A 144,179-nucleotide genomic window follows, 5' to 3' on the forward strand; every position below is an offset into this window, starting at 1 on the left:
TGTCTTGATCAGTTTAAAATCTAAAAGTCACAGTCTGCTGTGCTTACAATAGGGGGTTATTTGCTGTACCTGGGGCCAAACCTTTAAAAGTGGACCCGAGACTCTAAAACTCACTCCACTGACATACCCCCTGCTAGCTTCCTTGCTCAGGTTTTTCAGCTTAGTAGTGGCTTTCTGGTTTCTGTGGTTGCCATGTGCACCCTTTAGTTCTTGAGTTTTTCCATAGGTGGCATGTTAGTTCTGTAGTCACTACCATATCTATTACAAGCAACTACTAAAAACCACCCACAGAATATCACTAATAGGAACTTAAATTGAATAACTAAATTACATATTACACATAACATCATAGAATGGACAGCAATAATAAGTAATAAAATCATTTATTGTCAGTGATCTACAATTACTAGTCTTTCATCAGAAAATAAAAAGACAATAAAACTGCTTGTACAGCCAGAACAAGTTGTTATGGCCTTTGTGAAATTGTGCATCCATCACATTCATAATATGAAATTGTTGCAAAAACATATGGTTCTTGCTTTAAGTGGAAGTAAAGCAATGCTAAAATTCCTGCCTAATCAGATGGTCAGACCTCCTTTCAAATATGATTGTGTTAGTTATCTTAGCATATTTCATGTACGTATTTTAATGATATTGCTTCTTTGCCTATTATTTCAACTAAATTTAATTTTAATTTCAACCAATTTACATTGTTTCAGTTGTATTTTAAAGACTAATCCTGTAAAGATAAGTTCATGTTCTAATTTTTAAACGTTACTTGATTTCACTTTTACTTAATTTTACTCTATTATTTTTGCTGCTCAAAATGTTAAGGTGGTTATTTATGGTATGACATTAATTCTCATTCAAAAGTTTTAAAAGTTACAAATGTTTGAGAAACTACAAACAAAAGTGTAGAATAGACAGTAAAAAAGGGTGCACCTATTTCACAGGCAGATTACTATCAAACAATGTGTCCCTCTATATACATTTGCAATGTTTTTTTTCGGTTTTTTTTCGATAAAGACTAAAATGGCATAAACTAAGTGGAAGCAGTGAAATACTTCTTGGCTGCTTTTGGATAAGCCATACCAGGGAGCTACACAGGTCCAAAGAAAATACTAAAAAATCAATGCAGTTATAGATTCTGCCATCAAAAGTTATAGACCATTATAGTTAAAACAATTGTACTAGATATATACTAGAACTGCAGCAGAAGCTAATCATACTGGGTATAATAGATATATAAACTAATACAATAAATAATAATTTGGATGCAACATTTCTTAAATTCTAAAAAGCATTCTTAAGTGCAGCAACACAAGCAGTCAAATACTTGTTTGGACAACAGAAGGTAATAAAAATAGCAAAGAGACATGTCAAAATACTAGAAAAAATTTTACATTAGAATAAAGTTATAGTGCTATTTGTTGTTTCAAACCATCCGCAAGGAGAATACATCAAAAGGTACATGCAATGATTTTATATACATGCAATAGATGTATATACAGTAGTTACAATTGCAGTTGCAGTTATCCTGTTCAAACTGAAAAACCCTCTACCCTGTGTTTTGGCGTGTGTGTGTGTGTGTGTGTGTGTGTGTGTGCGCGTGGTTACACCTTGGCACCAATATTGCTTTCTAAAGCCCTGTTATTACTTACCCACAACGTGGTCTCACACTTGCATATTTACTATTTCCATTTTTTGGCAAATCATTGTAAGTACATCAATGCAGTTCAATGAGTATCATTACAGTTGTGCTTTTCTTTTCATCTAAACTTGTTTTTTTATTTTACTTAAGTCTACAGACATCGAATAAAACATGAGGTAGAAGTTTTCTTCAAATCAGTGTGGTATTGTGTCATATTTTTTATGCAACCCTTTGTCTGAATCCTGGACAGCATAAATAAGAAGTGAAACTAGACAGCATAGGTGCCAAATATGGTCATGAACTAATAGTAACAGAAAAGTGGTTATATTATTGCTCAGTAAAAGAATCCGTCAGGCCCATCGGAAAGAAAAAGTAAGTGAACAACAAGGCCGGAAGACTTGAATTTTGTTTCGTTGAGTTAAAGTGCAATAACATGCCTTTAAGGTGCATCTGGTATGTAAACCTATATTACACCAGATGACAGTACATTATACCTGGCTGGTTGAACAATGGAACAATTAATGTTAAAAAAGCCAGTACTTTATATTAAGAGTGTTCAACTAGATTTAAATGTGAAATAATATTACATAATACACTGTGAAATTCACTCGTGAAAACACATTCAGTCTTTTGCATTCTGTAAACAAAGCTTTTAAATCAAATGCTGTTTGCAATTGACAGGGCATAGAAATAGATCAACAAATTATGTTTCCAATTCTTTTTCATAGAATTAGGCTTTTTAAATGTTGTAAATGTCTACGTTTTACATGTAGCAATTATATCTACATAAAATTTGTGGCTTTTAAGGTTTTTTTTTTTAATATGAGCCAGTAAAAAGTTTTTTTTAATATAATTTAATGTAATATGGTAATGCATCAAAGGCTTTAAAGCAATACTGTAGTGGGTTTTAAAGCTCTATAATATCTATGTCTTAAAAGCAATGTAAAGACAATCTTTTCCTTCAATGTCTGTGTGCTCTGTATTTTGGACTACAGAAAAAAATGATTAATAAAACAAGGCTGAAGAGTAAATCTTTCTTTCAAAAGACATTAAGTTCAGTGTCAATGTATTTAATCACTTATTGATTTATTTTTGTAACCACTTTTTCCTTATCAGGGTTGTAGGGTCTAAAATATTTTTGCTTGATGTGCCACACAAAACATTAACTGAAAAGGGTAACTAATTAAATGTACAAAGAACAAAAATTCTTAGAAAAGATTTTGCTAATTATTTGAATGAATTTTAGACCACTTGGCTCACCTGGTATACCTAACTAGTTACACCCCACCACACAACCCCTTCTACAACCTTGTGATTCTTCCTTCTTTAATAAATAAAATATAAGCAATTGTAAAAATGTTAAAACTGTTAAACCATGTGTTAAAACAATTTCCATTTCCAGTATACGAAAACAGCAGACCAATGAAATCATATCTACATGTGTCAGTTAATATACTTTTATAGAGCCTTGTGCTAAATCAGTGCAGTACCACTTTAAAGGGAAAGTTCCTCTTGCATTTTTATGAAAGTGATCAAAACAAAATAATTTTCCTTTTAAGTTTAAGAGTTTTCCCAGATGACCAAACATGCACTAAACACTCACAGTACAGTTAGACTACTTATACACTAACCTAACCTAACATCTGGCTTATTAAAAAATCTTGCAACCTTTGTTCTTAAAAGTTAGTTAAACAAGTTGCTTTATTGCATGCTTTTGCTCTCTGATACTATAACATACATTTAAAAGAACTAAAATCGTCAAGCTTATGATTGTTAGTAAAAGTTAAAACCACCGTTTAAGACTTTGTCTCTCAAGAGACTCTCAGTTTGCAACAACATCTGCACCCCCACCCTGATCCTTGATGGAACCGCTTGCAGGGCCTGAAGATACCATGTCATCTAAACTTTGGACTTTAGGGTGTATGTCAGGAATGGTGGTGCCCATGAAGTCAGTTTCTTGCGCAGTGTTGTTGAGCTCAGAAGGTTGGCTGGCACTAAGCACAGAATCAGAAGTGAAACTGGCACCCTGGTTACCCTCAGAAATAGTTGGAGGTATGGCAGCAAGACTGTCAATGAGAGGCTTGTGCAAAGCAAATGACTGATCAGTGTCACTGTCTAGTGGGAATGTGGAAGTGTTGAACTCTACCCCAGAGTCATTTTCCAAAAAATTTGTTTCTGAGGGGAAGTTTGGATATTGTCCTGATTTGGATACTTCCAGTCCCTGTACAAACAAAACAGTAAAGTCAGTGTTTAAAAAAAAAACAGATTATATCGTAACACAGGGGTGTCCAAACTATGGCCGGCTGGCCATTGGCAGCCTGTTACCATTTTTGAAATGGTACTTGAGATAATTTAGAAATTAAATTAAAGTTTGGTCTGGTGTCGCTATTACAGAAATTAGTCTAAACCATAATAATATTTTTTTTCACTGATTTCAGAAAGAAATGTGTATGTTTAATTTGTCAAAAAAACAGTTGCTGTTATGACAGAGAGTAATGTCATATTATTATTCACTGGTAAGCAAAATCTTACTTGACACAACACTGTCAAAGATGCATCATTACTCACTTAAATAAAAAGCATGTGTAGTTGATCGTTATCAATTTTTTAAAATTGATTTATGTACAGTCTGTGGCCAGTCATTGCATATTTTTTTCTACATCTGGCCCCCAACAAGAAAAGATTGGACACCCCTGCTGTAACATACAAAATGCAATCCAGGAGTCAGCTGGCATTGCAGAGACTGGCATTTTATTTTACCAAAGATGAGTAATGCAGGCAACAGTAGGTCACCTCTACTGATAAATATAATTAATAAGGAAAACTATGCTATAGAGCAAAAATTTCACTGTTTTTACACTGTAAACCAATAACTAGCAAATTTACAGTTACTTACTCTGCTTTTTACTTTGAATATAGCATTATTATCCAAATAATACTGGAGTTATTTTATAATAAACTTGAATAAAGAATTACTTATGTATTTATAAAAACAAAATGTTATTTTATGAACAATCTGAGAAAAATTACAATGCAGTCAAGCGCCTTAAATATTACTATAAAATTAAGTCACTTTATAAATCAATATTTACTAGTAATGTATTAAGTGTTTTCCAAAATTGATTACAATCCTAATGTAATTCTACTTCTGCTATAAGACAGTAATAAGGCAATTAAAACAAAGCAAATATAGAATTACTGCAAATTTAATTACAGTAAGCTGAAGTATTAAGAAAAAAAATCATAAAAACATACAGAAATGATTTGCAAATCCTTTTTGACCGGTATTTATTTGTAAAGAGTACAAAGACAAGATCCTGACCCATCCTGGTGGCAAATCCAGACATGCAATTATACTTACATTTTTTTCATTTACATTTTTGGCATTTCTCCAAAGCAATTTACAGTACTGTGACAGTATATTGTCTAAGCAGTTGAGGGTTAAGGCCCTTGCTCAAGGGCCCAACAGTGGTAACCTAACAGTTACCACTGTTACACCAAAATCACAAAAAGTTGGTACAGTATGCCACTGACCTTTATTTCATTGCAGACAGTATGCAATGTATGAAACACTGAGTTTTCATACTGTTCCAACTTTTTATGATTTGGGGTTATATAATAGTTATAATATTCTAAACTGACTGGGTAAAACTTACCTATGGTGACAAATGTGGTAGCACTGACACTGATCATACTATGTGTTTAAAAAGGATTAAAAAATATTTATATACAATATTTCCATGGTATTTCTACTACTAATCTTGCTTACCTTGATCTCAACTTCTGTGGTCTCAGTGTTATTTTCATAGGTGGTCTGCAAAGTGGAATCTTCTGTGAACCTTGTATAAGCCTCATGAACCACCTAATACCAAGAAGAAACCCAAACATGAATATACCAAAAAGACAGGGAATCCTGCTTAGGCAAAAGTAATTTAGTAGCTTGGGGGGCATATCCAAACATTTGCAGATGGAAAGCTCAGTGTACCACACCAAAAGCTCCTATATACTTATAAAGTAGCTTAAAATGTGATATATATTGTAACAGTGCAAAAAGGTTTGGCTAAAGGTTATATATTAATATTACTTATATTTTCTTTTGACCCCAGATATTCCAAGCCAGACAGCAGTGTGTCATGCCACTACAAATGTTGAAAGCTATTGTCACAATATATATCTGCACATACACACACACCTTGGCATTTAATAATAGCTTTTCAGAGGAACTAAGAAACAACACAGCAATCACAAAAACAACAAATTGGACAAAACAAAATGCACTTTGGCACACTTTCACAGTGGTTAATGATTACTGTTAAGCATTTTTTTAACATTCCTTAATGATTTTCAATAATGTTTGACTGTGGTTGCTTAATTTATGCATATCTGTGTAACTCTGAAATCATTTAGATACTTTTTCACCCAAAGGTGTGAGTTTTTTAATGTTTTTTTTTATCAACAATTAATTTAAATAATTTAATTTAATTTAGTTTTTTGTGCATCTTATTAACTACATGAAAACAAAAAAAAGCTAAATAATAATACTTATTGTGATTATTGAATTTTGTAATAATAAAATACTGTCACATTTGCTATTTCAAAAACATAATACTATCCATGAGCAGGAATATACAACATCCAAACTTTGAATAAAACAAGACTGCTTCTTATACAGTTAAAGTCAAAAGTTTAAATACTTTTTTTCTCTAAATTTTATTAACTTCCATGTCCCTACCACTGAAAAGCAACCCTACAGCATGGAGCTGCCACTACCATGTTTCACAATAGGGATTATACGTGCCAGGTAATACGTAGTGCCAATGTTTCACCAAACATAGTGCTTGCTCTTCCACCCAAAGAGTTAATTTATGTCTCATCAGACCAAAGATTCTTTTTCCTCATGTTGCCCTAAGTACATTTACATTTACATTTTCAGCATTTAGCAGACGCTTTTATCCAAAGCGACTTACACAGTGAGCGGAACACAATGAGCAATTGAGGGTTAAGGGTCTTGCTCAGGGACCCAACAGTGGCAACTTGGTGGTGGCGGGGCTTGAACCGGCAACCTTCTGTTTACTAGTCCAGTACCTTAACCACTGAGCTATCACTGGCCCTAGTACTTTACATGTACTAAGTACTTTACATGCTGTCATGTAACTTTTACATAAAAGTCTCTTCCATCTGGCCATTCAGCCATAAAGACCTGGTTAGTGGAGTGCTGGAGAGATGGATGTCAGATCCTCCCATCTCTACACAGAACTTTTAGAGTTCATTTACAGTGACTGTTGGGCTCCTTCTAACCCCTTTGACCAATGCTCCCTGCCTGGAACCCCAATTTGGCTAGACTTTCAACAGCTAACCACAATTTGGAAAACAGTTGTAAATAAGGGGTTTAAGTTTGTAACTTTGATTAAATTTTTAAAAAACTTTTTAAACACATTTACTCTTCGTCATGGGTGACTAAATGTAGATAAATGGGTAAAAATTGCAATTAAAGCTATTCAAATTTAATTACACAATAAAGTGTGTACAAAGTCAAAAGTTCTAAATACTTTCTGAATCTACAATTTTTTACCTTAAAACTTTTCTTTCCTTTTCTTCAGGTTTTCTAAGTAAATGCCAAGTTAAAATGTGCATATAGCAATTAAAGATTTTCATATTATTGAAATTTGTGGTTCCCTCATTTTTTACTAATTTCATATAGTGCTTTTATAAATAGGGCTAGTTTAACTGCACACAATGCCAAACAAAAACAGAACATTGGTCTCTTGCCAAGGTCAGGAAAAAAATCACAAACTGTTACCTCATACTGAGATGAAATTTGTCATGATGGTTAGATGTAATCTAAGAACCACCAAAAAGCATGTGTTGGAAACTGTTAAAACATTCCAACAGTGTCCACAGTTAAGCGAGCTTTAAAATGGCTTTATGTTAGGCTAAAGGCTGCCATGCAAAACAGACGCTTCAGCTCCTGCTTGTTCCTCATACATAAAATTAGCAAAAAAGTTTTAAGGTGCCATTTTGAAGCAGAGACATTTTACTCGGGTGGCTGTCTTCTTAGATAACATCTGACTTACAATTTTGTCTCAGCATATGTTAACAGTTTCTACATGATATTGGGCACTGTCACACATACTTGTTCATGTTTTTAAACACAAACTTATTTAAGAACTCTAATTCAATAAAGTTTTTTTTCCATTCTGCACATTCTCCATTTGTTCAGTCACAGAAATCCTGAAATGATGACAAACTTGAAATGATTACAAGTATTTGTAAACCTTTGACCTTAACTGTATGTAGATATCTATGAAATAATTTAGCACAAAAACTAATTTTTTATGTATAACTACTAAATTTAGTTATATTAGATTAATTAAATAAACAATGTAATGTGTGAGTATCTGCTACAAAGACTACTAATCATTACCACAGGTTTCAACATACACATTCACACCAACATAAACAACCACTTACACACACAAACACACAAATATATACACATGGGTCCACACTTACCTCTTTACCATTTAGAAAAAAAATCTATGTGCATGGGTTTTACTGATAGTAAAAAAAACTACAAACATAACTGAGCCTGTATACCCACTAAAACTAATGGGCCAACTGCAGGAATCAGTGTGATACCATAGCAGTTACTTGTGTCAACAGACCTGGATGGATAACAGATGGAGGAATGAGGGATGGATGCCACAAATCGTTGATGGTGGCACAAAGCCTTTGTCGAGCTCCTGTTGGACCATCCTACTGCACTAGTACAAACACTGATACAGAGCCATCAACTTAGCACTAAAATACAAAATAAACACCAGAACGCGAAGCTCGCTCACCGAGAAGGTATTCCATCTGAGGCTCCTTTAAAAGGGAAAAATGCAATGCACATCAGTGATTTGGCTAACCTTTACTATATAACAGCACTTCATAAGCTTATTGCAAATAATTTAGCAGCAATGCTTCGCTTATAAACTGCATCAGACATAAATATGCATTTATCGATTTATTTTTTAATTTGGTAAAGTGATTGACAGGATTGGACTGCTAGGATGAATGAAAAGGAATAAGAAGAAATAAGATAACGTAACTTACAAACAGACAGACACTTACACAGTAAAGCAAGTGAAATTCACATTATCAGAGTCATTTAAAGCTTTTTGGGAGTTGAAATTGAATAATCAGATTTGGATACTTAATAAAATATCTGATACATTCAGTTCATCAGGGATTTATATAAAGCATATTACAAAGGACAGAGAACCAATGCATAAACAAACACACATTTAAAGCCCTGTCAACGATGAGATGAGGTTTTACTATATATTGTAAATATTATATAAATTTATATGCTACAATTTGCTTGAATACTTGATGTGACTTATTTATCTATTGTTTTGTTCTTTACCTGTCTGAAAGTCTTTCCATCGCCCTTGCCAGCCTGCTGAGCAATAAAAGCAATCTTTCGTGATTTCTCAGCCCGACGGCGAATCTTGACCTGACATGATATCAGACACACCAAAAGCAGGAAAGCCAGTAAACCCACCAAAGACAGGATCACCACATAGAGCTGAGGAAGCTTGTAGGCTGATAGAAAGAGAAACAAAAGAAAGCAAATAAAGCAAGATTAAACGAATGATTTACCATTTTTTATTTTGTTATTTAATATTTATTAATAATAATGCTTAATTATTTAGTTGAAGTGTTGAGGTGTTTTAGCCACGTTCACACCTAACACGTATATACAGTATAATTGATTGTTATATGAATCTTATGCCTCCAACTGTGCCAACAGTTTGGGGAAAGCCTGTTCCTGTTTCCTGCTTTAAGTTTGGTAAGGAGGAACTGCGCTGGGATGCACAGTGCCCTGACCTTAATTCCCCTGTTACTGTTCGGATAAATAATGAAGTTGAGCCCATGCCAGGCTTTCTTGACCAACAGTCTACATCAGTAAGTAAACACACTAAAGTATGTAAAATGCCTTCAGTGAATATTAAATGCCCCCAGTATTTCAAGTTTTCAAGCTAAACAAATGCCCTCATTGAGGTTCGTCAGGTGTGTGCTCTCTAGGACTGACCTGAAAGCAGCTGGAAACTTCCTCTGCTTATAAATAATCACACAGGTTGTGCATCTAAAGTCTGCATATTAGCACATCTAAAGTCTGGTACAATGCAATTAGGTATAATAAAACAAAATAAGAGCTTTTAATAATTCAGCTTGTCTTGTTTGAAAAAGTGTTCTGCATATGATGCCAAACACCATAGGCACACCGCCCAAAGCGGAATTAGATACTCAGCTGTAGGGCTTTGGAGTATGACAACCTTACTGACAGTGTAAACAATGACTCAGCATTACACTGGTCTCTGGGCTTCCCTAAAATAGCCCCGGAATCAGGTGTGGTGCATTAGCAACCATTAGCGCTACAGGCCCTTGGAATTGTATTTCATTTGGGACTAGCAATGAGCAGATCTATGCTTTAGTTTTTGAAGTGAGGCAGACAAATGTAATTGACCTATTGCACTGCTCACAGCACAGCATTTAGCAGTGGAACTCTTAGATGAGGTCTGGGTCCAGGATGGTACCCAAGATTGTTCTTCTGGTTCATATCCCAATCAACTAGCTACTGACCAATGGCAAGATGGGATAGGGAAGGAATTCAGAGGGCACAAAGAATGGGTACGAGGGTCCTTGTTGCAGGCACAAACCTGACATGCACCAACATAATCCATACGTCTTTGTCCACCAAAGGCCACCAAAACCCTCTGGGCAAACACTCTTGTGTTCTGTTGGTCCCTGGGTGGACTGAATTCATCACATAGTGGTCAGAATAAAAAGTTTGCCGGGGAGCCAATGACAGGGTTAAACCGACCAAAGAACAAGGCCCATTTGGACTGGCGGAAGTTGAGATGTGTACCCTGCTATACCTAGGCCAGAGTTATATGATTTGTTCAGACCAGGAATTGGTGATTTGCTCCTGCTAGCCAATTTCTGTATTCCTCCAAGACCAAGTTTAGCTGCTAATAGCTTCATGTTTCCAACATCATAGTTTTTCTCAGACAGAGTAATATCAATAAGTGATGTAAACACAGGGGTATTGTCCATTATCAGGCCCTATGCATTGGGACAGTATTGCTTTGTGCCTTACATCAGAAGCATTCACCTTTCATCAAAGGCCTTCTAGGGTTCTGGCGTCCATCTAAAGCTACCTGCAAATTTTTTGTTCAGGGGTGTGGCACGGGTAATGGTTATGGCTGGATCTATCTGCAAGAGGCCCCCAGACTTTTTTTTAAAAGCAAGGCAAACGCACACTGGCCAATGACCCTACTGAATGACACAGCACTGCACTGGTCTCTGTGCTTTTATAAATAGCCCTGGAATAAGGTGCAGAGCATTAGCTTCTGGGCTTTGTAGTCCATTTGCGGCTACAATGGGCCAAAATATGTGTCCTGCCATGACATGAAGCACACAAAGTTAATAAACCCATTACCGTTTACTATCACTGTAGTTAACAAGCACATGATTTTTTTTTATTTTAGATCATGGGTAAAAGAAAAATAACTTGACAATGAGAATAGTAAAGACAAAACAAAGACAAACCAAATAATTTGGGGTTGCATAAAAGCCTAAAAATAGATTAAAACCCTTTATGACTAAATCTTATTCATCAATGTCTATACTTACGTTCCACATTTACGTAGACATCAGCTATGCGGAATCCTGTCAAGTCAGTCAATTTAAAAACACCAGCGTCACTAACTTTGACCTTTTTCAGATAGAACACAGAGCCCTCAGTAAATGCTCTGCCCTCTAGAATTTGGTCCAAAGGCTCCACCAGCTGCCCTTGATCAAGAATAACTTGGTGCTTGTGGTCAGAGTCTGGAATGTAGATCATATGGACCTTGGAGTGGTTTATGTAGAGGTTGATCTTTAAAGTGCCATCATACTTCAAGTACATAAAGTTCTGATGCTCTAGGATGAGGAAAAAACAAATGGAAAAAACAATTAAGCCTACACAAAACACAGCATTGCACATTAAATATTTACCTGTTCATTCAACTTCCTTCTATCTTACTTCTAGTCAAGCTCTTTGCCAATCCCTTAGAATTAACAACATTGCAACCTATTATGATAGCATAATAGGTTTCAACATCGAAGTTATAGTAACAGATAATAGCGTTGAATCCTAATAATTTACTAAAATTGAACAATGGATTCATTAAGCATTCATATTTAATTTTAAATGAATTTAACTGTCAATATTATATATCAATCTACACCTAATTTCCCATGATGAAAAAGTGAATTTCTTTTTAGAGTTTTAATTAAAATTTCATTAAAAATCAACTGAAATCTCTTATTCACAAAAGTACTCAGACCCATTGCTGTGGCACTCAAAATCAGATGTGTCCTGTTTGCTTTAATTATGCTTAAAATGTGTCTAGAACTTACAGTGTATCACAAAAGTGAGTACACCCCTCACATTTCTGCAAATATTTTATTATATCTTTTCATGGGACAACACTATAGAAATAAAACTTGGATATAAGTTAGAGTAGTCAGTGTACAACTTGTATAGCAGTGTAGATTTACTGTCTTCTGAAAATAACTCAACACAGCCATTAATGTCTAAATGGCTGGCAACATAAGTGAGTACACCCCACAGTGAACATGTCCAAATTGTGCCCAAAGTGTCAATATTTTGTATGACCACCATTATTATCCAGCACTGCCTTAACCCTCCTGGGCATGGAATTCACCAGAGCTGCACAGGTTGCTACTGGAATCCTCTTCCACTCCTCCATGATGACATCACGGAGCTGGTGGATGTTAGACACCTTGAACTCCTCCACCTTCCACTTGAGGATGCGCCACAGGTGCTCAATTGGGTTTAGTCCATCACCTTTACCTTCAGCTTCCTCAGCAAGGCAGTTGTCATCTTGGAGGTTTTCGAAGGGAGGGGATCATGCTCTGTTTCAGAATGTCACAGTACATGTTGGAATTCATGTTTCCCTCAATGAACTGCAGCTCCCCAGTGCCAGCAACACTCATGCAGCCCAAGACCATGATGCTACCACCACCATGCTTGACTGTAGGCAAGATACAGTTGTCTTGGTACTTCTCACCAGGGCGCCGCCACACATGCTGGACACCATCTGAGCCAAACAAGTTTATCTTGGTCTCGTCAGACCACAGGGCATTCCAGTAATCCATGTTCTTGGACTGCTTGTCTTCAGCAAACTGTTTGCTGGCTTTCTTGTGAGTCATCTTCCTTCTGGGATGACGACCATGCAGACCGAGTTGATGCAGTGTGCGGTGTATGGTCTGAGCACTGACAGGCTGACCTCCCACGTCTTCAACCTCTGCAGCAATGCTGGCAGCACTCATGTGTCTATTTTTTAAAGCCAACCTCTGGATATGACGCCGAACACGTGGACTCAACTTCTTTGGTCGACCCTGGCGAAGCCTGTTCCGAGTGGAACCTGTCCTGGAAAACCGCTGTATGACCTTGGCCACCATGCTGTAGCTCAGTTTCAGGGTGTTAGCAATCTTCTTATAGCCCAGGCCATCTTTGTGGAGAGCAACAATTCTATTTCTCACATCCTCAGAGAGTTCTTTGCCATGAGGTGCCATGTTGAATATCCAGTGGCCAGTATGAGAGAATTGTACCCAAAACACCAAATTTAACAGCCCTGCTCCCCATTTACACCTGGGACCTTGACACATGACACCAGGGAGGGACAACGACACATTTGGGCACAATTTGGACATGTTCACTGTGGGGTGTACTCACTTATGTTGCCAGCTATTTAGACATTAATGGCTGTGTGTTGAGTTATTTTCAGAAGACAGTAAATCTACACTGCTATACAAGCTGTACACTGACTACTCTAAGTTATATCCAAGTTTCATGTCTATAGTGTTGTCCCATGAAAAGATATAATGAAATATTTGCAGAAATGTGAGGGGTGTACTCACTTTTGTGATACACTGTAAGTGGAGTCCACCTGTTATAACATGAACTGAGCGGACATGGGACATTAATCAGACAACCCAACAGTCACTCTTAAAAAGCTTTAAAAGTCCTGGGTAAAACACAAGAACCCGTTGGACAACCATCTTTGCAGCACTCAATAAACTAGGCCTTTATGACAGAGTGGAAGCCACTGCTAAGTGAAAGACATATGACAATCTGCTTGAAGTTTGGCAGGCAAAAGATAATAAAAAAATCTGGTCTAATAATAAGAAATTTTTAAACGTTGGGCAGAAAAATCTGAATCTGAATCCTACGACACACTCAAAACGTTGGAACAGGGGCAAAAAAATCAAGATACACTGTTTTAAAACACTCCACAAAAAGCAGGTGAATTGGTAACGTGAGGGTATCATGATTGGGTTTAAAAGAAGGTTCCACTAAAGGCTAAGTCATTGCAAGCAAAGATGGATAATGACTCAATGACTTGTGCCAAACATTGTGAGAGAATTGTCAATCAGTTAATTTACATCAATTATATGCAGAAATAATGTTCTCTGGACCAGAACTCATGTTAGATGGACCAAAAGACAGTGGAAACAAGTTTTGGTCAGATGAGTCCACAATTCAGCTTATTTTCAGGAAAAATAAATGCCTGCCAGCAGTCCAGATTTGAAATGTTGCATCATGAAAATGAGAATCAGACAACCATGAAATGTTTAGTAGCTGAAGTCTTGTATCAGGAATGCATAGAAATTCCACTTGCAAAACTTGTCTTGTACATTGTCTACTAATCTTCATGAGTTGGACAACTACCAGACATTTTCTTGTAAAAAAGAAGTGCCACTATTTTGTCCATGCCCCGAGGCAGCATTCTTGCCTAAAATATAATGCTTTCTTTACCATGCTTTACTGCTGACATGTACTTTCAATGTTTGTGTGCAGTTTCTTTTTCTTCTAAACATGTGTTACATTTTGTAAATCTGCCACAAAATGTAACTGTTGTTTAACTGTAACACAAAACATTGTCCCAGAATCATTGTAAAACACTTAGGTGGTATTTTTCATACTTAAGGCATGCAACAATAGCACAAAATAAGATTTGTTCAAATGCATTTTTCCATTAAAGCAAAGTATGTTCACTTTTTTCTAAAGATTCTGCAGTTTCTGTATTTTGTGATTAAACTTTTAATTCGGATTAATACAACTGTTTAAATGTTGTTTTTTAACTACTTCCAGTCTGAGTCTCAGTGCATAAGCTACATAAAGACTTTTTTTTAAAGTACACTGTTTGTTTGTTATTGGTTCTAACACAATATTTTATCTACTATGAATTGAATGATAAGAAGACAAGTTTAATGACTTATTTAAAATACCAATTTTTATTACTTGCAACTGAATATTATCTTTAACCTTCAGTATTGTGCTGAGTGCTACTAACCCCACCTTCTTTTACTCACCTTTTACATTTAAGCATGTCCTCTTACGAACTTTTCCATCACTGTCCAATACAGTGTAGCTACCTTCATCAGCCCCAGTGACCGAATGAAGGGTGACCCGCTTCTCATTTGCATTTAGACGGTTCATATACTCTTCTACAGGGATGGTGCTCTGGTTCAGTAGAATATGAGCAGGTGGTTCTGCTGTTTGGTTGGCATGAGGCGCACTGGGTCTGAACTCCAGAATGTATGGACCAGTAATATCATTCAAAGGAATGTGATATGTTTCACCATACTTTACAGTTGTCTCTGTGGCACAGTCTGTTGGAGTCAATAAGTATGTACAAAACTATCACAAATGTAAGTTTTAACTTTTAATTATAAATCTTAATTGGTAGTATGAATAATCTAGATGATTTATTAGCAGTAATCACATACAGTCCTTTACTTACACTTACCTCTTACTATTAGAATGATGTGTTTAACATTAGATGGAGCCGCTGTGTCCCTTACTATGTATGTCCCCTCATCTTCTTCACCAACATCTTCAAGAACCAAGTTACTTATTTGAACAATAAGTTTGACTCTAGAGTTCAGTGGATGCTGGTTCTGGAACAAAAGGACCTCCGAGAGTGGTTCCACCCTTGGTTTAAACACTACCTCTGTAGTTTGCAGCGCTGGTACAGGAATATGAATGTCCTCCCCAAAAAAGGCTGTACGATATTCAGCTTTTGCTACATAGTAAAAAAAAAAGTCCAGTAGTTAAAGATAGAATTATAAAGATGCAGCACAAAGTAATGACATCTGGCATATCTGACTGGCTTCATCAGCATTGCTATTAGGTGTTTCATTTAAAAAAAATGTAATTATTTTATATAAAATGCGTTTTAACTGAAACAGGTTGAGAAAAAGTTTTAAATACTTTTACCTTTGATGCTTGCAGGCCAAACTGTAAAGAAAAGAAAAAAACAATTCTAAATAGTCTAAATAGTTGGTTATTGAATGGTTAGTGCTGGGAAATCCCATTAAATTCATAGCAGCAATTTGTAAAGGCAGTGCCATTATTTGGATATGAATTTGAGAGTAGTAGATTTTTTCTACCCCACAAAATTGGAGCTACAGTGAAACCCTTAGGGCAGGGTTATCAGACGTCAGTCCTGAAAAACCACAGTACAGCAGCATTTTACATATTAACACACCTGATTTTACATGAACTGACTTTAGTTTGGAAGTATTTTTATACTAACAAAATCTTTAAGCAGTGCTACTTTAATAACTCAAGATTAGACAGAAAAAAACCCTGTTACACTTAAGGTAATGAGACTCTGTATGAAATAGCTACTCTACTGGTCTTTGAACACCCCAGTTTCCCAGTTTTACTGGTATTTTGAGTTGTTTATGTAACAGCTACAAGCCCCATCAGTTCCAGCACACCATGTTACCTGAACATCCCGACATCATCTGATGTTCCCCCACTTGACTATCATTCCCTATTGTCCCCATTGTCCGAATGTCTGATCGTCTTTTTAGTAATGAGCCACACATTTTTAATAGGAGACAAATCACAAATGCAGCCAAGCCAGTCAGGTACATGCACACTGGCTACAGTCATATGTAGTGTTTGCAGAATGAGGCCTGGCATTGTCTTACTTAAATAACAATGGGCTTCCTGGAAAATATGTTGCCTTGATGGCAGCCTATGTAACTCTGAAATTCCAAGATATGCCTCCACATCAATGGGACATTCACACAAATGAAAGCCACCCATGCCATGGACACTGAGGCACCCCATAGCATGAAATATGTTGGATTTTTTAGCTTTCACTGACAACAGTCTGGATGGTCCTTTTAGTTTTTGGTACAGAGAACTTTACATCAGTTATTCCCCAAAACAATCTGAAATGTAGTCTCATCTGACAGCAGCACAATGCCACTGTGTTTTAGTCCATCTATCATCAGTGACCACTTTATCCAGATCAGAGTTGTACTTAAATTAGAGTGTAAAAAATTCAAAACCAGTAAAAAATTCAAAGCAATGCACGAATGTGTCCTGGACAGTACAGCAATCTGATACAGGGTATCACACACTCCAATCACTCACTTATTCACACCCAAGGGCAATTTACAAAAGTTAACTCATTTCTGGGCATGTTAGTGAGAGGAATAAACTTAGGAGGAAACCCAGAGTACACAGGAAGAGCATTGGCTTCATACAGACACTACCTGCTGTGCTTACCTGTTTAATCCAGAGTTTTTCAAACTCTGAGTCAAAAAAATGGGTTGCAAAGAAAAATAATAATAATTACATTTTGTACGCAAATGTCCCCTTGTGGAGCCTTTATGTTACATCTTGTAAACCACAGAGAGAGAGTAAGATGCATTGCTTGTGTTGCCTGGGTCACGTAAAAAATCATGGACAACTTTGAAAAACCTTGGTCTAATCCATTATTTATAAAATAAATTTCCAATTATGCAATTTTATACATTAAGAACTTTACTTTATTTGGATCAGGGTCGCACTGGGTATACCACAACCCAGAAAGACTGAACGCGAGGCAGAGAACATCTTCACCAAAAATTGTTTGGTTATACTTTTTACAATTACTAACACTTTTAACCAAAATGTTATTTAATTCCACAATTACAGTTCCAGCCCAGATGCTTAAGTCAAAGCTGTTATGAAGACATAGCCAAAGTGAAGTGCTGGTGGTCTGAAGTTAGAATAATAAGTGTCTCATCAACAACTGGGACAGTATGGGCTCAAGAATACTTTAACTAACCAATGTCAACATATAATAAATTATATATCATTGCACTGTGCACAGCAAATGGCATTAATCAACAATGTCCAGTACCACTGCCAACCTCTCTTTTTTATTCATTTAATAATATAATTTTTTATTTTTAGTAAGCGTGTATTCTTTTTGATTAGACAGTACATAAGTTGATTATTATTTTGAGATCTTCAAGGTTTAAAAAAATATGCACAAAAATGAGCAGGTTAATAAATTAACCATATTTATATGGGCACAGAAAAGTTACCACATGTCAATCAATCGCCAGCTTTCAGTCAAGTGACTATGCCATAAGGCTATATCCCCTAAACATGACCAAGTAAATAATCTACCTTCCTACCATTTGTTTTTACTAAATGCTTCATAGAAGATAGGAAAAGAGTACCCATTATGCAGACTTAGGGAGAACATCACTCAGCTAAACTGAAAGTGCACAGAAGCAATGACTGAACCCAGAAACTAGAGAAATGTGCTGCTATGCAATACACAAGCCAGATTTAACAATTAATTTTTGCATTTTTCCCTTGTCCTCCCAATCTAATTATGTCCAATTCCTTAATAGTGTCCTAATACGCCACTGCAGACCCCCACCCTAACCAAGGGCAGCTGCATGCCTCACTTGCCTTAAACATGATCAGCAGTCATTATTCCACCAATGGAAGGGACTGGTCAAAATGATATGAACCAGGAGATATAGAATAATCTCACTTTCCCCCCCAAAAAAAAACACATTAATGGCCCCCAGGCTATTGTAATTTTAAGATGCTCTGTGGACTAATACAACAGAAGTACATCAGTTCCTTGTAAAGAACATGTGTCTTGTCACATCTGGTATGAGTTCAAGTTCATTTACATTACATTTACATTTTCAGCATTTAGCAGACACTTTCATCCAAAGCGACTTACAGTTGAAACAGTATCTAAGCAACAGTATCTAAGCAATTGAGGGTTAAGGGTCTTGCTCAAGGGCCCAACAGTTGCAACCTGGCATTGGTGGGGCTTGAACCAGCAACCTTCTGATTACTAGTCCAGTACCTTAACCACTAGGCTACAACAGTTCGATGTTAAACATGTTTAATTCTGTATCTGCAATTCACCTAACTTTTATGTCTTTGTACTGGGGGAGGAAACCACAGATGCTTACAAAATACTTTTTTGGGAAAAAAAACTGGGCAAAGTTACTGCCACTCTCCTTCTTGCTTATAATGACTCATTGTGAATGGTGTGGATGGTGGAGAGGAGGAAGGGTGGAGGGATGCTAGAAACAGTCACCAGCCATTGTTTTTTGTTAATTCAGACAAGTCGAAAAAGCAATACCGGTGGTGGGGGGATAAGACAGGGCTGTCCTCTCTCTTCCCTCCTCTTTTTATTAGTGATTGAACGCCTAGCCGAAATGATAAGGTTAAACACAAAAATCTCGCTCTATGACCCGAAAGGTCTGATTTTAAAGATTTACATAATGTTATCTATCGATTGTTGTTTGTTCTTTGTGATCCTTAAAAGTATACGGGAAAGAAACATGAAGGAAGTTACTGACCAAGACACCTGACATTCTATTTTTCAAACCTGTATCCTAGGTGCATTTCAATTAACATACACAAACTTAAGGCAGCTTTATTAATTTATTTTGGACATGTCAAAACTTTCCAGAAATGAGTACTTCTAGCTATACAAGAAATTCTTAACATCCAGTTAACAAACTGCCCTAATATACTGTATCTCTGCACTGTAGCCAGATTGAAGTCACAATTAACTACAATGCAAGACAGATTTTCATTTTGATTACTTTTATCGGCAAAAATGTATGTCCATTCTCTAAATTTATGGCTCTCTCAAATTGCATCCAAAAGTTAACATCTGAACTTCCCCAAAAGGCAGAAAAATTCTTGCAAGTTTGTTCTCCTTTTTGGAATTATTTCCAAATTCCTTTTGTTTATATGTTTTTGTTATATGATTACTCATATTTTGGTCTATTTGTATAACTCCTTTGCATCGCTCTATTTGGAAATAATTGTATCTGAAGATGTGTCTGTGATTGTTACCTGTCAAGTGCTTTAATAAAAGTAACATTTAAAAGAGGGTCATTTAAATTTGTTTCCAAAAACATGTTTAATTTGAACTGAAAGCAAAGCTACAGATCTCTACACACACAAGTGGTATAATGAGTTTAGACTGCTGATCTCACCGCTGAGCTCACCCTCATACACCCTAAGTGCATATTGCACTGTCTGTGTAAATACCCGACCAGTTAATAGCACAGCTGAAATTCAAACTTGGATGTCAGCAGTAGTGGGCTAGTACTAGTGGGTTTCGAGCACTCACCTTACCCACCTTAGATAAAATTGTATCTTGCAGCCATCTTGTAGTGACAGTGTCTGCTTTAAAATTAAAATCAAATGTTGCAAGAGTGACATTATTCCTAATGGCATCTGTTCCCTTTGGCCATTAAAGTTTTGTATGGTAATCTTTGTATTTGTCAGTTTATTAAAGTTTGTATGTGTAATTTCTAACCAGTTGCATAAATAATTTAAATGTCAAGACTATTATGAAATACATATTAATGTGTATTTCAACATACACATTTTAACAGTACATGCTATGACTTTTCAGGGCAGCACTATTGCCTCACAGCGAGAAGGTCCTGGGTTCGATCCCCAGGTTCTTTCTGTGTGGCGTTTGCATGTTCCCCCTGTGTCTGTGTGGGTTTCCTCTGGGAGCTCTGATTTCCTCCCACAGCCCACAGACATGTAATTTAGGTGAACTTTAGACACAAAATTGCCTGTGACGGTGTTTGATGTTGAACTTAAACTGATGAATGACATGTAACCTTACTACCTTTCCTGTCATGAATGTCCTGTCATGAAGTGTAAAACATGATGTTAAAATCCCAAAAAATCAACAGGTTAAAAAAAGTTACCTGAGCACATGAGATTGAGGACCACTGCAACAAATAATGTTGTTTCCATTTTGTAGTATGTTCTGCGGAAACATACACAAAGAATTATACTTCCACCACCTTTCTTACAATGATACAATAAAATATTAAGTGTAACTATAAGTCATGCTTAATGTTGTGCAGCTCCTAAAATTGGTTAAACATACAGATACATTCTTGAGGCTACATAAACAAAAAACTTTAAAGTGTTTTAGGCTTACATAACATTCAATTAGACAGTTACAAAAGACAATAAGACAATCTATATGTGTTAGTTTTAATCTTGTTTGTGTTTTAGTGATGCTGGAGCAAGCAGCTGGTATCAACAAACTGAAAAGCTGTGCCATTAAAGGTGCTTCCAGATCCCTGTCACCCCTCCAGCCTCAAACCATTTGAACTTTTGTATGGTTGGAAACCTTGAGGTGCTGGGTGTGTTAAAAGAAAGTTAGGAAGATGGCCCTACCCCAACCAGAAATTGTGTGCAATATATCCTGGACCTGTGAGGAAAGCTATACACATTGGGACGCTTTATATTAGCAGATTTTTTTTCCAAACCCAGGAATGGCACAGCTCAAAATTGAAAAGATCATAAGGTCACAAGATAAGTAAGAGACATAGATTATTAAATACTATAGAGGAACACACATCAGATTTACCAGATGAACCTCCTGAAAAATGGACAACGGTGGTCCATGTGGCTCTAGCAGTGGTCATGGCACAGATGATGAGCGGAACCGCAGTGTCCAAAGTCACATAATCTCACTTCCATCCCCCGTGAATATCATTACTCTTTATCACAAAAAAGGTGGCAGAATCCCAAAAGGAATTTTTGGAAGTGTTTTCCCCACTTGTCCCACACCTCCCCAGCCTGCATCATGTGGCAGGTGTGGTCTTGTTTATGGCAAAAACTGTACCAGTAAGAGTAATTGGGGAGTAGCTACACCTAGTGGTTCTATTTACCAAAACTATTTAACCTGTGCCTTTTCCCCTGTTATTTGTAACCTTCTATTTACACTTCTCTATGATCCTGGGACTCTATCTTGTGGCAATAAATGCCCCTTTTTTATAAGGTATACTGAACATTTTCATCTAGGTCAAAAGGGCATGTGACATATGCATTCAGATTAAATACTGTAGTTAACGTTGAACCTATTTTGGGAACACTGGAGGCAGAATGGGAGTTTTCAGGAGTCTAATGCATCAAGCATTACACTCACATTGCAAACTAGATCAGCCAGTCTACCTCCAGCAAGGCCTTATAAAGGGGAGAAAATAAAACACAATTAAGCCCCCTGAAGTGTGAACCAAATCCAGGCACTGGAGACTGTATTAACTTCTGCAGCACCAACTTTATCTCTTAATAGTAAGCTTTCTTCATACCTATCACTTACATACCCCCACCATACAAAACAGGTGGTGGCAAATATTGGTTGTAAAGTGCAACATTTCAAACAAGTATCTGTTTAGATAAGAAAAAAGGTAAGACCTGACTCCATATAACCGCTTGGGAAATTTAAGGTTTGGTTATTATTAAGACATACAGGTTTTTCTAGGCCATTTAGCAAATATACTATAAAGTGTATATCTTCATTATTGAGCTTTGAATTGTCACTACTGCTGCTTTTTGTAATGTTATTTGACCATGCTGACATAAGCTGCTATGACTTTTGAGACTTGTGACTAAAAACCAATTTTGTTTACATTGGATGTAGTAGGTCTCTACACTCCTCTTAATATGCCAGATTTTGTGATGTAAAAATTAGACCAAAATAAATAATTACAGATTTATTTCCATCTTCAATGTGACATATAATCGGTGCAATTAAATTGTGGATGTGTTGCCAATTAATTAATGACATTTAAACTCATGTTAACGAGTTAAAGCGAAATTAGTACACACCTGCCATCAAGTAGGGGACATTCAAAAAACAGCTTTAGCACTGGCTGTGCCATTGTTTCCTATGGACTATACCACTTAGCTTGCCGCTGTGCTTCCCTTAGCAGCGCCATGTGAGTAATTAAGTAAAAATAGTGAAGTATAGTAATGTTTAAAAAAATATAAAAAGCCTTTCTGTCTCGGCCTTCAGGGAGCGAAAACGCTTCCCAGAACACAAGAGAGGAAAGAGTCCATTATTAGGATGGCTGGTGTCCTTTACTATCTTCCTGGCCCTTGACCAGCACTGTTTTCTACATTGGGACTGCAGGTCAGGAAGCTCTGTCCGGATGATGCGCATAGCTGAATGCACCACCCTCTGGAGAGCCAGTCTGTCCCGCTTGGTGCTGTTTCCAAACCAAGCTGTGATGTTTCCTGTGATGATGCTTTCATTGGTGCAGATGTAGAAATTACGCAGCACCTTGGAAGGCAATTTAAAGTCCCTTAAGTGTCTACAGTGGTATAGACGCTGACAGGGTGGTGGTGTGGTACGACCATGACAGGTCCTTCAAGATACTTGGCCCACCACAACTGCGTCGTCAGCAAACTTAATAGTGGTAGAGCTGTAAGTAGCCACTTAGTCATAAGTTTACAGTGAGTACAGCAGGTGAGACATGTTTGCCTACACATACTACTCGTGGTCTGTCAGTCAGAAAGTTGGAGATCCACTAACACAAGGATGGATCATGTCCTATGTTCTCCAGTTTGGTGGTTAGTTTAGAGGGGATAAAAGTATTAAACACTGAGCTGTAATCAACAAACAGCATTTTAACATAATTACCCCCTTAGTGTCCCTTGGCATAGTCCATAGAGCGAGTGTGGTGATATGCATGCAAAATATAGAGGGTCCATGGAATCCCGAAGTGATAAGGTGATACATTTTAGAACTTGCTGGGGCACTCAATCTGTTTTTCAAAGTTTAATCTTACTAAACTTTGGCCCAATCTGCCACTGATCTTTTCAAAGCACCTCCAATGAGACAAACTGTTTTATACAATGTGGGCTGTGGAGCAGGGTGGCAGGAAAAGTATCCAAGCCCAGCTACATTTTGAAAAACCTACATTAAGCCATCAGTGAATGAACAATTCCAATTCAGTCAATTTTGGCACAAAACCATCAGCTGAGAATAAGAACAGAAATGTCAACCTTTTTGCATGACAATGAACCTCTACATCATCAAAAATATGGCTTCACCAAAGGAAAACTATAGTTTAAGAATGGCCCAGCCAGAGACCAGACCTGGACCCACCTGAAATTCTAACCAGAGCTACTAAAATGTGTCTGTCTTGTGATGGACTGGCGACCTGTTTTCTGATTAATCAATTAATCGGACCCACCAAGACCATGACCAGAATAAAGCAGTGGTAAAACAGGACAATGAATGAACGAACAAGATTATAGTATATTATATAATTTTAAAATTATTCATCTTGGTCTCATTTTTACATCACAAAAACCTGGCATTATATTATTATATCCGCTATTATATCCGCATCTCTGTCACTAACCGTTGACTATTGGTTTTCTTTTTGATGTTTTTGTACACGTTTGACAGAAGCTGCAATGAGTTTTGAGACTATTCTCCATATATAAATTTTTTAAATTCCACTTTTTGTGGCAGCTGCAGTTTGGGCATCACCTAGACAAAAACTAGTAATACGTCAGGACTTCTGCTGCGGGTCGCAATCAAACCTTTCTCACGACGTGTAATTGCACTGCAAGGGTGTGTCGCAGCAGCAGTGTTTAAAACGGACGTTCGCTTGAAAAGGGATTGCACCAGGGTGAACAAAACCAACATTGTACGAGTTTATTACTGTACACGTGTATTGTGTAATGTTCTTTAATGTTCCAATTTAAAAACAAATTCACAGAAAACAGTCACGTTCGTCGTATTTATAGTATATATCTGCAGCACTGTCCCATTCAAGACTGAAACAAGGAACACACTGACGCTAACCAGTCTATTGTAGTGCTGCACTTCATTATATATCTGCTCACCCGCCCAGTTTTTGATCCAGTATCTTTATAAAAATAATCGATTAAACATATCAGTAAAAGAATGGTTTATTTGGCTTAACTGAGTGTTAAGACACTAGATTTTACTAGAGCTTTGTGTGCCAGTTAAGTATTCAGTTCAGGCCATAAGGCGGCAGTATCGAAAATAAATAATTACTTCCCTCTAGTATTCAAACGATGCTTATTTAGATTAGTAATAGGCCTATAGGATTATACTAGAAATGATCACGCTACGATCGTGTATTCTCTTTTAAATTATAATATACGTTTTGTTATTATTCCATAGTTGTTCTCTTTCTATTGGTCGCAGATCCACATTATATAAGTATCTGAAGTTAAATTTCACATTGGAGCAAAGTGCAAAACGCTAATTAAGGATTTTTTAAAAATAATATCGTTAATGAAAACAATTATTCCGCTCATATTTTGCATCTCACATTATTCTGCATTTGCAGCCGCTTGTCTCCTGTTTCAAATAACAGTCTCATTAATCAGACATTTTACTAAAACACAAATAACATATCCCTAATACTTTCACAAATAGGCCTGTTTGTTTACAGATCGGTAAAACTGCAACCCATATAAACAAGAACGCTTACAAATTTCATTCCCCTATCTATACAAAGCAGAAAAGCGATATAAATACCCAAGTGATGCGGCTTCTGACGTAAAAAAGATTAAAAAGCGATGATAGTCCTTCCGAAGCTTGATTTGCTGCACCTGCTACTACTCCGCCAGAGAAAGGTTGCGTATGGTTTAGAAATCTGTACAAGGCTAGATGGTTCGGCTCATGTCGGCTGAAGCCTCGGCTTTCATATTAAAACGTGCAAGAGAAAAAAAAATGCTGCGTGAGGCAGTTTAATGCACACGTTGACTCATCTACGAGCTTTCCTCCACATGAGTATTTGTCATTCTCTATAGGACATACAGTACAGTGTTTTATTTATCCTTTTTGATTTTGTCTCCTTTGCTTATTTCTTACAATTGTTTAAGCCAAACAAAGTGTAACAATGTATTGTACAAAGACAATTAAATTAAATTACAACCCCAAATACACTGCAAAAAAATGTGGAGTAAGATTTACTTAAAAAAAAACTTTTCCACGTACAAACTGCTAGTAAATTTAACAGACCATATATTCAAGTAAATGTTACTCACAACTTCTATCTGGATTTCACTAGAAATTCTCCAGTAAAGATTACTTTGCAACACCCTGCTTCAAGTGTATTGTAGCGTTTCTATGGCGTCAAAGACGAAATGGGATGGGAAATCAGCTCTTTCAGTGATCATGTGGATAAACACCCATTCTCACACATAGACATTCAAACCACATACAGGTCCTTCTCAAAAAATTAGCATATTGTGATAAAGTTCATTATTTTCCATAATGTAATGATAAAAATTAAACTTTCATATATTTTAGATTCATTGCACACCAACTGAAATATTTCAGGTCTTTTATTGTTTTAATACTGATGATTTTGGCATACAGCTCATGAAAACCCAAAATTCCTATCTCAAAAAATTAGCATATCATGAAAAGGTTCTCTAAACGAGCTATTAACCTAATCATCTGAATCAACGAATTAACTCTAAACACCTGCAAAAGATTCCTGAGGCTTTTAAAAACTCCCAGCCTGGTTCATTACTCAAAACTGCAATCATGGGTAAGACTGCCGACCTGACTGCTGTCCAGAAGGCCATCATTGACACCCTCAAGCAAGAGGGTAAGACACAGAAAGACATTTCTGAACGAATAGGCTGTTCCCAGAGTGCTGTATCAAGGCACCTCAGTGGGAAGTCTGTGGGAAGGAAAAAGTGTGGCAGAAAACGCTGCACAACGAGAAGAGGTGACCGGACCCTGAGGAAGATTGTGGAGAAGGGCCGATTCCAGACCTTGGGGGACCTGCGGAAGCAGTGGACTGAGTCTGGAGTAGAAACATCCAGAGCCACCGTGCACAGGCGTGTGCAGGAAATGGGCTACAGGTGCCGCATTCCCCAGGTCAAGCCACTTTTGAACCAGAAACAGCGGCAGAAGCGCCTGACCTGGGCTACAGAGAAGCAGCACTGGACTGTTGCTCAGTGGTCCAAAGTACTGTTTTCAGAAATCAAGGTGCCAGAGTCTGGAGGAAGACTGGGGAGAAGGAAATGCCAAAATGCCTGAAGTCCAGTGTCAAGTACCCACAGTCAGTGATGGTCTGGGGTGCCATGTCAGCTGCTGGTGTTGGTCCACTGTGTTTTATCAAGGGCAGGGTCAATGCAGCTAGCTATCAGGAGATTTTGGAGCACTTCATGCTTCCATCTGCTGAAAAGCTTTATGGAGATGAAGATTTCATTTTTCAGCACGACCTGGCACCTGCTCACAGTGCCAAAACCACTGGTGAATGGTTTACTGACCATGGTATTACTGTGCTCAATTGGCCTGCCAACTCTCCTGACCTGAACCCCATAGAGAATCTGTGGGATATTGTGAAGAGAAAGTTGAGAGACACAAGACCCAACACTCTGGATGAGCTTAAGGCCGCTATCGAAGCATCCTGGGCCTCCATAACACCTCAGCAGTGCCACAGGCTGATTGCCTCCATGCCACGCCGCATTGAAGCAGTCATTTCTGCAAAAGGATTCCCGACCAAGTATTGAGTGCATAACTGAACATAATTATTTGAAGGTTGACTTTTTTTGTATTAAAAACACTTTTCTTTTATTGGTCGGATGAAATATGCTAATTTTTTGAGATAGGAATTTTGGGTTTTCATGAGCTGTATGCCAAAATCATCAGTATTAAAACAATAAAAGACCTGAAATATTTCAGTTGGTGTGCAATGAATCTAAAATATATGAAAGTTTAATTTTTATCATTACATTATGGAAAATAATGAACTTTATCACAATATGCTAATTTTTTTAGAAGGACCTGTAGACATTCAAACCACATATACATAACCACACATCTAATAGCAACGCAGCCCTAAGCCAACTGCTGCATTACTCAGCACAGCCAACCCCATTCCCAGTGCTGAATAACACGGTCACGGTGGATCTTGTAACCATAGCCGCAAGTCCTTCTGAGTAAAGCTCCGCCCCCTTCTCAGCCACAGCAGCGGGTCGCTACAATATTTTAATAGCTGTATCTTAGTAGATTTTACTCAAACAATGCAGCACTTTATTAATATTATAAATATTTTAAATTATATAATTCATTCAATTCAACATCAATGATTACCATATACAAAGCCACTATAAAATTGACAGACGACATTTTTTGACAAACTTTTTTCATTGTTTTGCTCAATTAATTGAAATGCATTTACACTCAAACATTATAGTGGACAAAATGTTTTTCAAACAGCGTGTTTGTAAAGTCTCACTTACTACACAAAAGTAAAAAATGGAAATGGACATCCACAGTGTATGGACAAAATAAATGATATCAATCTTTCAAACTTTTTTCAGAAGTCTTGCAGAAAAAATAAAAATAGATGCAAGTAAAAGTGCAAGAGAAACACTCGCTGAAGGTGGACTGTACAGTAGTTCTCCTCCTGAACTCATCTTTCACCTAAGACAAAGATTAAAAAATAACATTATAAGTTAGTAATTATGAAGTTTATGTAGAGCTCAGAATGTTATGTTACATATTATTTCAATTTTTCAATATTTCAAAAAAGATTCAATTTTACTTTCTCAAGACCCAAGACTACATCCTAATACAGATTTATTTTCAAGTGGCAATATGAGCTTTCATAATCATGAGACAAAAGAAGTATTTTAGAACCAACATTTTAAGTCCACGTACATTAAAAGGAACATGTTATCACTATTAATATAACTACATAACATTAATTCTGCCATGCTAACAGATGCAAATTTGGCGCCATGTGTGTAGAAAGTTAAACAACTTTTTCAATATTAATAACTGGCACAGTAATATAATTTCTTAAAAAATGACAACTTAAAACAGTCCTCTTTGGCCAAAGCATGTCCTCAACAACCGAAAAACTTTGTGGTGAGAAGATCCAAAAATCAGCAGCTCCTTACATTGCACTCCGTGTGAGAAACATGTCCGGACTTGCCAACCAGGCAATCGCAATGCGCAGGTTGTGGAACGTATAGTAATATTTACTAGTAGTTTTCAGTTTTGCTTAGCTTCAATCCAAGAAATAAAAAAAACATAGTAAATTTTACTTGGTATTTAGATATAAAATTTACAAATGTATTTGATGAAAGATAGTTACAAAGAAACACCAAGTAACACACTAAATTATATGTGAAATTCTTTAGTAGCAAGGCGTTACTAAAATATTCTTGTATAAAGTACTTTAAAAATCTTCATTCTATTTACTAAGTCAAAAAATCATTTTTTGCAGTGTAGAAACAGTATGAAACGGGACAGTATGGAACATGCAAAGCTCAGTGGTTAAGGTACTGGACTAGTAAACAGAAGGTTGCCGGTTCAAGCCCCGCCACCACCAAGTTGCCACTGTTGGGTCCCTGAGCAAGGCCCTTAACTCTCAATTGCTCACTGTGTAAGTCGCTTTGGATAAAAGCGTCTGCTAAATATGGAAAATGGAAAATGTAAAACAAAAAAAACATGCATTTCCTACATTTGCTTTGACTTTCACTCATTGAATGTTTTGTCTGGTCAGATTTCTTATTGGGAAAGCCATTTGCAAATGTAGAATTTAAAACTATGGCTTAGAAAAAAAGGAAAAGCAGAATGTGAGAAAAGAAGACACCAAGGTGTGCCAAGCTGTACTTCCAGAGAACAAGGATACATTTCTAGACGTTATTGACTCAGCGCATCACCATGCCCCCAAAAAAACACTAACAACAACCAACCTAAAAGCACTGTCATGCAATTATTTTCCTGACTCTCTTGTGATGTTGTCTGGCATGGTGTGAAGAAGGACAAAAACTTGAAGCTGGCAGAGGATAAAGAAGGGAGGAAGAAACTATGGCCTATTGTAGAAAAGCCACGGAAAAGAAATAAACTGGCTTTCTTTGTTTTCGTGAGTGGTACATTGACATTGGTCATTGTCTTTTATTTTACTTTTTGGGGAGGTCTAATAAACAATGTTAAATGTAAAACTATTAATTTTTTGCAAGCAGTTTGACTTTTGATTAATACAGGAATGAATTGAGCAAGATGAAAATATTTGGAGATCACACTGGGGTTGTGATTTATTTTTATCTCATGAATCAGAACACTTTACTGGCGTTTGTACTTTAAAAATTTTTATAACTGCAAGGTTTTATTTTCTAATTGTGACAAAAAGGCCATTATACACTGAAGTGCCAAAAAAGCTGGTGGTGGATCCATAATGGTAGGGGGTTTGTTTAGCTGGCATTCCATGGGACCCCTGGTACGTCTACAAACATCTCTGACAGATGAAGGCTATGTGTGACTTCTTACTGACAATTTACACCCGTTCGTGTCCTGCATTTATTTTGATGGGTTTGGCCTCTTACAACAGGACAATGAGTTGCCACACATATCTAGAGACATCAAATTTACAAACCATTTGAATCAGTAAATCACCTCCAACAGATGACCTTACTGCTGAATACTAAAAGTATTTCTCTGAAAGCTTAGCTCTGTTCCTAAATAAGGTAAGAGCAGAAAGAACTGACAGAGGTTAACTTCCCCTTCTTTATGCCAGGGGTTAATCATCCTGATTACAAAATCTAACAAAGATAACCTTTCATTAGATAATTGGTGTACAATCTTTCTTCTAAATTATGATTCTAAAATCCTTGCTCTTATACTGTTAAATAGACTAAAATTTGTTCTAGACAGCATCATTGATATAAGTTCATCATTGATATAAGATTACTTGGGCTAGTGATAGCCAGTGATAGCTCAGTGGTTAAGGTACTGGACTAGTAAACAGAAGGTTGCCGGTTCAAGCCCCGCCACCACCAAGTTGCCACCGTTGGGTACCTGAGCAAGGCCCTTAACCCTCAATTGCTCATTGTGTTCCGCTCACTGTGTAAGTCGCTTTGGATAAAAGCGTCTGCTGAACATGTAAATGTATTACTTAGACTTCATTCAAGATGACAGTTTTATGCTTTTTTAAACTTTTATAAAGCTTTTGAATTCTTTTGAACATGAACTTATGATGACAGCTCTAAGTACATTTGGTTTTGGTGACTATTTTAGAAAATCAGTGTAAAATTTATACACACATGGAAATAGCTCTGTTCAATTAAGTAATGGAACATCCCCAGGATAATCCCCTTTAACTGTGGAGTTAGAAAAAAATGTCCTTTGTCTGAATGCCTCTTTTTATAGCTATCAATTTGTCAATTTTTAAGTTAAAGCCATCTCTTTAAAAGAAATTGTAATTAGAGTTATAGTTATTAGTCAGCTGGTGGATGATACCACATTGTTTCTTAGGGATGCCTCTTAAAAGCTATTCAGTCTTTCTCCTCAATATTGTCAATGTGAACTATTTCCTGTTTTTAACCAGTGACCTCAATTTTTAGTATTCCTGTAAAAAGTCTGTTACATACCTTGGAGTTGTAATTACCAAAGACATGAAATCTAGAGGCAGTTTGAATGTTTGTTAATACAATTACACAAGGGTACTGGTCAAAAAAGGAGTTTACTGAAGGTGAGACTCTGACAGCATGCTCCACCATTTACATTTACATTTTCGGCATTTAGCAGACGCTTTTTTATTCAAAGCGACTTACAATTATGACTGAACACAATTTTTTGAGCAATCAAGGGTTAAGGGCCTTGCTCAGGGGCCCAACAGTGGCAACCTGGTGGTGAATTATGACTGAACACAATTTTTTGAGCAATCAAGGGTTAAGGGCCTTGCTCAGGGGCCCAACAGTGGCAACCTGGTGGTGGTGGGGTTTGAACCGGCAACCTTCTGATTACTAGTCCAGTACCTTAACCACTGAGCTATCACTGCCCTATCACCAGACACATGAAGCAATTTTCCTATTGGATGATGGTCAAACACTAAATCTCAATTGAGCTTGTAAAAGTATATGCAGAATCTTAGTCCACCATCTTTCTTGGGTCGCACCAGACTGCACCATTCACTTTTTTGAAGACTCTATGCTCCCATGTCTTACCATTATCTCTGCCTCTTTTTTCAGGTATGGGATGAGGCGTGCTGGAATCCCGTAAAACATCTGCTGGATGGGTTCAGTAGACTGCAGCCGGATGTTGTGTGTTGTGTTGTCTATTCTCCCTGGTTCTTCCCTGCACAACCACTGAGGTACTGTGACCAGTGACTGTGATAAGTGTTGTAGATCCAGTGTGATGTCTATGGATTCTGACACAGGGAAGTATTGTTTTAACAGTTCTTCCTCCTGTTCATTTAGAGGTGAAATTTGTTCCTTGTATGCCTACTTTTGAGCATATGTGGATAAGTGAGTTGACTATTTGTTTTTACTTTCCCTAGTGGGAATGCTTCTGGGTAGCTGGTTGCATAATCACAGAGGACTAGGATGTAGCGGTTGCTAGACCTGCTACTTTCTAATGGATCTACGATGTCTTTGGCTATCCTTGTCAGACAGGGACTGCTAGCTGACACACAGGGTAGGCTTTACAGTACTCCCTTATTGTCTACGCCAGTAGAACCTGCTAGCAGTCTTAGCTAAGGTTCTTTGTTGACCTGTGTGACCAGCCCATAAAATGAAGTGTCATAACTTTGGTATTGCATTATACAAACTGTTAATATGTTAGTCTTTCCATCAATTTCTAATTTTAAATTAGCAGTGGAGTACTCCTGCTTCATATCTGTGTATGCACCTTATGTTTTATGTTAGCTTCACTGTGTAGCCTTCGACAATCAATGCACTCTGAAGTGGTTAGTGGTTAACTAGAGCTTGAGTCTACTAGCGCCTTGTAAACTTTTTTGATTTTAACCGGGATTACCGTATCAGTATTTAGCATGTATTTGGGTGTTCTATTCCTCAGTCTAGGGGCATAGGACAGATGTGTGCTGTTAACTCCCTGTATTGAACATTCCTTAGACTTATGTCCACTGCAACTATAACATGATATTTATAGTTTATTTATTCATTTTGGCATTACATTGGGCAAGCTTCTTGTTGTTTTTGTAGTAGAACTAGTCTCTTTAATATACACTAGGGGATCTGTATTTTTACCACTAGGGCCTCATCTGGCTGATATAAGGTTTCTGCAAGTTCTTCAGTTTGGTTTGCTAATGTGGGGTTACGTTCTAGGTTCTAGCTTAGTGTTGACTCTTAGGAACTGCTGTAGGATAGTAACATCTGTAATTTCATCTTTTGTATGTCGTTTCAGGGTCATTCATTTTTTGTACAGGTCCTTGTGTCCAGCGACCAGTTCTTTTGGTGTTTCTCCATTGGAATGACTTTTGAACGAAACCTCAGTGTACAAGTCTCTTTATCGATTTCAAACTTGCATAATATGACTTTGCTAATGCCTTACCATTTAACGTGTTTAGGTAACGCTCTGTCTTCCTCCTTCTGCAGGGGTGACATTCTAGGTATTGTCTAACCTTTATGAATAGGCCATAGTGGCTGGTGTAGAGCACTCACATCTAGTACCACACAAACAGCAGCGAATTTACAATGAATCAAATGTTTATTCACTATATATTTAATCATAACTTAATACAACAGTAACAACGGGACAATGACTTTTTCGCTGTGAAAGAAGACATGCTTTTTTTGTGGATCTAGACAATAAAACTTTAGCATCCTTTTCCAAATTTTCTCACGCCCCTTCAACAAAGATTTTTTATTTTTTCTTCATCACAAAACTCCCACTATGTACGACCTCTAGAGGGAGCTATGAGCCTACTTTTCGCGAAAAAACCATTATCTTGTTTTAACCCCGAAAACTGTTAAAGTTGCATCCTGGTAGTTCAAAAATCAATACAATTTGTTAATACAGAACATTTCGCTACAAAGATAATACAGATTTTATTATAAAACAATTCCTAGTGCTTATATACTAAACTGACCAAATACAATTTCAGTTCGATCAAACCCAGATAGCAAATTTGATATGGCCCGAATCTGGGCCACGTCCGGTGTTCTGTCGATTTGTCCTACCCTATCGAAATTTCCTACCGTAGCGCAGATTTATAGATCTATCTGTCGATTTGTCCTACCCTATCGAAATGTATTCCTGTAGTAAATATTTAAGTTTTATCGATCTATTCTTATTAAAATTATGTTTATCTTATTATAAACTATAGGTAGCACATCTCGATAGGTCTGTATCTTATTATAATTAGTGGTAGCACATCTCGATAGGTCTGTATATTATTATAAACTATAGGTAGCACATCTCGATAGCTCTATATCGTATTATAACTAGTGGTAGCACATCTCGATAGGTCTATATATTATTATAATTAGTGGTAGCACATCTCGACAGGTCTGTATCTTATTATAATTAGTGGTAGCACATCTCGATAGGTCTGTATATTATTATAAACTATAGGTAGCACATCTCGATAGGTCTGTATATTATTATAATTAGTGGTAGCACATCTCGATAGGTCTGTATATTATTATAATTAGTGGTAGCACATCTCGATAGGTCTATATATTATTATAAACTATAGGTAGCACATCTCGATAGGTCTGTATATTATTATAATTAGTGGTAGCACATCTCGATAGGTCTATATATTATTATAAACTATAGGTAGCACATCTCGATAGGTCTGTATCTTATTATAAACTATAGGTAGCACATCTCGATAGCTCTAAATCTTATTATAAACTATAGGTAGCACATCTCGATAGGTCTATATATTATTATAATTAGTGGTAGCACATCTCGATAGGTCTGTATATTATTATAAACTATAGGTAGCACATCTCGATAGGTCTATATCGTATTATAACTAGTGGTAGCACATCTCGATAGGTCTATATATTATTATAATTAGTGGTAGCACATCTCGATAGGTCTATATATTATTATAATTAGTGGTAGCACATCTCGATAGCTCTATATATTATTATAAACTATAGGTAGCACATCTCGATAGCTCTATATATTATTATAATTAGTGGTAGCACATCTCGATAGCTCTATATATTATTATAATTAGTGGTAGCACATCTCGATAGGTCTAGATCATTAAAAACGATGGGTAGCACACTTGATTCATTGACCTGTCTCTCAGACATATATCTAAAAAAAAATTTATTAGGATTTTAACATCATGTTGATTACATTCATGACAGGAACGGTAGTTATTCATTACACAAGATTTATCAATTCTGTTTAATATCAAACAGAGTCATAGACAATTTTGTATCTCCAATTCACCTCACTTGCATGTCTTTGGACTGTGGGAGAAAACCGGAGCACCCGGAAAAAACCCCCACATAGACATGGGAGAACATGCAAATTCCACAAAGAAAGAACACACCTGTAAATCGAGCCCAGGACCTTCTTGCTGTGAATCGACAATGCTACCCACTGAGCCACTATGTGGCCCATACATCTCAAATAATTGTGTAATTGTTAAACTAGTTTATTAACAACAACAACAACACATCCTGAGTCTCTGGAGGATTAATGTCTACATTTTTTACATATGTAGTTCGGGTGTAAATTCTGCACATTAAAATGTACCCATCTACTGCACCCGAGAAAAACAGGTAACAATGCTGTACAAATCAGTAAATAATGTTGACTTTTTAATAATAAAGGTAAAATTAGATGAAATCTGTATAATATAGCTGCTCTAAATATTTACAATTTCAATCATGCTCTTGTCAGCTCTGTCTTGCAGCATGGAGCAACTTATGCAGTAATCAGTAATCCTTTGCATTGTCGTAAATCACCACTCAGCCCTGCTGTCATGAAGTTGCCTTGGCTTCATAATTCCTATTAATTGATGGAGACATTGGCAAAAGTTACAAACTGGTTTAGCAAATTCTAACTAGTTTAAAATGTTCAATAACAATAACACCTCCAGCTGTTATTTATACATGCATATGAACTTGAGTTCATCCTGAAAAACTTACCATGTAGAAGCACTTTTTAGTTCTACAATTACTGACTGTAGTCCATATGTTTCTCTACATACTTTTTAACCTGCTTTCACCCTGTTCTGGACCACCACAGAGCAGGTATTATTTAGGTGGTGGATCATTCTCAGCACTGCAGTGACACTGACATGGTGGTGGTGTGTTAGTGTGTGTTGTGCTGCTATGAGTGGATCGGACACAGCAGCGCTGTTGGAGTTTTTAAACACCTCACTGTCACTGCTGGACTGAAAATCGTCCAACAACCAAAAACATCCAGCCAACAGCGCCCCGTGGGCAGCATCCTGTGACCACTGATGAAGGTCTAGAAGATCCCCGACTCAAACAGCAGCAATAGATGAGCGATCATCTCTGACTTTACATCTACAAGGTGGACCAACTAGGTAGGAGTGTCTAATAGAGTGGACAGTGAGTGGACACGGTATTTTAAAACTCCAGCAGCACTGCTGTGTCTGATCCACTCATACCAGCACAACACACACTAACACACCACCACCATGTCAGTGTCAGAATGATCCACCACCTAAATAATACCTGCTCTGTGGGGGTCCTGACCATTGAAAAACAGCATGAAAGAGGCCAACAAAGCATGTAGAGAAAGAGATGGACTACAGTCAGTAATTGTAAAACTACAAAGTGCTTCTATATGGTAAGTTTTTTAGGATGAACTTAAGTTCATATGCATGTGAAGGCGAGTTCTTTTGGCAATATAGTGTGTATAATATATATATATACAGTGTATCACAAAAGTGAGTACACCCCTCACATTTCTGCAGATATTTAAGTATATCTTTTCATGGGACAACACTGACAAAATGACACTTTGACACAATGAAAAGTAGTCTGTGTGCAGCTTATATAACAGTGTAAATTTATTCTTCCCTCAAAATAACTCAATATACAGCCATTAATGTCTAAACCACCGGCAACAAAAGTGAGTACACCCCTAAGAGACTACACCCCTAAATGTCCAAATTGAGCACTGCTTGTCATTTTCCCTCCAAAATGTCATGTGATTTGTTAGTGTTACTAGGTCTCAGGTGTGCATAGGGAGCAGGTGTGTTCAATTTAGTAGTACAGCTCTCACACTCTCTCATACTGGTCACTGAAAGTTCCAACATGGCACCTCATGGCAAAGAACTCTCTGAGGATCTTAAAAGACGAATTGTTGCGCTACATGAAGATGGCCAAGGCTACAAGAAGATTGCCAACACCCTGAAACTGAGCTGCAGCACAGTGGCCAAGATCATCCAGCGTTTTAAAAGAGCAGGGTCCACTCAGAAAAGACCTCGCGTTGGTCGTCCAACGAAGCTGAGTGCACGTGCTCAGCGTCACATCCAACTGCTGTCTTTGAAAGCTAGGCGCAGGAGTGCTGTCAGCATTGCTGCAGAGATTGAAAAGGTGGGGGGTCAGCCTGTCAGTGCTCAGACCATACGCCGCACACTACATCAAATTGGTCTGCATGGCTGTCACCCCAGAAGGAAGCCTCTTCTGAAGTCTCTACACAAGAAAGCCCGCAAACAGTTTGCTGAAGACATGTCAACAAAGGACATGGATTACTGGAACCATGTCCTATGGTCTGATGAGACCAAGATTAATTTGTTTGGTTCAGATGGTCTCAAGCATGTGTTGCGGCAATCAGGTGAGGAGTACAAAGATAAGTGTGTCATGCCTACAGTCAAGCATGGTGGTGGGAATGCCATGGTCTGGGGCTGCATGAGTGCAGCAGGTGTTGGGGAGTTACATTTCATTGAGGGACACATGAACTCCAATATGTACTGTGAAATACTGAAGCAGAGCATGATCCCCTCCCTCCGGAAACTGGGTCGCAGGGCAGTGTTCCAGCATGATAATGACCCCAAACACACCTCTAAGACGACCACTGCTTTATTGAAGAGGCTGAGGGTAAAGGTGATGGACTGGCCAAGCATGTCTCCAGACCTAAACCCAATAGAACATCTTTGGGGCATCCTCAAGCGGAAGGTGGAGGAGCGCAAAGTCTCGAATATCCGCCAGCTCCGTGATGTCGTCATGGAGGAGTGGAAAAGCATTCCAGTGGCAACCTGTGAAGCTCTGGTAAACTCCATGCCCAGGAGAGTTAAGGCAGTTCTGGGAAATAATGTTGGCCACACAAAATATTGACACTTCAGGAACTTTCACTAAGGGGTGTACTCACTTTTGTTGCCAGTGGTTTAGACATTAATGGCTGTATATTGAGTTATTTTGAGGGAAGAATAAATTTACACTGTTATATAAGCTGCACACAGACTACTTTTCATTGTGTCAAAGTGTCATTTTGTCAGTGTTGTCCCATGAAAAGATATACTTAAATATCTGCAGAAATGTGAGGGGTGTACTCACTTTTGTGATACACTGTATATATATACTGTATATATATACTGTATATATATATATACTGTATATATATTACAGATCTGTAATATAAATACAAAACATTTTGTAGTAAATAATATTCTAACCCTCTATGAGGGATATCTTAATCTCAAATAATTAGAACTGAACTGACAAGGGAGCAGCAACAAAATAGTTTTACACATACCAATAGCTAAGTACATAAAACACGTAATAAATGCTCAACATATTCCCTCAGTAATTAACTTTAAACTCAACTTTAAACTTTACACAACCTTAACTGTACATATTATCAAATTACCATGGTTAAATAAAACATTAACACACAGCGTTATTAGATAAACAGTTATTCAACTGTAATCAATCAAGTACAGCTAATTTGAGCACTTTGCATATTTTATATAGCTTTTTTTTTTTAAAGTCATATAAGGCATTACATACACTTAAACTTTAAACTTTTTAAAGAATTAAAACGAAACCACACGTTATTAACCGCTACAAGAAATAAAATAGGCAAAGGTAGCACAGAATTATAGGCGTTCCCCGCATCGAGTTAAAAACTGATGTGCGCATGCTCGGTAGGACAAATCGATGGGTAGGATAAATCGACAGAACACCGGCACTTACTTGCGGCCCACATACCACATGGAATGATGGCACAGATGAGGGCCAGATGCGGTTGCCGGAACTCGGCCATTTTACAGCCATAAAAGGGCCACATCTCAGCCACCTTTAAACCAGCAGGGCCAGAAATGACCCACAACTCAACCACATGTAAAACAACTGGGCTGTTACCATGCCATACACTGTAAAAAATGTGGTGTTGAAATTACTTTAAAAAATTAAGGCAATAGTGTGCATAGATCTTTTTGAGTTGAATTAACTTTCTGTTTTATTAAGTAAATGGAACCTATCTAAGCCACTTAAAATATACTTAAATAAATTATCACAGTATAACTAAAATCACTACGTTGAGTCAACTTAAATATTTTTAAGTTGAATCTACTCAGGTTTTGTAATAAACACAACTAAATAAAGTCAAAATAAAGGACTACAAATTCAAGTTGTACCAACTCATTTTTTTAAGTTCTACCAACATAGAAAGATCCATGCAAACTATTGCCTTAAATTTTTTTAAGTAATTCAGCAGCCGGTTGCCTTACATTTTCAAGTCAGCTTAACCTTTAGATTTTTAAGGTTGACTAAACATTTTACTTTTAGTTTACTAAACTGTGTTTTTTTTTTTTTACAAAAAAGCAGTTACTAAATGTTTTTTACAGGCAAAAGTTTTTTACATATCTGAACTGGCAGTTGGTAGCTCAGTGGTTAAGGTACTGGTCTAGATGCTGGTTCAAGCGCCACCACCACTAAGTTGCCACTGTTGGGGCCCTGAGCAAGGCCCTTAAACGTCAATTGCTTGTATTGTATTCAGCCACAATTGTAAGTCTATTTGAGTAAAAGCATCTGCAAAATGACAAAAATTTTAATGAATATGTTACGCTCTTAACAAGTAGCTATGAAAGAAATTTAAGACAATTTAAGAAAATTTTATTGAAATGTTTATTTGACTTTCACAACAGACATTTATTTTAAGCCATAAACCTGTGCCACTCCAGCAAAAGTATAATTAGCATCAATAAACAAACTAGTTTTCCAGGTACGCAGAGTCAGGATACAAACACAGCAATGGCCAGGAGCGCTCTTGGTAATGACACAATCTGTAATGTTTCAGTAGTACTTCTGGACTGGGATTGCATATTAATCTGCAATAAAAAACACAAACAATTTTAAATTAATATATTTACATTTAAACAATATGATGATTTAGCTCTCGTTTAATAATCAATTAAGACAAGCACAGTAAATCAGCTAAAGTTGAAGTATGTAAGCAAAATTCCAATAAATTGACAATAAGCATATTAATGTTTAAAAGTTTGCAACTATAGCTAACTATGAATACCATGAATAAGACCCTACCTAATTCACAGTCGTGAAAATCACATCAAATGAGCCGCTTACTTACAATCATACCGCATCATAATTAAGTGTAACAGACATTTTTGTGGTGTGCTGTACCACAGACAAGTTTAGCTTATTAAGCTAACACAGTTAGCCCCAGGCCATTCAAACAAATGGGCATCATAACCCGCTAGCATGTCAGCTAACATCGCTCTCTGTGTACCGAAAATGGTTAAATTGTCACCGACAAGCCCAAATTTGCAAATAGATTACACTTGTACACCTTTATATAAATTAACAATTTGAAAAGAACTCGCACTCGTCTGCCATACAATATTTGAAATTTTGGTTGAGAAAATACGTGAAACTAAAATGCTAGTAATTCCACTCATTATTCAGTCAGTTTATTGTTTATGCATTTGTTAAGTTTTAAACATAACTTGTATTATGTTGAATAGCTGAATACCTACCTCAGGACAAAATCCAAAACTTCAGCGTCGTCCTCGTCCGTTACAACTCAACTCGGAGAAGTGCGCATGCGCAGTCACAGAACGTAGAGCTTCTGATGCTCTTCTCTTCTTTGCTTTATTCAAACAACTCAGATATTTTAGTCGGCTCAACTCAAAATTGGTATGATGTTGTACTAAAGCAAAAATAATGCGTTGAAAAAGTTTACAATTTTAAGTTTGTCTAAAATAATGTCTTTTTAAGTTGCCCAAACTCAAAGCAAATGTAACAAACTTATTTTTTTTTGTTGAACTGACTTATTATATTATGTTTAATTTACTAATGTGCTGAATCCATTTTTAATATAAGAGCCAGTATTACTGGCTCACTTAGTTTGCCAGTGGTGCCATGTCTTTGCCAGATGTGTTTTGGGACATGTGGACCATATAAGCATTTCCTATATGTGGGCCACTTTTGGCTCATATACTGTTTGCCGATGCCGGCAGTGAGCCGGCAGTGCCGTAACGTTGCCAGAAGTGGCCCACATCCGTATGCTATCTGGGAACAAACATCTTTAAACACTGGAAACAGTTTTCCTTTTAAAGTTCACATCAATTGAGGATTAATTGATATATAATTGCTAACGCTATTATTTCAGACTTTGTTTTAAATTAAGTTTGGTTTAGTGCATAATTTACAGACGTCTTTATGATTTTGAAGTTTTTGCTATCAGTGTAAAAGGGACAAAATATTTTTTAAATAAAACGTGAAAAAACATGTAATACATATATCTACATTTGGTTTACATAGGGAATAGGAACGGGACCTTAAAAGATTTTTATCCACACAATAAAATTGTTACAAACTAAAAAAAAGATTTCTAAGTAGTCCAGGGTCCTGGGCGGCCAAGGCTCATTGATGCACATGGGAAGCAAAGGCTGGCCCGTGTGGTCCGATCCAACAGAGTTACTGTAGCTCAAATTGTGGAAGAAGTTAATGCTGGTTCTGATAGAAGGTGTCAGAATACACAGTGCATCACAGTTTGTTGTGTATGGGGCTGCCTAACTGCAGACCAGTCAGGGTGTCCATGCTGACCCCTGTCCACCGCCGAAAGTGCCAACAATGGGCACGTGAACTGGACCACGGAGCAATAGAAGAAAGTGGCCTGCTCTGATGAATCATGTTTTCTTTTACATCACGTGGATGGCAGAGTGTGTGTGCATCACTTACCTGGGGAACACATGGCACCAGGATGCACTATGGGAAGAAGGCAAGCTGGTGGAGGCAGTGTGATGCTTTGGGCAATGCTCTGCTGGGAAACCTTGGGTCCTGCCATCCATGTGGATGTTACTTTGACACATACCATCTACCTAAGCATTGTTGCAGACCGTGTACACCCTTTCATGGAAACAGTATACCCTGATGGCTGTGGCCTCCTTCAGCAGGATAATGCACCCTGCCACAAAGCAAAAATGGTTCAGGAATGGTTTGAGAAGCACAACAACAAATTTGAGGTGTTGACTTGGCCTCCAAATTCTCCAGATCTCAATCCAATCGAGCATCTGTGGGATGTGCTGTACAAACAAGTCCGAACTATAGTGTTCAGTAAACTGCAGTGTTGAACTAACAGTGTTCATGGCAATGACAGAGTCAGAATGTAATTTGTCTGCAGTCACACTCTTTTTCAGTTATCATCACATTTTTATTCTAACACCACAGAACTACAACCCCCCTCCCCCATTGTCATTGTGGCGAAGGTAATGATTGAGAAGCAGTTTGACTAATGGTTGCGTGTCGGGCGTGTCCACAATCGACCAATAATGGCAGAGTAGGCAGGACCTACGTAGAACAATAATGCAATACAAAATTAATTTGCAAGGACTGTACTCCAGTCAGCAGATGGCGAGCTTGCGCAGAAATGGACGTGCGCTAACAAATCTAAAGGTCTTTGTATGGGTGCGTCCTGATGCAGGATCAGTTATTTTAAAAGGTTTATGGTTATACAGCTGGGTCTGCGCAAGCTGGTCTCAGATCAGTACAAAACCTCAGCGTTATCGAACCGTTAATAGTAGAGCTTTTTAGCAGTAGAGATTACCCGGACAACGTCTACGTCGAACGGATCTAATAAAGCATTAAAGGCTGTCGCTCCTCTCGGAAAAAATCATAATTACTCTCGGAGAATTCAGACTGTGTCTTGGTGAGCTATTAAACTATTTAATCTTGTGTGTTTAAGCAATATGGAACGTTGCTGTAACGAAAAAAACATTTACGTGTTTTTGCGCATCTTGTAAAAAAAAACCGGTTGTCATGTAATGTAATATGATAATTACTGTAGTTGAATAACTTAATAGTTAAAAAAATAAATAAACAGTATCTAGCTACAAGAAGACACAATGCAGCACACTGCAGCATTTGAATTGTATGTAAATGTAATTATTCTATTAGAAGAATAATGCTTAATGCTTCTTGCAAGACAGACATCGATTTTGTAGTCTGCCTCAAAGTACTCTGTACAAATATAAATTTACCGACTTTAATCCAGTGTGGGGGTGGGCTAATTCTACCTTAAATGTTTATAATAAATTATTTTAAAACTGTGCAGTGTCCTAGGAATAACAATTAAATGTAGAATATCATAGAAGAATGAATTACTTTACTGTGTATGTTGCGTATGTTCGGTCAGTTTTACTGGGTCTTCCACCAGTCATTTACTGTAGTTGTTTAGTTAAAAATATAAGTAATTACTAAAGCAATAAGCCACGAGAGGCCGTACGTTACTGTGATTTTAGCACGGGGAAACTTCTTTCCCCGTGCTAAAATCGTAACAGTAACGTACGGTCTCGAGTGGCTTATTGCTTTTATAAAACGGCGGTCAACATAAAATATAATAAATACAACAATGTTTAATCATAAATGTATTTATTGTGTATAAACTTACAATAAAGCATTCTTCCGCGACGCAAGGTAATCCGATTAACAGTGTTGCTAGGCAACATGAGGGCGAAAATAACATTAACTTTCTCTATTCAGTGGCGTATTAATATGGAATGATGTGATTTTACAACGGCTTCAAACGCGGCTCAGCCAATCAGATTTTAGGACCGGAACTATCCGTTTTATAATAATAATTAACACCCATAATGATTTCGAATAACGAGTTAAGGGATGAGGTACATTTATTTGAACGAAACTCTTGTTGCGGTGAGTCAGGTGGCACCAGAAGGACAACTGCAGGGCAACACTCATTTACTCTTTTAGGCACACAATTTCAAGAAATCATGTTACTGTAGCATGCTTTTGGGAATTGGAAGAAAACAACCGGGTTATCTGTTGGAAACCCTAGCAGGAAAATGCATGATACTCATCACAGACAAAAAGTCCTGGAAAACCTAAAAACTACAATGGATTCCAAAAGTATTTAAACCCCTTGTTGCATCCTGTGTGTTATGGATTTGATTTTAAATAAATATAATTGCTGTTTTACCCATCAATCTACACGTAATCATCAATGATGTCCAACCCATGAGTGAAAACTTTTTTTTGTTTTGAAAATTAATTACAAATCAAAAACTAAAATTTAGTTACTAAAATAACTAAAAATACAAACCTCATTTTTAGAAAAAGTTGGAAACATTTTTAAAATAAGAATCTGATTTGTAAATTGTCTTGGACCTTTTTTTAAACTGAAAACAGTACAAAGATTTGCAGTGGTTACAACTTAATTGTAGGTTGTTAATATAAAAAAGAGGCAGAACCATGTACACATTACCTTTCCCATTAATTACACTTATGATGGTTTGGGAACTCAGGATTCAAATTTGTTTTGCAGTATTGCATAGTGGAATTTAGTGCATGTCCACATCCTTACTGACATCTCATTTGGAAGACATGAGAATCTGTGCAAATCGACACTAGAGGAAATGAAATTCAATAATTTTTAAAAAAGAGAACATGAGAGAGAAGAGCATGAGAGCAAAGTACAGATCAAATTCTGTTATTTTAGTGTTAATTGTGTTGACTTGGGATCTGAAAATTACAGGTCCCATTTCCAGATAAGTTGGGACATTTAGTAAAATGCAGTAAAAAGAGGAATCTGTGATGCATTAATTCTCTTGAATCTTTATCAGAATCAGAATTAGCTTTATTCGCCAAGTATGTTTGCACATACAAAAAATTTATTTCCGGCTGTTGGTAGGTCTCTACAATATGCAGACAATACAATATACACACAAAACAATATAAAAATTTATATTGTATATATATATATATATATATATATATATATATATATAATCAGAAAAAGTTGGGACGGCATGGAAAATGCAAACAACTTTGACTTTTATTACATTGCAGACAGGATGAACCTGAGATATTTCATGTTTTGTCTGGTCAACTTCATTTTATTTATTAATAAACATCCATTTATGCATTTCAGGCCTGCAACAGATTCCAAAAAAGTTGGGACAGTAAAGCATTTACCAATTTGTAAAGTTGCCATTATTTTTCACCACACTTAAAAATGTTTTGGCATCGAGGATACCAAGCAATTTAGTGTTCCAGGTTTTATTTTGTCCTATTCTTCCTGATGTGCAACAGTACAGGGTCGTCGTAGTCGCATTTTTCATTTTAAAATTCTCCACACATTCTCTATTGGGGACAGGTCAGGACTGCAGACAGGCCAGTCCAGTACCCGTACCCTCTTCTTCCACAGCCATGCCTTTGTAAGGTGTGCAGCAGGTGGTTTTGCATTGTCTCATATCGCTTGGTATCCTCATACTGATTTGCATATACGAAATACTGCTTTGAGCAAAGTTGGACTGTGGATGTTTCACATATGGATCAGCCCGAAGGTCCTATCTAAAAGTCTGTACACAATCCTGGGCATTAAAGTTGCACTAGGGACATACTGTACATCTTTCATTCCAAGCCCTAACATAGAACCACAAGCACCCTCATTAGAACTCAGAAGGCTAAAATTGGGTTTACAATACACAGTCAGTACCATGAACAACCCTAGAAACTCACTGTGCAAAATAATACACCATTAATACACCAATAGTCCATGAATACAACAGAAGCCCATGCCCTACATATGGCCTTAAAATATGCAGAAGCAATCCAAAAACACGAAATCATAATATACAGACTTAGAATCATGTCCTAAAGCACTAGAAACATGCACACCAGACCACCCTATCATTAATAATATACAAAGGACAATCAACAAACTAAGTGACCAGAAATACTATATAAGGTTATGCTGGATACCAGGACACAGTGGAATAGCAGGAAATGAAAAGTGGACCAGCTAGCCAAGGAAAAATCAAGACAACTCAACAAACATCAAAATTCCCTCAACATACATAAATATCTATATCAGGGACAAATGGCAAACCGAATGGAGCACACAGACCACAAACAAACTATACAAGAAACACCCAAACATCAACAGTAAGCCAAGGGCATGCAAAGGAAAACATATTGACAAGTTATTCATACAAGCATTATTGTTACACATACACAAAGGAAAGACGGCAACTACACTTCTGGAACCATAAAGGAAATCACCCAAGACAACATAAGAAAAGTTAACTTGCAGCCGTAACAATTAAAAATGAAAATATAAAATGGACCCAAAATATAAATGCTGCAAACAATATACATACCGAACTCTAACACCTGTCCTATCATTAATTATATTTGTTTAACCAGGGCATTAAATCCAAAATAAATAAATAATTTAAATAAGCAACTGTGTCAAACCATTAAAAATTCTCCTTAATATGAAAGGTGAAGAAGTGAATGAATGCTGAACATGCCTCCAACTTAACTTATTTTGAATGTTAATGTTTACAAAATTTCATGAGGTTATCATTATAAATGATAGAAATGTTTACTTTTATTATTTGTTTAGTCTATAATTATTAATACAATTAAAGCTAAAATAATACAATAATACTAATAAAATAATACTCTTTTATTGCCTGTTTTCTTTAAACAACCTAGAGCTTTGACCTAGTTTCAGCTTCCAAGGGGCAGGTTTTAGACATGATATTTTTGCTGGACCCTACATATTAGTCCCCTGTATGAGTGTCTGAAGTAGCTACTTAGCAAAGGGTAACTTAGAATTAAGCATGTGTCACATTTTTGCTTAACTTTCAATCAAAAGAATAAAACACATTAATTGTAGCTATAATCAGAATGTATTTTGTTTGATCCATTAGCATGCAGTCTCCTATTTTGTAGCTAAGTTAGCTAACTAGCTAACTATGTCTAGGAAGGCAGGAGACACAGAATTTTTGACAGAATTTTAAGCTGTTTGGTTTCTTACAAAGGCTGGACTTGTATTTATGATACAGTTTGCAGTTGGTGTGTGAAAGTGGTCTATTTGTCATCAGTTAAATGACAGAGAAAAGAAAATTATTTGCCAGGAGTATGTTACATCCAGCATCACCTGAAGAAATAGATTTGGTTGGTTTAGTCTTCTTTTTTGACAGAGAAAGAAGTTTTAGTATGCTAGTACTGTACTGTGCTTTAGTTTTAGTGTGCGACACAGTTTTATTACATTGACTACACATAGTTTTATTACAATTCAGTGTGGTTGACTTACATTTAATTTATGTTTGTTTATTTTATGCTGTTGCAGTTGAGAAGTATTGTACATATATAAATTGCCAAACATTTGGTGGCATAGTTGTCTATAGCTTGTTTTTGATGACAACTATTCTACTCAACAGGCCATTCTTGGTATTATTGGTTGAACATACTAAAATCTGTAGCCTGTTCAGCAGTACTTTTGGTAGCCCATTTGGTGCTCCCCTTTAGGAATTGCTCTTGAGAAATGTTTTACTGTTTATTGTCTACCCCCAAACATTGAAAGGAAATGTATTTCCTTTGGCTGTAGGACAGTTTACCTTGCTAATTAAATAAAATGAAGGACTTGCTGGTAATGTCATCATACCAGATATAATAGGACTCCGTCTGATTTCTTGTTCATGTCTCAGTGAGTCTATTTGACTTATTTGTCTCAGTGAGAGCTATTTTAACAGCATACCAGGTGGGTAGTCCTGACATTTTGGCTCATTAGTGTGTTTACAAAAAACTTAATTATCCTTTATTTATATTTCAATGAAATACTTGTAAAAGACCATTTACAAATTACTGCCTTATGCTTTTATTTGCATTTTACTTATTGTCACATTTTCTTTGGAACTGCGTTTATATAAAAATGTAGATGTTTATATATATTGCAGTGCAAATATTTTATACTACTCTTAATATTGGACACAGGATAACACAAGTATACAAAATGCTTTTTTAAATGACTGATTTATTTATTGAAGGAGAAATGCTATGCAGCTGTACTTGGCCCTATGTGAAAAACTTTTCCACACTATTTAATCAAGCAGTTTACCATATTCAGTTGACAGTTGGGTTTAATTTCACTAGCCACTTCAAGGCATGATTATTCCCAGACCTTTTTAATCTAAACATCACTTAAATAGAACCCATCTGGCAATGTGCAGCAGGTTAGAAGGTCTCAGCACAAAAGCAGCACTTAAAGCCACAGATTCAAAAGCAGATTTAAAACAAAGTCATTAAAATCTACCATTTTCACAAGGGTTCCAAATCATTTCTTAGACTCTAGGACTATAGCAAACCACATTATTGACAAAAAGTTAAAGTCAATATATACAGATGTACAATAATAAAGATGCTAAGCAAAATGGCATCCATGAGAGAATTCATTTATTCACTGATTCTATTCAGGGTTGCAGTGGGTCCGATGTGAAAGATAGGAAACACTTCAGACAGATTACTAGTCTATTACGGGGCAAACACACACACACACACACACATACACACACACACACACACACACAAAGGGTAATTTTAGTTCACCTCTACTTGCCTGACTGCATGTCTTTGGGCTTGTGGGAGAGGAGAAAACTAGAGCACCCGGAGAACACCCACTCAGACACGGGAAGAACTTGCTACATCCAGACAGATAGGACCCCAACGGCTCCACCTGGGTATCTTGGGTAACAGTACTACCCACTGAGTTACCATGCCACCCTCCGTGGGAGAACTGCACAACACAAACCACTGCTGACCAAAGGGAAGCAAAACACAAGTCCTGCCTCGAATTTGTCAACATCATAACAACTGATGGTAGTGTGATGGTCTGGGGCTGCTTTTTTCCACAAGACTTGGATGATTTATAATTTATGGAACCATGAATTCTTCCCTCAGAAAATCCCAAAGGAGAATGGGCACCCATCAGTTTGTTATCTAAAGCTCAGGGGCAGCAGGACAATGAAACAAATCACTCAAGCAAGTCTACCACTAAATGGCTCTGAAGAAACAAATTTAAGGTTTTACAAGTAGCTGAATTGGTCAAATTCCTGAATGATATCCCATTGAGAAGCTAAAAGGCCTAACAGGCAGTTTATGTAAAATTCTTAGCACAAATGTTTGTGGTTATTATATTTAGGGAACAATAACTTTTACATCTAGGTTTTGAATACATATTTGTCTTTAATAAATTGAATGATAATGTTAAAACTGCATTTTGTCTTTGCTTGTGTTTATATTATATTAAAATTTGATCTGTGAGATCTGAAATATTTAAAAATGAGCAAAAATAAATTGGGTGAGGGCAAATACTTTATCACAGCACTGCAAAGTTACCCTGTGCAAAGTGTAATTTTAAAATTTAATTCATTATATAGTTTAAATGGACTAGACATGATGCTAGATGCTTTTGAGACTCTTCTACCAAATATTTTCCTGTCAAGAAATTGCCTTAGGTTCTAAGTAACTTTTGATGTTGCAGGTAATTACTGACACCTTGGCTTTTTGTACATTTTTATTACAAAAACTCAAGGAAAATAGTGCTCTGCCTTGCTTTGTTTTCGGTTGCCATTTTTATGACAATGACCATATACTATATTCTGAAATATTGTCAAAGTGCTGACTTAATTTTGTAACACCCCTTTTAAACAGGAGTGTATTTATTTATTTATTAGCATTTTAATGTGATGTGTTATACACTATGGTTACATTCATGACAGAACAGGTACAGTAGTTACACATTACATTTATCAGTTCAAGTCTTCAATGTCAAACACAGTCATGGACAATTTAGTATCTCCAATTCATCTCACTTCCATGTCTTTAGACTGTGGGAAGAAACCGGAGCTCCCGGAGGAAACAAACGCAGACATGGGGAGAACATGCAAACTCCACACAGAAAGGACTTGGCCCGATCCACCTGGAAATTGAACCCAGGACCTTTTTGCTGTGAGGCGACAGTGCTACCAACTGAGCCATGTGCCGCCCGATAGAGGGTTTATAGCTAATCAGTAAAATTCGTCAATATCCAAAACTTAAGTCACTTCCACTGCTGCAAAACAGCTTTTGACTTGTTGTTATTAGCATTGTTGTTATAAATATTGAATTACCATTATTTGATACTAATGATTGGTCTGCTCCTGTAAAGTAAATGTATTTATTATTGGTACTGATGGTAGTTATTACCATAATTGTGTAATAGGCATAAGAGAATTGTGTATTCTTCTTTTTCTTAGTGTGAAGATGTTCTACACGTGTGGTCCTAATGAGGCTATGGTTGTATCAGGTGGGTAATAAAAACATTTATTAATTCATATTAGATTTTTTTTTAATATATTCTTTTATATATCTAAATATCTTAAATAAAGAATGAATATATTCTTTTACTGGATTGGTTGTGTTTGCTTTTATATTTGTTAGGTTTCTGTCGCTCTCCTCCACTCATGATATCTGGAGGAAGAGTGTTTGTGTTTCCCTGCATCCAACAAATCCAGAGGTATTACCAATGTTTGTATGTGTGTTTAGTAAATTATGTGTGTACAAATGAGTTAACTAATTCATATTTCCTTTTAGGATTTCTCTGAACACATTGACATTAAATGTGAAGAGTGACAAAGTTTACACTCGACATGGCGTACCTATTTCTGTGACTGGCATTGCTCAGGTGTTTTTTCCTTTTTCTAAAAATGACACCACATATTGATTTACTAAACTGTAATATTGCTGACTTAACATGTTTACAGTGAATATAAAAAGTCTACACATCCATCAGACCAAGAAAAATTGTTTCAGATTTATTTCCACCTTTAACATGACCTTTTCAGTTCAAATGAAAAACAGACTGAAATTGTTTAGTTCGAAAAAAAAAAAAAAAATACACACACATTGTGTACTACTTGTGACAATCTCCCATTTTCTTTATATGTCTGGACTGTAGGGTAGTGTGGCTAGAAACATACTGCTACATTTTGCAAAATCCTGCATCGTCTGCTAAAAGCATGTGTAGAAAATGTGTTTTGATCTGACAAGAACTTTTTGAATATCACACAAAATTACAAAAGGTATATTTGGCACAAAAACAACACTGCACATCCCCAAAAGAACACCATGCCCACAGTGAAACATTGTGGTGGTAGCACTGGGTTAGTTTTTCTTTGACTGGAAGTGGGGCTTTAGTCAAGATGAAGGGAATCATGAACAGTTCCAAATATCAGTCAATTTTAGCACAAAACTTTTAGGCCTATGTTAAAAAGCTAAAGACATAGAAGAATTTTTTCTTAGCATACTTCCACTTCCATACCAACAAAATAATGCCTTCACCAGCGAAGAGTGGGCAAAGATTGCCAAGTTAAGAAGTGCCATGCTGATAGACTCCTCTCCAAAAAGACTGAAAGCTGTCATAAAGGTACATCAACAAGTATTAGTTTAAGGGTGTGCATATTTCTTTATATTTTATATTATATTTCTCTGTGCATATTTCTTCATATTTCTCTATATGCCCCCCCCCCCATTCATTTTGTTCAAATTTCAGTTTGTTTTCAATTAAATTGTACAGATATGTCACATAATATGTGGAAAGAGTTCTGAAAGGAATAATTTTTTACATTACAAAAACCTGGCACTATAACAGGGGTGTGTAGACTTTTTGTATCAACTGTATGTCCAATGTATGTATTTATTACTAGACAGAAACATATTTAATACCATTGCTTTGTATTCCAGATGAAAATTCAGGGACAGAATAAGCAGATGTTGGCAGCGGCATGTCAGATGTTTATGGGGAAGTCTGAAGCAGAGATTGCACAGATTGCTTTAGAGACTTTGGAAGGCCATCAGAGAGCCATCATTGCTCATTTGACTGTAGAGGTATTTTTGAGTTGTTAGTTATTGGGCCTCGTTTATCAACTGTTCTTAAGATATTTCTTCTTAAAACCATCAATATTTTCTAAATTGAGGTTTGTTTTTAGATAAAAACAGAATCTACGCACACTTAGAGCACATCTAACACGCATTTGAGTTCTGAGATGATTGTGCAAAATAATTGTTTAATGATTTTCTCAATTCTACAGTTGAATAAAATTATAGCATTTAAATTACAATAATGATGTTATAATTAATAATATCTGACGTTATTTTACAATACATTATGATCCCTGTGAGGACCTCTAAGTAGAATAGGTCCTCAGCCCCCTCATGCTGCTTGTTAAAAGTTGGATGAATAAGGCACCTTGTTTGGCCTGAGGTGCCCGTGTTGTGCGAAGAAAGTGATCCTTGTGTTTGATGGGAGTGGTGGCTGTGGCTACTTTGAATAGATGGGAGGTTGGAGAAGCCCGCTCCAATCTATCAGCTGGTCAGGACGAACATGAAATTACCATGGAGCTAACCTCCCAACACATTATCCACACTATATATAGATATACACTGATCAGCCATAACATTAAAACCACCTCCTTGTTTCTACACTCTCAGTCCATTAAATCAGCTCCACTTACCATATAGAAGCACTTTGAAGTTCTACAGGGTGGGCCATTTATATGGATACACCTAAATAAAATGGGAATGGTTGGTGATATTAACTTCCTGTTTGTGGCACATTAGTTATTAGTTATAGTTAGGGGGAAAACTTTTCAAGATGGGTGGTGACCATGGTGGCCATTTTGAAGTCGGCCATTTTGGATCCAACTTTAGTTTTTTCAATGGGAAGAGGGTCATGTGACACATTAAACTTATTGAGAATTTCACAAGAAACGTAACGTAACTTTATTCTTTCATGAGTTATTTACAAGTTTCTGACCACTTATAAAATGTGTTCAAAGTGCTGCCCATTGTGTTGGATTGTCAATTCAACCCTCTTCTCCCATTCTTCACACACTGATAGCAACACCGCAGAAGAAATGCTAGTACAGGCTTCCAGTATCCGTAGTTTCAGGTGCTGCACATCTCATATCTTCACAGCATAGACAATTGCCTTCAGATGACCCCAAAGATAAAAGTCTAAGGGGGTCAGATCGGGAGACCTTGGGGGCCATTCAACTGGCCCACGATGACCAATCCACTTTCCAGGAAACTGTTCATCTAGGAATGCTCGGACCTGACACCCATAATGTGGTGGTGCACCATCTTGCTGGAAAAACTCAGGGAACGTGCCAGCTTCAGTGCATAAAGAGGGAAACACATCATCATGTAGCAATTTCAAATATCCAGTGGCCTTGAGGTTTCCATTGATGAAGAATGGCCCCACTATCTTTGTACCCCATATACCACACCATACCATCAATGTTTGTGTTCCAACAGTCTTGGAGGGATCTATCCAATGTGGGTTAGTGTCAGACCAATAGCGGTGGTTTTGTTTGTTAACTTCACCATTCACATAAAAGTTTGCCTCATCACTGAACAAAATGTTCTGTGTAAACTGAGGGTCCTGTTCCAATTTTTGTTTTGCCCATTCTGCAAATTCAGTGCGCCGATCTGGGTCATCCTCGTTGAGATGCTGCAGCAGCTGGAGTTTGTAAGGGTGCCATTTGTGAGTAGCTAATATCCGCCGAAGGGATGTTCGACTGATGTCACTCTCCAGTGACATGCGGCGAGTGCTATGCTGTGGGCTCTTGCTGAATGAAGCTAGGACAGCCACTGATGTTTCTTCATTAGTGACAGTTTTCATGCGTCCACATTTTGGCAAATCCAACACTGAACCAGTTTCACGAAACTTGGCAAGCAGTTTGCTAACTGTAGCATGGGAGATGGGTGGTCTCGTAGGGTGTCTTGCATTGAAATCTGCTGCAATGACCCGGGTACTGCGTTCACCAGACATCAACACAATTTCTATCCGCTCCTCACGTGTTAACCTCTGCGACATGTCAATGGCTGTAAACAAAGAGAAGCTTGTAAATAACTCATGAAAGAATAAAGTTACGTTAAAACCAAGCACACCATTGTTTTTCTTGTGAAATTCTCAATAAGTTTGATGTGTCACATGACCCTCTTCCCATTGAAAAAACTAAAGTTGGATCCAAAATGGCCGACTTCAAAATGGCCGCCACTGTCACCACCCATCTTGAAAAGTTTTCCCCCTCCCATATACTAATGTGCCACAAACAGGAAGTTAATATCACCAACCATTCCCATTTTATTTAGGTGTATCCATATAAATGGCCCACCCTGTACAATTATTGACTGTAGTCCATCTGTTTCTCTACATACTTTTTTTAATCTGCTGTTCTCCAATGGTCAGGACCCCCACAAGACCACCACAGAGCAGGTATTATTTAGGTGGTGGATCATTCTCAGCCCTGCAGAGACACTGACATGATGGTGGTGTGTTAGTGTGTGTTTTGCTGGTATGAGTGGATCAGACACAGCAGCGCTGCTGAAGTTTTTAAATACCATGTCCACTCACTGTCCACTCTGTTAGACACTCCTACCTAGTTGGTCCACCTTGTAGATGTAAAGTCAGAGATGATCACCCATCTATTGCTGCTGTTTCAGTTGGTCATCTTCTAGACCTTCATCAGTGGTCACAGGACGCTGCCCACGGGGCGCTGTTGGCTGGATATTTTTGGTTGGTGAACTATTCTCAGTCCAGCAGTGACAGTGAGGTGTTTAAAATCAACATTGCTGTGTCTTATCCACTCATACCAGCACAACACACACTAATACACTACCACCATGTCAGTGTCACTGCAGTGCTGAGAATGAGCCACCACCCAAATAATAATGTAGTGGTCCTGTGGGGGTCCTGACCATTGAAGAACAGCATGAAAGGGGGCTAACAAAGCATGCAGAGAAACAGATGGACTACAGTCAGTAATTGTAAACTACAAAGTGCTTCTATATGGTAAGTGGAGCTGATAAAATGGACAATGTGTGTAGAAACAAGGAGGTGGTTTTAATGTTATGGCTGATCGGTGTATATGTAGAATATATACAGTGTATCACAAAAGTGAGTACACCCCTCACATTTCTGCAGATATTTAAGTATATCTTTTCATGGGACAACACTGACAAAATGACACTTTGACACAATGAAAAGTAGTCTGTGTGCAGCTTATATAACAGTGTAAATTTATTCTTCCCTCAAAATAACTCAATATACAGCCATTAATGTCTAAACCACCGGCAACAAAAGTGAGTACACCCCTAAGAGACTACACCCCTAAATGTCCAAATTGAGCACTGCTTGTCATTTTCCCTCCAAAATGTCATGTGACTCGTTAGTGTTACTAGGTCTCAGGTGTGCATAGGGAGCAGGTGTGTTCAATTTAGTAGTACAGCTCTCACACTCTCTCATACTGGTCACTGAAAGTTCCAACATGGCACCTCATGGCAAAGAACTCTCTGAGGATCTTAAAAGACGAATTGTTGCGCTACATGAAGATGGCCAAGGCTACAAGAAGATTGCCAACACCCTGAAACTGAGCTGCAGCACAGTGGCCAAGATCATCCAGCGTTTTAAAAGAGCAGGGTCCACTCAGAACAGACCTCGCGTTGGTCGTCCAAAGAAGCTGAGTGCACGTGCTCAGCGTCACATCCAACCGCTGTCTTTGAAAGATAGGCGCAGGAGTGCTGTCAGCATTGCTGCAGAGATTGAAAAGGTGGGGGGTCAGCCTGTCAGTGCTCAGACCATACGCCGCACACTACATCAAATTGGTCTGCATGGCTGTCACCCCAGAAGGAAGCCTCTTCTGAAGTCTCTACACAAGAAAGCCCGCAAACAGTTTGCTGAAGACATGTCAACAAAGGACATGGATTACTGGAACCATGTCCTATGGTCTGATGAGACCAAGATTAATTTGTTTGGTTCAGATGGTCTCAAGCATGTGTGGCGGCAATCAGGTGAGGAGTACAAAGATAAGTGTGTCATGCCTACAGTCAAGCATGGTGGTGGGAATGCCATGGTCTGGGGCTGCATGAGTGCAGCAGGTGTTGGGGAGTTACATTTCATTGAGGGACACATGAACTCCAATATGTACTGTGAAATACTGAAGCAAAGCATGATCCCCTCCCTCCGGAAACTGGGTCGCAGGGCAGTGTTCCAGCATGATAATGACCCCAAACACACCTCTAAGACGACCACTGCTTTATTGAAGAGGCTGAAGGTAAAGGTGATAGACTGGCCAAGCATGTCTCCAGACCTAAACCCAATAGAACATCTTTGGGGCATCCTCAAGCGGAAGGTGGAGGAGCGCAAAGTCTCGAATATCCGCCAGCTCCGTGATCTCGTCATGGAGGAGTGGAAAAGCATTCCAGTGGCAACCTGTGAAGCTCTGGTAAACTCCATGCCCAGGAGAGTTAAGGCAGTTCTGGGAAATAATGGTGGCCACACAAAATATTGACACTTCAGGAACTTCACTAAGGGGTGTACTCACTTTTGTTGCCGGTGGTTTAGACATTAATGGCTGTATATTGAGTTATTTTGAGGGAAGAATAAATTTACACTGTTATATAAGCTGCACACAGACTACTTTTCATTGTGTCAAAGTGTCATTTTGTCAGTGTTGTCCCATGAAAAGATATACTTAAATATCTGCAGAAATGTGAGGGGTGTACTCACTTTTGTGATACACTGTATGTATGGGTTATATGTCCATAGCCCAAAAATATGGACATGGATCAGCAATGTACAAAAGCCCCCAAATTTGCTGTAACTTTGGCAAAGAGGGCCAATAAATGCCCTGTTTAAAACCACCCCAGTGCAGAAACTGTGGAGGCCCACACACCACATCCAACAAATACGGTCCGGAATGGATCATAAGTATGAGATTCAGATTCAAATCTGCCAAATCCTGTCTGGAATAGATCATGAGTTGGAGATTCAGATTCAAAGTCTTATGCAACAGCAGTAAAATCAAATTGAGAAACTGTACCAAAGCCGATCACTCCTGCAAAGGAAGCTACACCCCTAATATGAAAAACACAGTGTCTTTTGGGTTGTCACAAAAAACAAGCATGTTGCCCAGACACAGGAGTACATTCTGCAACAACCCAACCCAAACAAAAAACTTACAGTGGAACTGTCATGGACTAAGAGTGAATTTTAATGCACTGCAATGTCTAGTTACATCACTCAACCCCACAGTAATCTGGCTGCAGGAAATACAAATAACTAAAGATGGCAGGATTACCCTGAAGGACTACATTATCTATTTAAAAACTGGGCCAAATAGAGACAGGCAATTTGGAGGAATGGCCATACTCAAGAGAAATAACCTTCTGCATAACAAACACCAGTCGATACAAGCCTGCAATCAACAGCAATTTGTGTGTCCACATCACCACAAAGACAATAACTCCATTAAGAATTTATGTTCTGCCTGATATTTCCCCAACCATTACCTAGACAGACTAACAGAACAACTTCCCTGACCGTATATGTTACTTAGGAATTCCAATAGGCATAACCCGACGTGGGGAAATTGGAATATAAACACAAGGGGGGAAACAATAGACGAGTATATAAACAACTTCAGACTCTGCCTAATGAACAAAGAAGCACATGAATATCTTCACACAGGCCATGGCACTTACTCAACCATCGACCTAACAATATGCAAACCAAACTACTAGACTTTAGCTGGAAAGTGTGAAGCAACATGTGCGGAGACGACCAGTTTCTTATACTAATAACCCAGAATCAACTCAACCATCCCAACAATTCAAAAGTGGAGGCTGGATAGAGCTCACTGGTGATCTTTCCAGAAGCTGTGTCTGGGAAAACAATGCAAAACACCAGGAAACAACACAGACCAAACTGGATGGTTCACTGACACACTAAAGAAAATAGCAGACCTACCCAGAAGATGACCAATAGAGGAGAGGACAAAACTAAACCATTGGTTCTTTTAGCAAGACTTTTAATAGGCAACCAACCATCGAAAAACTAAACAAACTGATGGTCATCAGGGCTCGGGCACAAAGAACCACTAATGCGACCAATGAACAGAGCTGGAAACACTTTGCCAACATCATCACATCCAGCATTCCAACCCCAAAAATCTGGAACCTGGGTAAAGGAGACCAACCACCAAGCTTGTGAAAAGGAGAACTCAGAGTGCCCAGCAACCCCTTTTTGAGAGGGCCTCTGCTGGTAGCCATGGTGTCCGAGATCCAGCCGATCCTGAATAAAATAATGGAAAGACTCAAATAGGGTTGTGCTGGATTCCGGGACACCGTGGCATTGCTGGAAATTAAAACGCACACCAGTTATCAAATTAAACAACAGGAGGGAAATCTATAAACTGCAAACTCCCCCATTGGACATAAAACTGCCTATACTACCTATACTAAAAATATGTGGCTTAAAAGTGATTAAGAAATGCAGACCAAAAGCAAGCTTCACAGTATAAACTATGCCACATTAAATACTTTCATCTGACACATGAACATCTGATGAAGGGAAAGTGCCCCTGGATCTGTGACCACTGTAAAATACATATTACAATCACACACATAACTAACAAAGTGCCCCTTATACTACAATGAATGATGAAAACTAGTGATGGATAGAATATTCAGCCAGACCAAATTAGATACTTTTATCAAGTTTTTAAAAAACACAAAAGTAATTGTATTTATTTTGAACTGGTTTAGAAACCAGCATCATGGTTGGGAGTTAATTTGCTGCCTGGAACAAGGACAGCTTACAAGCATTGAGGAGATGGTCCTTTTTGTGTCCTGAGGAGGAAATGCATATTCCAGAAACACACAGTTCTATTTGCAGAGAATGGGAAGTACCTCTTGGGACTTTTTAGTCTCCCAAGACTTGTTCTCATGGATCTTTGCTCACCCACATGTGCATTAGGACTCCCTCTCCAGATCTATTCCCACATCTCAACAGCAAGCAGTACCACACCATAAATAAACAACTCGTCTGCGACCACCAGAGCCTTCTGAATGTTTTATTTTGCTTCCCAGGAGGTGCACACAATAGAAGTACACTGTTGCTGGAATTTCGAATTACTCTAAGATGCATACCAATGGCTTATTCATATGCCATTTATGCTTATTCTTATGCATCTTAGAGAAATTAGACATTCCAGCAACAGTATACTTTCATTCCTATAATGACTATCCTCATGACCGTAATCATAAGTAGATGAAGAATACACCCTGGCCCCCAGTTATTGACAACTCAACAACCCTCAGCCAAGCTGTTTTACAAACTGGTGAATGTGTGTGAAAAAAGATAACTGTAAAATTGTTTTAGTCCTCCAGAAACATTAGACTACCACATCCAAAATCTATAATATCAGTTTAAATATTATAATGTTCAGGCATTTTCATTATTTCAAGTTTGTACGGTAATCATGACCAACTTTCTGTGAAACGTGGTGTACCTTTCCCCTGAGCCACCACAAAAATGTGATGTGCATTTAAACTTAGTCAAGTCAAGTCAACTTTATTTATATAGCGCTTTTTACAATAGACATTGTCTCAAAGCAACTTTACAAAATCCAGGACCAACAGATACAAAAACCCCTGTTGAGCAAGCCGAGGGCGACTGTGGCAAGGAAAAACTCCCTGAAAATTACAGGAAGAAACCTTGAGAGGAACCAGACTCAGCAGGGCCCATCCTTTTTGGGTGGTCTGGAGGATACTTTAAATAAATACACGATTTACACAAAGCATACAAACACAGAATTAAATGATCTAAAAGTTATAACTGGTAATAAATAGATAAATAAATAAATAAATAATAATAGAGTTGTTATTTGCTCTAGTCTTCAATAAAGTCTGTAGTGAGTTCTTGTCATTCTTGGTGCAATTACTTCAGACCCGTCACATCCGGCAGGAGCAGCATAGTTGTCACGGCAGTCTCGACTTTAATCCTTAACCTCGACGGGTAAACAGGTTTCCATCAGAATGCCTTTGGAGTAAAACAACAAAGAATGTAGTTAATAATGTACAATGCTAGTTGAGTAAAACAGTTTTACAGAGAGTTTTAGACTCCGGCAGCCCTAAATATTACAGCATAACTAAAAGGGAGAGCGAGCAGGTAACAAGGTCATGAAGGCTTTCACAGGACATCAGCGCCCACCTCTCCTACCCAAACCGGAGTGATTGGACAAGAAAGGCAGAACGACAGCAACCCAACATCCCTGATCACCACAAGTTTCTATGACCAAGAACCTCCAAGCTCTGCGCCTTTGTCTATATTAAACAAAAGCCTGAGAAAATAAATATGTTTTCAGTCTAGACTTAAACATTGAGACTGTGTCCGAATCCCGAATAGAGGCAGGAAGATTATTCCAGAGTTGTGGAGCTTTGTAAGAAAATGCTCTTCCACCAGCCGTGATCTTTTTAATTCTAGGAACTATAAGTAACCCTGCATCTTGTGAACGAAGTGGACGCGCTGGGCTGTAGTGATTAATAAGTTCACTCAGATACTGTGGAGCCAGACCATGTAGCGCTTTATAGGTTAGTAAAAGTATGTTGTAATCAATGCGGAATTTAACTGGCAGCCAGTGTAGAGATGATAGAACAGGAGTGATATGATCAAATTTTTTAGTTCTAGTTAGCACTCGAGCTGCTGCATTTTGAACTAATTGGAGTTTGTTTATGGATCTACCAGAGCATCCAGTTAGAAGAGCATTACAATAATCTAACCGAGAAGTTATAAACGCATGGATCAGTTTTTCGGCGTCATTAACAGATAGTATATTTCTTATTTTAGAGATATTACGCAAATGATAGAAAGCAACTCTAGTAATATTATTAACGTGTGTATCAAAGGAAAGATCTGAATCTAGTGTGACACCCAAGTTTTTTACATCTGGGCTGGGAGTAACAGAGAAGGTGTTTAGGTTTAGCACCAGGTTAGACAACTTGTCTCTTGCAGCTTTAGAGCCAACAAGTAAAACCTCAGTTTTATCCGAATTAAGTAAAAGAAAATTACACGACATCCAGTTTTTTATGTCGTTTACACAATCTTCTATCTTACTGATTGTGTCAGTATCATTTGGTTTGGCTGATATATACAGCTGTGTGTCATCTGCATAGCAGTGAAATTTTATGCCATGTTTATGAATAATTTCTCCTAGTGGAAGCATATAGAGTGTAAATAATAGCGGTCCCAGTACCGACCCCTGTGGAACACCACACTTTACTTTTGTAGTTTCCGAGCATTTATTATTTACATAAACAAATTGCGAGCGGTCAGTCAAATATGATTGAAACCAAGAGAGTGCGAGTCCTTTAACACCTACTGTATTTTCTAGCCTATCCAGTAAAATGTTATGATCGACTGTATCAATGCAATCGACTGTATCAAACTTACTCCTGGGACCAGTGAATACATTTGGTGTCCAAGTTTGACAGCAATTTGTTGCTAATTTGTAAATATAAGGTTTAAAATTATTGCTTGCAATCCATCTAAAAAACACATCACTTAAATATTAAATAGGTTTATTGCAATTCTTTGTTTAAATTAGTCTAAAGTGTCAGAGATTGTGACCAGTGTTGTGGCTATCTGTGCAAGTGTTTGGGCAAGTCTCTCTTGTCCAGAACTGCTTCCGAGATTACAAATAGGGAAGTTAAATTGGACCTGGATGCAGACATGAAGGTTATGTTGCAGACGGTTACTGACTACGAGGTGCCAGGTTGCTTCATTGGGAGTTCATCTATTATTATGAGGCAAAAACAAACAAACAATCCATTGAAACCATTTAAAACCATTCAGATTCTGAATAAAAACACATAGACATGTTGGAGAGAACACTTGGCCATTAGATTTTACACTGGTGTTTACATTTACAAAAGCTATAGCTTTTAGATAAAATTTTCTGTTATATTGTATTAATTTTGTATTGTATTAAAACAGCTTACCTTCTAATTTTGAGAAAGCACATGTCCTAGGAACACAAGGGGTTGGTCAGTGTCCATATGCTCAGTTGATGTTTTTCAATGATGGCCCCGATGTGCTGGTCCAGCTTGAATACCACTGGGCAAGCCTTCTTTCCTCCTCCAGTTGTCAGCATCTCTCTTGTGTTTTTTTTTGGCCTCAGATTTTAGATCAAACCATTCCTTTTTACCTTGTCAATTTTATGCCCTTCTTCCTATACAGTGTTCACTGTATAGAAACAAGTATTTTTTGTGAACAGTACTGACACTACTAAATAATAAATTTCATTTGTTGTTCACTTTCTGCAGCATTACCGCCACTTCAGAACTACTTAAGTTTTTCCTACGTTTAGAGTCTGGTGCTTACGGAAGCATATTGCTGCCACACAGATAAAAAAAAAATACCGTCAGTATGTCGTTATAACAAGAAAAGATGTCGTTATAACGAGAAAGGTTGTCGTTATAACGAGAAAAGATGTCGTTATAACGAGAAAGGATGTTGTTAAAACGAGAAAAGGATGTCGTTATAACAAGAAAAGGATGTCGTTAAAACGAGAAAAGGATGTCGTTATAACGAGAAAAGTTCATTACCTTAAATGCTGCATAGCTGACTGCAGCGTATCTGCTGATGGAGAGACAGTTTGCACACATGCATGATGCTGTAGCTTGTGTAACCTTGCAGCTTGTCGTGCAGATCAAGATTCTCCTTTAGGAACAGTGCAACAATGTCTAAACTTAGTTTATTATTCAACATTTGTCTGACATTCGGCATTCCGATCTAAATAAGTGCTTCAAAAAACATATAAGACCTTCTTATGTTATGATTTCTTACACGAATGAAAATAGTCAACATACTACAAAAACAATTTTATGTTAATTTTAAGATTACGTCCATTTATCTAAAGAAATGTTATAATGAAACCGTTTATCAAGCTCCCACTTCATCTAACAAGTTAGGGACCGTCATAAAACTAACTGAGAAACGTAGGCGACATTTACTCTGCACTTATCCAGACAAATAAATCCATTTAAATCTTGTATGATTTTTATTTTTGGAAATATAATTTGGATATTTAAAATCTAAATTTATTACAGATTTATTGATCTTTATTTAAATATAATGTAAAATAAATACTATGTTATTTCAAAAAAATAAGGTGTGTGTAGTAGGTGAGAAACATTGATGTGTTTGTGTAAACATTGTTTGACATTAATTCATCAAATCATACAAGATTTAAATGGATTTGTTTGTCTGGATAAGTGCAGAGTAAATGTCGCCTACGTTTCTCAGTTAGTTTTATGACGGTCCCTAACTCATTAGATGAAGTGGAAGCTTGATAAACGATTTCATTATAACATTTCTTTAGATAAATGGACGTAATCTTAAGATTAACATAAAATGGTTTTTGTAGTATGTTGACTATTTTCATTCGTGTAAGAAATCATAAAATAAGAAGGTCTTGTGTGTTTTTTGAAGCACTTATTTAGATCGGAATGCCGAATGTCAGACAAATGTTGAATAATAAACTAAGTTTAGACATTGTTGCACTGTTCCTAAAGGAGAATCTTGATCTGCACGACAAGCTGCAAGGTTACACAAGCTACAGCATCATGCATGTGTGCAAACTGTCTCTCCATCAGCAGATACGCTGCAGTCAGCTATGCAGCATTTAAGGTAATTAACTTTTCTCGTTATAACGACATCCTTTTCTCGTTGTAACGACATCCTTTTCTCGTTATAACGTCATCCTTTTCTCATTTTAACAACATCCTTTCTCGTTATAACGACATCCTTTCTCGTTATAACGACATCTTTTCTCGTTAAAACGACATACTTTCTCGTTATAACAACATCTTTTTCTCGTTATAACGACATACTGACGGTATTTTTTTTTTATCTGTGTGGCAGCAATACGCTTCCGTATGTGCTTTATCATCTATTGATGTTTGTTTTGGCATACTTTACTTTCTTGTTTTATTTTTGTTTGTAGTTTGCAGGTTGTCTGTGCTTTCCTTGTGTGCTTACTGCCCTGCAGTTCCATGCCCTTTTATGGGGATCAGCAGGCGTATACCTGTGGCGCTTTCAATTTAAGACACTGAGATCATTATAAAAACACATCTGCAAACAATTCTGCGGTTTAAGAACAGGTCATGAATATGATGCAGACTTTTTTTTTAGGACTTTTCTCAAGAACAGTGTAATAGCTCAGAAGGATATTGGGTTTAGGGTAATGTAAACACTATAGAGTGTTTAATTAAAAAGCAAGACACAGGAGACTTGTTTCTTTACTGAGGATTGTAGTCAACAACTTTGAATGGTTCAACACTCACAGGCCCACAAAGCTTAAATACATTTGCAAGTTACGTGTCACCAAATCACAGTCAGTATGTCTCACAATGTGATTGTGTTACATTCATTAAGAAAATAAAACCGACAAAACCAAACAAGAAACATTAACACATTTCAATGTAACATTTAACTAAACATTAATTAACTCAAAGTAAACTTACACTATGCATCCACAATGAGTCTACTGATGCTGCCAAACAGACAAACAGCTTAGGTATGTGGTTACATAGGGACCACAATGGAAATAAGTCTATGGACTTTTTGTGTTATCCCTGACTGTTTCAGTTTTTTATAGGAGGTATTGTATCTATTTATAAAATATGAAATGGTTCAATAAAATCAAATCAAATCAAATCAAATAGTGACAGAATTAAGGGAAGGGGTGGGACCAGCCCTGCTCAAGTGACAGTAAATAATCAGTTAAACAGATAAAAACATAGTTCAGTGGAAAGAAAAGCATGAGAATAATTTGAAGGTTTTTTCTACAAACAAATTTATGAAAGTTCTTATGAAGTGAATGAGGTCCATTGTTCTTATAACACACCAAAAAGAGAGCTAGTGGGTGTGGAGACAGTAAATAATAACTGTGTTTTAAAACATGTTTATATAAATTGTTACTTAGGTTAATATAATTACCTTTGTATTATTTTAAAGGAAATCTACAAGGATCGTAAGAAGTTTTCAGAACAGGTATTTAAAGTTGCTTCTTCTGACCTTGTGAACATGGGAATCAGCGTCGTTAGCTACACACTCAAAGATGTTCATGATGATCAGGTATGTATACGGGATTTTAGAGTACACAAAGCTACTCAAGTAAAGACTAAAGTTTTTGAATGTTTTTTTTTTTCTTTTTCCAGGATTATCTGCATTCTTTGGGAAAAGCTCGCACAGCCCAGGTGCAAAAGGATGCCCGTATTGGAGAGGCATTAAACAAGAGAGATGCTGTAATCAGGGTACGTCTTAACAATAATCATAAAAGATGTATGGCATTAAAAACCTATTAGTGTCTGAACAAATTTGTTCATCCTGTTGAACCTTTATTTAACTGACAAAAGTACAAGGAAAGAAAATCCTTTAATGTTTTTACTGGCCATGGATAGGCATGTTTGGTATAGGCATGTTTACCACTGTGCACAGCAAGGCACTGTTACATCACTTTTCCTATTTACTACACTTTTTATGGTTTGGGAACACAGGATACTAATTGTTGCAGTTTTGCAGGTGATTTTTTTTGCCCATTCTTGTTAATAAGAAAACAGAACAGCTGCTCAACAGTCTGTGGTCATCAGTGTCTGATTATCCTTTTCATGATGCACCATACATTTTTTTTAACTGGAGACACACTCTGTGTGCAAAGCCATGCTTCTGTGCCACATGCAAAATGAGGCCTGGCTTGGTCTTGCTAAAATAACCATGGATTACCTGTAAAAATTATGTTTTTTTGATGCCATCATGTTAAAGAAATTCCAATATACGCCTCTGTTTGAATGGTACCTATACATATGCAAAGCACCATGCCATGGGCACTGAAGCACCACCATAGCATGATGGGTGTTGGCTTTTGTCTTTGGCATTTAAGATGAGCTGTCTGTGTTTCTGAATAGAATCGATAAATGACTTTTGGCTCAATAATTTTAGTTGCATTTCTTGATTCAGCAGCAGATTGTTTAGGTAATGGTTTTTCGAATTACTCCCAAGCACGTGTAACTATATTTATCACAATAGGTCAACAGTTTTGCATGTAATGCCATCTGAAGGCTAGTGGGGCAGGCACATTTAATGCTGATTTTACTCTGGTAGTTTATGGCCGTGTATTGCAGGTATAAAATTAAAAATTTGCTAATATTAAGTACAATTAGGTATTAGGACATCTTTGTACTTTGGTCAGTTAAAAAGGTTCACTAATTGCTCATATTCAACAAAATTGCTAAACACGGCCGCTCAGGTGGCACAGTGGTAAAACATGCTAGCACACCAGAGCTGGGGTTTCGAATACATCGTATCGAATCTCAGCTCTGCCATCCAGCTGGGCTGGGCGGCCACATGAACAACAATTGGCTGTTGCTCAGGGTTTGATGAGCCGAACCAGGGTTCCTCATAACTGCTGCAATTACGACCTCTGGCGCCTGCGCAGAGTTGGGGAATTATGCTGATCAGAGTGTGGCTCTCCATGCACAAAGCTTATCCGCATATGAACTCGCCTCGTGCAGGTGAAAAGAGGCAGTCGGTACTGCACACGTGTCGGAGGGGGCGTGTGTCAGTTGCAAAGCTCCTCAGTCAGCAGTGGAGGGTTGTATCAGTAGCGGTGAAGCGTAATACAATCAGGGTAATTGGATACAACTAGATTAGGGGAGAAAATTGGGGGGAAATTCGGAGGGAAAAAAAAGAGAAAAAACACAGTTAAACACAGTTGGCGAGTATATTTACATAGCGAACATAGCAAGTCTTTGGTTTAGTGAAGGCTGTAGAACTATAATCTTACGTATACAGTGGGGTCAAAAAGTACTTAGTCAGCCACTGATCGTGCAAGTTCTCCTACTTAGAAAGATGAGAGAGGTCTGTAATTTTCATCATAGGTACACTTCAACTATGAGAGACAAAATGAGAAAAAATAATCCAGGAAATCACATTGTAGGATTTTTAAAGAATTTTTTTGTAAATTATGGTGGAAAATAAGTACAGTCCCTGACAGAAGTTCTGTCGCTTATCCATGTTGTGGAAACAAAAGCTTATAACCTGACTTTAAATTCATCCATTGGTTTTAGAAATGACTCATATGAAAGCTGAAACCCTCCCAAATGAGGTTTAATTTACGAAAATAAATTTGCTTCACTGCAGAAATATTGATCATTTAATGAACACAGAAAGGTCAGATTTTGGCAAGACAAAAGTTTTGTCGCCTTGTCATATAATGCACCCAATCCTAGTTTACAGCCTCACCTGTGCTCACTAATTGATCGGTTAATTAGTGGGTGTGTATAAAAAGAACCCCAGCACCCCAGACCTTCACTTGAACTGCAACTTCACCTCTGACAACATGCCAAAAATCCACCCTGCGACCAAAGCCTTGATTATCAAGAGGCTGAAGACCAGATCCACTGCAGAGGTGGCTGGCACCTTTAATGTGTCTCAGCGTCAAGTACAAAGAATTAAAAAAAGATTTGAAGAGACTGGAGATGTTTTTGACAAGCCCAGGTCCGGCAGACCCCGCAAGACAACTGCTAAGGAGGAACGTTTGTTGGTTAGAAAATCCAAAGCCAGCCCCTCTTCCACTGCAGCAGAGCTCCACCAGGCCTGGTCACCTCAAGTCCCTGTGTCAACTAGAACAGTTTGTAGGATTCTGTCTCGAAATGGCCTCCATGGTCAAATCAGTGCCCAGAAGCCAGCACTAAACAAAAGGCAATTAAAAAACCGTGTGGCATTTGCCAAGGCCCACAGCCTGCTAAACGGATGGACGCTGGAAAAGTGGCAGAAGGTGGATTTCTCAGATGAATCTTCAGTTGAATTACACCACAGCCGCCGCAAATACTGCAGGAGACCTACTGGAGCCCGTATGGATCCAAGTTTGGTGGTGGAAAGATCATGGTCTGGGGTTACATTCAGTATGGGGGTGTGCGAAACATTTGCAAGGTGGAAGGCAATATCAATAGCCTAAAATATCAAGAAGTATTAGCTACCTCTTACATTCCCAATCATAAAAGGGGTCAAATTTTGCAGCAGGATGGTGCTCCATCTCATACATCCATCTCTACATCAAAGTTCCTCAAGGCGAAGAAGATCAAGGTGCTCCAGGACTGGCCAGCACAGTCACCAGACATGAACATCATTGAGCATGTTTGGGGTAGGATGAAAGAGGAAGCTTGGAAGACAAAACCAAAGAATGTAAGACTGCATTCTTTGCTATTCCTGATAACTTCATCAATAAATTGTATGAATCATTGTCGAACCGCATGGATGCAGTACTTAAAGCTCATGGAAGTCACACAAAATATTAAATATGGCTCTAATAGCACCACAACTTCATTCACCAATGTTATGAAACATATCTTTGTATTTGAAGTAAATTATTTGTTTGATTTTCACATTACTTTCTGTGGGCGACAAAACTTTTGTCTTGCCAAAATCTGACCTTTCTGTGTTCATTAAATGATCAATATTTCTGCAGTGAAGCAAATGTATTTTCGTAAATTAAACCTCATTTGGGAGGGTTTCAGCTTTCATATGAGTCATTTCTAAAACCAATGGATGAATTTAAAGTCAGGTTATAAGCTTTTGTTTCCACAACATGGATAAGCGACAGAACTTCTGTCAGGGACTGTATTTGGTCAATAACAAAAGTTTAACTCAATACTTTGTAACATAACCTTTGTTGGCAATGACAGAGGTGAAACGTTTCCTGTAAGTCTTCAACCAGGTTTGCACACACTGTAGCTGGTATTTTGGCCCATTCCTCCATGCAGATCTCCTCCAGAGCAGTGATGTTTTGGGGCTGTCGCTGGGCAACACGGACTCTACAAATTTTCTATGGGGTTGAGGTCTGGAGACTGGCTAGGCCACTCCAGGACCTTGAAATGCTTTTTACGGAGCCACTCCTTCGTTGCCCGAGCGGTGTGTTTGGGATCATTGTCATGCTGGAAGACCCAGCCACGTTCCATCTTCAATGCTCTCACTGATGGAAGGAGGTTTTGGCTTAAAATCTCACGATACATGGCCTCGTTCATTCTTCCCTTAACACGGATCAGTCGTCCTGTCCCCTTTGCAGAAAAACAGCCCCAAAGCATGATGTTTCCACCCCCATGCTTCACAGTAGGTATGGTTTTCTTGGGTTCTTCTTCTTCCTCCAAACACGACGAGTTGAGTTTTTACCAAAAAGTTCCATTTTGGTTTCATCTGACCACATGATATTCTCCCAATCCTCTTCTGGATCATCCATATGCTCTCTGGCAAACTTCAGACGGGCCTGGACATGTGCTGGCTTAAGCAGGGGGACACGCCTGGCACTGCAGGATTTGAGTCCCTCTCGGCGTAGTGTGTTACTGATGGTAGCCTTTGTTACTTTGGTCCCAGCTCTCTGCAGGTCATTCATCAGGTCCCTCCGTGTAGTTCTGGGATTTTTGCTCACCGTTCTCATAATCATTTTGACCCCACGGGATGAGATCTTGACCCCAAGGGAGATTATCAGTGGTCTTGTATGTCTTCCATTTTCTTACAATTGCTCCCACAGTTGATTTATTCACACCAACCTGCTTGCCTATTGTAGATTCACTCTTCCCAGCCTGGTGCAGGTCTACAATTTTCTTCCTGGTGTCCTTCGACAGCTCTTTGGTCTTGGCAATGGTTGAGTTTGGAGTCTGACTGTTTGAGGCTGTGGACAGGTGTCTTTTATACAGATAACGAAGTCAAACAGGTGCCATTAATACAGGTAATGAGTGGAGGACAGAAGAGCTTCTTAAAGAAGAAGTTACAGGTCTGTGAGAGCCAGAAATCTTGCTTGTTTGTTGTTGACCAAATACTTATTTTCCACCATAATTTACAAAAAAATTCTTTAAAAATCCTACAATGTGATTTCCTGCATTATTTTTTCTCATTTTGTCTCTCATAGTTGAAGTGTACCTATGATGAAAATTACAGACCTCTCTCATCTTTCTAAGTAGGATAACTTGCACAATCAGTGGCTGACTAAATACTTTTTGGCCCCACTGTAGTTCTTATACAGTAGACTAAAACATCAGTCTACAAATGGTTACAAAACTATTTCTTCAATTCTAGAGCTCAAGGAAACTTAATTTACTTTAATAAAATTGTTCCAACAGTTTAGTTACAAGTCATTTAGTCCTACAGGATTAATAACATCAAAATAACTGCAGATGCTTTAGCTTGGGTTGATCTTGGTGACTCCATTACACAAAAATACTAGATACAAGTTAGATTTACAAGAAGGAAATAAGGAGAAAACCACTTGTAACAGGAGGATCCTCCAACTGTTTGGGACAGATAAAGAAACTGGACAAAATGATTTTATAATGTCTGTTGGAAAAACACTAAATATTTTTAATAAGATCACTCTCAACATTCAAACATGGCAGTGCTTGAGTTACTCACAACATTTAGTTGAGAAATGCAAATGTGAAATGCAATACATGCATGTCATTTCTTTTCCATAGTGACATGCATTAAAGATGACAAAATGAAAAGCAATACCTCTATTACACTGTTTTCACATCACATCACTCTTTACTGAAAAACAGTACACCTTGATTTGCATTTGAAAAAGAAAATGCTAGATTTGTGTCAAATTTAAATACAAATCAGCTTAAAATGCAATCAACTCGCAGCTGTATTGCATTTCACTGTGTTGCTTCAAATGGTGTATTGTAAAAAAATTTTTTATTTCAGTCTCAGCCAGCGAAGAATTAGTGACAAAATTAAAAATAATCACTGTCCAATCACAATCTTCTATCGAATTTGGGGCGTGATTAAGAAACCAGACAGAAGTAATCCACCATAGCTGTAAATTAATAAAGTGAAAAACTTTCTCTTTATGACAGAATTAAAGAGGAAATAAACACTTGGTCACACAAACATTGGTCCAAATCTAAATGACTTAAATGAAACATTATGAGGGTTTTGCAGTGGCCTAGTAAAAATCCAGACTTTAACCCAGCAGAAGTGCCATGACAAAACCTAAAATAAGCAGTGTGTGCCATATCAGTCTCCCTACATTAAGGCGGCTTTGCAAGGTACAGTTTGATGACAATTGAAAAACTAATATAAAAATATAGAAAGTCATTGCTTCTAAAAGTGATGCAACCAGCTAGAGGGCCAATTACTAACTAATAGTCACTGATAATGAATGATTTGTAATATCATATTAAATTATATTAAATCTAACAGTTCATCTTAGTCATATATAAGTGAGACTAAGTAATTGTGATTATCCAATATTATAGTAATTGTTACATATCTGTTCCCTTGGTCTGGTGTCTAAATAAATGTTCATTTAACATGACAACATACTGATAACACAATGACACTACAATTAAATGTTTCCCATTCACTATTTATGTTTACATTATCAGTTGGCACCAAATAATTTAATTACCTCAAATAAAGAAAATTTGGGAAATGAATCATTATGATATATTTTCTCTGTTTGCCAACATACTTTTTAATTAGGCCAGTTGCCCATTGTATCAAATCTATAGTCTTATCTTTGTTTTGAGCCATAGCTTCTGCCTATATTATAATTTATACTTTGTATGTTTCTGCACATTGGCTCACTGTTACTTGTGTTTCTTGTGTTTTTAAGTGTTGAATCACTTCTTATGTTGATAGACGATATCATTGTTTTGTAGGAGGCCCATGCTTTGCAGGAGAAGGTGTCTGCTCAGTACATGAATGAAATTCAAATGGCTAAAGCTCAGAGAGACTTTGAACTGAAGAAAGCTGCTTATGACATTGAGGTTAACTCTAAAAAAGCTGAGTCAGAAATGGCCTACCAGCTGCAGGTAAATACTACATCAATAAAAGTCAACAATTAAGCTAAAAAACTACATTTCATGCTGGAAAAAAACAAAGGTTTTTTTAATGTAATTTAAAATAATCCATCATGTCCAGCAATACAATATTAAGAAACAATAACAGCGCTGAATTGTTAAAAAAATTTGCTATCTAAAAATATAGCTTGACCCATTATCTTTTTTACAGTTTCTAAAGTGGGGTGGGTGGGATGCAGATGAGGCTTATTCATTAAGAGAAGGAAGGACCACCCCCTTTTTTTAGAGAAAAACAAATGCAAGAAAATGTAATTGTTTAATCTACTAATAATACTACTATTTTATCACGTTTACATCACAAATTATCTTCCTTTGTCAAAATACCAACAGTACCCTTTACCACAATTTAAAATGACTGTAGGTAGGTTTGCCTTTCCTAAGCCTTCCATTAATGTGAATGGAAAATTGATGTGTGATTGTCTTTGTAATGTGTACAGAATGTGGTGTTGCATTGTCTAGTTGGAACGTTCATGGACGTCCCTGAAAAAGATGTCGTCGAAAATCTCAGTGTACTTTTCTGCATTCATGCTGCCATCAAAGAAGTGTAAATAACCTTTCTGTGAACCCAGACAGCCACTACATGATGTTCTCTGGCCTCTTTGCCTGAAAACAGCACTGTGTGACCATCCAACATCTTGAAGTGCTGCCTGATCACTTAGTCTCAAACAACCCACAAACACTCATATTCAGTATTTCCAATTCACTATCTAGTATTGATATATACAGTGGGGCCAAAAAGTATTTAGTCAGCCACTGATTGTGCAAGTTCTCCTACTTAGAAAGATGAGAGAGGTCTGTAATTTTCATCATAGGTACACTTCAACTATGAGAGACAAAATGAGAAATAAAAAATCCAGGAAATCACATTGTAGGATTTTTAAAGAATTTATTTGTAAATTATGGTGGAAAATAAGTATTTGGTCACCCACAAACAAGCAAGATTTCTGGCTCTCACAGACCTGTAACTTCTTCTTTAAGAAGCTCTTCTGTCCTCCACTCGTTACCTGTATTAATGGCACCTGTTTGACCTCGTTATCTGTATAAAAGACACCTGTCCACAGCCTCAAACAGTCAGACTCCAAACTCAACCATGGCCAAGACCAAAGAGCTGTCGAAGGACACCAGGAAGAAAATTGTAGACCTGCACCAGGCTGGGAAGAGTGAATCTACAATAGGCAAGCAGGTTGGTGTGAATAAATTAACTGTGGGAGCAATTGTAAGAAAATGAAAGACATACAAGACCATTGATAATCTCCCTCGATCTGGGGCCCCACGCAAGATCTCATCCCGTGGGGTCAAAATGATCATGAGAACGATGAGCAAAAATCCCAGAACTACACGGAGGGACCTGATGAATGACCTGCAGAGAGCTGGGACCAAAGTAACAAAGGCTACCATCAGTAACACACTACGCCGAGAGGGACTCAAATCCTGCAGTGCCAGGCGTGTCCCCCTTCTTAAGCCAGTACATGTCCAGGCCCGTCTGAAGTTTGCCAGAGAGCATATGGATGATCCAGAAGAGGATTGGGAGAATATCATGTGGTCAGATGAAACCAAAATGGAACTTTTTGGTAAAAACTCAACTCGTCGTGTTTGGAGGAAGAAGAATGCTGAGTTGCATCCCAAGAACACCATACCTACTGTGAAGCATGGAGGTGGAAACATCATGCTTTGGGGCTGTTTTTCTGCAAAGGGGACAGGACGACTGATCCGTGTTAAGTGAGAGCATTGAAGATGGAACGTGGCTGGGTCTTCCAGCATGACAATGATCCCAAACACACCGCTTGGGCAACGAAGGAGTGGCTCCATAAAAAGCATTTCAAGGTCCTGGAGTGGCCTAGCCAGTCTCCAGACCTCAACCCCATAGAAAATTTGTGGAGGGAGTTGAAAGTTCGTGTTGCCCAGCGACAGCCCCAAAACATGCAAACCTGGCGAAGTTACAGGAAACGTTTGACCTCTGTCATTGCCAACAAAGGTTATGTTACAAAGTATTGAGTTGAACTTTTGTTATTGACCAAATACTTATTTTCCACCATAATTTACAAATAAATTCTTTAAAAATCCTACAAAGTAGGAGAACTTGCACAATCAGTGGCTGACTAAATACTTTTTGGCCTCACTGTACCAACATGCCAAGTGTGCTGAGACCTTGAACATTGTAATGCCTATCCTGACACAAAGTCTAATAATTAACTTGTGCGTCTCTGCATATTCTCTCTGGTTGATGCATTTTCTCTTTGTTGTGCCTTACTGCATCTTCTTTCTCTGAAAATGATTATCTCTTTGATGAGCCAGTAGTACACTTTTTGATGCCCACCCTGTCTTTCACTGTGGGTACCACAGACCTTTTTATCCTGGGCGATGTCCGGGGCAGTATGGCACTGATTCTTGGAGTACTCATTTGTACTCTTTTAAGTACACTGAGTGAGGATCCCAATCTTATCAGCCCTGCAGCTGGCACAGTGTTATGCTAGGTTTACCCAGCATGTGCCTTGTGAAAAAAACTCACACCAGAGGTTTTTAAGAACCACTCTGCATCCCACAGTTCTAGTTCCCCATAGGTGGGGTTGTGACAAGGATAATCCTGCCAGAAGCACAGCTCCAGACAGTACTGCTCTCAGATTCAAGTAGCAAATTCCGCAAATTTAATAACACACCCACCCATTTAAAAGCACACCAACAAATAAAAACACAAACCCATATAATTATTTCTGGCTAATCTGCTTGCTGACAATTATTCTAGGTAGCTAAGACTAAGCAACGTATTGAGGAGGAGAAGATGCAGGTTCAGGTGGTGGAACGTGCACAACAAATCATGCTGCAAGAGCAGGAGATCACGCGACGTGAGAAGGAGCTGGAAGCCAGGGTCAAAAAACCAGCTGAGGCTGAACGATACCGTCTGGAGAAGTTAGCTGAGGCTGAGCGGTAAGCTGAAGTTTTAAGTTGTCTACTGTTTCACCCATGATGCAACATAAAAAGTATTTGTTCTCAGTTTTTACTTGCATGTAAAACAAATATATTTCTTAAACATTATAATTATTATATGTCCTTTCTTCCTTATCTCTCACCTGTTACTGACACATGAAGTCTTCAGCTCGTCATGGAGGCTGAAGCTGAGGCAGAGTCTATTAGAGTATGTAAACATTAACCATTTAACTCTATACACACACACATACATACACACATACAGACATACTGTACTGTGCAAAAGTCCTAGGCCATTGTTAGATTTGATGTTTTAGCAATGGTATAATGATTATATATAATTATTTCTCAGAAAATACAGGATATTTGTGTGCAGTATTAACCTGGCTCTACTAAATCTAGCCTAAATCAAATAGAACCCTAATTAATGAACAGAGGAGGAGGGGGGAAAGGCTTAGATATGCTAAACCTCACAAAGATTGGAATAAAGATAAATGGAAAACTATTATGGAGTGACATTTTTAATCGTCAACAATATGTGAGAAAAAGAGTTGGAGAGAGATGGAAGAGTGATTGCTTGCAGCCTTAAGTAAAACATTGTGGAGGGTCTGTCCTGGTTTGGGGCTGCATTTCTGTCAGTGATGCTGGTAATATTTTCCAAACTGATGTATTTATTTTTTTGCATGATAATGATCCCACCACACTGCTAATGCAATTAAATCATATTTGGAAAGAACACTGATAAAACACTGACAGGCATGGACTGGCCTCCACAGAGGCCTTCAGGGAGTATTGGATTACCTGGACAAAGAAATAAATAAAAGAAAGTGTAAATCTAAAGAAGAACCCTGGGAAGTGCAGAAAATAAGCCTGGTATAATATACTAAAAGATTACTTCAGAATATGTCAGGACAGTTTCCCCAAAAAAATCAAAATGTGCTAAGTGCCAAGGGAGGTCACACTAAATACTGACTTGCCTGTAGTTTTTTTGTTCTGAAAATTGTTTTTTTGTATTATTTTATATTGTGGACATATTTTCTGTAGTTTTTGTTTGTATATTAATAAAGAGAACAGAAAATAAATATTGATGGTAATGAAAACTTTGCTAAAACAACAAAGCTAGTGGTGGTCTAAGTATTTTACTGTACTTTAAAATTCTTGTGAGAAGCCTTCTTAGAAGTGTCTGTTGTTATAGTTAAAACAACTAATTTAATACTATTTTTAAATAGGATGTCCAAAAAGCTTATGGTCAGGTGTCCAAATACTTTTGGTCATATAGTGTGTATGTGTATACATATAGTGGATATAAAAAATTTAATAAAATGCCAGTGTGTAAAAACCAGACCAGATAATTAAATTGCAATTCAGTTGAAAAAACTTACAATAATGTTGTTGCATAAGTGTGCACACCCTCTTATAGTTGGGGATGTAGCTGTGTTTAGAATGAACCAATCACATTCAAACTCAGAGATAGAAAGAGGTCAGTACACAGTGACTCTGATAAACCCTATATGAAGTTCAGCTTTTCTAGTAGGATTTTTTCTGACATTTACTACTTGCATCCTGGAGCAAAAGCAATGGTCAGTAAAGAGCTTACAAATCATCAAATGGATCATACTGTTAAAAGGTATCAGTCAAAAGTAGAATACAAAAATTTCCAGGGCATTACATATACCATGGAACACCATGAATGCGGTCATCAACAAGTGTGACAATAACAAGAACTGAATGTTCCTCCAAAACAAATGAAAGGAGTGGCTGCCAGGAGGCACATGGCAACATTAATGGAGCTGTGTACTACATAAAACTGTTACTGACATAAAACCTTAGTCTTTAGTTCTACCTGTTACATGCTTAGTTCTCCATGGTAGCAATATATGTGGCAAAAAACTAAATTCAATTATTTGGAGAGGTGTCCACATACTTTTGGCCATATAGTGTATATATTTATAGACACACACAGTGCCTATTAGGATTCTTGGATTTTGCCACAGGTAGTATTTATTAGGCATTATCTTTTACTTCATTAATGTAGTGACTCAGTGATGCATCCCCTCAGGTAAGAGGTGAGGCCGAAGCTTTTGCTGTGGAGGCCAAAGGGCGTGCAGAGGCAGAGCAGATGGCAAAAAAAGCTGAAGCCTTCCAGCAGTATAAGGAGGGAGCTATGGTGGATATGCTACTGGAAAAACTGCCAATGGTGAGAATGTTTGTCTTTTTATGTTGTGATGTTTTGTACTTTTGTACAAAGTTACTTTTGATGGCAGCATATGTCTCTCTTAAATCCCAATATACATTTCTGTGTTGATGGTACTTTCAAAAACAAAACTCACTCATTTTGTGGGCACTGATGCATGTCAGTACATGACATGTTGGCTTTTCCACCTTTTGCTGAAAATAGTCAAAAAAAAAATTTTTACTTAACCCTATCAATCACCTTTGGGATAAATTAGAACAGAGATTGCAAACCAGGTCCTTTTGTCCAACATCAGCATCTGACCTTACAAATTCTGTTCTGGATGAATGGGCAAACCCACAGAAAAGCCTTCCCAGAACAGTGGAATCTGTTATAGCTGCAAAGGCATCTTGTGAACTATTTGGAGCTATTACCGATCTGCAGAACATTCATCCAGACGAACTGTTTATTATTGCCAGAGATTGTAATCATGTAAATCTCCAGACTGTGCTCCCTAAATTCTACCAACATGTGGACTTTGCAACGAAAGGGGCGAACACACTGGATCTTGTTTATACAAACATTCCTGGTGCTTACCAAGCAAAACCCAGCCCCCACCTCAACTACCACATCTCTGATATGCTAATTCTAGCATACACACTGCTTGCCAGACATTTCACATCAGGACTGAAACAGCTGAATACCTAGACAGAAAGGATGACTCCATCTCTGCTCTTCAGGACTGTTTTGAGCACACTGACTGGAACATGTTCAGGGAGGCTGCAGTATTACGATTCCATTAAGAGGAGTACACAACATCAGTGACCTACTACATTGGCAAGTATGTTGATGAGGTCACTGTCTCAAGACAATAACCACACGACCCAACCAGAAGCTGTGAATGACTGAGGAGGTGCATGCCTTCTAAGCAGGTGGCAAGAAGCCCTGAGAACTGCGAGAGCCAAACTATCCTGAGCAATGAATATCGTCTTGTAAAACTCACACCCATTTTTATGAATTGCTTTAAGGAGCTTGAGACGTATCAAGACCCTGTGCCTGAACACCTCTCACTGCAACTGGATCCTGGATTTTCTGACTGGGGGACCCCAGTCTGCCTGGATTGCTGTTTACTTTACTGACTGCTGACTGCTCCAATCACATCATTAAGTTTGCAGATGACACAACCTTGGTGGGTCTCATTAGTGAGAACAATGAGTCAGCATACAGATTGGAGGTGCCATTATTAATGAACTGGTGTAGAGTCAAAGACATACTACAGTATAAAAAGACATACAAGTTAGGTGAACTGGAGATACAAAATTGCCAGTGATTGTATTTGACATTGAACTTGAACTGATGAATCATGTGTAACATACCTGTCCTGTCATCAATGTAACAAAAGTGTTAATGATGTTCACATGATGTTAAAACCCTGTAAAAAAACAAATGTAATAATTATACTTGTTTTAACTAGGTGGCAGATGAGATCAGCAAGCCTTTGTCAGCTGTAAACAAAGTGACCATGGTTTCCAGTGGTGGCTCAGAAGTGGGTGCATCTAAGCTGACTGGGGAGGTGCTGGACATCATGACCAGGCTTCCTGGGACAATTGAAAAACTGACAGGAGTTAACATCTCTCAGGTGTGAATCCCTTAATCAAAAACAAACTAATAAATGCACATCCAATTTAACTTCCAAGTCATTAAGGTTGTATGTTCTTTTTAGTTAGCCATACCCTTCTTAGGTTACAAAGATTGGCTTTGTTTAAAGTGGGAAGACTATATGAACTTATTATGCAAGTGGTTGTCTGTTATTATTATAACTATTATTAAATGAACAGATGAATGATCTGTGTACAGTAGACCCTTGACTTACGAATTTAATTGGCTCTGAAGGGCTGCTCTTAGACCTCCCAAACCACCCCCCTACCTAAACTCTCTAATGTCTTAAATTGTCTTTTTTGTTATAAATACAAGTATATTTTCCCTTAAATCTTAAATTATAGAATAGACATTCCTGTAATAAACAATACACAGTAGTACTGCACATAAAACACACCACATTTCAGTACAGTACGTGTGCTTTACTATACACCATAATACATTTCCTTCTTTTTTTTATAAAATGTATTTACCAGAAACAACAATAACTCTCATATTTCTCTATTATTTCTTACTTTATTTCAATAGTATTGTATTTTGTAAGTATAATTGCATGAAAGAAAGAATACTTTACTCAGCGATTTCCTTCTTCTCTCTTACTCACTGTCCCCTCTGTCTGATACACAGTGACAGCTACTGGCAGGAGTAATTATACAACAATGAATAGTAATAGATTTGTTCATTTTCTCATCACTACGCTTCATCTGCACCTTCTTTGAGGCCATTTTAATATTGAATTTTACAAAATATAAAGAAAACATCGAAAAAACACTGTCCGCTGTCCGCTCACTGTATATATACACTGCCTGGCCAAAAAAAAGGTCACACACCCTAATATTTCGTTGAACCGCCTTTAGCTTTGATTACGGCACGCATTCGCTGTGGCATCATTTACACAAGCTTCTGCAATTTCACAACATTTATTTTTAGTCCAGAGTTGCATTAATTTTTCCCCAAGATCTTGTATTGATGATAGGAGATTTGGACCACTGCGCAAAGTCTTCTCCAGCACATCCCAAAGATTCTCAATGGGATTCAGGTCTGGACTCTGTGGTGGCCAATCCATGTGTGAAAATGATGACTCATGCTCCCTGAACCACTCTTTCACAATTTGAGCCCGATGAATCCTGGCATTGTCATTTTGGAGTATGCCTGTGCCATCAGGGAAGAAAAAATCCATTGATGGAATAACCTGGTCATTCAGTATATTCAGGTAGTCAGCTGACCTCATTCTTTGGGCACATAACGTTGCTGTACCTAGACCTGACCAACTGCAGCAACCCCAGATCATAGCACTGCCCCCACAGGCTTGTACGGTAGGCACTAGGCATGATGGGTGCATCACTTCAGCTGCCTCTCTTCTTACCCTGATGCGCCCATCACTCTGGAACAGGGTAAATCTGGACTCATCAGACTACATGACCTTCTTCCATTGCTCCAGAGTCCAATCTTTATGCTCCCTAGCAAATTAAAGCCATTTTTGCCGGTTAGCCTCACTGACAAGTGGTTTTCTTAAGGCTACACAGCTGTTTAGTCCCAATCCCTTGAGTTTCCTTCACATTGTGCGTGTGGAAATGCTCTTACTTTCACTATTAAACATATCCCTGAGTTTTACTGTACTTTTTCTACCATTTGATTTCACCAAACGTTTAAGTGATCGCCGATCACAATCATTCAAGATTTTTTTACGACCACATTCCTTCCTCGAAAATGATGTTTCCCCACTGTCCTTCCACTTTTTAATAATGCGTTGGACAGTTCTTAACCTGATTTTAGTAGTTTCAGCAATCTCCTTAGATGTTTTCTCTGCTTGATGCATGCCAATAATTTGACCCTTCTGAAACAGATTAACATCTTTTCCACGACCACAGGATGTGTCTTTCGACATGGTTGTTTAACAAATGAGAAGCTACTCACTGCATCAGTTAGGGTTAAATAACTTGTTGCCAGCTGAAACATAATCACCCATGCAGTAATTATTCAATGGGAGGCTCTTACCTATTTGCTTAGTTAAATCCAGGTGGTGACCTTTTTTTTGGCCAGGCAGTGTATATATATATATATATATATATATATATATACAGAGAGAGAGAGACGGTCGGAGTTAACTTGTTCGTGACATCACGTGTTTCGCGAATTTTGGTTCGTAAACTGAAATTAGTTTGTACGTTAAGTTAAAAAAGATCGTTCGTAACCCAAAATGTTTGTATGGTAAACCGTTCGTAACCCAAGGGTCGACTGTACTGTTGGGTACAAATGAAAGTTTACTGTATTATGATCTGTAAAAGTAATTATAATGACTACACGATGACATAAACTTTTTCCAGTATAGCAGAGAGTAGGAAGCAATGTTAAACTCATTTTACAATTAAATAGAGCAAAACAGGTATGTCCAAAAGCAACACCAAAATAACATAAAGGTGGGGGACTACACAAAAATTAAGTTTAAAAATAGCAGCACAAGAATTGTGTATGAACTGGGTCCATATTTAACTGTCAAAGTAATGGACAGAGGCAGTATTATTTATTGAAAGGGTGTTTAAAAATAGCAGAATATGAAGTGCTTGTATGAAATGTGTAAACATTTAAACAGTGCAGATTATGGCAGAGACAGTTATACACTGATCAGCCATAACATTAAAACCACCTCCTTGTTTCTACACTCACTGTGCATTTTATCAGCTCCACTTACCATATAAAAGCACTTTGAAGTTCTACAATTACTGACTGTAGTCCATCTTTTTTTCTACATACCTTTTTAGCCTGCTTTCACCCTGTACTTCAATGGTCAGGACCCCCACAGGACCACCACAGAGCAGGTATTATTTAGGTGGTGGATCATTCCCAGCACTGCAGTGACACTGACATGGTGTGTGTTGTGCTGGTATGAGTGGATCGGACATAGCAGCGCTGCTGGAGTTTTAAAATACTGTGTTCACTCATTGTCCACTCTATTAGACACTACCTAATTGGTCCACCTTGTAGATGTAAAGTCAGAGATGATCGCTCATCTATTGCTGCTGTTTGGCTTGGTCATCTTCTAGCCTTTATCAGTGGTCACAGGACACTGCCTACGGGGTGCTGTTGGCTGGATATATTTTTGGTTGGTGGTCTATTCTCAGTCCAGCAGGGACAGTGAGGTGTTTAAAAACTCCATCAGCATTGCTGTGTCTTATCCACTCATACCAGCACAACACACTCTAACACACCACCACCATGTCAGTGTCACTGCAGTGCTGAGAATGATCCACCACCCAAATAATACCTACTCTGTAGTGGTCCTTTGAGAGTCCTGACCATTGAAGAACAGCATGAAAGGGGGCTAATAAAGCATGCAGAGAAGCAGATGGACTACAGTCAGTAATTGTAGAACTACAAAGTGCTTCTAAATATATATATAGCCTTTGCTGTGGCCTATGCTTAAGAAATGCCTTCAACTCAACAAAAAAATAATCTATTAATTAATTAATTAAACTGCAGCACTTCATAAATCCAGGGTATTCCTGCATTGCGCACAAGTGTGTTGAACCAGAAAAATGTTTACTCGTAAAGAATAAGTATGTCATTACAGTCCTGAGATTTTATTGATTTTTTTTTTTTGCAAGAAAGACATATGCTTCTTTGACAAAAAAAAAAAATTAATGTGGGTTTTCTGAAAATATGCTGGGTCAAACATATGTATAAAGCAGCTTTAATTTGGTGGGGTAGTAAGGTATGTTATGTTACTTTGTTGCATAGTCTTCTAATGCCTTGTTAATGATAATGATTAAACATAGCTGGTGACTTCCTTGTTTACATGTAAAAAGAGCTTATTTAACTTCTCCCATTAAAAGTACAAAGAATAGTGATCTCCCATCATTGTCAAGAAAAACAAACTGAAACTTTATGCTGAGTGAAAACAGGTCTACTATAAATTAGAAGTTGTTGGAGCATGAGTGACACTGTAGTCTGTAGTTAAGTAGGCATTGCATGTAAGGGACTTAAACTTTGGACTTTAACTGTATCTGCAAGGGTACTGTGCTTGTTTGCCACCACATGTAAAGAAAATTCAACTTATAATTTAATTAGTTAATGAGATAGAGCAGGAAATCACCAACCTGTGCTGTACTCCATTTCTTGTTGAACATTTTGTTTGACTACACCCAAACCCAGTGGTCTTTTGCCAAGGTGAGGAAGAAAATCCACACTGAAAGCACATACTAAAACAAACATTGTCATTGTGATCATCACAAATATGTCTGCCATGAATTAGAAGCTGCTGAAACATCTAGCCAGCTAGCTTTACCTGTACAGTAAACTATATATCCACTTCAAATGTAAACTTTTGACAGTATTGTTACTCTGCAGTATGGTAAATAATGCATTAAAATTTAAACTTGTTAGCAGTTAAACACCCGATTTTAACAATGACAATAATTCAACACTTTTAGCTAAAGTAACTTACAACTTTGCAAGCAACTGAGGGTTAAGGGCCTTGCTCAAGAGCCCAACAGTGGCAATTTGGTGGTGATGGGGCTCAAACCAGCAACCTGCTGATCACTAGTCCAGTACCTTAACCACTATGCTACCACTATTAGATAATTAGATAACCTAAAAATGATTTTGAGAAGCTTTTTGTATAAACATGTGCTAACCTGTAATTTTCTGTATTTTATCTGCTACTGATAAACAGAAAACTGGAAAAGAATTGAGAAACATAATACAGGCACAAATTTATAGACAATGGTTGTTAAAAACATGAACAAATGTGACATATTCATTATTCTTATTCAGTGTGTAATAATAATAAATGTACTAATATGCACCCTATTTTATTTCTTTGCAGGTGGCCAAAACTGGTTAAACATCAAAACTTCAGCCTTTCAGTATACGTGCATAAATCATTGTCCCTATTAGTGGTTCTACTTTTAACTGTTTCTCTATATGTCCCTCTTAGTGGTTCTACTTTTAACTGTTTATCATCCCATCTATTATTTAATTCCACCTTCCAGTCCGTTTGTCATGCCCAGTTTCTCCCTAATCCCTACATATGTTATTTAAAGGTATTATATCATGTATGGTAATCTTTCAGATTTTAAGGTTACAGAGAGAAGTTGAGTTTTTTTAAATTAATAACTTAATAGCCTTTCGTTAACTTAATAGCCTTTTGTGGAAGTAGCTTAAACTAACACTGAAAAAATCCACTACATTTATTCAGAGTAAAAAAAACTCAATTTTTACCACAAAACCACACGTCCCACAATTACTGGTACTCTTATGTTAAGGCCTAAAACTGCAGTCCAAAAATACTGGCTTTAATAGATAATCTCCCCATGTTTTCTTGATTTAACACCCCTGGACTACCTTGGAGGTAAAGGATGTGGTGTATTGTAGAAGACCAGCTACACTGTCTGTGCTTTGGAAAGAAATTGACTTTTATTCAGGTTTTTTTGTAAAAGTGTGTATACATTTTATCGATACAAGACTTTGGGGTGTGTGTGTGGGTTTTTGTGTCCAGTCAGTCAGTAGTGTCAATGAGGTCAGGTACTTATGTTGGAAGAGAAGGCCTGGCTCACAGTCCAAGTTTAATTAATTCTGAAAGTGTTCAGTTTGGTTGAGACAAGGGCTCTGTGTAGGCAACTGGAGCTCCTTTGCACACAACTACACTGTTGAGTCACATTATTATGACCACCAGCTAACATCCAGAGTAACCGCCGTGTGCAGCACCGACAACAGCAGCTCGACGGGCTGGGAGTGATTTAATAAGGTCCTGGTAGGTTGTCACAGGTATCTGGAGCCATGCTGACTGCAGTGCATCCAACAGCTGCTGGACGGTGCCTGGGGGAGGATTGAGGTGGTCCCACAGATGCTTAATTGGGTTCAAGTCTGGGGAATTATGGGGCCAGGGTAGTACTTGGAAGTCTTAGTCATGCTCTTTCAACCAATGTCGGACTTTTCTAGCCGTGTGACATGCCTCATTGTCTTGCTGGATGATTCCTTGCACAATGGCATAGTCATAACACTGTGGCTTATACAGTGTATCACAAAAGTGAGTACACCCCTCACATTTCTGCAGATATTTAAGTATATCTTTTCATGGGACAACACTGACAAAATGACACTTTGACACAATGAAAAGTAGTCTGTGTGCAGCTTATATAACACTGTAAATTTATTCTTCCCTCAAAATAACTCAATATACAGCCATTAATGTCTAAACCACCGGCAACAAAAGTGAGTACACCCCTTAGTGAAAGTTCCTGAAGTGTCAATATTTTGTGTGGCCACCATTATTTCCCAGAACTGCCTTAACTCTCCTGGGCATGGAGTTTACCAGAGCTTCACAGGTTGCCACTGGAATGCTTTTCCACTCCTCCATGACAACATCACGGAGCTGGCAGATATTCTAGACTTTGCGCTCCTCCACCTTCCGCTTGAGGATGCCCCAAATATGTTCTATTGGGTTTAGGTCTGGAGACATGCTTGGCCAGTCCATCACCTTTACCCTCAGCCTCTTCAATAAAGCAGTGGTCGTCTTAGAGGTGTGTTTGGGGTCATTATCATGCTGGAACACTGCCCTGCGACCCAGTTTCCGGAGGGAGGGGATCATGTTCTGCTTCAGTATTTCACAGTACATATTGGAGTTCATGTGTCCCTCAATGAAATATAACTCCCCAACACCTGCTGCACTCATGCAGCCCCAGACCATGGCATTCCCACCACCATGCTTGACTGTAGGCATGACACACTTATCTTTGTACTCCTCACCTGATTGCCGCCACACATGCTTGAGACCATCTGAACCAAACAAATTAATCTTGGTCTCATCAGACCATAGGACATGGTTCCAGTAATCCATGTCCTTTGTTGACATGTCTTCAGCAAACTGTTTGTGGGCTTTCTTGTGTAGAGACTTCAGAAGAGGCTTCCTTCTGGGGTGACAGCCATGCAGACCAATTTGATGTAGTGTGCGGCGTATGGTCTGAGCACTGACAGGCTGACCCCCCACCTTTTCAATCTCTGCAGCAATGCTGACAGCACTCCTGCGCCTATCTTTTAAAGACAGCAGTTGGATGTGACGCTGAGCACGTGTACTCAGCTTCTTTGGACGACCAACGCGAGGTCTGTTCTGAGTGGACCCTGCTCTTTTAAAACGCTGGATGATCTTGGCCACTGTTCTGCAGCTCAGTTTCAGGGTGTTGGCAATCTTCTTGTAGCCTTGGCCATCTTCATGTAGCGCAACAATTCGTCTTTTAAGATCCTCAGAGAGTTCTTTGCCATGAGGTGCCATGTTGGAACTTTCAGTGACCACTATGAGAGAGTGTGAGAGCTGTACTACTAAATTGAACACACCTGCTCCCTATGCACACCTGAGACCTAGTAACACTAACGAGTCACATGACATTTTGGAGGGAAAATGACAAGCAGTGCTCAATTTTGACATTTAGGGGTGTAGTCTCTTAGGGGTGTACTCACTTTTGTTGCCGGTGGTTTAGACATTAATGGCTGTATATTGAGTTATTTTGAGGGAAGAATAAATTTACACTGTTATATAAGCTGCACACAGACTACTTTTCATTGTGTCAAAGTGTCATTTTGTCAGTGTTGTCCCATGAAAAGATATACTTAAATATCTGCAGAAATGTGAGGGGTGTACTCACTTTTGTGATACACTGTAGTTCTTTTCAGGTCTCAGCTAACCATTAGATGACCAGGTGTTAAACGAAGCTGAAAATAGGACTCATCAGAGGTTCACTCAATCCAGTCCTCTAATATACAACCATTATGGTGTTTTACAAACATCATCCTAGCTCCTCTTATTGATGCAGGCATTTTCTAGCTTTGTATGACTTCAGTCCTTTCCCTAGGAGACTGTTTCGAATTATTGTCATTGCCCACTCTACCCCAGCTGCCGTGCATTGTGAGGTTATTGAGTAAAATTCAAATGAGATGGCCAACATTCTGGTTTGTGGAGTTGAGTCTTGACACTCACAGGAGCCCTCTGCCAATAAAGGTTTTTGCTGACCAGCTTGTCCAGTTGCAGGAGGGTAGTGATGACCACAGCAGTGTTTTTCCTACTTTTTATACTGGGTGTACAGTTACTGACTGTCCATACTTACTGCCCGTCTCTTTCTCTGTACTAGTTTTTTAAACTCCCCTTAACCCCTGTTAACACTTAAAAGGGGCCCAGAGAAACACCCCTTAAAATATTTTGTGTTTGGTGGAACATCTCAGCACTGCAATGACAATAATATGTAGCAGTGTGTGATGTATGATTGTATCAGGTACAGCAGTGTTGTTGGAATTTTTGAAGACCTTAGTTTCAGTGGTAAAAGTTATACTGTATAGTGCTTTAACCAACAATATAAAGCAAATAGCATTCTGTAATTCAAATGTGACCACTGCTTAAAAAATGGAGGAAGATCAACATGCGCATAAAAAAAGTCCTGAACCATACACCTACAAGAATACTAACATGGTATCTTTGACTAAATAAGAGCCACAACTGCTCTTGATACACTCAGACGAACAACACATGCTACCATGTCATTGTCATGTTGTGTGCTGACAGTGGTCTACCAATCAAACATCAAATGGTCAGTAAGGGTTCCTTTCATTTGATAATTGATGTACAGGGGGTGCCAATGTGCACAGAGCAACAGATGGGCTACAGTCAGAAATTGTACTTGTGTCCCCACAATTTATCAAAAAGTGTTTAAAAAGAGAGCATACCCCTGGCTGGTTAATTCAATGTTTTCCATTTCCCAGCGTCACCTTCTCATAATAACACAAGTAATTAGTGGAAATAGTACAATTGTGTGCATTACACCCGAATTTTAATTGAAAATGTCTGAAAAACATTTATTTGCAAGCTAAATGTAATCTTTAAATGATTGTGTATCTCTCTTGTTGCAGTGAACTGTCGCTAAAATGTAACTAACACTTAAATTAATATTAACAGCTAGTTATGCTATGTCAGTGTTTACATATTGTTGTACAAAGCAATCGCGCTAACCCAAGAAAGTCTCTGTTGTGTGCCTTTATACTGACTCTATCAATTTCAATTAAAAACACTAACTTTCTGTATCGTAGTAATTATTTTGTTGCACTAATGATTGCATTTAAATTAGTGTTGTTTTAAGCAGTAAAATGATGATATTTACCTGTGTAAAAATTGTTTTCAACAGTCTTTAGATGTACATGAAGCATCAGGTAAGTGCAGAGTATTTATGTCAGGTATTAATGTTTGATAAGACAAAGACACTAATAATAATATGTAGTATATGAATATAAATTGACTACTACTGCAGACAAAATCAAATAGAAACAAAAATAAGCTATTTTACATGTGCTAAATTGAAAGTAGCTTAATAAGAGGTGTTTCAATGTTTTACCTTTAACTTTATTTACACACTATTTTTTTATTTGATGCCTGCAACACATTCCAGAAATTTTGAGGCAGGGCAAATTAAGACCAAGACACTTTGAAATGTACAAACCGCGATTGCTGTAAAAAAATTTTGATTTGTTATTTCATTTAAACATTTACAGTGTTTCAGTTTATTTGTTAAAATGCAGTCATTCTTGCATTTCAGGTCTGCATTACCAAAAACAGTTGGGATGGTAAAGCATTTACCACTTTGTGATGTTGCTATTCCTTCTCACAACACTTTTGGCACAAAGCATTTTGGCACCAAGACATTTTGGCACCAAGCATACCAAGTAATGAAGTGTTTCAGGTGTTATTTTGTCCTATTCTTTCTACAAACACATCTTAAAAGTTTCATTTTAAAATTCTCCACACATTCTACTGGAGACAGGTCAGAACTGCAGGCAAACTGCACCATCTTCTTCCTCAGCCTTATCTTTGTAATGTGTGCAGCATGTGGTTTTGCATTGTCTTGTTAAAAAAAGGAAGGATGGATGTCTCTGGAAAAGATGTCATATTGAAGGCAGCATATGTTCCTGTAAAACCTGTGTACTTTTCTGCATTAATGCTGCCATCAAGTGTAATGAATGTTTTTTTATCATAAATATCATGGTTCAGTTTAGGCTGGCACCCTTTACACACTGAAATTTCTCCGGATCATTTTATCATATTGTGCACTGTTGAGGGAGAAATATGCAAATCCCTCGAAGATCCCTTTGCTCCTTAAAGGTTCGGCCTTTCATGGATACTGCTTTTGTTTTAAATCATGATTACTATCACCCTAAATTGCCCCCATCCCAACTTTTTTGGAATGTGTTGCATGCCTGAAATGCAGGAATGGTGTGTATTAACAAAGGAAAAAAGTGGAAATATCTTAGGTTCGTACTGTCATCAGTGAAATAAAAGTCATATAAATAAGCATTTAGCAAACAATCTCATCCAGAGTCACTTAGAGCGTCTGCAAATAAAAAACATACATGTACTCCAGTAAAGACATACAGTTTATGGTCAGTTGTGACAGAGTGGTGCATCTACCTAAGGTAGGGTTAGCATTAGGGTTAGGGTTTGAAAAAAAACACACATGAATACCTCATGAATAAAATTGCCATTGTTATAAATAAACCACTTTTAAATGATGTGAAAACAAGATTTATATTAGTTGTCTAATAATGTTTTTAAAATTTATGGCAGAAAGTATGTGAATCCCCCTACTAATTATTCAATTTTGACTTTGAAGCTAGAGTTTTTCTAAGGGTATTTACAAATATTTATAAACTATAGGTCCAAAAGTACATAGTGTTGTTTTTTTTTGCTGCAAGGTGCAGCTAATGTATAAAACAAACGATGGATTTCAAATGTAATGTGCCACAAGTTTATTTGCAAAATATTCCACTAGCACACCAGGGCTGGGATTCGGAACTCCCCAAGTTCAAATCTCAGCTCTGCTACCAATTGTCTGGGAGCTCCCTAGCGGGCACAATTGGAGGTACCTGCAGCAGACAAAATTGGCCACTAAAGTCTGCTGGGTGGGGAAAATACCAGACTGGAAAAAGATCTTGGTTATGCCAGTTTTTTAGTTGTTCAGATCGCTGTACAATTCACACTACACAACTGGATCTCTCACACACTACACTATGCACCATCAGGATGAATTGTAGGCGAGACTATCTGGTCTCCCAAACTACGTTTTGTCATGAAAACAAACACGAGAAGTGATGAGGGGTTTAGAGATACCAAATCCAAAAATGCACGTCAACAATAAGCGAGCGAACAAACTTGTTTGTGCACTGATGTGCAGCGTAAAAGCAAGTAGGAAAAATAAATGAATCTGAGTAAAGTGGGTGGATTTGGCTTCACAACCAACAGGGATTGTATTGTAGTGAGTTGGAGGTTAAAAAATATTTTTTGCAATGCAACGTTGTTATTGTGTTTTGTCGAGAACGATAAGGTCAGAAATACTGTAAAACGTGTGTGTGCTGATGTATTCTGATATAAACTATATTATGCCCCTGTCCCACATTTTTTACAACTCCTCCTCTGCCAGTCGCCCGACTGAGATCCAGATATTTAGCATGCTAGACATCTTTCTTCAGTTGGCGAGCGCTTGGCGAGCTGCTCGGATCGAGTCTTTGAGCAGTTCACACATAGGGCAAAAATCGTGTAGTGTGAACTAGGCATTAGCTGCAGTACAAGACTGGAGAAAAGCGGAGATCAGTGTGTTGTGTGCGAAACTGGCCTCATGCACGAATCCACGGAAGTATGGGCAAATATGTAAGGGTCGATGGACTGCGCCCCTGTCAGGAGGGAGCATGTGTCTGGCAAATATACCATCCTCGAACACGTGATCAACATCTCCAGCAGCAGAATTGACTACACCAAATTGGGAGAAACGGGAAGGAAATTAATAAAATAAAAATGCAGCAGTATCACTTTTTAACACAATTATGCTAACACAAATTAGCATAATTGACAGAAATGGACAGGAAATGGGAATCAGTCAAGGTATAGATACAGTAGTGTTAAAAAAAAATAGCAGTGATTTTAAAAAAGTGAATAAAGCACAAAATCATTATAATAACTTTTATTTCCATAAATGCAAATGCACTGAAAATACTACACTTTTAATTCTAAATCAAAACATTAACAACATTTAGCCAGTTTGTGTTAATCCTTTACAGAAAGTTAAGAAAAATGAATATTAGGCTGTTCAAAAAAATAGCAGTGCCAGCATTTTTCTTAAAAAACTCAAAAAAAATTTCTATAAACTGAAAATGTTTGAGGTTTCACTTTACTTTAAATTACTGAACTAATATTTAGTGGCATAACAATTGTTTCCAAGATCTGTGTTGCATGGAGTCGACCAACTTCTGGCACCTCTGAACAGGTATTCCAGTCCAGGATGATTAGACTACATTCCACAGTTCTTCTGCAATTTTGGGTTTTGCCTCAAAAAAACACGTTTCAGATATCAGCCCACAAGTTCTCTATGGGATTGAAGTCAGGGGATTGGGCTGGTCACTCTATTACCTCAATCTTGTTTGTCTGTAACCAAGATGTTTTGGGTCATTGTCATGTTAAAACACCCATTTTAAGGGCATTTCTTCTTCGACATAGGGCAACATGATCTCCTCAAGTATTCTGATATATTTAAACTGATCCATGATCCCTCGTATGTGATAAATAGACATAACACCATGGTATGAAAAACATCCTCATATCATAGTTTTGTACCACCATGCTTTATTGTCTTCACAGTGAACTTTGGCTCGAATTCAGTGCTCGAGGGTCATCTGACATACTGTCTATGGCCACTTGACCCAAAAAGAACAATTTTGCTTTCACCAGTCCACAAAATGTTGAGCCATTTCTCTTTGGACCAGTCAATGTGTTCTTTGGGAAATTTGAACCCATTCAGGACATGTCTTTTTCTTAACAACGGGACTTTGCAAGGAGTTCTTGCTGGTAAATTGGCTTCACTTAATCATCTTCTGTACTCACTGGGAACTTCAGATGTTCCTTGATCTTTCTGGAGGTGATCACTGGCTGAACCTTTGCCATTCTGGCTATTCTTTGATCCATTCAAACAGTAGTTCCACGCTTCCTTCTGCATCTTTCAGGTTTTGGTTGTCACTTTAAGGCATTTGAGATCATTTTAGCTGAGCAGCCTATCATTTGCTGCACTTCTCTGTATGTTTTTTCCCTCTAAAATCAACTTTTTAATCAAAGTACGCTGTTCATCAGAACAATGTCTGGAACAACCCATTTTACCCAGTATTTCAGAAGGAAATGCGCTATGACCAACCTGTGCAACATTTGCCACCCTCCTACCTTAAATAAGGGCCAAAATTGACACCCATTCTTCTGCAGAATGAATGACTTCACCAATTGAACTCCTCACTGCTATTATTTTGAACAACCCCCTTTCAATCAATGCTTCAATTACTCAGAATGAGTGGGATGCATGTCCTAATTGTTGGGTTTGTTTTGTTTTCATTACTACACTTTCAAGCAGCCCCGGTTCTGGACTGCTTTGCTTGGGGGGGGCAGTAAAACCTAATGAGGGGGCATGTTGATAGTCATGTTTTTGAAGCCAGAAATATATTCAAGGCTTGATTTGTGCATGAATGATGACAGCCAAGCTATTGATACTGGCTTAAAGTGATGTATGAGGTAAAGAAATAAAAATGCATGTTTTCGAACTTAAACTTAAAACCCAATGATTAAAAAATACATGTTGATTATGTAAATGGAGAAAAAAGATTATCTAATTGTATTTCATTTTAATACGCCCCCTTAATTAAATTGCCATTACTAATAGAACAACTCTATTTCTTGAAAGGCTTTAATACAAATTTAAGTCAAAGCTGACAAATGTACCTACACACAGACTGAGAATATTCAAACGTGGAAATAGGAATGAGTGAGAATATTATTGGGAAATTAAAATATAAAGAAAACAAAAGAATACTAATTCTGTAAAAAAAAAAGTGTTTACCAGTATACCTGCCTCTCGCTCACACTAACAGAACATATACTGCCGAACTGAACTGTTTGGGGCAGTCTGCCGATTTTTATATGACTCAAAGAGCCAATCAGGAATAAGCAAGGAAATATCTTCACACTGTAAAACAAAATGCATTTTTGTGATTGGTTCAGAGATAATTTTAAAAATAGCCGTTGCTTGCATTGTGCTTGGGGGGGGCAAAGACACAATTTGGGGGGGCAATGCCCCCCTCAGCCTCCCCCTAGCGCCGGCCCTGCTTTCAAGTCAATTTTTTGCTATGTAGAAATAGCATTTCTACTAAAAACTTTGATTTATCAAGTTAATGGTGTTGGACTGCTATTTTTTTGAACACCACTGTAGGTCTAGTACAGTTGATTCATTGATTTATTATTGGAATTATTATTATTTATAATATTATTGCACTTAATGCTCTTAGTTTTGTGGTGTCCTTTTACAATGAGACATTCTAACAAAACAACAAAATTAAAATCCAACTGACAAGAGTGTATAAAATGATATTTAAGACAAACACATTTTAATGTTGACTTTATTGTATGGTTGCAACAGAATACAATGTAAAAAGCACTACTTGGTTTGACCAGGAGATGTTGCCACTGTGCAGCATGTTAAAAAGCTTCGAGCAATAAATCCTTTTCCAATCCTACACAATCCTTAGTTTTTCCCATTGTGCACCAAACAAGTTTTTCCTGTATGGTTGGAATTCTATGCAAATAGATTTTTTTCCCTCACAGCATTGATAGCAAGGGATGATATGCCCAAAGGCCACCTATTTAGTATTTTTATTGTACAATACTCAAATATAACACGTGAGTCATTCTATAATTTGGGGTACATTCCATGTCCAATGATAATAATTATATTTATTCTAACTATTTTCTTTAAAAATGTCATATTTTACCTATTAATGGAAAACATGTTGTAATATCACAAAAACATTATGTGCATCCTATGCTTCATTTAGCTTGAAATTTGTCATGATGTTCCTAAATGAACAGTTTTTGCTGTGTCCTTTTTTTAAGTTGAGGGTGCCTTGGTTTCAAAATAATGTATAAAATCATTAAGGGCAACAACATCTATTTTTTTTTTTATTTAAAAAGTTTAAATACTAAGGAAAAATAATATTTTTTAAATTGAGTTTCTTTTTAAAATAATTTAAATATCTTTATTTATTAATGTCCGCAAAAGTTCTGTCAACTATGTTACTAACAGAACTCCACTCAGCAACTCAAAAATGGTTTGTTCTAAAACTATGTGACCAGCATTACATGATATCATTTTTCTCTGTGGAGGGTATATTGAACAAACTGTGGTAAGTGTCCTCTTATTTTTTTAAATATTTTATCTATAATATACGACGGCGTCGTAATAATAGAACATTGTCAATGAGTATATTAATTGACCGTCAACTATGTTACATACATTGTTATGGTTACAATTTTTTTTATAATTTTAATTCAAATGTACATTCAAATTAGACATTATTCTGTTCAAGAAATGACATGTGGTCAGCCAGGCAAGGTCTACCACTGAAGTTATGGGTCAAAATAGGGAAATTGTCAACTATGTTACCTGTCAACTAAGTTACCTAGTAGTCTACATCTACTGTCCCTTTAAAATTAAAATAAAATAATGTTTAAGCTTTGCAAATAGTGGATATGTTACACTAAAGGAATATATTAACTTGAACCACTGATTGTTCTATTGAGAGAGAACATTGTTTTTGTACTTTTTTGGTGATGTGAAATGTACCCCAAATTATAGAATGACCCACGTATTGTTACCAATCGCCTATTTGCTGGTTGTAGTGGGCAGATTGGGGGGAGGGGTTCAGGAAGTATCAGGACTTATATGATAGTGAAATGTCTAATAAATATAAATCTAAAAATCATACATTTTTCATATTTATATGTACATATATTTTTTCCCCAAAATAAATCCTAATACTTTTATTCTGTAAAAAAAAAAAAAAAAAAAACTGGGAACACTCAGGGTGTTTAATGTCCAGTTTAAAACTCAACGAGATTCTTAGTGGTGTTTTGACTATGAATCAAACGTTTTAAATCTTGCATTACTAAAATTAAAGTATACTATTTTAGCTTTAATAAACAAACAAACTTTTTCCCCCTTCAGAGTATGACGTGGTTAGACCGGAGATGATCACTCTTTAGTGGAACCCAGCCTACATTTCGCAATGCGTTGTGGGAACAGCATTTTTATTCTGGTCTTTTTCGCTTTTTTATTTTAAAGTTATTGATCTAAGACAATTCATGTCGTATCTTGTTGGGTTGGTTCTTCAGCATTGTTTCCATAAAACGTCTGCAAAAATAAACCATGTTTTTTTTCGGAATCTATGCAGTGGGCGGCACCAGTTTTAATCCTGGGCGTTATTTCTCTCTCTTCCACGTTCATTGGTTGGAATTTGACCAATAGAACAGTATCCTTAACAGCGGCAAAAAATTTGAAATCCTCAAACGGATTTGAATTATTCAAGTCTGTGTTTGGTGTTTTCATACGGTCGGTGGTAATTTTTTCCCCTTTTAAGTAATAATATTATAATAATGATTATTATTATTATTATTGCATTGTGTTTTATGTTTTATTTGAATATAAACCTGGTTAGATTTTCAATGCTACCTGCAACATTATAGCAAATATTTAGAAACGGTCAAAACTATCTTTCACCAGTATTATTAGTGTATTAACGCAAGTAATCATGCATTCATATTATAGCTGTTTAGATGATTTCGTTACAATTAGGTTAAGGTTGCTGGGTTGATTTTGACAGTTTTGTATGATCTAGCTAGCCTAATGATTAGTTCACGTTATATATATTTTTCCTTTAGACAATAATCTGACAGAATAAATGAACAAAGAGGTGAGTGCTGATTCTTAATGGTTTTTTTTTTTGGCTTAGTCATGTTGCCTGGTTAACCAGTTTAGCCACATTAGCAGGATATTATGCTGTTATTGTATGCCGTTAAACTGTGTTTATACCGTGTTTAATGTAGTATTTATGTGGTATATTTTAAAATTATTCAAAGCTACAAAACATGTTTTGACAGTACCCTGCTCACTCTTCCTGCAGGCACAACATAAGATGTAGATTGTATTGTGATGGCAGATTTTGCTATATATTTCAAACCTTGTTTTATAACATGTCAACAGTTGTAAAGGTTTTAGACATTAAAAAGTGATTTCATCAATACATAGGTTATAAATGTTACCTTCACTGGAAAGAACAATAATTAAATAAAAATCAACAAATTAGCAGGCTGGTTATCTAAAGATTGTTCTATGTACATGTGTTAAGTAGGTTCTTTACTAAATTGCTGTTGCATTTTACAGAATGCAATGTCTCGTTTACCGGTCATATCTGGGAAACGGCCTCTTTCCAGCACAGCAGATGGAGAGTGTCAACAGGTTATTTTTCGTCTTAATTATAGCATGTTCATTCAACACGTTTAATTTACATGCACACTGAACTTCCTTAATTTTATAAAAAGCTTTATAGTTTCCAAATTTCTCCTGTTTCTAGCGAAAGATACGAAAGGTTGAGACAGAGGCACATCAGAGGTTCAAAACTGCTGCCAGTGTAGTGCCTCCCAAACGTCCTGGACCAGCCAAAGCAATCAGTAAGACTTAATTATGTAATTCAGTACTACTCTAGATATTGTTGTGAAGAGACATTTAAATGCTACTATCTAACCTGTACGCTTTTGTACATGTAGCAGTGGTAAGCTCAGTTTATTTATGAAATTTTTTTATAAATTATTGAACTTCATAAACTCTTCGCCTGAATAACACATTTGCTTAAAATTGCTGGCTAATTTTGTTAATTTAATTCATATATTTATAGCTAAACCCCTTCGTCAAACTGGTGCAATGACTGTGGCAGCAGCCCCTTCAAGAGGTAAGTCAGGTTTTGTTCTGTGCATAGTATGGAGTTTAAAGGTAATTACTTGAAACAATTTGATATGGTGCATCTGTTCCTGGAGGTAAATTGTCAATCTCTGAGCATGCCAACAATTAAATAATTGCTGTAGCTCATCTCTAAAAAAAATCAAGTTGTATCTTTATTAAAAAAGTTTCATGGCTGCAATGGTAATTGAACAGAATGTCCAAGTGTGACTGGTTTTTATTTTTTGTTGACTTAAAATGCTTTTTTGCTTTTTATTGTTATATTAAACTGTATGTTTTAGGATTTTTTTTTTTCTTTTAGGTGACATGAAAAAGTCAGCTGCGACTGCCACAATTGCCAAAGGTTATATACTTTTTCTTTAGACTTTTGGTATTATAGACCTTTCAGGTTTTGAAGACTCTTGGTGTAGTGTGCACATCGGAGAGATACAATTCAATAGTATGGAATATAAATTAAACCCACAGCATGTATACTGGACCATGACCATGTTAATATGAAATAGCTACCAAAATGGGGGAAGAAAGTGTAAATTTTATGTTTAAACATATTAAAGCACTTAAGTCAAAGAAAATCTTTGACATGATTAGAGCTGTACTGCAAATCATTTAAGACCATTTAAGAGTGTCACACTGCACATCATACACCAATCAACTAAATAATTTTAACAACATTTGTCTCATTTAAGTAACCTAACATGCCTCAGTCTTTTGGAGTTGTTTTTAAAACATTTTGGGGTTCTTTTTAAACATTTATATAAATTACCTTGCAAACATTGTATTACAAATATTGACCAGTATTAGTTTTAAATGTCTATGCATGAGAAATTATAGGTGAATGGTAAATTTGTATAATCTTTAAAGTGGTTATTTTTGTTAAATATAAACTATGACCAACTGGGCAAAATGTATTTTTAGGACACATGGGCTATTACAATTGTTCTAACTTTTTGGTAATCTTTTATTCATTACATACAGGTGTGGGTACATCAAAAAGACCAGGATGGGACTTAAAAGGAAAAGTCAGTGATATGGAGAACAAAATTCAGAACTACCAAAGTAAAATGAAATCTGTAAACCACGAAAACGAGAACCTGAAGGAATCAATTTCAAAGGTGCAAAAAATTGAGGCAGAAGCCCAGGAGGAAAACAAACAGTTGAAAAAGCATCTTAGGTAAATTTAATTTGATCATTTATTATTAATTGTAATGTTTGTGCTATATAATTAGATGTAATGTGTTTGTGTGAAAGCAGAAATTTGATGTCTTGAATTTAATATTTATAGAGACATTGAAGAAAAACTAGCCAAGCTGGCCACTGTAAAAGATGAGCTGGAGAGAACTACTGAAGAGAGAGATGGCCTGCAGAAGGACTTAAAAAAATTAACAGATGAATATGAGGTTTTAAAAAAGCTTAGAAATGAACTAGAAGCTGAGTTCCGCAATGTGCAGGTATGTCTGTCTACACTTTTTGGGTGTACAGTGTGCTAAGGAAGTGTATATTTTTATTTATTTAAAAGAATAACCACATACTGTGTTTTGTACTGGAGTACAGTAAGTGGGAACTCAATATAAGACAGACAACAGTTGTTAAACAATTAGCTTATTTATTAAATGAATGAGATTTTCTGCTGCTATTTTTAAAACAAATCTAGTTGGTGTTCAAAAACATTAAAGATGCAATCCCTGGTTTGATGATGAATGCAAAAAGGCTATTAAAAAGCGAGAAAAATCTAGAAAGAACAGAGAAGAATATGCCCCATGTTAAATCTGCCATCTTAAAAATACAAATGTTGCTCGTATATCTTTTGTGTATAAAAGTTCTGACACTTTCATGAGTCATTTGTTTGCTTGTATTTTTTCCTATTTTAGAGCCAGCTCTCTATTCAGACTTCAGCTCTGGGCAGCTGTCAGGACAGTCTGCATGCAACTCAGGAGATGGTAAAAAGTTTGGAAGCAACAGTGGCCAGACAACAGGATGATCTTCACTATGGAGAAATGGAACGGAGGAAACTCCATAACACCATTCAGGAACTAAAGGTAGCAAGCGAGTATAAACCAGGGTACAGAAATATTTAAACTATAATTTAGCAGCAATACCAATATAATGTAGTTATTTGGTATCTGCAATAAATAAGCATACAATCCATATTTCACTCCAAAAACATTTAATATGCTTCCAGAGTGTTTTCATATATCTTGACTTGGCCCTTCTAGATATAAACCAAAATAATATTTATAAGCAAATATTTATGTTTAAAAAATACAAACATCAGCTTTATTAATGTTTTCTTGAGGCCTTTGCCATTGAAAAATGTGATTCCTACTGAGGTGCTGGCACAAGTGTTGCAAGAATACAGAGAGAATATAATAGCCGTTCCTGTGTGCTGATGTTATGGATATGTTTCCTGCCAGCAGCCTCAGAGAAACAAAGTAATATTCAAACAGTTCACAGGGGTTTTCGTATCTGTTGGTCCTGGATTTTGTGAAGTTGCTTTGAGACAATGTCTATTGTAAAAAGCGCTATATAAATAAAGTTAAGTTGACTTGACTTGACTTCACCAGTTTGAAATGAATGGGGAAAATTTTAAATTAATCTGTATAGGAACTTCGTGGTTCATCATTAACTAGGCTAAAAAAATATTAAATAACTTAACACTGTCTTTCTGTTAAAATGACAAACAGCAAGGATATATAATCTCATGTTTTTTCCTGCATTTGTCTGTCATATCTTTTTACAGGGCAACATTAGGGTTTTCTGCAGGGTCCGTCCTCTGCTTTCAAACAGGGAGGCAGCTGTTTCACACACTCAGCTTTCTTCCCATGACAACAAGGCTATAACCCTTGCTAAAACAGAAGAGGTAAACACTTAACCCTCCTATTACCTTTGGGGTCAATTTGACCCCATTCAATGTTTAACGTCTTTAAATAAATGATTGACATTTTTTTTGCTTCATATTTGATGACTTTTCCTAATTTAATGGGGACAACTGGGTAAACATTAAATTAACACGATGTTATGTTTTCAATGTCCTGTACACATGTTGTATGCATCGGTGTTCTTTGGGGTCAATTTGACCCCAGGCTGTTTTAGCTGTATAAAACATATAAAAAATATCAACGTTTTACACACATTTGTTTTGGTTGTTTAGGAAGATATTGAGGTCACTATGACATGCAATTTTATAATCTTCAAAAAACTTTAAGGCCCTAACCTCACATAACCATAACTGTGATAGTGCGAGAACCACTAATAGTTCACACAACCTGGGGGAGGGGGAAACATCATCCTCACAAGATTTTTCATATTTCCCATGCTGTGGGGACAGGAAAATATGGTTTCTGCGAATAGAGACAGAGGATGATGTTGAGGAGGACCCGGATTATTAGGCATCCTCCTCTGATTCTGAGACCCTCAGTGTTGACCCTTCTTTTGTCTCTCAACCACCAGCAAACACACTACCTTCCAAAACTGAAGTGTTATTATGGTCTGTCTCCCCACTGGAATAACAAGGCAGACTTAGTGCTGCTAATGTCAACAAAATGCTTCCAGACCCCACCAGATATGCTGTCAGTCATGTCTAAGACATAAAATCAGCATTTGAGCTCTTCATGACACGTGTATGGGGACAGTTGGAAAGACTTGGATGTGACCCACTTGCAAGCCTACATTGGGTTGCTTATTTTGGTGGGAGTGCACAAGTCAAAAGGCGAAACAACAGCAAGTCTTTGGGCTGCTGACACTGGAAGGGCAATATTTCCAGCCACCATGTCTCTAAACACATTCCATGTTTTCTCCCGTGTCATAAGCTTTGATGACAGAGAAACAAGGCAGGGCCGACGAGAGCGTGACAAACTTGCAGCAATATGGGATGTATGGGACAAGTGGGTTCAGCGATTACCCTTTCTTTACAATCCAGGCCCCCACGTGACTGTGGATGAATGTCTAATTGCATTTTGTGGGCTCTGTCCTTTCAGACAATACATGCCCATAATGATGATCTGTTTTACAAATAAAATCCTTCTAAATTTTTGAAACTGTGTGTCAAATTGACCCCAAACAGGTTATTATTCCATATAACAGAAATTGTTTTTCATTCCAAATGTTATAGATAACAAAAATACAGTATGTCACTCATATTAATCCATTAAAACACCAAAAAGATCTCTACTTCCAATTTTAGGTCAATCAATGAGATTTGATGGTGATCTGCATATTTCTCCATAGTCGTGCAACAGGTATTCTGGATGTATAAGGGGGGGGTGTTTATTTTTTTAAAAGGCTATGTAGGTGGTCAATGAACAAACAAAAAGTATGTGACACAAATTTGGGTAACAATTTTAATTATAATCATTTTCTGGAGATTTAAATTGCTGGGGTAAAATTGACCCCAAGCATAAAAGGTGTTAGTAAATTTGAAGGTAATAGGAGGGTTAAACATGGAAGCCAGATAATCAGTAGTAAGTTTTAAATTTGACCAAATTGCTCTAAAAGGTCTTAGCATAAAAAGGGTGGGTGGCACAGTGGCTCTGTGGGTAGCAGTGCAAGAAAGTCCTGGGTTTAATTCCCAGGTGGAGCGGTCAGGGTCCTTTCTGAGTTTGCATGTTCTCCCAGTGTCTACATGGTTTCCCTCCGGGAGCTCCAGTTTCCTCCCACTGTCTAAAGACATGCAAGTAAGGTGAATTGGAGATACAAAATTGATCATGACTAATATAAAACTTAAACTGAAATTTTGTGTAACGGATTACTTCTTGTTCCATCATGAATGTAACCAAAGTGTGTAAAACATGACATTAAAAATCCTGATAAAATATTAAAAAGGGCAACTGATGAATGGCATCTTTTAATTTTTGGATCTAACTAATTACTTTTTTTTATTATTATTATTTTTTTTTTTTTTAAGTCTCATGTGGGACGTGCTGCTGAAACTCAGAAGAATTACATCTTTAGGTTTGACTACGTGTTTGGGCCACACAGCTCCCAGAGGGAAGTTTTTCAGGAGATATCGCTGCTTGTGCAGTCAGCTCTTGATGGTTACAATGTCTGCTGCTTTGCGTATGGCCAGACAGGCAGTGGCAAAACTTATACAATGGAAGGAGTCGACATGGATGAAATGCGTGGAGTCATTCCCCGAGCTGTTGACCAGATTTTCAAGTCTGCCAAGGTGCTTGCTGAGCAAGGCTGGCAGGTAATGATTCAGCACTGGTTTAAATTTACTTTGTGGTTTTATGAGCTTTACTCCAACACTGTATTGTGTGACAAAACCAACTAAATGTTACCTTCATGTTGGTGCTAAGGGAAGGCAAGATAGTGATTTTTTTTTTTCTGTTGTTCCAGTATACATTTACAGCCAGCTTTGTTGAAATTTACAATGAGACTCTGCGAGATCTGCTTTACATGGGCAAACCCAGCAAGAGACCAGAACATGAGATCAAAAAGACAGCAAACAATGAAGTAACAGTCACTAACTTAAATTATCAAAAGGTCACCACAGAGGATGAGGTATGTTCATCATTTAATACAGTGAATGAAGATCTATTATATATGGAAAATTAACTTCTACTTTATGTTCTGTACTTTTGTTTTGTATTGTTTAGCTGGGTGATTTAGCATTTCAAAATAAAATGACACTTCTCCTGTGGTATAAGTGAAACTATGCAGTTAGAAATTTGTCTATGCTGGAGTCTGTAGTAACAGTGATCTAGTGATCACAGCAGCAGTCCCAAAAACTACATTTAAATATTCTGTTTGTAAATAAGGTAGGAAATAATTTTATTCTTTCTCTCAATTTTAGGTTGCAAACTTGATTATGTTGGCAAACCAGAACAGGTCCACCGCACGGACAAACATGAATGATCAATCCTCTCGCTCTCATTCCATTTTCCAGCTGGACATTGAGGGAGAAAACCTTGGTCGAGGAACTAAGTGCAAGTGTAAGAATTTATGATGTAAATTTCTTTGTGAGGTTAGGTCATGTTGACATGAATGCATAAGGTAATTTTTGCACTTTTGTCAGCTGGACATTTTCTTTTTAATGATGTATGCTACCACATTCCATAGGTGGAAGCCATTTTATAAATTTTTTTTTTTATTATTATTCAGCTGCCTAGTTTCTGCCAGTGTGTATCCCTTATAGCTGTAGACGTAAATTTCCTTCTTGGCTTACAAGAGTAAAAAACGATTTGGGCTCCTGTTGTCTGTTGGTCTGTTTGCTCCAAGATGCTTTAATGCTTATTTTTCTGCAAACCCCGAAGATGCTGGTGTGCATAAGCGTTAAAACTCCAATCTTGCAACACTCAATTACTTATCATGCATTGTTTTTAGTGTGCAATTTAAGGACAACATTAAATAAAGCCATTGTGCTACTGGTACATTAGGATGTTGTGTTTATATTTCAGCTTCTCTGTGTCTGGTGGATTTGGCTGGCAGTGAGAGGGTCCAAAAGAGCCAGTCTCAAGGAGAACGATTTAAGGAGATGACTGCCATAAATTCTTCACTGACTAATTTGGGCATTGTGATTGCTGCCCTTGCTAATAAGGTATGTCTGTTAGACTAGGAAGCAGTGTATCTTACGGTGCATTACAATTTGTTTTTATTATTATTCATTAGTAATTATTAAATATAATTACTGTACTCTTTTTGTTTAGGAGAGCTTTGTGCCATATCGAAACTCAAAACTTACCTACCTTCTTCAGGGATGCCTGGGTGGAAACAGCAAAACGTGAGTTAAAACTTCAGCTGAACAATATGGTCATGTAAAATGTATACATTCAAGCTCATGAGACAAAAAACCGAACCACCCACCAAATGTGCATTGCAGTGGCTGTTTTGTCACTGTACATTTTACATATATTTAAATGGTAATTACTTTTTCATGCCCCTGTAAGTTTGGGGAAAATATAAACACAGTTTGCTTCACAAATACTGGTATACATGGTTCAGCTAAGCAACAGGCTGTTGCTGCACTTATATCTAATCACAGAACAATTACTGGCTTTTTCACTTCAGTGACCATTGTAAATCCCTCTGACACCTGCAGTGCTTTCCTTTCAGCACTCAAAGGGTACCTTTTTAAATGGTGCATGTGTTCAGAAACGAGGCCCTAACTCCATAGTGGGCGCTAAAGATTCCTATAAGTCATGTGAAAACACAACCCGCTTTTTCAGATCATGTTCCCTATCAGCCAAATGGCTGCCATACGCATTTGTGTGCAGTGAACACAAGCTCATTTCATTTCATCCACCACTTTATCCTGGTCAAGGTTGCAGGAGACTATGTTGGACCAGATAACACTAGGCCCAAAGCAGGAATACCCACCAAAGGGTTTTGTCCATCAACCACATATGTTTGTTGTGTGCGTTGCATATACCACACAATTCTTACAGAGGCGGATGTAAATCCACTGGCTAGGAAGTTGAACACTGACTGTAGCATGTACTGTTTGCTCCACTATTTTCATGTCATGACGTTTTTGGGAATGCATGGTCGGAACAATTTGCCTCAAAGGTAAAAAAAAAAAAAAAAATACGGGCTGTGTAGTAGTTGTCAATTCTAATTTCTCTCCACCACTGAAACCACCAACAGTGGTTACTCAGGCATTTCACTCCTTCAGATGTTTAGCATATTAGGTGGGTGATCCTAGTGTTTTGGCTTATCTGTATAAATTTTGATTTATATTGTATTATTTGTACTATTCAAACAGTTTTAATGTAAAGAAAATGTTAAATCTGACCACAGTAAAAACCTTATTTTTAAGTCAGTGAAATAAAGGTTCAACATAATGAACAAAATAAGAAGAGAAGGAAACATGTTTTCCAACTTTATGTAATTGGCTGTAAAAGGAGGAGCCACCAAAGTTCAAGATTTTCTTTTATTTCCAAAATTGACTTATGTTTCTTTTCCTTTACCAAGGTTGATGTTTGTAAACATTTCACCAGAAGAAGACAGCTTCAGCGAATCACTTAATTCACTTCGCTTCGCCAGCAAGGTTAGTGCAAATCTTTCGGTGGCACTTGTATGTGGATTTTTTTTATTTATTATTATTTCTCATTCAAATTTGTATTTGCAGGTGAATGACTGTGTCATTGGGACCGCCACTGCCAATAGAAAGTAGCCTTTTGGTCTGTTTCTCAGAAATCTGTCAGCATTTTCTGTCCTAGCTTTTTTTCTTGGTGTATCAACATTTAATATTTCTTGTACAAAGCAATGTTTTAATCTATTTTATCTTTCTTTTGATATGTATTTTAAAAGGCTCATTAAATTTTACAGTATTTGCCACTTTCAGATACTTTAATCAGTTATGTTGACTAGTGTCATTTAAAAACAATGAATATTTTGGTGGAAAAATCATAATTCTTTTTGTATTACTTGCATGCATTTTGTGTGTTCAGCTGCTGAAATGTCTGGTTCAGCTCAATGACAGGTTTGTAATTACTGTATGTACATGTACCATATTAAAGTACACATTGCAATAGAAACAAATTATTTTGTCATATCCATTGCTTAATGCTTAAATTCTTGGCCAAAGCAACATTAAAACAACTTTGTTTCATGTAGGCATGGTGGGTTTTTTTGTTTGTTTTTTTTCCTCTTGATTAGTGTGACATCAAAACTAGAAAGGTTTTTGTGACTAACAACAAAATAAAATAACTATTGTCCTTTCTGTGAAAAAACTTGCAATATTTCCTCATGTAGTTATTCTTACAGGTACTCTTTTTTTTTTTCTCTCAACTTCCAAAAACAATAGGTGGCTTGGAAACTCTAGTTACACAATAGGAGTGATTGAGTAAATGAATGTGGTTTTATGCTTTGTGTCTTATATATTGTGTCTTATAATTGTGTTAAAAGTTAAAACGGGTTTAAAAGTGTTCTTAAAAGCACATATGGTTTGTTAATTACGATTGTAACGTCATGTTTTACACTTGTTAGGTTACACATGATTCATTAGTACAAGTTCAAACACTGGCAGTTTTGTATCTCCAATTCACAACTTGCATATTTTAGACTGTGGGAGGAAACTGAACAAACTCAGACACAGGGAGAGCATGCAAACTCCACACAAAAAGGACCTAGTCGCTCCACCAGACGATTAAACCCAGAACCTTTTTTTTGTTAGGTGATGGTGCAAGCCATTGTGCCGCCTGAGCATGTATGGTAAACAGTGGAATACTTATTGCTCTACTGGAGAAATTACATTGAGTGAAGTAGTATTTAGTTTTCTAAAGGTATACTGAATGATGTAATAGAGGAGTTTAAATTTTCTATATTCTATATTTTTACTTTAACAATAAACTCTATTTGAGTCAACTTGTCTGAAGTCATGAACCTATTTGCCCTTATTTTTTATGAAACTTGAATGAATCATAAACAGTAATTTCAGATAATGAGGCAATTATCAATAATGGTACGAAAGTGAAGAAAATAAAAAATCGGTGATGTAAAACTGATAAACATATGGTATAAAATGTTCAGCACACTTTCCTCAATTACTCCCTGGTTTGTTTTGGTTTGTAAAAGACTTAAGTCACTGATTTTTTTTTTTTTTTTTGCAGCAGCAAGTGTGCCGTTGTTTTTTTTTTTCTTGGTAACGTTAGCTATAAGCTATAGTGGGAATTTTTTATCCGACATAATATTGGCCGGCTTGAGAGTAAAGTGAAGCCAAAACATGAATTAACTGATTCATTTCTTTTGCAGCTCCCGTGTAAATAACAGGAGGAATGACTGGTTTTTAATATAACAAAAAACAGTATAATTAGACTTATAGTCATCCGTTTTATGGGCGTATTTACTGACATGCAACCGAACTAGTATGTAAGAATTGCGGATGGTTATCCGAATGCAGCACATTTTCAGTCGGCCGAGTCTGGTTGTCTCGGATTTTTAAAGGTAATTTAGCATGCATTTAACTCTGGAGCTGCGAATGCAGTTAATTAAAAATGTATCAACATCAAATGGGTTTACGTTATCGCGCCTAGTGCCGTGAAAATGGATATTTTGCTTTGTGGATATATTTGTTTTGGCGCTTGAAGGACTTTTCGTGGGTAAGATTTACCATACATTTGGTTTGCATAACAACATCGCTTGCTAGCTTAATACATAAGCATTATGTGTTAGCTTCATAGCGTCAGCCTTAAAAAAATTCGCTTTTGCATGCAATAACAATTCTTGACTAATGAAACCAGTGTCACCAGTTCATTTGCTACTGTCTTTATAAATATAGTCTGACCTCAATTACTATGTTATGTCCGTATATAACTGTTAAGATAGTGCGCTTAGTAGCTGGTCGGTTAGCTACGTAGCATAAGTCCATGTAATGAAATTGTAAAACACTTGGCATAGCTGCTGTATGTTAAATCTCAAAAGATTTATTCAAGTAATTTATTCAAGAGTTATTCTAATACTCAAGCAATTTCCATACTTTTAAAGTCGATCGAAAACTGATCTGATTAGTCACTTACATTGTCTTGAAAAATTATTTAACCCTTAAAAATTTTGACTGTTGTTTTGCATTGCTCGTGTCAAATACATAATGTCCAAATTGGAGTGCCATTTGTATTTATTGTTGTTTATTAGGCAAACAGTGTCAAACTTCTTGCCAGCATACGTCAAAAATAGATATACACAATCAGCTAAGAGGTTCAGCGGTCAGTTGTCAAATCAGCTGTTTATTTTCTACATCTGGATGAATTAATATTGGATGCTTTCAACGCTATATCTGCTGCCAACAGTTACATATGCTGGGGAGCCATAATAGCAACCCATCTTGTGGAAATCATAATGCCACATGATTGCATTGCACAATTGTATTATTATTACTATATTAACTAATATAAGGCATTTTTACAGGACCAGAGAGTATATCATAAAGCTGGAATTGTTGGGGTGGTGAGCTAACTTTAGGATTTGTTATATATGTAATGGTATTACCAAAACTAGTTTGGCAATAAACATGACAATTTGCTCTTTCCAGGTGATATGCTCTGGGGCAGGTTAGGTTCAATGCAATAAAGCCCAAGAAAATGAGAATAGAAGAAGTCATAACTCACAGTTTTAAATATAACATTATGTTAGAGTATATAGGCAAATGCTGTAAATGTAAATTCAGCAGTATTGTATTTTTTGTATTTGCAATTTGCAATATTATAAATTATATGCCCACCAAGCACTTATTATGGCACCTGATGTATCTACATTTGTTAATTATTTAAACTTGGATAAATAGAAGGGTTGAGTCAGAAAGGGCATCCAGTGTAAAAACTGTGCCAAATCAATATGCAGACAAATGATCCACATTATATTAGCTACACCTACTATACAGATTAACTTTTAATACTGGGTAAAAATTACTAGCACCTTTCACCCTTTATTTTTTACACTGCCACACCATTTGGGCCCATGGGTGCTTATAAAGAGTGTATTATTTTCACAGGCAAAAGGCATGACAACATATTGAATTTTTTCTTTTTACTGTTTATCTTTCTTCCATTTAAACCATATAATATAACTGAGTAAATGTGGCCCTTTCTAAAGCTTTACTAAGTGTTCTTTATCTCACCGTATAGAATAATAAACCCAGATACCTCTAATGCATGTTTGTCCTGTAATATACTGTATTGGCAAGTATGTATACACATTAGCTGGTCTATGCTGGGTGTTGTGTGCACTATGATAGCTCCTATCAGCTGCTGTCTCTCTTTCGCACTGTATTGTGAGAAAAGTGAGACGCCCTATTTTACTTGCCAACTTTTACATTTTTTACAGCATTTAAGAGTTGCTTGATATTTTAGATATGTTCATTTAGTAGATTAATTTATTTAAATAGACTTCAGGATACAACCATTGTTTGTTAAGTGCCTTAGAGCTAAACCATGGAAGCTTGGAGATGGTGGTATTAGCTTGAGTTGTTCACCTCTAAGCCACCACTTGCTACAAATGATCATACAGTAGTATTTTAAGACTGCAGTATTTTGAGTGCCATGTGTTTAAGTGCCATGTGTTTACATTTTGGGTACAGTTTACATGTTATGTAGACTCAATTTTAAATCTCTCACCTCTTAAAAGGAATGCAGTCAGCAGCAGGGGAGAACGGTTGTCATGGCACCTCAGTTGTGGCTCATGGTTCGGTGGTGCAAGTGTGCTTCCCCAATGTGCAAGCCTCTGTGCTGGACAGCCTCAATCGGCAGCGTGAAGATGGGCAGCTGTGCGACCTCTCCATACATGTCCAGGGACAGGTGTTTAAAGCCCATCGTTGTGTGTTGGCTGCATCCTCACCTTACTTTCATGACCAGGTGTGTCTTTGTTTTAGAGCATTACTCATACATGAGACCAAAAAGAGATCTTTGAAACATAACTAGATTATCTAAGCTGTTATCTTTTAAATAAAGAGATACCTGCAGTTGAAGTGTAACGTTAACATACTATTCATATAAAAAGTCTACACACCACACACGTTCTAGTAAGATTTTTCTTAGTAGGGTTCTAGTAAGACTTATATAGTTACATCTGACAGCATAGCCATGGTTTGCAAAGTGCTTACAAGAACTGGCTTCATTGTTGAACAAGAAGTGTTCTAAAAAGACAAGAAACAATGGGTAAAGAGGCTACCAAGAGACCTACATCTACATTAAAGGAGCTGCTGGAATTTCTTGTAAGTACTGGTTGTGTACTACATGTGTCAAAAAATCCTATATTTTTTATATTTATGAGCTTTGGAAAAGGGTGGCAAGAGAAAAGCCTTTTCTTGCATAAAAACATCCCAGCCTGACTACATTCTGGAAAAACCTACATCAAGTCTGCCAAAAGCATAGAGGAAATTTGTTATGGTCTTATGAGACCAAGGTTTAACTTTTTGGTCATGATTCCAAAAGGTATGTTTGCAAAAACATCACTGCACATCACCAAAAGAACACCATACCCACACTGAAGCATGGTGGTGGAAGCATTATGCTTTGGGGCTATTTTTCCTCAGCTGGAACTGGGGCTTTAGTCAAGGTGGAAGGATATATGAACAATTCCAATTATCAGTCAATTTTGGCACAAAATCTCTCCTAAAAAGCTAAAGATTAAAGGGAATTTCACCTTTCAGCACAACAAAGACCGAAAGCATACCTCCACATCAACTTTGTTGTTAAATTGCATTAGTGTTTTTTTAATGTAAAAAAATTGTATAATGTAATGGCCCCTTGTTTGTTCTTGTTAGTGGTCATTATTCACTACAGCTGATGTCAAGTCAAATTTGTATAGTAGTTTTTACAAAGGACATTGTCTTAAAGCAAATTTACAGATTCCAGGACCAGAAACTTCTAATGAGTAAGCCAAGGGCAATAGTGACAAAGAAAACCTTACACGGAAGAAAATGTAAGAGGAACCAGACACAACAGTGACCAAACCTTCAAGGGTGGTCTAGAGGATATTTGAATAAATTTGATTAAATAAGCAATTATTAGATAGACAAAAGCACAATTGATTAAAACAAACACTTTGACAAAAGCATTATGAAAGTATATAAGAGTTCATCCTCCTTGAGTTTAGTGTGTGGTAGGATAAAGTCTGATAGTGAGTTTCTGGACATTGTGAGTGAAGTCACTGCAGATTCCAATCACGTGCAGCAGGAACAGCATTGTTGGCAGGGCAGCCTCAAATCTATGAGCTTCAGCCTCAAAAAGGTATATGTCACAACTATTTTGAAGTAAAAAACAAGTGGTGTAATTAAAATATAATATAAACAAAGTCAGCATTAGACTTTGGCATCTCTAGTATAGCACACCTAAAACAGAAAACCAAAAACCAGAGTGATCATATGTGTAATGCAGAATGACTGCAAACATCCCTGATAACCCAAATCGCTATGACCATAAACCACCAAACTCTGCGCCTCTGTCTAAAGTCGGACTAGACAGTTCCAGTGAAAGAAAGCTACTCTAGTAATATTATCAATGTGTGCATCAAAGAAGAGGGCTAAACCATTAGTGATTAATGTCATTAATGTTTATCTCCAGGTAAGACAGTTCGTCTCATAGGACATCGGATCTGACTAGTAATACCTCAGATGTATTTAAATGAAGTTAAGGAAAGTTACATCACATCCAGTCTTATTTTTTTACACAATCCTCAGTCTTACTAAGTGTGTGAATGTTGTTAGGTTTGGTTTATATTTGCAACTGTGTGCATTGGAAATTGATGCCATATTTCTGAATATTTTTCTTAATGGTATCATGTAAAGTGACCACTCTTTAACACCATACTTTAGTTTTGTGGTTTCACAGCATTCATTGCATACATGGCCAGATTAGCATTGGTCAGTCAAATAGGATTTATAGGATTAATGGTATCTTGTAAACTGACATGTAAAATAGTTTGACTGGCCTGCCTGCAGTCCAGATCTATCTGCTATTGAGAATGTAAGCCGCATCATAAAGAGGAGAATCAGACAATGCCCAATATGGACTGTTAACCAGGTGAAGTCTTTTATCAAGCAAGAATAAACAAAATGGCACTTTTTTACTTTTCTTTACACAAAACCGTAGCAATTTGTATTTCCCTAATAAAAAATGTGTAATTAAGAGGAAAGGTAATATAATATAATGTAATGTGATTATACACCTCTTGTTTCAAGCATAAAATTGTGAATGAGCTAATATTTAAGTTTATATAACATTCTAACATTTCTTATTACTTTTGTCTGTTTAATAAAGGTTCAAAAGAAATAACAAATCACAGATTCTTGTTGTATTGCATTTCATAAAATGTTTCAACATTTTTGGAAATAGGGTTTGTATAATAGCTAAACTTTTTATTGATCACAGAATTATATATATATATATATATATATATATATATATATATATATATATATATGTATATATATGTATATATATACAGTGTATCACAAAAGTGAGTACATTCCTCAAATTTCTGCAAATATTTCATTATATCTTTTCATGGGACAACACTATAGACATGAAACTTGGATATAACTTAGAGTAGTCAGTGTAAAGCTTGTATAGCAGTGTAGATTTACTGTCTTCTGAAAATAACTCAACACACAGCCATTAATGTCTAAATAGCTGGCAACATAAGTGAGTACACCCCACAGTGAACATGTCCAAATTGTGCCCAAATGTGTCGTTGTCCCTCCCTGGTGTCATGTGTCAAGGTCCCAGGTGTAAATGGGGAGCAGGGCTGTTAAATTTGGTGTTTTGGGTACAATTCTCTCATACTGGCCACTGGATATTCAACATGGCACCTCATGGCAAAGAACTCTCTGAGGATGTGAGAAATAGAATTGTTGCTCTCCACAAAGATGGCCTGGGCTATAAGAAGATTGCTAACACGCTGAAACTGAGCTACAGCATGGTGGCCAAGGTCATACAGCGGTTTTCCAGGACAGGTTCCACTCGGAACAGGCTTCACCAGGGTCGACCAAAGAAGTTGAGTCCACGTGTTCGGCGTCATATCCAGAGGTTGGCTTTAAAAAATAGACAAATGAGTGCTGCCAGCATTGCTGCAGAGGTTAAAGACGTGGAAGGTCAGCCTGTCAGTGCTCAGACCATACACCGCACACTGCATCAACTCGGTCTGCATGGTCGTCATCCCAGAAAGAAGCTGACGCACAAGAAAGCCAGCAAACAGTTTGCTGAAAACAAGCAGTCCAAGAACATGGATTACTGGAATGCCCTGTGGTCTGACGAGACCAAGATAAACTTGTTTGGCTCAGATGGTGTCCAGCATGTGTGGCGGCGCCCTGGTGAGAAGTACCGAGACAACTGTATCTTGCCTACAGTCAAGCATGGTGGTGGTAGCATCATGGTCTTGGGCTGCATGAGTGTTGCTGGCACTGGGGAGCTGCAGTTCATTGAGGGAAACATGAATTCCAACATGTACTGTGACATTCTGAAACAGAGCATGATCCCCTCCCTTCGAAAACTGGGCCTCATGGCAGTTTTCCAACAGGATAACGACCCCAAACACAACCTCCAAGATGACAACTGCCTTGCTGAGGAAGCTGAAGGTAAAGGTGATGGACTAAACCCAATAGAGCACCTGTGGTGCATCCTCAAGTGGAAGGTGGAGGAGTTCAAGGTGTCTAACATCCACCAGCTCCGTGATGTCATCATGGAGGAGTGGAAGAGGATTCCAGTAGCAACCTGTGCAGCTCTGGTGAATTCCATGCCCAGGAGGGTTAAGGCAGTGCTGGATAATAATGGTGGTCACACAAAATATTGACACTTTGGGCACAATTTGGACATGTTCACTGTGGGGTGTACTCACTTATGTTGCCAGCCATTTAGACATTAATGGCTGTGTGTTGAGTTATTTTCAGAAGACAGTAAATCTACACTGCTACACAAGTTGTACACTGACTACTCTAAGTTATATCCAAGTTTTAGTTCTATAGTGTTGTCCCATGAAAAGATATAATAAAATATTTGCAGAAATGTGAGGGGTGTACTCACTTTTGTGATACACTGTATATATACAGTAGTGTTCAAAAAAATAGCAGTGATTTTAAAAAAGTAAATAAAGCACAACATCATTATAATAACTTTTATTTCCATAAATGCAAATGCACTGAAAATACTACACTTTCAATTCTAAATCAAAACATTAACAAAATGTAGCCAGTTTGTGTTAATCCTTTACAGAAAGTTAAGAAAAATGAATATTAGGCTGTTAAAAAAAATAGCAGTGCCAGCATTTTTCTTTAATAACTCAAAAAAATTATCTATAAACTGAAAAAAAATGTTTGAGGTTTCACTTTACTTTAAATTTCTGAACTGATATTTAGCGGCATAACAATTGTTTCCGAGATCTGTGTTGCATGGAGTCGACCAACTTCTGGCACCTCTGAACAGGTATTCCTGTCCAGGATGATTAGATTACATTCCACAGTTCTTCTGCAATTTTGGGTTTTGCCTCAAAAAAACACGTTTCAGATTTCAGCCCACAAGTTCTCTATGGGATTGAAGTCAGGGGATTGGGCTGGCCACTCAATTACCTCAATCTTGTTTATCTGTAACCAAGATGTTTTGGGTCATTGTCATGTTGAAACACCCATTTTAAGGACATTTCTTCCTCGACATAGGGCAACATGATCTTCTCAAGTATTTTGATATATTCAAACTGATCCATGATTCCTCATATGCCATAAATAGGCGTAACACCATGGTATGAAAAACATCCCCATATCATCATTTTGTACCACCATGCTTTACTGTCTTCACAGTGAACTTTGGCTTGAATTCAGTGCTCGAGGTTCGTCTGACATACTGTCTACGGCCACTAGACCCAAAAAGAATTTTTTGCTTTCACCAGTCCACAAAATGTTGAGCCATTTCTCTTTGGACCAGTCAATGTGTTCTTTGGGAAATTTGAACATTCAGGACATGTCTTTTTCTTAACAACGGGACTTTGCAAGGAGCTTTTGCTGATAAATTGGCTTCACTTAATCATCTTCTGTACTCACTGGTAACTTCAGATGTTCCTTGATCTTTCTGGAGGTGATCATTGGCTGAGTATTTGCCATTCTGGCTATTCTTCGATCCATTTGATCAGTAGTTCCACGCTTCCTTCCGCATCTTTCAGGTTTTGGTTTTCACTTCAAGGCATTTGAGATCATTTTAGCTGAGCAGCCTATAATTTGCTGCACTTCTCTGTATGTTTTTTCCCTCTACAATCAACTTTTTAATCAAAGTACGCTGTTTATCAGAACAAAGTCTGGAACCACCCATTTTACCCAATATTTCAAAAGGACATGTGCTATGACCAACCTGTGCAACATTTGCCACCCTCCTGAATTAAATAAGGGCCAAAATTGACACCCGTTCTTCTGCAGAATGAGTGACTTCACCAACTAAACTCCTCACTGCTATTATTTTGAAGAAGCCCCTTTCAATCAATGCTTCGATTACTCAGAATGAGCGGCATGCATGTCCTGATTGTTGGGTTTGTTTTGTTTTCATTACTTCACTTTCAAGTAAATTTTTTGCTATGTAGAAATAGCATTTCTACTAAAAACAGTGATTCATCAGGTTAATGGTGTTGGACTGCTATTTTTTTGAACACCACTGTACACACACACACATATATACAGGGGTTGGACAATGAAACTGAAACACCTGTCATTTTAGTGTGGGAGGTTTCATGGCTAAATTGGACCAGTCTGGTGGCCAATCTTCATTAATTGCACATTGCACCAGTAAGAGCAGAGTGTGAAGGTTCAATTAGCAGGGTAAGAGCACAGTTTTGCTCAAAATATTGCAATGCACACAACATTATGGGTGACATACCAGAGTTCAAAAGAGGACAAATTGTTGGTGCACGTCTTGCTGGCGCATCTGTGACCAAGACAGCAAGTCTTTGTGATGTATCAAGAGCCACGGTATCCAGGGTAATGTCAGCATACCACCAAGAAGGACAAACCACATCAGTTTCAGTTTCATTGTCCAACCCCTGTATATATACAGGGGTTGGACAAAATAACTGAAACACCTGGTTTTAGACCACAATAATTTATTAGTATGGTGTAGGGCCTCCTTTTGCGGCCAATACAGCATCAATTCGTCTTGGAAATGACATATACAAGTCCTGCACAGTGGTCAGAGGGATTTTAAGCCATTCTTCTTGCAGGATAGTGGCCAGGTCACTACGTGATGCTGGTGGAGGAAAACGTTTTCTGACTCGCTTCTCCAAAACACCCCAAAGTGGCTCAATAATATTTAGATCTGGTGACTGTGCAGGCCATGGGAGATGTTCAACTTCACTTTCATGTTCATCAAACCAATCTTTCACCAGTCTTGCTGTGTGTATTGGTGCATTGTCATCCTGATACACGGCACCGCCATTGGATGCACATGGTCCTCCAGAATGGTTCAGTAGTCCTTGGCAGTGACGCTCCCATCTAGCACAAGTATTGGGCCAAGGGAATGCCATGATATGGCAGCCCAAACCATCACTGATCCACCCCCATGCTTCACTCTGGGCATGCAACAGTCTGGGTGGTACGCTTCTTTGGGGCTTCTCCACACCGTAACTCTCCCGGATGTGGGGAAAACAGTAAAGGTGGACTCATCAGAGAACAATACATGTTTCACATTGTCCACAGCCCAAGATTTGCGCTCCTTGCACCATTGAAACCGACGTTTGGCATTGGCACGAGTGACCAAAGGTTTGGCTATAGCAGCCCGGCCGTGTATATTGACCCTGTGGAGCTCCCGACGGACAGTTCTGGTGGAAACAGGAGAGTTGAGGTGCACATTTAATTCTGCCGTGATTTGGGCAGCCGTGGTTTTATGTTTTTTGGATACAATCCGGGTTAGCACCCGAACATCCCTTTCAGACAGCTTCCTCTTGCGTCCACAGTTAATCCTGTTGGATGTGGTTTGTCCTTCTTGGTGGTATGCTGACATTACCCTGGATACCGTGGCTCTTGATACATCACAAAGACTTGCTGTCTTGGTCACAGATGCGCCAGCAAGACGTGCACCAACAATTTGTCCTCTTTTGAACTCTGGTATGTCACCCATAATGTTGTGTGCATTGCAATATTTTGAGCAAAACTTGCTCTTACCCTGCTAATTGAACCTTCACACTCTGCTCTTACTGGTGCAATGTGCAATTAATGAAGATTGGCCACCAGACTGGTCCAATTTAGCCATGAAACCTCCCACACTAAAATGACAGGTGTTTCAGTTATTTTGTCCAACCCCTGTATATATGCTATATATATAATATTATTAGAAATATTAAAAATGCTTACTTTGATCAACACAATAATTGCATAATAAAACTATTATTTAAAGATCAACAAATCTTTGCATGTGCATATACAATCTGTATTTTTCAACATACCTAAATGCCAGATGCAACTGCTATAGCACAACTGACTTAGACAGAAAACCTTTTTGTTTAAAGCATGTCTTTCTTGTTAGGTGCTACTGAAGAACATGTCCACAGTGTCTATCCCAGCTGTTATGGATCTACTGGCTTTTGAGAGTGTTCTCAGCTGTGCTTACACAGGCCAGCTGAGAATGCTACGTGAAGACATTGTCAACTACCTCACTATTGGGAGTGTCCTTCAGATGTGGCACATTGTAGACAAATGCACAGAACTTCTCAAAGAGGTCAGGAGAGAATCTACTGGAGAAAATACAGCCTTGGAAAACACTAGCTGCAGTAACCGTGTTAACGATTCCGGAGAAGAAAAAGACAATCAGCCTGTGGTGCATCCTCTTACCCGTCCCTCATTAAATGAGAGTCAGTCTCCCAGCAGCACAAACTATTTTAGTCCCAAAGATGTTAATTCTGGTGGAGCCACTGCATCATCTGGAGCTGTGGGAGAAGAAGGTGTACATTCTACTCCTAACTACTGCATGCCATCCAGTCGGGAAGAGGCTTTCATAATTGATGAAGAGCATGAAGACAATGATGTTGATGAGCTTGTGTATGCAAGAAAACATGAATTGGCAGTTAACAAGAGGAAAAAGTCCACATCACCCTGTGATCAAGAAGTGGGAGTCAGTGACAGTTTTGGGGTTTCATCTTATCAAGATGGAGAGACATCTCCACCCCAAAAGTGTCCCATGTATAGTCAGCCAAGCATTATGCCTCGAAAGCAGTGGGTAGTGGTAAAAACTGAACATTCCAAAGATGATGACCTCATTGTGGTTTCCGGAGAAGAAGGGGGTGAAAATGAAGAGGAAAAAGATTTTGAGGTTGTTAAGGAGAGAGAAAGGTCAAAGACATTTAACATTTCCAATGTTAGGACTCTTTCAGCAGACCTTAGTATCAGGGAGGAAATGGAAGCACAGGTAAGCCATTGCATTAATAAAGGTTGCATTTTTTTTATTTAAAAAAATTCTGCAATTCTTTGTAATTGTAATTTACACTGTAATTAAATGTATTAATTGGTGGTAATTCTACAGGTTGACTACTGCCAGTCGTCTGAAGACTACCTCAAGTTTGAAAGTGGTTTGATGGACCAGGCATCTCAACACCCTCATGAAAACTCCAGCCAGAATAGCAATCGTGCTACCTTACTGGGCTCAGTTCAGACAGCTGCTGCCAGAACACAGCTCTTCCCAATGGACATGCAGGGGAACCAGATCTTTCTTTATAACCAAGCTAACCTAGATACTTCTCCTCCATTAGGAGTACAGGGAGGTTTGCCTGGACTGTCTGTAAAAGGAACTGTGGAGCATGGAGCAGTCCAGTTGTCTGGGCAGGGTGCAACAGACAGTGGATTGGATGGGTTTGATGGCAATGGGACCATTGCCTCAGGCAAAGTTTTTATGTGCCATTGTGGTAAAAGGTTTACCCACAAAAGCATGCGAGACCGTCATATCAACATGCATTTAGACCTACGACCTTTTCACTGTCCAGTTTGCTCAAAGAAGTTTAAAATGAAACACCATCTTACAGAACACATGAAAACACACACTGGTTTAAAGCCCTATGATTGTCATAACTGTGGGAAGAAGTTCATGTGGCGTGATAGCTTCATGCGGCATCGTTCTCACTGTGGAAGGCACAGTGGAATCAGCAGTATTAGTGAGGCTCATGGATCAGAGGGGTCAATTAGCTCACCTTCACACCAACGCCAGCCTTCTGGCAATGATGGTACCCAAGGAAGCAGTGACAGAAGTGGAATTCCAGTCTTGTCTCCACACCTCTCCAGTAGTAATAGTAGTATTGGAGTACCTTTGACCATGGGAGTTGCTGGTCCTCTTTTAGGGATAAATACCCAAAGTGGGATGTATAGTCATAACTCTAGTGTTTATGGGTTAGATGCAGGTCATAGTGAATGTGGGGAAGAGATTAGTGAAGTTTGTGTTGGTGAAAGTGGTGTCAGTTAACCTATTAAGTGTTTAGAGGTTTAGAGGCCTAATAATCTCAATCACAATAATTTTTATTATAAAACTATCACAAATAGTTTTACCTTTTTCTTAAATAATTAAAAGGGACCATATGTACAGTTCCTAATAGTCACAGTATGAGTGTTGTGCATGTGTCATAAAATAAGAACAAATAAATTAGTAATTGTTAGAGCACTTGAGGTGAGGCCAACTATGCGGTAATATTCATATTGTAGACAAACATTATTTGACCTAAGGTATGTTAGTCATGGGTAGTCTTATTATTACAAGGCTTTTAACCACAACCACTTTAAAGTGCCATTAAGTCCAGTGGCTAGAATTTTTATAACATTTATGTCTCATTCTGTTATTTTTCGCAGTAAGTACTTTTAGAGATCATTTAAAATTAATTATATACATCTTATTAAACTTATGTGAATGTTCTATACACAAAGTTTACATTCTTATTTGTGTTTAAGCAAACGGAACTGAGGAAATAATTGCCTAAATATAACTTAATAATGAAAATACAAAGAGGCCAAAATAGGTTTGGTTGTTGATTAGACATAAATAAAGTTTCTGATTTTGTTCATAATAGTTATATAATTTGCCTTCTGTGAAGGCTTTGAAAACAATTACTATATTTTAAAATGTACTTGAAGTCATTAATTAGTGTACTACAAGTGTACTAAAACCTACAATAAGTTGAACTAATGCGAACCTTAGGCCTAGCCCACAATTACATGGTTAAAAACACATCTTTTTGTGTTTCTATCAGTTTTGCATTTCCATAAAAACTAAAACAGCATTTATGACCATTTACATTCACTTCCGATGTCAGACAGTGCAAGCAGAAATTAATAATAGAATTAAATAGAAGAAAGAATAATGTGGTTGTACTGCTGATAATTCCAAACTTCAATAAAAAAAAATCCTTGTTACAACAAAAAAGGTCTATCATGTTCCTACACTATGTTATATCAAACAATTGCTACCATAGAAACAACTGTAACCAAGTGTGTGCACTTCAGCAAAAATAAGAATAAAAAACGGGGTTTGGCTTTGGGTTTTGGAGGCTATAATATGAGCTATAAAATGACTGCCTGGGCTCATTACAAAGATGACTTTTGATATGGAGAAATAATTGTCATAGACAAACTCTAGTTTTGTAAAAATGACTGTATGTTAAGTTAGCAAACCAGACCATCTAATATGTGTAGTGCTGTGAAATAGTATTTGCCCCCTTCCTAATTTCTTCTATTTTTGCAAATTTGTCACATTTAGATGTTTCAGATCTTCCAAATAATTTTATTATAAAATAAAGACAATAAGTAAACATAAAATGCAGCTTTTTATTGATCATTCCATGTATTAAAGATGAAGATAAAGAACAGTGGTAAACCTTCCCAGTAATGACCAGCCTACCAAAATTTACCAAGACCACATTGAACACTTATCCAGGAGATTACAAAACGCCCAGACAAACATGGGATAGATCAACAACATTTTTGCCCAGTGTCTTTTTTGGAATTATGTCCACTTTCTCACTTGCTTTAGTTAGAGTCATTGTGCACATTTCCACAATAAGAAGGCACCGGGCAAAAAATGGCATCCATTGGACAGTCGCAAGTTGCAAAACAATGCTGATAAGGCCCCTTATTTGCCAAAAATAATCTAGATGACCCTTACTTTTGAGATAATATTATGTGGACTGATATGTCAAAGGTGGAATTTTGCATGACATGGGTCCCGTTATATCTGCCTGATATCTGCCTATATCAAAAAATCCTGAAGGAGGATCTCCACCCGTTAGTTTGTAAACCACAGCGCAAGTGCGGTTGGGTTATGCAGCAGGACAATGATCCAAAGCAATGGCTCAAAAGAAACAAAATTAAGATTTTGAAGTGACCTGACCTAAATTCCACTAAGATGCTGTGGCAAGACCCTAAATGTAGAAAGTTTGGTTGCAGTTGGCACAACCAGTTACAGTCAAGCTGGAAAGTCTGCACACCCCTTTCATCTTCTCCACGGTGTATTACATTACAGACTCATTTTATTATAGATTAAGTTCATTTTTTGTCACAAAATTCTACACAAAATAGCCCACAATGACAAAGTGAAAGCAGGTTTTTAGACATTTGTGCTAATAATAATGCAAAAATGCAAAATATCATATGTACACACCCTTTGATATGACACCCAAAAGTGAGCTGAGGTGCATTTTGTTTTCACTGATACTGCTTGAGATGTTTCAACAATTTAATTGGAGTCCACCTGTGGTAAATTCAATTGATTGGACATGATTGAAGATTGCCCACACCTGCCTATATAACGTCCCACAGTTGACATGGGGTCAAAGAAATTATCTGCAGCTTTACAGGTCCCAAAGAGCACATGTCCCAAAGAGTTTGGTGGTTCCAAACTTTTTCTATTTACGAAGCTTCGTAAATAGAAAAAGTTTGGAACCACCAAAAGTCTTCCTAGACCTGGCCGCCCAGCCAAACTAGGCGATTGGGGAAGACGGGCCTTGGCCAAGGAGGTGAGCAGGACCCCGAGGGTCACTCTGACAGAGCTCCCGCATATCCTTGTGGAGATGGGAGAACAACCATCAGAAGATCAACCATCCAGGCAGCACTCCACAAATCACGCCTTTATGGTAGAGTGGCCAGACGAAAGCCACTCCTTAATAGAAGTTTGCCAAAAGGCACCTAGAGGACTCAGACCATGAGAAACAAGATTCTCTGGACTGAAACCAAAATTGAACTTTTTGGCCTGAATACCAAGCGTCACGTTTGGAGGAAACCAGGCACCGCTTATCACCTGGCTAATGCCATCCCTACAGTGAAGCATGGCGGTGGCAGCATCATGATGTGAGGATGTTTTTCAGCAGCGAGACCGGGGCAACTAGTCCTGATAGAGGGAAAGATGAATGCAGCTAAGTACACCAAGATCCTTGAAGAAAACCTTCTCCAGAGCGCTCTGGTCCTCAGCGAAGGGGCGAAGGTTTACCTTCCAACATGACAACGACCCGAAGCACACAGCCAAGAGAACAAAGGAGTGGCTTCTCCAGATCTATGCCTTGACACAATCCTGTTTCTCAGGTCTGCAGATAATTCCTTTGATCCCATGGCTTGGAGTTTGCTCTAATTTGCACTGTCAACTCTGGGACCTTATATAGGCAGGTGTTGGCAATCCATAATCATGTCCAATCAATTGAATTTACCACAGGTGGAAATTGTAGAAACATCTCAAGCAGTATCAGTAAAAACAAAATGCACCTCAGCTCACCTTTGGGTGTCATATCAAAGGGTGTGCACACTTGCATACATATGATATTTAGATTTTTAATATAGACAAAGGTCTTAAAACCTGCTTTCACTTTGTCATTGTGGGTTATTTTGTGTAGAATTTTGTGTAAAAAAATTAACTCAACCTATTATAGAATGAGTCTGTAATGTAATCAAATGTGTAGAAGGTGAAAAGGGTGTGCAGACTTTCCGGCTTGACTGTATAATGTTTGGGCGGGCAGTTATGTTTTCACTTTGTTTTAATTTTAATTTTGTTTTAATAAATAGAATTATCATTTAAAAGCAAAATTTTGTGTTTACTTGTGTTGTCATATTAAAATTTGGTGAAAGATCAAATAAATCTCATGAATTAGCAAAAAAAAAAAGAAATTGGGAGAAGGACAAACATTTTTATTTAACCTGCATGTACAGGTTCAGATTAGAACCCTAATATAGTTTTTTTTTTATTTTTTGAAAATAAAAACTTATTTTACTTTGTCATTATGGGTGAATAAGTTCAGACATTGGTTCAGACAGAGCTTCCAATGAAGATGATATTTCATTGTACTGTACGCATGTTTATGTATATAGGACAAATAAAGGCATTGCATCTGCCCTAGATTATCCTTATCCTTATATAAGAAATGACCACAGATTAATTATTGGTGAGTAAGAAAGGACCTGAAAAATACATGGTACACCCTCGCTAATTTATGTTGTTTTTGTATGTACAAAGCAAAGTGCATTTTATTTTGTAGTATTTTACCTAAAAGTAAGTACAATCATCTTCCATAATCATTGAGAGAATAAATAGCATTGAGGTATTAATCTAATGCACATGATTAGTTAATCATTAACAACTGTGACTAATCTAAGGTCCATCTTCAAACAATTTGACATTTATCATTCTATAGTGAGACAGACTCTTTACATACTTATACAGTATACAAAAATCCACAATATACATCATGTGTCCTACAGACCTCTGTAAGAACATTGTTTAAGACAGCACATTAAGAAAAATGCAGTACAAGGTACACTCCAAAAAGGTTTACAAAACTGTATCTGAATTAATCACAACGGTTCTGGAACAGTATTTTTTGAACAGATAAGAGCAAAATTAAGATGTTTGGTCATTATGCACAGCACCATTTTTCTTGAAAACCAGACACTGTATTACCATCGGCCAAGGAAGGTCAAGCAAGGTGGTAAAGAGGTGTTGATTTTGCCTCTGTAACCAAGATGTTATGGGTCATTGTCATGTTGAAACACCCATTTTAAGGACATTTCTTCTTCAACATAGAGCAACATAATCTCCTCAAGTCAGACATCCCAAGTCTCCCGGAAGTTCCGGGAGTCTCCCGCATATACATAGCGGCTCCCTGATGCCCGCAAGTCAGATAAAATCTCCCGGAATCTAGAACGAGCGGCCAAGAGTGCACACACGCGCGCACGCAGGCGACACAGACGTTATTCCCGATCGCATATTATATCCGTTATCTGATATACAATCTAGCGCACTGTGTAGGAAACATAAATCAATTGTCTAATATACTGTCTAGTGCACTATGTAGGGAACATAAATCCTTTATCTGATATACAATTTAGTGCACTATGTAGGGAACATAATTAATTATGTAATACACTATCTAGTGCACTATGTAAGGAACACAAATCATCATCTAGTTGTACTTTCTAGTGCACTATGTAGTGAACATGAATGCGTTATCTACTACACTATCTAGTGCACTGTGTAGGGAACAAATCAATTGTTTAATGTACTGTCTAGTGCAATATGTAGGGAACATAAATCTGTTATCTAAAATACTATCTAGTGCACTATGTAGGGAACATAAATCCGTTATCTGATATACAATTTAGTGCACTATGTAGGGAACCTAAATCCGTTAACTAATACGCTACCTAAAGCATTATGTAAGAAACATAAGCTTATTATCTAGTACACTATCTAGTGCACTAAGTAAGGAACATAAATCTATTATCTTTCACACTAACTAGTGCACTATGTAGTACACATTAATGTGTTTGTGACGCGAACAGTTAGCTTAGTAGCTCAGTTAGCAGCTCCTAAAAGTTCTGTTATCACCCATATCCTTTGGTGTGTGCGAGAGGCTTTTTAGCTTTTTTTTTTTTTGGGCTTGGGGGGTCGAGGTCCGGGTCCAGGGGTACCTCCCTGAAATGAGTTTTTGCAACTTGGGATGTCTGTCAAGTATTCTGATATATTTAAACTGATCCATGATCCCTCGTATTTGATAAATAGGCGTAACACCATGGTATGAAGAACATCCCCATATCATAATTTTGTACTATCATGCTTTACTGTCTTCACAGTGTACTGGCTTGAATTCAGTGCTCAGGGGTCGTCTGACATACTGTCTACGGCCACTAGACCCAAAAGGAACAAGTTTGCTTTCATCAGTCCACAAAATGTTGAGCCATTTCTCTTTGGACCAGTCAATGTTTCCTTGGCAAATTTAAACCCATTCAGGACATAAGATAAGATAAGATTCCTTTATTGATCCCCATGGGGGAAATTCGACATGTCTTTTTCTTAACAACAGGACTTTGCAAGGAGTTCTTTCTGGTGAATTGGCTTCACTTAATCATCTTCTGTACTCACTGGTAACTTCAGATGTTCCTTGAACTTTCTGGAGGTGATCACTGGCTGAACCTTTGCCATTTTGACTATTCTTTGATCCAGTCGAACAGTAGTTCCACACTTCCTTCCACATCTTTCAGGTTTTAGTTGTCACTTCAAGGCATTTGAGATCATTTTAGCTGAGCAGTCTATCATTTGCTGCACTTCTCTGTATGTTTTTCCCTCTACAATCAACTTTTTAATCAAAGTACGCTGTTCATCTGAACAATGTCTGGAACAACCCGTTTTACCCAGTATTTCAGAAGGAAACGCACTTTGATCAACATGTGCAACATTTGCCACCCTCCTAAATTAAATAAGGGCCAGAATTGACACCCGTTCTTCTGCAGAATGAATGACTTCACCAATTGAACTCCTCACTGCTATTATTTTGAACAAGCCCCTTTCAATCAATGCTTCGATTACTCAGAATGAGCGGCATGCATGTCCTAATTGTTGGGTTTGTTTTGTTTTCATTACTCTACTACACTTTCAAGTAAATTTTTTGCTAAGTAGACTTCTACTAAAAACAGTGATTTATCAGGTGAATGATTAAGGACTGCTATTTTTTTGAACACCACTGTGTTAGGTTGTGATTGGATCTCCCCAGAGGTGGAAGGGCTGTTAAGCTGTATGCCTCTTTAACATTGGCATACAGAAAATCCAGAGTTCTGTTCTCTCTAGTTTTGCACTTTACAAACTGACTGAAAGGTGGCAGATGTGAATGTGATTATTTCAGAGGGGTATGAAGATTTTCTATAGGCACTGAATAAACTGAAGCACCATTACAAAGAAGAGTGGACTTAAATGTGAGAGACTGATAAATTACAAGAATGTTAATTTCAGGTAATTGTTGCTAAAGTAGGTTCTATATGTTACTGGGTTTTATTATCCCAACTGCTTTCTGAATGGTGGTTTACCATTTTGTCTCTCCAGAAAATCCTGTCCTCTGTTTGGGTCTTTAGGCTTCTTAATGGCTTGTTAATAGTTTCTTTAATTGTATCCATTCATAATTTTGCTAGCCATTCTTTTATCCCCTCTATGCATAACTGCCCAATGAATTGGTTTTTCTCATAATTTGTCCAGAACAACTGAGCTCATTCTGGGCCTTGAGTAAGAGGTTAGGTTTGATTCCACCATCATCCCAATTCCCAAGGAACCCTGCATCACAAGACTTAAAGACTACAGACCTGTTGCTCCAACATCTGTGGTCATGAAGTCCTTCAAACGACTGGTTATGACACATCCTAATAGCATCACGGGCCCCCGGCTGGACCCTCTGCAGTTTGCCTACCATGAAAACAGGTCAGTGGATGACACAGTCATCTTGGGACTGCACTACATCTTAGAACATCTGGACAGCCCAAGGACTTATGCAAGAATCCTCTTTGTGGATTTCACCTCTGCGTTTAACACTTTCATACCAGAACTCCTCCACTTCACACTGTCTCAGCACAGTGTGTCCCCGCCATCTGTCAGTGGATCACCAGCTTTCTAACAGACTGAACAGGTGAGGCTGGGGGATGTCAGCTGGTGCACCACAGGGTTGTGTCCTCTCTCCACTGCTATTCTCTCTACTCGAATGACTGCACCTCTACAGACCCAAAAACTCCCAACTCCTAAAGTTTGCAGACGACACTACAATCATTGGACTGATCCAGGACGGAGATGAGTCTGCATACAGGCAGAAGATTGAATGGTTGGTGCTCTGGTGCAGTCGGAATAGCCTAGAGCTGAACACTGAAGACTGTAGAGATGATAGTGGACTGGTATTGAGGAAAACCTCAATACTGCTCCCCATCACAATATCCAACACCCTCTATCAGCCTCTACTGTAGAGACCTTCAGGTTCTTGGGAACTACAATTTCCAATGACCTAAAGTGGGAGTCCAACACAAACTCCATCCCCAAAAAGGCCCAGCAAAGGATGTACTTTCTGTGTCAACTGAGGAAGCATGGTCTGCCACAGAAGCTGTTAAAACAATTCTACACTGCAGTCATTGAATCTGTCCTGTGCACAGTATGGTTTGGTTCAGCCACAAAACAAGACAGAGTTGTGGAAAGAGCAGAGAAAATCAGTGGTGCTCCTCTGCCCATCCTCCAGGACTTATACAAAACAAGAACCAGGAACCGGGCAGAAACAATAATCACAGACTTCTCACACTCTGGATACAAACTTTTTAACCTCCTACCCTCTGGTAGGCTCTACAGAGCCCTACACACAAAATCAAATAGACACAGTAACAGTTTTTTTCCAAATGCCATCAAACTTATATAACTAAAACTGAACTGTTGTTTACATGCCACACTGCACCTTATACATACTGTATTATACTGTAATTTCATTTTAATTTTTACTATTTATCTTATGCTATTTTTCTATTTTCTGTATATATGCAAATTCTGTCTAGCATGTTACATTTGTACATTATCTGCATATAGTTTTGTCTGTACATTGTAGAGAGCTTACATCAGCCAGAAACAAATTCCTTGTGTGTGTAAACATACTTGGCAAATAAAGCTATAAATATAAGGTTGAGCTTTAGCTTTGCAAAAAAATCAAAAGGATTGGAACATAGAGGACCACAAAGGTCATCTTTAATAAATCTAACATTCAGACTTGCCCAGAACCTGGTCATCTAATGGTTAGACAGAGACCTGTAGAGGTTTACAGGCCACAGGTACTTGCACCCACTGTGAAATTTGTTTACATTCAGCAAGGCTGGAATAGGGCAAATTTGTCTTTGTGAGGAATGCATGAGTTTTGTACACAGTTATTATGGGAAAAGAAAATTTGCTTTCTTTCTTACTCTAACTGAACAATATAAGAATAGTTTTTCCCAGTGAAAACACTAAACTCCTAAACTTCACTTAAAACCAAATCAATGTAATCAAGAGGAAAATAGACGGTCACAAGCCATTAAACAAAGCTGAGCTGCTTGAATTTGTCGCATAAAATCACTCATCAGCAGTGTAGACTGAGCACATGACAAGAAACATAAAAGCTGTGATTGAACATTGGGGTATTTTACATAATTTCTTAACTCTTCATAGGTTAAAACATTAGTACAGTATTCTGATACATTCCAAGACCCCCTGAAGATGCCTGAACAGTGAATTATACTCACTATGCTGTGAAAAAGTTTCTTCTTTTTTTGTTTGTGTTTATTTACTGATATATTTCAGATCATCTAATAGTAATGATGTATAATAATTATAATGACAATGATAACCCATGTAAACATGTTTTTTTTTTTAAGTATGATTTCATTTATTGAAAAAAAATGCTGTTCAGCCCTACAACCCTCTGTGTGGCTGGTGAAATTTAACCCAGTTGTCAATGTAATTTGGTTAAATGATTGATTTTACAGCTAAAGGGGTAATTACTTTTTCCACAAAAGTAATTACCCCTTTAGCTGTAAAATCAATCATTTAACCAAATTACATTGACAACTGGGTTAAATTTCACCAGCCACACAGAGGCAAGATTACTGCCAGACCTGCTGCATCTAAATATTACTTAAGTACTGTTGGAAGTGTTACACGCCAGAAGCACATATGAGCATGTTTCTTCAGTGATTCTGAATAAGTATAAGTAGTTCCAGCCAATGGATGTGTCAGTGGAATGTGGTGATCTTACAGTTCAACCAATTATGGCAAACGAGAGAGGGCAGAGAAGCAGGGAGAGCAACACTAATGATGAGTTTGCTATTGTGCTACCTTTTTAGGTATGTATATTACATTTTTGTGCCTTGCGTTTGGATTTTTTGATTGTTGTTTTATGTTAACCCTTCCCTCCTACTCAGCGTGGACAGGCAAGATTGCTCATAGTCCACCCTGTTGTTCATGTTTGCTTGTTTGTTTATTTATTAGGATTTTAACTTCATGTTTTACACTTTGTGTTGTTCATGTAACATATTACTTAGCTATACCTGTTAACAGTACTACATCAGTTCAAATACAGTGGTACCTTGAAACTCAATGTTAATTGGTTTTGGAAGTGGTGTGGAATTTTAAAGACAAATTTCTCGACGAAGGGCGTTAAGTTTAAAGGATTTTGAGTTTAGGAGGCGTTGAGTTACAAAGTACCACTGTACTCTGTAAAACTGTCACATAGATTGTCTCTGTCAGGACCCTTGATATTGTACACCTGTAATCATACTAAATTAATTCTCATATTCTAAAACTATTTTACACATTGTCTTTGTTAGAAATTGATTTTGTATATATTGCTTTTGTCTTTGGCATTGCTGTAAATACACAAAGTGTATGCTGGTTGTTTTAATCGAAGTAAATGATAATAATTGATCATAATATTTATTCCTTTTAGATTCCAAGTTGTGTAGGATATCTGTTTTGTATAAGACACAAGCAATATGTTTCCAACCATGAAGCAAGGGGGTGGCAGCATCATGTTGTGGGGGTGCTTTGCCTGCATTCATCCATTTTTTCTAACTCTTATCAGTCTTCACTGAGAAGCAACACCATAGGGGTGATATTAGCCTGGCAGTGTACAGTGCCTGTTGTTGCCACGACACTTGCTGTTCTGCCCAATATTTATTTTAGTTTTCCATAGACAAATCTTTTTCCTCTTTTTGGTGTTTGAGTGTTCACATGGTGTTCAGATGGTAGTCAATTTAAGTTACTCTCCTCTGCATAGAACTTTTGAAGCTCTTTAAGAGTAAATGTTGGGTTCTTTTATACCTTCCTGACAACCCTCGAAAGGTCTTAATTTTAACCAATATACTGTAATTCCATTTTAAAAGTAAATTTGTGCCTTCTCAATCTTTGTCCAATTAGGTTTTTTTTGCAGATGCTAAGATTTAAAAACTATTTGTAGCACAATTTTGGAAATCACTAATTCATGTAGCCTATATATTGACCTGGTACACTAAACCATAAGCACATTTTCTGCCTTACATTCATTTAGCAATTCTAAAACACACTTTTTGCAAAACAATAATCATGGTTCCTTGCATTAGACACATTATTCAAAACTGAAATCTTTCTTTTGGAAAACACTGCTATGAAAAATACCACACCCAGCATAGGACAATTGTCAGTGTCCCTGGGCAGCGTGGTGGCAACATCACATTAGCAAAAATGGTGGTGTTCATGCTATCCTTGGTCCCTAACACACTGCACAACATGCTTATTCCCCATCACTAGGGGGATGGACCAGAGCAGTCCAGGTTTGTTGTTGTCTAGGATAATGTAAGATGTCACTGGACTGCTCAGGTATGCAATTGAATTAGTGAATATCAGCAATTTGTTGTGCTTTACCTGTCTCCATTCCTATGGAGCGTAATGCTGCATTTTTATCTTTTAAACTTCACCTGATCACATTTTGAGCCAGTTTGCCGCTGATATTTTCAAAGCGCCTTTAAAAAAGTGAATTGTGTGATATTACGAGATAAAAGTGACCCGGACAGAACGGAAAACGCTTAACGTGAAAATAAAGCGTGAAGCTTTTTCAACTCCCCGAGCTGCATAACCACACGTGAAGTAAATCCAGCTAAACACAGATACACTTAGTATTTTAGAGTAGATTTGATGTTTATTTCACACAGATGGATGTTCGTGTTGTGGAACTTTAGTGATGTTTCACCGCTTAAGCTGAGCGCTGAGCTAATCGGCTATTTGCGCCGAGAGTCGTGGAGAAACCGAAGCGCAAAACTCTTCTCACGTTAATAAACTAAATAAAACAACAACTAAAACAAACACATCACATCTTCTTATCACCGATAGTTAGATCAATGCTTTTTACATAAAAACAAACATCTGCAACAGCAGCACAAATGCTCGCACATAATCCACACACTCACCCATGTTATTACTTCTCTTAACTCTTAGTAAGTAACGCCCACTGTTAATGACATTTACATTTTCAGCATTTAGCAGACGCTTTTTATCCAAAGCGACTTACACAATGAGCAACTGAGGGTTAAGGGCCTTGCTCAGGGACCCAACAGTGGCAACTTGGTGGTGGCAGGGCTTGAACCGGCAACCTGCTGTTTACTAGTCAAGTACCTTAACCACTGAGCTATCAATGGTTCTCAAAAACTGGTGGAAATGCGCGTCGGTTCTCTACAGAACACCAAGGTTCAGAGAAACCCGAACCGAACCGGTTCAAGAACCATGTTTTTTTTGGTGGAAAAGGGGTATGAGAGAACCTGTCACTCCAGATGGTACTTCCCCTGCTGTTTGGCCAGAGAGGACATCGCCTGCGAAGTTGATGAGGTCTTGTGGCTGGACTCAAATAAGATAAGATTCCTTTAGTGATCCCCATGGGGGACATTCGAGTGTTACAGCAGCTCCAGTACAGTGTAAGTACAGTAAATAGAGTAAATAAAATAAAGCAGAATAAAATAAAAAATAAGGAAAATGATAGAAAAAATTAGCTATGCTATGCAGTTACTGTTATACAACAGTATGGTAATTAACTTCTGGAGGTGGCAGGAACCAGAGTTAAATTGACAGGTACACTATGTTTTGTCAGTCTGACATTCCTATGTTTAGTTTTTTGTTTATACAGCATGTTTTGCAGTACTTTCTATGCAAAATACAGTAAATAAAAATAAATATTCCCATTGTAATTCTCTTATGGTGTATATGTACTGAATATACAAATAGCCTGTGAAAATACATGTATACATGAGCACTATGACAGCGTTTTACAGCAGACTGCTGCACCCCGCACAAGTTAGTACTGTTTTCATTTATCACATCAGTGTGTAGTTACAGTGGTGTTCAAAAAAATAGCAGTCCAACACCATTAACTTGATAAATCAAAGTTTTTAGTAGAAATGCTATTTCTACATAGCAAAAAATTTACTTGAAAGTGTAGTAGAGTATTGAAAACAAAACAAACCCAACAATTAGGACATGCATGCCGTTCATTCTGAGTAATCGAAGCATTGATTGAAAGGGGGTTGTTCAAAATAATAGCAGTGAGGAGTTCAATTGGTGAAGTCATTCATTCTGCAGAAGAATGGGTGTAAATTTTGGCCCTTATTTAAGGTAGGAGGGTGGCAAATGTTGCACAGGTTGGTCATAGCGCATTTCCTTCTGAAATACTGGGTAAAATTAGTTGTTCCAGACATTGTTCTGATGAACAGCATACTTTGATTAAAAAGTTGATTTTAGAGGGAAAAAACATACAGAGAAGTGCAGCAAATGATAGGCTGCTCAGCTAAAATGATCTCAAATGCCTTAAAGTGAAAACCAAAACCTGAAAGATGCAGAAGGAAGCGTGGAACTACTGTTTGAATGGATCAAAGAATAGCCAGAATGGCAAATACTCAGCCAATGATCACCTCCAGAAAGATCAAGGAACATCTGAAGTTCCCAGTGAGTACAGAAGATGATTAAGTGAAGCCAATTCACCAGCAAGAACTCCTTGCAAAGTCCCGTTGTTAAGAAAAAGACATGTCCTGAATGGGTTCAAATTTCCCAAAGAACACATTGACTGGTCCAAAGAGAAATGGCTCAACATTTTGTGGACTGGTGAAAGCAAAATTGTTCTTTTTGGGTCAAGTGGCCATAGACAGTATGTCAGAGGACCCTCGAGCACTGAATTCGAACCAAAGTACACTGTGAAGACAGTAAAGCATGGTGGTACAAAACTATGATATGAGGATGTTTTTCATACCATGGTGTTACGTCTATTTATCGCATACGAGGGATCATGGATCAGTTTAAATATATCAGAATACTTGAGATGATCATGTTGCCCTATGTCGAAGAAGAAATGCCCTTAAAATGGGTGTTTTAACATGACAATGACCCAAAACATCTTGGTTACAGACAAACAAGATTGAACTTGTGGGCTGATATCTGAAACACGTTTTTTTGAGGCAAAACCCAAAATTGCAGAAGAACTGTGGAATGTAGTCTAATCATCCTGGACTGGAATACCTGTTCAGAGGTGCCAGAAGTTGGTCGACTCCATGCAACACAGATCTCGGAAACAATTGTTATGCCACTAAATATTAGTTCAGTAATATAAAGTAAAGTGAAACCTCAAACATTTTCAGTTTATAGATAAATTTTTTGAGTTTTTAAAGAAAAATGCTGGCACTGCTATTTTTTTGAACAGCCTAATATTAATTTTTCTTAACTTTCTATAAAGGATTAACACAAACTGGCTAAATGTTGTTAATGTTTTGATTTAGAATTAAAAGTGTAGTATTTTCAGTGCATTTGCATTTATGGAAATAAAAGTTATTATAATGATTTTGTGCTTTATTCACTTTTTTAAAATCACTGCTATTTTTTTGAACACTACTGTAAGTAGCAAAAGCTGTTCATTTGATATTTGTGTGTAAAATTTGGATGCAAACCTATCATTTAGAGTTGAAAGCATTTTTGATGAAGTGTTTGCTTTTTTTTAAAAGTGTGCGATGTTTTGCATGCTGATTGTGTGGCTTTGGCTGCCGTGTTAAGCTTTGACAAAAGGGGACAAAGATTCAGAAATTGTGTCTCAGCGACTGCAAAAAACTGTCATTTAAATGGCAACAGGTGCATTTCAGTTGAATTCTAGACATACAGTCAAAGCCGGAAAGTCTGCACACCTTTCACCTTCTCCACGTTTTATTACGTTACAGACTCATTCTATAACAGATTGAGTTCATTTTTTTGCCTCAACCATCTACACACTATCGCCAATAATTACACAGTGAGAACAGGGTTTAGAAAATTTGCATGTTATTTTACTGACAAAAATCGTTTATTTAGGAGTTACATATCTGTACACACCCTTAGCGTAATACTTGGTTGATGCCCCTTTGCAGCAATTACAGCTTCAAGGCATCTTGGGGAAAGAAGCTACGAGCTTGACACGCTTGTTTCTGGACATTTTTGCCCATTCCTCTTGGCATATCCTTGCAAGCTCCGTCAGATTGTATGGGGAGCGGTACACAGCCATTTTTAGCTCCTTCCAAAGATGTTCGATTGGATTCAGGTCTGGGCTTTCGTCTGGCCACTCTACCATAAAGGTGTGATTTGTGGAGTGCTGCCTGGATGGTTGATCTCCCGGATAGGTTCTCCCATCTCCACAAGGATATGCGGGAGCTGTGTCAGAGTGACCCTCAGATTCCTGCTCACCTCTCTGGCCAAGGCCCGTCTTCCCCGATCGCTCAGTTTGGCCAGGCGGCCAGGTCTAGGAAGATTTTTGGTGGTTCCAAACTAATTCCATTTACAAATGATGATGGCCACTGTGCTCTTTGGGACCTGTAAAGCTGCAGCAATTTTTCTGTACCCTTCTCTAGATCTATGCCTTTACACAATCCTGTTTCTCAGGTCTGCAGATAATTCTTTTGACCCCATGGCTTGGAGTTTGCTCTGATATGTCAATTGTGGGACCTTATATAGGCAGGTGTTGGCGATCCCCAATCGTGTCCAATCAATTGATTTACCACAGGTGGACTCCAATAAAACTGTAGAAACGTCTCAAGCAGTATCAGTGAAAACAAAATAAACCTCAGTTCACTTTTGGGTGTCATATCAAAGGGTGTGCACACTTGTGTACATATAATATTTGACATTTTGATTTTTACTAAATTAGCACAAATGTCTCAAAACCTGCTTTCAGGTGCATTATATCGCTAAAAGAGGTCACTGCCATTAGGGATGGCCAAAGTAATATCCACATGAATAATAGGTTTTCCATAAAAAAAAAAAAAAGTCCAGATAATCATGCCCAGTGTTCTGTGACCTTTGTCATAGCCAGCATTAGCTTGTTCAGCAGTAGGTGCTACAATAGCTGTTCCATGGGATTGGACCAGACGAGTTACAATTTCTATAACTTTTTGCACAAAGCAGTCATACAAAACAGCTCCACAAAAATAAGCTTTTATTGAGTTTATAAAAGAACTCAAATTAAATAGGCCTTTCCTGTTTAATCTACATAAAACAAAGACCAAACTTTTACTTGTTTTCAGACATTAATATTAAATACAAATACCATTTAACTATTAAAATATACTAGAAAAACCCTTAGAAAACCCTGAAATTGTAAAAATGTACTTGCAATTGTAAAAATTTACTTTTGTGTCACTTTCAATATTTCACATTGTCAGGCAGATTTAAAACAAAGAAAAGTTACAGTTGACTGGTTTGTAACATAGCAGTTGGTACAGTTTAGTCAGAATCTGAGAGAATGATTACTTCTTCTGGGTCGCACTGTGTTGCCACATTCACCTGTGGGTTAATAAATATGATAAAGCAATTAATATTCATAGTACATCTGTAACTTTAATAAATAGCATACAAAACATATACAGCAGCTTATATTAACATCAACATAAGTTAATAATCTTTTAGTATGTTAATAGCCAGTCTAAGAGTTCCAACAGGTCAAGTGAATCTAAAAAGTCAAGTGATTATAAGCCCTAGAAAACAGTTACTGTACTTCAAACCAAACGCATATCGTTTCAAATTGTGTTTAATTCTAGAACTGATTATACAGTTACGTTCCACACACACTGTAAACTTCCAAAAAATCATAATGTGTTTGCATGGTATGATCTTAATTTTAAATGGCGAGATAAAACTACTACTACTGTCTCAGGTCAAGTTGTTTAGGTGAACAGTTTTTAATTACTGTTGTACAATTTCGGCACCATACATGGAAAGAAGCCAAGATGCAATGTGTGTGGCTTAAGTTTTAATTTTTATGTAACCCTTGACACGCTGAAAACAACATAGCCTATATGAAGTCAAATAAGTGCATTTTTACTGACATGTCAAAATTAATCTAAATCATCTCACACATCCAAACTTGCCTTATTCTTTTTAGGTGGCGGTGTAGAGCAAGAGCTGCTGACCAAGTCCTGATTGGGTGTGTCAACCTGGGTGGAGTCAGCTCGCACACATGTCATTTCCATATCCAAATGGTCATCTCTGTCACAAAGCACAATACACAGCTTCATTTAGTACTTTCAATAATTTCCCTCGGGATAAATAAAGTATCTGTCTGTCTGTCTGTCTGTCTGTCTAGTGCAACGAAATTACAAAAAAAGTAAACAAAAAACCCCAAAACATCTCCCATGTTTAAGCAGCATTTATTGCATGTAAAAGATAAAACAAATTATTAAACTAAAAGACAAGTTAAAATTGTAAAATACATAATTAAAGACCTATTTTCTAATAAAGCTCATGTTTGCTGAAATGAGTTAATTCATAAGCACTTTGTTTTTGTTCTCAACTAAAAGTTTACCAGACTGTTCTGTCTAATGTTGCTATTTAGAACACACCTGTGGTTTGTCTTTGATTCACGTTTCCTCTTCTTGCTGCTACTCGTCAATTTGAGCACCTCAGGGCTAAGTGTCGAAGGACTGCAACCAACCAACTTTGTTAATGGGGTGGGCACTGTGTTCTGATTGGTTGACACATTATTTGTGACATCACTGTTGCTGTTTGGCATAGCTTCAAAATGGCAATTAGAAGCAACGGTTTTCATTGTAGACTGAGATTTGATCACTACTGATTGATTGGGGATCTCTGAGGAGGAAGGACTTTCTATAGCACGTTGGCCATCAAGTGACATTTCTGTAAAATCACCCACACATGTTTCACTGACAGACAGTGGGCTGTCATCAACACTTTCACCTGCATCATGGCTGAACAAATTTACTGATGGAGACAACCCATCATTGGTTGGCTCGTCAGTGTCATAGCTGTGCAACTGCTTATCCTCATCATTGTCATCATTGTCTTCATTGTCTTCATTGTCTTCATCATCTAAAATGTTTTAACAAACAAATAGTTAAAATGTTTGACCAATTAGAGGATGTAACAAAAAGGCATTTGTAAAAAGCAAAATAGAGTACAACACTATTCACTGAATAAAATATTATTTGATCTGCAAGTTAAAATGTTCCATTCTCATTTGAGTTAATGAGAAGATATTTGTATGTAAAGGTTAAAATGTATCATAAGGTGGTTTAGGGGCTTTTTTAAAAAATTCCATTTTATATTTTTTCCATATTGTCAGGTTTTTAGGTTTCTTTTATTTTTATTTTAGTTTTTTTCTTTATTTTCAGGTATTTGTCAATGATTTAAATAGTTTTTTATCTACTAAAACATCAAAAAGCTTTTAAGATTTATTTATTTATTAAGATTTTAATGTTTTTCTTTGGTCATATTCATGACAGAACAGGTAGTTACTCGTTACACAAGATTCATGGACAACTTTGTATCACAAATTCTCCTCACTTGCATGTCTTTGGACTGTGGGAGGAAACCAGAGCTCCCAGAGAAAACTCACACAGACACAGGGAGAACATGCAAACTCCACACAGAAAGGACTCTGATTACTCCACCTGGGGATCGAACCCAGGACCTTCTTGCTGTGAGATGACAGAGCTACCCACCAGGCCACTATGCCGCCCAAAAAGCTTTTAAAATCACATATCTGCAGTTTAACTCTTTTGTATTAATGCATTTAACAGTTTTCCAAAAAAAAATATTTGACTGATTGTACTTTGATACAATCCTTCCTCCCTGTACCTGTTTCTCTGTGTGTAGTTTTGTTCATCAACAGTATAAGTGACTGAATTAACAAACACTGAATGTCCATAATGAGTGTTTCAGTGTCATATGTGTATGTGTGAGAAAGTGAAAGAAAGATTGCAGTTATTATGGTATATGCTTTATTAACAGTGCATGCAGCTGAATTACATTTAACGGATTACAAGTGTTAAACATACTGCCCTAAAATGCTTTTAAAATAACTTGCTAATCCTCTTATCTAACTAACACATTGATGCTTTGCTATGATGCACAAGTATGCATAAAGGCATAATTACTTATAAAGTTAATTTCTGTTTGATGAGTTTATTTACAGCCATTTTTTTTGCCTTAAGAGTTGACTTTACACTGTTTTAGCTGACGTTGCTATTTTAGACAGTCACATGGTTTATGATTTAAGTTTCTTCTTATTGCTGATACACATGACATCAGTTACTAGATGTAAAAGAACTTCAACCTGCCAACTTTCTTCTTGGATTGGTTAATACAATCTACTTCATTGAATTACAGTAGCAGTAGCACCAACATCAACAATTGGTGGAACATCCCTTTGCCCTGATAACCTCTAAGAAGCAATTTCATTGCATTCTTCTTATGAAAAAACTTACAGGTAATTAAGCTTAGACAGCTTTGATGCTGCAACTGCTTTCTTAAAAACCCATTAAAGATTTTCTGTGGCATGTAAAATGTTTGGAACATGTGGACAATACTCCCAATGGTGTCTTCAGAAATGTTAAAGGTTCCAACTGTTTCAGCTATTTTTCCAGCTTTCATTGTTTAAATGCTACATGAGAATTTCTTTTGCCAAAATGTCAATACCGAGAAAAAAAAAAAAACACCAGGTCAACCTGCAAGACTATTAAGATATACCAGTAAAAGCAATGAAAACAACTGGTCTATATGTGTTTACTCATCATTTTTAATCAAAATCTTTTTTGTTCATGTCACCTGGTCCCACTTGTGCTGTGCTGGCCTGGATCTCTTCCTCAATATCAGGATCTGATGAAGCATCCTCCTCTTCTTCCTCCTCCTCCTCCTCTTCCTCCTGCTGCTGATCACACTTATCCCACTCTGGTTCTTTTGTAGCATTCTGTTGGCCATTCTACAGAAAAATAGTAAAAAGTATTAAAGGGAGACAAAATACTTTGAATATGTGTAATAAAAATGTTTTATCACCCTCATTGTTTACTGTTCTACATATTAGTGCAAAAAATTAAACCAGTTATTCTTCAACAAAAACCTTTTCAGTCATGCCATTCAGCTTAGAACAAAAAACATTCTTGCAGAATTTTATTAGTGAACTGATATCCCATACCTCTTTCCTCTCTCTTTCTTTCTCCAGGCGTTTCCGTCTTTCCTCCTCCTCTGTGTCATCCTGTTTGTTGGCATATGTATTAATAACCTTCTCCAGGTTTGTAAGAGCCAACGTTCTGTTTGTGCGCAGCTTCTGGGCTAAAACTGTGTCACCGAGGGCCGGGTCTAAGGCTACAGACATAATATAAAAGGGCAGAATTTAGCACTGACCAGTAACTTGAAATAAGACACAGAGCATAACAAAAGAGACTGCCACAGTTTGTGTACCAAGCCCACTCTTTTATCTGAAGGACAGTAGATAGCCTATAGGTTAAGGTACTGGACTAGTAATTAGAAGGTTGCCGGTTCAAGCCTTGCCACCACCAAGTTGCCATGTTGGGTCCCTGAGCAAGGCCCTTAACCTTCAATTGCTCAAAAATCGTGTTCAGTCATAATTGTAAGTCGCTTTGGATAAAAGCGTCTGCTAAATGCCAAAAATGTAAATGTAAATTGACAATCATCAATCTTGTGAGCAAAATGCAGTTCATTCAGGTTTTTGATTTTCTGTGTACAAGAGTTACATCTGCACTGATGATAACCAATCACTGTATAAAATTTGGTGCACACACCAACACACTAACTTACTGGGCTTGTAGAGGTCTGTAAGATGAGAGCCGAAGTTGTATACCATGTCAAGATGGCGCCTCTCTTGAAGCCTGTTGCCTGTTTCACGAAACACATCCTGCGCAATCTGTGTTTGCTGCTTATTGCTGAGCACAAGGCTGTACCTTTCATTAGCACGCTTCACCACTTGAAGAATGTCCCCATAGTCTGGAGGATTTAGTAGGACCTCTGCTCGGTTTATAAATCGCTCAATCTAGGGAAAGCATGGAGAGGATTGAATAGGTGAGATGCAATACAGAATGTATAGACATGTGATGTGAATAATGTGAGATCAGAAATAATTACTTTGAATAAAAATGCCATTGAAGAAAAAAAATGTTTTAAGCAAACAGGTAATGATTAATTTAATATGCTGTCATCATCTACAAATAAAGTTTTAGAGTAACAGTTTTAAGATGTATATTTTTTTTATGCACTACAGAAAAAACACTGTATACTACATTAACACTACAATAAATTAAACAACAAATTTAATGGTTGGTTTTATAGTACCACAGCTTGCAGATGAGGAGTATGATGTATGAAGCAAGTGTATGCATAAAAATAATGCTGAGCAGTAATAACCATTAATCCCATTCTGTCCATCACTCACTGGTGGCACCCCTCCTCAACAGGCAGATAAGTCCAACTAGAGCTTGAGGAGGGAGGGGGGTTTGATGTACCAGGGGGAAGCTGGACAGGCAGCGCAAGCATCTTGGAAAATATTAGGGAATTCAATCCAACAAAAATTAAAAACTAATTGTTGTGTCTATAATTAGCATTTAGTCAATGCAGAATATTACTATAGATTATTTACAATTTTTCCCAGAAGGAAGTGAGGGAGCTGCAAGACTATAATAAATTTTTCGCCTTTAACAAAAGAGATAGCTTAAATTAATGATGGTGACTGTAGATTTATTTATTCAGTTATTTATTTGGATTTTAACATTATGTTTTACACACTTTGATTACATTCATGACAGAAACGGTATTTACTCGTTACACACAATTAATCCGTTCACAAGTTTAATGTCAAACACAGTAATGGACAATTTAGTATCTCAAATTCACCTCACTTGCACGTCATTAATTCAGTGATTATTCTTAAAACACAGCACACAGGAATCCCAAATGTACTGGACAACAATCTAAAACCATACCATTTCTAACTAACATAAGATTGCTTAAATAACAAGCAATACCTTTTTATTGATCTCTGGGTAACGACTGCCAGTGTAGGTAATTCTCTGTTCTAAAACCCTGCCAGTCAGCGTGCTGCAGTCCTTCAGCTCACACAGTTTATTATAGATCTTCATTATCTGAAAATGTATTAGACATAACAGTCTTAACAAAAAACAGTAATTAAGTGTAACTAAGTACTTATCAGGTTCCTATGATGCAAAAGCACAGTTAAATTCTTTGTATTACTAATTTAATAAACACATAAGAGTATTGAAAGAAAAGAAACTGTCATGTTATTTTGATAAATATAGCCATATGGGCTCAGGAGAACACTGGAAAACAGTTGTCACTAAACATAGTCCATGCTGCATCAAGAAATGCAACCTGAAAGTTAAAAGTGAAAACCTGCCAAGTGAAAGTCATTTCAATTCTATGCAAAAATGGTGCAAAGTTCTCTGGGTCTGAACTCATCTATGATAGATTAACATGGCTTATTTTCTCTGTTAAGTTCTTTGTGTTAAAGATGAAATGAACCATCCAGAAAGTTATCAGCTAAAGTTAGCATCTGTCATGACATGGGGGTGCAGTGCCTATGGCATAGGAGACTTGCATATGTGTAAAGGTACCATTGATAGACGTGTATATGTGGATTTTACAGAGACAAGCATTTGGGTTGCAGGTATCAAATTCTAAATTTGTATATTCACAGAATACAACTAAAATGATCTGTAAAAACAGAATACATTGCATTTTTGTCAGGTAAATAAAGATTCAAGATAATTAATGTCACAGACTCATGTTTTATTGTGTTTAATATGCTGAACAGTATTGTTGATTAATTTGAAAAATTTACTCCCTCATCCCAATGTAGATTAATTTAAATATTAAGCAAAATTAGTAAAACAATGATAATATTAGCAATTTTAGATAAAGACAAAATCCTACATAAAGAAAAAAATACCTCAGTACCCAGAAACCCCATTCCTGCCCAAAACTCTGTTTAGGACCTGTTCAGGACCTTCAAATTCTTAAACCATCTAATCCCAGCACTCCTGATCAGTTTAACATCTACCAGCATTCCCCCACTGTAGCAATCTTCATTCTCCTAAGTTATTCAATTACTTGAATAACTTATAACTTAACATATTGATCTGTTTTCCTCCTTATTGATTTATCTACAGTCTCTGAAGATCATTGAAAATCCTGTGTTCTGTGGCTGCTATTATTTCTCTTAAAGCTTTTTTTGACTAATCAGTGTCTCTCCTTAGGTCATGTCCCCACTTCTCTTGGCTGCAGTTACACCCATACTTAAGAAACAGGAGTTAAATAATTTATTTTAAACTACAGACACATCTTCATTATCCCTTTCTTAGCTCAGGTAATGCAAGGAGTTTCAGGATTCAGCATTCAGCTTCAGAATTTTTCTAGAAAATTTTTCTAGAAAAATAAATCTGCATTAGAGTTTCCAGTCTGGCTTCCATACCCTGCACAGTCATTAGACTACTCTGTGGAAAAGGTTGATGATATTCTACTTTCTACTGATGCTGTTTTTAATATCCCCATCCTCCTATAAATCACCGTGGCTTTTGAATACATTGCAAATGATGACATTTCTAGACTTTTAACAATTGGTATTTTGGTTTTAGCTCCTGGTTGATTCTGGTCCTAAGCAGCATCAGTTTATCTCTCTAGGTATTTACAAATCATCCACTGTCCCAGTCACTCAGAGACCCAAGGTTCTGACTTTGGTCCCATTCTTTTTTGTACTACATAACTCCCTGCTAGGCCAGATAATTTGTAATCACAAAGTTTCACTGCTATGGATAATATTCAACTTTACATTAGCATAGGGCTGCACGATATTTCGTTTCAGCATCGTCATCGCGATGTGTGCATCCGCAATAGTCACATCGCAGGACGTGCGATGTTACTTAATGCAAATGAAATCAAATATGTCATGCTACAACTTTTTTGCTGCTTGACACAAAACAAGTATTCACACCGTTCTCATTTTCCATGACATATCTACCAGTGTGTTCAAAACCTAGTGCGATGCCTCACTGTCTTACTACCTACACAGGCAGCTGCCTCAGTAGAGAGGATTCTAATAAGTCATTGACTTAAGGCAGGTTATTGGAACACGCTACTTAGCGATTCCATTGGATTTCGCGTTTAGCATCTTGCCATAAAAACCAATAGAATGAGGTGGGACAGCGCTAACATGTCAACATAACATCTCGATTCGTGTACAGAAAACTGTTACATTTGCTGACAAGCCCAAACTTGCAAATAAAAACACTCGTTAAAAATCAATAATTATTTATTTATGTTTGAAAATAACTTTGTCCGCACCATCAGCCATGTTTACTTTTCTGTGAGAGAAAATACAGTTAATAACCAATTAAAAAATTCCACGATTCAAATCGATTTCACATGTAAAGTGAATCGATATTCACTTTAAACAGCAGAGGGCGCTGACGCAACACACCTAGCCTTGATGACGTCACTGGCGCTATATGCCTGGTTGCCAAAATCGGGGTTTTTCAGCCAAATTGAGCTTGATTCAAAATTGTTTTGCATAGTTTGTACCTACCTCAGAAATAAAAGGGCATTTATTATTTAGACAAATAAAAGATAATCACAAATACAGTATTTTATTTTATTTTTTTTAAGAGAAATAATAAAAGGAAACTGTGTCATCCTTTGTCTTCGATTAAAATAGAAATCGGGAAAAAATCGTATCGTGAACCCAGTATCGTGAATCGCATCGTATCATGGGTAGAGTGTATCGTTACATCCCTACTAAGGACGCTTCCGATTCTCACTCGTTCTGCCTCAGTAGAGATGCCTTAGTAACTAAGGCATCTCGGATTTGGAACAGGTGTATAGCTGCTCTTTTGTTTGTATAGTTTTTTTTAAATAATGTTTACTACTTGAAGAGGTATTGATTGTGAAATAAAATATTAAATGACCCATTTTGTCAATCCTGTTAATTCCCTCATGTGATATTGAAGCTTTCTTAGTTTAATGCTCAGTTTCAACCGAGTACAAAGATGTAGCTTGTCATAATCTTTTGTATCCCTTGTAGGAACCACCCTTTTTCACAGATGAGCCCCTTATTTAGAGTAAGATACATGCATTATTAATATTATTATTAATGTGGTTCCTGCATTTTTTTAATATCGCAATATATATCGCAGGGAAAAAAAGTCAGTTTTTTCCAATATCGTGCTACATTAGCACCACATCCCCATAGTCTCATTTTGGTGACTAAGTGCAAGCATTACCAATTGAATAATAATTGCTAATTGTTCAAAATTAAACTCAGACAAAACTGTCTTGTTACATGGTTTTCTAATTACTCCAGTCTCACTGTAAATGTGGATGGTGTTCCTATTACACCAGCCCTAGTAATTAAAAACCCTGACTGCATTTTTTATTCATCACTTTCATTTGAGCCACACACTTGTGCAATATTTCACGCCTGTGCCCTCTACTTCATGATGCCAAAATGTTTGTAAATTAATTCATTTTCTTTCGTTTGAATGATTGAAACTCAATTTTAATGGTCTCCCTGCTAAACTGCTCAACTGTGTTCAGTTCATTCAAAATTCAGCAGCAAAAGTCCCTACTTTTACGTTGTTCTTACATCTCCCCCATCCTCCATCAGCTTCACTGATAACCAATATCCTTCCATATGAAGTACAAACGTATATTGTTACCTTTTAAAGCCCTTCATGGTCACCCTATATACCTTATTGAGCTCCTTTATCTTTACTGTCCCTCTTGCTCTCTAAGATCTTTAGGCCCTACACTTCTGGCAGTCCCATGTACAAGACTTTCAGTTGTACTGCGCCTAAACTTTGAACTCTCACTCAATCTTTTTGTGACTGCTCTACCATCCTTTTATTGAAAGCTTAATTAAACACTTTTCTCTTTAGTGCTTACTATTCTTCTTCCTTCAAGTCTTAGTTTTTCCTCTACCCACCGCTATTAATGTAAAGCCTCCCTGGGTATGGGAAAGGCACAATATAAATCACTGATTACATTATTATTTTTGTTATTATTATTAAAAACTTTAGGTTAAGCTATAATTTTAGGAATCCAATATCCTTTACTTTTTACAGCTTCCAACAGCAGTACATTTACAGCATTTAAGAACAAACATTTGCTTAAACCATTTAAGAAGACAATAAAGGTATGAGAACAATATTTTTTCTATAACTTTTTTTTTGTTACTTCTTTGTTTTAAAATGCATGGTTAGTTTTCACTTAAGTACTAAAATAAGTAGGTGTGTCTACAGTCATCATAATAAAAATAAACACTATGGAATGCTTTCTTTCAGACCTGGGTGATGTTCTGTACCACTATTATTACTTGAACCAGTCGCAGCATCTGATTATGTGTCAATAATGTGTTAGTAGTTGGTGCAATTATTTGGAATAATTTCTTGCTGCCACTATAAAATAC

General features: G+C 37.5%; 5 protein-coding genes across 9 annotated transcripts in view; 3 read left to right on the forward strand and 2 right to left on the reverse strand.

The window, feature by feature from the left end:
• Window positions 1-3,333: 3,333 nt before the first annotated feature.
• Window positions 3,334-16,567, reverse strand: LOC134301048 (uncharacterized). Its single transcript, XM_062985589.1, has 8 exons — window positions 16,507-16,567; window positions 15,993-16,013; window positions 15,523-15,798; window positions 15,086-15,385; window positions 11,336-11,623; window positions 9,063-9,241; window positions 5,421-5,513; window positions 3,334-3,872 (listed from the first exon to the last, which is right to left on the reverse strand). The coding sequence occupies exons 1-8, from the start codon at window positions 16,565-16,567 to the stop codon at window positions 3,474-3,476; spliced, it is 1,617 nt and encodes a 538-aa protein (XP_062841659.1). The 3' UTR covers window positions 3,334-3,473.
• Window positions 16,568-32,266: 15,699 nt separating this feature from the next.
• On the forward strand, window positions 32,267-84,344 carry flot1a (flotillin 1a). Of its 2 annotated transcripts, none has more exons than XM_062990127.1 (13): window positions 32,267-32,298; window positions 50,132-50,181; window positions 50,316-50,391; window positions 50,469-50,559; window positions 51,618-51,761; window positions 64,735-64,854; window positions 64,938-65,033; window positions 71,436-71,588; window positions 74,380-74,561; window positions 74,724-74,769; window positions 76,621-76,758; window positions 78,209-78,373; window positions 83,219-84,344. In XM_062990127.1, exons 2-13 carry the CDS (start codon window positions 50,139-50,141, stop codon window positions 83,234-83,236), a joined length of 1,272 nt encoding a protein of 423 aa, XP_062846197.1. In that variant the 5' UTR covers window positions 32,267-32,298; window positions 50,132-50,138; the 3' UTR covers window positions 83,237-84,344. The 2 variants fall into 2 exon arrangements, with proteins under 2 accessions (XP_062846197.1, XP_062846196.1); XM_062990126.1 differs by lacking the exon at window positions 32,267-32,298 and adding an exon at window positions 42,545-42,738.
• Window positions 84,345-87,541: 3,197 nt separating this feature from the next.
• kifc1 (kinesin family member C1) lies at window positions 87,542-104,797 on the forward strand. 3 transcript variants are annotated; one of them, XM_063011415.1, is made up of 16 exons: window positions 87,542-87,585; window positions 95,673-95,747; window positions 95,863-95,959; window positions 96,184-96,237; window positions 96,547-96,588; window positions 97,221-97,416; window positions 97,528-97,693; window positions 98,114-98,281; window positions 98,983-99,102; window positions 101,146-101,430; window positions 101,580-101,744; window positions 102,037-102,175; window positions 102,641-102,780; window positions 102,890-102,963; window positions 104,154-104,229; window positions 104,311-104,797. In XM_063011415.1, the coding sequence occupies exons 1-16, from the start codon at window positions 87,568-87,570 to the stop codon at window positions 104,353-104,355; spliced, it is 1,860 nt and encodes a 619-aa protein (XP_062867485.1). In that variant the 5' UTR covers window positions 87,542-87,567; the 3' UTR covers window positions 104,356-104,797. The 3 variants fall into 3 exon arrangements, with proteins under 3 accessions (XP_062867485.1, XP_062867500.1, XP_062867493.1); XM_063011430.1 differs by lacking the exon at window positions 87,542-87,585 and adding an exon at window positions 94,821-94,841; XM_063011423.1 differs by lacking the exon at window positions 87,542-87,585 and adding an exon at window positions 94,981-95,202.
• Window positions 104,798-106,072: 1,275 nt separating this feature from the next.
• Window positions 106,073-118,483, forward strand: zbtb22b (zinc finger and BTB domain containing 22b). 2 transcript variants are annotated; one of them, XM_062990129.1, is made up of 4 exons: window positions 106,073-106,127; window positions 108,303-108,529; window positions 116,171-117,049; window positions 117,164-118,483. In XM_062990129.1, exons 2-4 carry the CDS (start codon window positions 108,305-108,307, stop codon window positions 118,091-118,093), a joined length of 2,034 nt encoding a protein of 677 aa, XP_062846199.1. In that variant the 5' UTR covers window positions 106,073-106,127; window positions 108,303-108,304; the 3' UTR covers window positions 118,094-118,483. The 2 variants fall into 2 exon arrangements, with proteins under 2 accessions (XP_062846199.1, XP_062846198.1); XM_062990128.1 differs by lacking the exon at window positions 106,073-106,127 and adding an exon at window positions 106,168-106,282.
• A 15,392-nt stretch (window positions 118,484-133,875) lies between these two features.
• daxx (death-domain associated protein) overlaps window positions 133,876-144,179 on the reverse strand; it is a 16,037-nt gene continuing 5,733 nt past the window's right edge. Inside the window, exons 6-12 of the mRNA XM_063011443.1 lie at window positions 139,729-139,845; window positions 138,509-138,740; window positions 137,886-138,055; window positions 137,519-137,672; window positions 135,295-135,781; window positions 134,824-134,941; window positions 133,876-134,239 (exon numbers count right to left, since the gene is read on the reverse strand). Of these exons, the coding sequence (XP_062867513.1) occupies window positions 134,180-134,239; window positions 134,824-134,941; window positions 135,295-135,781; window positions 137,519-137,672; window positions 137,886-138,055; window positions 138,509-138,740; window positions 139,729-139,845 (1,338 nt within the window). The 3' untranslated portion in view covers window positions 133,876-134,179. The remainder of the gene's footprint in view (window positions 134,240-134,823; window positions 134,942-135,294; window positions 135,782-137,518; window positions 137,673-137,885; window positions 138,056-138,508; window positions 138,741-139,728; window positions 139,846-144,179) is intronic.

Source organism: Trichomycterus rosablanca, chromosome 2 (assembly GCF_030014385.1).
Source record: "Trichomycterus rosablanca isolate fTriRos1 chromosome 2, fTriRos1.hap1, whole genome shotgun sequence".
In the NCBI taxonomy this organism is placed as follows: domain Eukaryota; kingdom Metazoa; phylum Chordata; class Actinopteri; order Siluriformes; family Trichomycteridae; genus Trichomycterus; species Trichomycterus rosablanca.

Bases quoted from the DNA above. Each gene is read 5' to 3' on its own strand.
- flot1a (XM_062990127.1), top strand. From the start codon at position 50,139: ATGTTCTACACGTGTGGTCCTAATGAGGCTATGGTTGTATCAG. The intron at 51,762-64,734 runs GTATTTTTGAGT...ATTATTTTAAAG, and splicing joins TTGCTCATTTGACTGTAGAG to GAAATCTACAAGGATCGTAA. The intron at 65,034-71,435 runs GTACGTCTTAAC...ATTGTTTTGTAG, and splicing joins AGAGAGATGCTGTAATCAGG to GAGGCCCATGCTTTGCAGGA.
- zbtb22b (XM_062990129.1), top strand. From the start codon at position 108,305: ATGCAGTCAGCAGCAGGGGAGAACGGTTGTCATGGCACCTCAGTTGTG. The intron at 108,530-116,170 runs GTGTGTCTTTGT...CTTTCTTGTTAG, and splicing joins CACCTTACTTTCATGACCAG to GTGCTACTGAAGAACATGTC. The intron at 117,050-117,163 runs GTAAGCCATTGC...GTAATTCTACAG, and splicing joins GGGAGGAAATGGAAGCACAG to GTTGACTACTGCCAGTCGTC.
- kifc1 (XM_063011415.1), top strand. The intron at 96,589-97,220 runs GTTATATACTTT...CATTACATACAG, and splicing joins GACTGCCACAATTGCCAAAG to GTGTGGGTACATCAAAAAGA. The intron at 99,103-101,145 runs GTAAACACTTAA...TTTTTTTTTAAG, and splicing joins CCCTTGCTAAAACAGAAGAG to TCTCATGTGGGACGTGCTGC.
- LOC134301048 (XM_062985589.1), bottom strand. From the start codon at position 16,567: ATGGGGACAATAGGGAATGATAGTCAAGTGGGGGAACATCAGATGATG. The intron at 15,799-15,992 runs GTAAAAGTATTT...TTTACTATGTAG, and splicing joins TTGGCCTGCAAGCATCAAAG to CAAAAGCTGAATATCGTACA. The intron at 15,386-15,522 runs GTAAGTGTAAGT...TGACTCCAACAG, and splicing joins CATCATTCTAATAGTAAGAG to ACTGTGCCACAGAGACAACT.